The sequence below is a fragment of the Pristiophorus japonicus genome, chromosome 10 (assembly GCF_044704955.1).
Source record: "Pristiophorus japonicus isolate sPriJap1 chromosome 10, sPriJap1.hap1, whole genome shotgun sequence".
Classification (NCBI taxonomy): domain Eukaryota; kingdom Metazoa; phylum Chordata; class Chondrichthyes; family Pristiophoridae; genus Pristiophorus; species Pristiophorus japonicus.
Window position 1 is genome coordinate 151,703,518 of NC_091986.1, and position 144,179 is coordinate 151,847,696.

The following is a 144,179-nucleotide window of genomic DNA, read 5'->3' on the forward strand; positions in this document are numbered from 1 at the left end:
CCTTCATCCAAATCATTGATGTATATTGTAAAGAGCTGGGGTCCCAGCACTGAGCCCTGCGGCACTCCACTAGTCACTGCCTGCCATTCTGAAAAGGACCCGTTTATCCCGACTCTCTGCTTCCTGTCTGCCAACCAGTTTTCTATCCATGTCAGTATATTACCCCCAATACCATGTGCTTTGATTTTGCACACCAATCTCTTGTGTGGGACCTTGTCAAAAGCCTTTTGAAAGTCCAAATACACCACATCCACTGGTTCTCCCTTGTCCACTCTATTAGTTACATCCTCAAAAAATTCCAGAAGATTTGTCAAGCATGATTTCCCCTTCATAAATCTAAGCTGACTTGGACCGATCCTGTCACTGCTTTCCAAATGCGCTGCTATTTCATCCTTAATAATTGATTCCAATATTTTCCCCACCATTGATGTCAGACTAACCGATCTATAATTACCCGCTTTCTCTCTCCCTCCCTTTTTAAAAAGTGGTGTTACATTAGCTACCCTCAAGTCCATAGGAACTGATCCAGAGTCGATAGACTGTTGGAAAATGATCACCAATGCATCCACTATTTCTAGGGCCACTTCCTTAAGTACTCGGGGATGCAGACTATCAGGCCCCGTGGATTTATCGGCCTTCAATCCCATCAATTTCCCAAACACAATTTCCCGCCTAATAAGGATATCCTTCAGTTCCTCCTTCTCACTAGACCCTCAGTCCCCTAGTACTTCCGGAAGGTTATTTGTGTCTTCCTTCGTGAAGGAACCGAGTTGAGAAGGAATTTCTTCTCCCAGAGGGTTGTGAATCTGTGGAATTCTCTGTCCAAGGGAGCAGTTGAGGCTAGCTCATTGAATGTATTCAAATCACAGATAGATAGATTTTTAACCAATAAGGGAATTAAGGGTTATGGGGAGCGGGCGGGTAAGTGGAGCTGAGTCCATGGCCAGATCAGCCATGATCTTGTTGAATGGTGGAGCAGGCTCGAGGGGCTAGATGGCCTACTCCTGTTCCTAATTCTTATGTTCTTATGTTCTTATAATTAAGACAGAACCAAATTATTTGTTCAATTGGTCTGCCATTTTTTTGTTCCCCATTATAAATTCACCTGAATCCGACTGCAAGGGACCCTTGTCTTCACTAATCTTTTTCTCTTCACATATCTATAGAAGCTTTTGCAGTCAGTTTTTAATGTATCGTTAATGTTCGTTTAGTACAGGAACAGTACCAGACTCACTACTTATACTCTATAATTCTCCGATACAGAAGAAATACAAGACTCACCACTTATACTCTATTTAACTCTGCAGAAAGACATTCCAAAGGGTGTTCCTTTCCGCTCAAAATACTCACTCTGTTCAACTTAACATACTCTCATAGTTACCCAATAAGTCCGGTGTGATCAATCCGGTCCTGACATTGTTCGTTCAAGGGTCGCTCCCTGGTCACTGCTTCTGTCGAGTGTTGTTCCCAGGTTCTCGCTCTGGACTGTCCGAGCTTGCCTAGCTTTATGTCTTTTTTGTCCCACATTTAACCATGTGTGTTGCTATTAATTCTCTGCTTGTTTTTACAAGATACATTCTGTTGTTATCTCAACTTGTCTCTCGCCTCCAAAAGTTATTACTAAGTCGGGAGTCTCCCTTCCCGTGTGTGACCATTATCTTGATCAATTAAATTCTTTCTTATCATACCTTGCTGGTCCTGTTATGGTAACTCCCTCCTGTCCGTTGGTCTTCAATCTGTTATTCCTGTGCCTGACATTTTGTTCGTTCATTAGCAATTGCCGAAACGTTGTTAATTGGCATTCAGTATTTACACACTATCTCTTACCCAGGGCGACTCCTTTGAATTTGGCCTTATTATCCTGTAGCTTCCCTGCTGTTTTACGACTTTACCTCATCCCTTATCTCATTGACCTGGAGTTTAATGCCTGCTTGTTTTTTGTGCAAGAGAGCTTATTAGTTTTTTTAGACCCCAGGTCTGAACTAACATCTTAATCCTTTCTGACATATATATGATTTGATCACAGTAGGGTTTTGGCTTCACTACGAGGTCCCTTTAGTCTATTTTGTAACGCTGTTCCTACTTGTACACATCCCAGCTGTAGCTCCAATCTATGTACCAACTTTCTCACATATGCTACCATTATTATCAATGCTAGAAAAATTATTGCTATCAAGATGACCGTAAGATAAGAGAAAAGTGTGATCCAGGGGTGGATATTCACATTCTCTCCCCACTTCTAAATCTCGTCCCACCAAGTGTTGATCTTAATTCGGGTAATTTTGGCTTCAATGTCTCTGGTATTAATTTCCACTTTTTCGTAATTTATGTAGACAAAATCTAATTTATGTCTGATTTCTGTTAAGTGTTCCTTTTGTAACTGGATGTTGATGTCACTTCGGGTGAAGTAAGTTTCCAACTGGGTTTTCAAGGTTTTCTGTACCGTGACATTAACTTGTCCTCCTCTTTCGATATTAATAACTTCCTCGTTCCCAATTCTTATAGGTATCAACGGGTGAGTGCAGAAGCTTGGTTCGGGTATCGGGCAAATTTGTGTAGCGTAATGGTATGTCTTTTCGGTGGCGGTGAAGCAATAAATCCCATTTCCCAAATAAGCACTCCTGACGAATGTTTGGGCCTTCACATTCTGCATGGTCAGAGTACAGTTCTTAGCAGTGTTGTTCTTGAAACCACACTGGGCCTCGTTGATAGGATAGATCTTGTATGGACAGAGCACAGTCCGGGTAGTTTGGCTGCATTAGTGTAGACTGGTCCCAGTCATTCCCGTAGGTAGATTTACCGCATATGGTTTTATATTGGTCAGGCTTATCCATACTCCGTCTTGTATGGTTCCGACATTCCTTACATCAAACAGAGTCATGCCGGTCTGGTTATTGAATACTGGTATCCCCAATATTATTCCAATCGCTGGCGTTCCTGTTGGCCCGGCGCATTCCTCATTGAACCACACCTTGCAGTGTTCTCGCAATTGACATCTATCTACAGGATGGTGTTCCTTGTTCGAGATCAGAGTCTGGATTTGGGTATTGTTAACCCAGGTGGGGACTTTACCCTCATTGGCTTCCTGCAGGTTTTCCCGTAATTGTTCTATCATCCAGTTTCCATAAATACTACACAAGACTTGTGCCTGAGTTGATTCTCTGCTGTCTTGGCAGTATTAATTAAGTGGTTGATAGTCTGAGCATGGCTTTCTAATACGGTGACCATTCTTTTCTCCAGCTTACTGCCATCTTTTCCTGCCTCCGCTACCTGTCTCTGATTATCATTTAAGCTATTTAAAACCTGCTTTATTTGTCCTTTTATCTTAGTGTTCAAATTAGTAATATCTAATGTATTGACTGTGGCCATTCTTGCCCCATACGATGTACCTATGTCATTTATAATGCTTCTTTTCCACCTACTCTTACTTTCCATTTCTCTCAGCCCTATTTCTTGTCTCAACAGAAGTGAAGTCAAGTTCTGATACAATTTCCTTAAATTGTACGGGCACCAATTGGGTAACTGAATATTACTTATGTTAAGTACAACAGGTATCAATTCATACTGTACATTGTCATACACAACCTGATTAGTTTCTCGTAACACCACACCTCCCTTTGGTCCTGGCTCAATATATGGCAAACTACAGTAATAAACAAACACACAAAATTCAAAATCATTAGTCCATAGTTCAGCTGACGACTCCATTCATTAGGTAGGTCCCGAAAAAGTTCTGATTCGTGGTATGCGATTACTTTTGGCATATAGGTCCACCCTGTAGGATAATAAAACATAGTATCAATTGCTCTCCTTACGGAGTAGGTCTTCTCAATCTCCTCGAATCCAGGGCAGAGCCAGGCAACGGTATTGGGTGGTTTCTAGTCCAAGCGACTGCGTTCCTTTCTCTCTCTGGGAACCGTCATCCTTGTTTCCTTTCCCTGGCCAGGGTGGGGGCTCGAGGTGTGAGACTCATAGCTTCGAACTTGTGTGACAAGCCATCCGTTGGATTTGGTGCCGTTTCATTGTGGGAGGCACGGGCTTCATCAGGTGTCCTTGGGGAGGGTGCCTGGTCATCTTCTGAATTACTACCTCCTTCTGTGGTGGCTTCCTCTGAACTACTTGCGGCCTCTAAATTTTGGGTAGGCGGCAAGATGGGTATTATATCTTGGGCTGGGATCGGGTTAGCTGCTGGGTCGGTTAGGATGAACTCGGTCTCCCCTGAATCTAACATGACGTGGTACATGTGACTGTTTATTTTCCCAAAGGGTTTTAGCTGGTTAAGGTGGTGCCACTTATACTTCCCTTGGTCATCCATGACCTTGAACACTGAGGCACTAGCCTTTTCCATTATACTAAATGGTCCTGCATATTTAGGGGCAAGATAAGTTCCTTCCTTTTGTACTTTTACCATTACTTGGTCCCCGATTTTTAGTTCCCATGGGTGTACGTTTCTATCAAAGTAGGCCTTACTTTGTTTATGTTTGTTTCCCAATTTCACTGCGGCAGCTATTCTAGCTGCTTCCAAATACTTGATCAAGTCTGACATGTATTTTTCTGAGGATAGAGAAGTTTTCTGGATCTCATTCAAATCTAATCCCATGAAGGATTGGACACCTCTCATGACCCTTCCAGTCATTAGCTCATGGGGTGAATAGTCTGTAGAGGCTACCATTGTGTTTCAGATGCCCATTAATACATAAGAGAGGACCTTGTTACAGGACGTTTGGTTCTGCTGTACTAATTTTCGTAACATTGTTTTTAATGTTCGATTCATGCGCTCTACCACTCCGCTTGATACCGGGTGGTAGGCGATATGGAATTTCTGTTTTACCTCTGTCAATTACATGACCTGCTGCATAACTTGTCCCGTGAAATGTGTTCCCTGGTCAGAATCGATGCCCTCTGGCAATCCCCATCTGGAAAACACTTCTTCCATAAGTATTTTTGCAGTTGTGACGGCCGAATTATTGTTCGTTGGAAATGCTTCGATCCATTTGGAGAATATGTCCACCACTACTAGGATGTATTTCTTACCACTGGGACAGGTGGGTAAAGGTCCTACATAGTCTATCTGAAGTTGAGTCCAAGGGCCCTTGCCCTGTCTAGTATGTCCTAATTCTGCCTGATTTTTGTACTGTGTTGGATTGTTCTGAGCACATATCAGGCAGTTTTTGACATACCCTTCCATTTCTTGCTGTATTCCAGGCCACCCGCATAGCTCCTTTAATTTGGCCGTGGTCTTATCTATTCCTTGATGCCCATTGATATTGTGGCATTGGTAAATCCATTCTCCCCTTTCTGACACCGAGACTACAAATTTGCCGTCTTTTAAGTTCTACTCGTCGTGGAGCTGTAAATTTTGTCCTTGGTTTCCTAATTGTATGTTTTTAAGATCAGGGTCTGTAGCCTGACTGGCTGCCAAGTCCATATAGGGCGGGTAATAGCAACTGGTGTCATTGGTGCGCTTTTTACGTTTTCCAAGGGGTCCAATAGGAAACCTGTATGGGCTGCTTCTTTTGCTGGTTCGTCCGCCATTCGGTTCCCTAAGGTGGTATTCTTGGCACGTGCTTTGACATTGGTTATGACGTACAGACCTTGGTTTGAGGTGGCTGTGTCAAAAATCAATTTTAAAAGTGGGGCTGTAGCTAGCAGTCTTCCGTCTGCGGAGATGAAACCTCTAGCTTGCCAGATGGGCAAGAAGTCAGTCAGACTGTTACATGTGTAATTGCTGTCGGAATAAATTTGAACAGGCGAAGGATAGACTTCTGGGTATATGATTACGCAGGCGATCGCGCTTAGTTCTGCAATTTGAGCTCCTTTACTGCCTTCAAATTTAATTGGCATCTGTTCTAAAGCCTGTATGCCAACCGGGGTCATTTTTATTACTGAGAATCCTGTGCACTGCTGCCCGTTTATAATTGCTGAACAGCTGTCCATGTAAACATGGGTTTTAAATTTGACTTCGTGACTGTTGTCTCTTCCTCCATCCCTTTCTGACTGAAAGGGACCATCTAAGGTACCTGAAGTCAGATTCTCGCACTGATGTGGGTCGCCGGGATACAACATGTTGTGAGCTAGATTACTGGTCTTGGGCTGGGACTGGACTGCAATGTCCCGTCCTTGGAGAAGGAGGGTCCATCGTGCGATTCGCTGGGAACTGACTGAGCCTTCCTTGAGATTTCCATCCATCAGCATTTTGATGGGGGTGTGTGGCATTAAGATAGTAAGGGGGCTAAGTCCAATTATGGGGTAGAATTTATGAACCGCCCAAAAACACTGAGAAGATTCTTCTCACAGGACTGTAAAGTCGCTTCCACTGGTGTTATGACGCATGAGGTGTAAGCTACCGGTTGAGTTTGTCATGATGGTGTTGTAACAGTACCCCCGAGAGGCCTGTGTTATCAGCTTAATTCCAAGTTTTTTTTTAAAGCAAAGTCTTAAGTTCAATTTTTGTTACCATCAGTAGTCCTGCTTAGAAGAAAAAAAACAGAAACTCCATTGTGGCTTTTTCGTGCCAGCCCAATGGGTTAATTCATCAATCCTAATCCCCTTTCTGACACTGAGGGAAACATCCACTCAAATTCGAAACTTAAAATTTTCTTAAAATTTTAAAATGCGCAAAATATTCACATTCAACTCTGCAAAAAGGTGTTGCTTTCTGAAATCTGGTGCAGAGAGTTATCTTACTTTTTTCGCATTTTAAAAGTTTGACAAACACAACAATGGTACCAACAATCTGTAAAGCAACACCATGCATACCAATAGCATTCATTGCAATCCTTCTGTACTCCACGCATAATAGCATTCCCTCCCTTTTCTCCACTGGTCACAGATTCTGGAATTGGTCAGAAAATTTTTATATTAAAATACCAAATATATGTGATAGCCTCATGTCCGGAACTAGAGGTTTTTCACACAATTTAAACCAACCAAAATTCCACCATGGCCAAAATGAAAGTTTGGTTTTCATAGGTTAATTAACCTCAATAACTCCAAATTAATTCAAACCAATTTCAAACTAACCAGTGCCAGTTGAAAAACTACAGACACACAGACAAATAAACATCTACATGTTTTTTAACTTTACCATTCACACTGAAGCGTCGCACACAATACATTTCAACAGCGGGGAAAATGTTGGAATCAATTATTAAAGATGAAATAGCAGCGCATTTGGAAAGCAGGATCGGTCCAAGTCAGCATGGATTTATGAAAGGGAAATCATGCTTGACAAAACTTCTTGAATTTTTTGAGGATGTAACTAGTAGAGTGGACAAGGGAGAACCAGTGGATGTGGTGTATTTGGACTTTTGACAAGGTCCCATAAGAACATAAGAACATAAGAATTAGGAACAGGAGTAGGCCATCTAGCCCCTCGAGCCTGCTCCGCCATTCAACAAGATCATGGCTGATCTGGCCGTGGATTCAGCTCCACTTACCCGCCCGCTCCTCATAACCCTTAATTCCCTTATTGGTTAAAAATCTATCGATCTGTGATTTGAATACATTCAATGAGCTAGCCTCAACTGCTTCCTTGGGCAGAGAATTGCACAGATTCACAACCCTCTGGGAGAAGAAATTCCTTCTCAACTCGGTTTTAAATTGGCTCCCAATTTTGAGGCTGTGCCCCCTAGTTCTAGTCTCCCCGACCAGTGGAAACAACGGCCCCAAGTTTCCACATGATTTGCTCCTGATTTTTAGGAGCAACTGGTGTCGAACGGAGTATCTTAGAAATCGGAATTCTCCACATTTAGTTTTCTGCAGTTCTAGTCAGGTAGAACAGTTTCACTTTGGAACTGAATTTTCTTTTCAAAAAGGGGCGTGTCCGGCCACTGACGCCTGATTTCAAAGTTTCCACAGTGAAAACGTACTCCAAACTAACTTAGAATGGAGTAAGTGAAGATTTTTGTACACTTGAAAAAACCTTGTCTACACTTTAAAAAATCAGGCGCAGGTTACAAATTAGGCATAGGGAATGGTGGGGGGGGGGGGGGAAGGGAAGTCATTAAATTCTACAATCAATCCTTAGTTATACTTATACAAATATTATACAAATAAATCCAACCTGAATAAAAATTTATAAGCAAAGAAAAGATTAAATAAACCATGTTCCTACCTGTGTGAAAGTGCTTCAGGCAGGCCTTTCAGGCAGCAGTGTGGCGTCAGTGTCTCGACGGCAGCGGCAGGCAGCAAGCAGCCTTCGAGCTGAGCTGCGGTGCTTGAGGCAGGCTTGAGGCAGCACCCGGACGGACTTGAGGCCATGGACTTGAGGCCATTCAGCCATGGGATTGCAGCGGCGTCAGTGGCTGGTCGGAAGCCGAAGAAAGAACAGTTAGCAGCAGCCTTCGAGCTATGAGGGGGACTGACTGAGGCCATTTGGACAGGGAAAGGCAGCCACATCGACATCTTTATATTTAAATTTGCAGAATGGGTGCACCACATATTATGCAATGGTTTGCTTCCTCATGCAAGAAATTCTTTGTTCTTGGTGGACGTTGATCCATTGCAAAGTTGAATTGGCACTTTTATTTCTCCAAACACAGAGTCCTTAATTTGCAGGAACCGGTTCTGCAAGTTTAGCAGTGAAAAACTGAACTCACTGATTTCAGCAGGTGATTTATTCAGCATTGCTGCTAAAAGCACTCCTCACACACAGAAATATCAAGAAAATTAAAATACAAGCCTTTGCAGGGGTCCAAGAAACAAATCTTCACTTTTTCTGCAGCACTTTTAAAAATGGCCGCATGCCAATGTTTACTTCAGACTGCGCGTGCGCGAACGCTCCAACGCGCACGCGCAGGGTTGCTGGCACCAAGAAGCTTCATTTCAATTGTACCCGCCCCCTCCTACTTATAAAATCGTCGCGAGTGGTAGGCTCCGCCCCTTGGAAGCCGCGCCAAGCAGACATCGAGCTCCAAGGAGCTCGAGAATACCGCACTTTTTTTCCGGCGCCGTTTTCGGCGCGAAAAACAGGCGCCCAGCTCTGAGGCACGCCTTTTTCGCCACGTGTGGAAACTTGGGGCCATATTCTCTGCCTCTATCATGTCTATCCCTTTCATTATTTTAAATGTTTCTATAAGATCACCCCTCATCCTTCTGAACTCCAACGAGTAAAGACCCAGTCTACTCAATCTATCATCATAAGGTAACCCCCTCCTCTCCGAAATCAGCCTAGTGAATCGTCTCTGTACCCCCTCCAAAGCTAGTATATCCTTCCTCAAGTAAGGTGACCAAAACTGCACGCAGTACTCCAGGTGCGGCCTCACCAATACCTTGTACAGTTGCAGCAGGACCTCCCTACTTTTGTACTCCATCCCTCTCGCAATGAAGGCTAACATTCCATTCGCCTTCCTGATTATCTGCTGCACCTGCAAACTAACTTTTTGGGATTCATGCACAAGGACCCCCAGGTCCCTCTGCACTGCAGCATGTTGTAATTTCTCCCCATTCAAAAAATATTCCCTTTTACTGTTTTTTTTTCCCAAGGTGGATGACCTCACATTTTCCAACATTATATTCCATCTGCCAAACCTTAGCCCATTCGCTTAACCTATCTAAATCTCTTTGCAGCCTCTCTGTGTCCTCTACACTACCTGCTTTCCCACTAATCTTTGTGTCATCTGCAAATTTTGTTACACTACACTCTGTCCCCTCTTCCAGGTCATCTATGTATATTGTAAACAGTTGTGGTCCCAGCACCGATCCCTGTGGCACACCACTAACACCAATTTCCAACCCGAAAAGGATCCATTTATCTTGACTCTCTGCTTTCTATTAGCCAGCCAATTCTCGATCCATGCTAATGCATTTCCTCTGACTCCGCGTACCTTTATCTTCTGCAGTAACCTTTTGTGTGGCACCTTATCGAATGCCTTTTGGAAATCTAAATACACCACATCAATTGGTACACCTCTATCCACCATGCTGGTTATATCCTCAAAGAATTCCAGTAAATTAGTTAAACATGATTTCCCATTCATGAATCCATGTTGCGTCTGCTTGATTGCACTATTCCTATCTAGATGTCCCGCTATTTCTTCCTTAATGATAGCTTCAAGCATTTTCCCCACTACAGATGTTAAACTAACCGGCCTATAGTTACTTGCCTTTTGTCTGCCCCCTTTTTTAAACAGAGGCGTTACATTAGCTGCTTTCCAATCCGCTGGTACCTCCCCAGAGTCCAGAGAATTTTGGTAGATTATAACCAATGCATCTGCTATAACTTCCGCCATCTCTTTTAATACCCTGGGATGCATTTCATCAGGACCAGGGGACTTGTCTACCTTGAGTCCCATTAGCCTGTCCAGCACTACCCCACTAGTGATAGTGATTATCTCAAGGTCCTCCCTTCCCACATTCACGTGAACAGCAATATTTGGCATGGTTTTTGTGTCTTCCACTGTGAAGACCGAAGCAAAATAATTGTTTAAGGTCTCAGCCATTTCCACATTTCCCATTATTAAATCCCCCTTCTCATCTTCTAAGGGACCAACATTTACTTTAGTCACTCTTTTCCGTTTTATATATCGGTAAAAGCTTTTATTATCTGTTTTTATGTTTTGCGCAGGTTTACTTTCGTAATCTATCTTTCCTTTCTTTATTGCTTTCTTAGTCATGCTTTCCCACACGACATTGGTGTGCAAAATTAAAACACATGGTACTGATGTGGATAGAGAACTGGTTGGCAGACAGGAAGCAGAGAGTCGGGATAAACGGGTCCTTTTCAGAATGGCAGGCAATGACTAGTGGGGTGCCGCAGGGCTCAGTGCTGAGACCCCAGCTATTTACAATATACATTAATGATTTAGATGAAGGAATTGAGTGTAATATTTCCAAGTCTGCAGATGACACTAAACTGGGTGGCGGTGTGAGCTGTGAGGAGGACGCTAAGAGGCTGCAGGGTGACTTGGACAGGTTAGATGAGTAGGTAAATGCATGGCAGATGCAGTATAATGTGGATAAATGTGAGGTTATCCACTTTGGGGGCAAAAACACAAAGGCAAAATATTATCTGAATGGCGGCAGATTTGGAAAAGGGGAGGTGCAACAAGACCTGGGTGTCATGGTACATCAGTCATTGAAAGTTGGCATGCAGGTACAGCAGGCGGCGAAGAAGGCAAATGGTATGTTGGCCTTCATAACTAGGGGATTTGAGTATAGGAGCCAGGAGGTCTTACTGTAGTTGTACTGGGCCTTGGTGAGGCCTCACCTGGAATATTGTGTTCAGTTTTGGTTTCCTAATCTGAGGAAGTACGTTTTTGCTATTGAGGGAGTGCAGCGAAGGTTCACCAGACTGATTCCTGGGATGGCTGGACTGAAAAATGAGGAGATACTGGATCAACTGGGCCTGTATTCACTGGAGTTTAGAAGGATGAGAGGGGATCTCATAGAAACATATAAAATTGTGACGGGACTGGAAAGGTTTGATGCAGAAATAATGTTTCCGATGTTGGGGAAGCCCAAAACCAGGAGACACAGTCTAAGGATAAGGGGTAAGCCATTTAGGACTGAGATAAGGAGAAACTTCTTCACTCAGAGAGTTGTTAACCTGTGGAATTCCCTGCCGCAGAGAGTTATTGATGCCAGTTCATTGGATATATTCAAGAGGGAGTTAGATATGGCCCTTACGGCTAAAGGGATCAAGGGGTATGGAAAGAAAGCAGGAAAGGGGTACTGTGTTGAATGATCAGCCATGATCTTATTGAATGGTGGTGCAGGCTCGAAGGGCCGAATGGCCTACTCCTGGACCTATTTTCTATGTTTCTATGTTTCTATTACTTTTCAAACATCCATAGTAGTAAATTCTATGTTCTATTTTCTTAGATTCATAGGAATGCTTTTCTATTTTTTTCGTCTCTTAAACAAACGGCTTATTACTGTAAACACAATGCTTCCCTGAACCACAAATATACATTGCCTTGCTTTGTACTTCCTTTTGGATCCCGCAGAGTCATTCTGCTCACCTTATTTCATTGTTCCCTGAAAACTCTTGCTGTCAGCTTCCAGATTTTTAAAACTGCTTTTGCAGCTACTGAGGATCTGCTTCAAGTTCACATCCCCCAACTCCGGGTTACCCTTATTTTGCTTGCTATTATTTGCCATAGTCATACTAGAGGTCAGATGCAACGTATGGAGTTTTTTAATCGTTTTGGAGAGTCTCAATTTGATTGGCTTGCTCTGTCAATTTAAGCCTCAATCCCTTAACTATGTCTGTTAATTTTCCTATGTCTGTCTGAAGTCCTGATTTTTCGTGCTCCCATTGGTTTTGTGAAATTTTGTTGATGTCTCTCTGCTTAAGTAATTCTGCATAACATGCTGCCATTAAGATACATTTAGACTCCCTCTTTTCTTTTTTAGTTTTGTCAAAGAATGAGTCTCCTCCGGAAATCTGGGTGAGCTTTTTGTTTCAAGCCATCCCCTGACATTTTCGATCAGAATCTGGTTAAACTGCTCTTCCCACGACTGGGAGGTTCCTCCTTTTCCTGTCATTTCTCTTCTGTCTTTCTTAAATTAATTTGTTTTAACTCAGAACAGTCCCATCTGGGACGCCAATGTTGTGCAAGAGGCAATTTCGCTAGTTGTGTGACTACTAGTTGCGTGCAACGGTTCCCGAGTTAAATATCAAATTACACACTAGACAAATGACAGTATTGTTAATGTTCACTTAATACAGGAGAAGTACAAGACTCACTACTTATACTCTATAATTCTCCAATACAAAAGAAATACAAGACTCACCACATATACTCTATTTAACCCTGTTTAACTCTGCAGAAAAGGCATTCCAAAGGGTGTTCCTTTCCGCTCAAAATACTCACTCTGTTCAACTTAACATACTCTCATAGTTACTCAATACGTCCCAGGTGATCAATCCAGTCCTGACATTGTTCCTTCAAGGGCCGTTCCCTGATCCCTGCTTCTGTCAAGTGTTGTTCCCGGGTCCTCGCTCCGGTCTGTCCGAGCTTGTCTATCTTTATACCTTTTTTGTCCCTCATTTAACCATGTGTGTTGCTATTAATTATCTGCTTATTTTTACAAGACACAGAGACATTCTGTTGCTATCTCAACTTGTCTCTCGCCTCCAAAGGTTATTACCAAGTCGGGAGTCTCCCTTCCCGTGTGTGACCATTATCTTGATCAATTAAATTCTTTCTTACCATACTTTGCTGTCTCCACAGCTGGTCCTGTTATGGTAACTCCCTCCTGTCCGTTGGTCTTCAATCTGTTATTCCTACATCTGACCTTTTGTTTGTTCATTAGCAATTGCCAGAACTTTGTTAATTGGCATTCAGTATTTACACACTATCTCTTACCCAAGGAGACTCCTTTGAATTTGGCTTTATTATCCTGTAGTTTACCTGCTGTTTTACGATTTTACCTCATCCCTTATCTCATTGACCCCGAGGTTAACGCCTGCTTGCTTTTTTGTGCAAGAGAGCTTATTAGTTTTTTAGACCCCAGATCTGAACTAACTTCTTAATCCTTTCTGATATTTCCACAATCACTATTTTACAATGGTATATTTTTTATTGTTTAATAAATGGTCCAATAATGTTTCTATTTTTAAATTTTCTTTATTTCGAGGCATTATGCAAAATTGTTTAACCAGAACACTGTGGCATTCACTTTTCTGTGACTGAGAGGGAGGGGCAGAAGATCTGTTTTTAGGCCTCCAATAATGCCACTGCAACTGGCTGCTGGGAGGTACTTGAAACAACTTAGGGGACTCTTTGCTTTTCCCTCTGTTTCTGTAAGAGAAATGCTTGACTTCTTGAAGTCATAGAAACATAGAAAACATAGAAAATAGGTGCAGGAGTAGGCCATTCGGCCCTTCGAGCCTGCACCGCCATTCAATGAGTTCATGGCTGAACATGCAACCTCTGTACCCCATTCCTGCTTTCTCGCCATACCCCTTGATCCCCCTAGTGGTAAGGACTATATCTAACTCCTTTTTGAATATATTTAGTGAATTGGCCTCAACAACTTTCTGTGGTAGAGAATTCCACAGGTTCACCACTCTCTGGGTGAAGAAGATTCTCCTCATCTCAGTCCTAAATGGCTTACCCCTTATCCTTAGACTGTGACCCCTGGTTCTGGACTTCCCCAACATTGGGAACATTCTTCCTGCATCTAACCTGTCTAAACCCGTCAGAATTTTAAACGTTTCTATGAGATCCCCTCTCATTCTTCTGAACTCTAGTGAATACAAGCCCAGTTGATCCAATCTTTCTTGATATGTCAGTCCCGCCATCCCGGTAATCAGTCTGGTGAACCTTCGCTGCACTCCCTCAATAGCAAGAATGTCCTTCCTCAAGTTAGGAGACCAAAACTGTACACAATACTCCAGGTGTGGCCTCACCAAGGCCCTGTACAACTGTAGCAACACCTCCCTGCCACTGTACTCAAATCCCCTCGCTATGAAGGCCAACATGCCATTTGCTTTCTTAACTGCCTGCTGTACCTGCATGCCAACCAATGTTTAATGATATCCTAACAAAAAAGATCATGCACATTAACATTGTACTTTGAAGATGAACACAAATCAACTGGATTTCACTATTTCACACCCATTATCCAGAAAGTTACTTATATTCACCACCAAAAAGAGCTTTACAGTCTGTTTTCTACAAAAGGGAATTAAGTTTCATCGCCATAACTACAGATTTAGTGAAAACATTTTAAATCTACATTTTAGGGCAAGGTCATAAATACCAGTCATATACTGCCTGTATCTACAGGCATATCAATAAAAAAGGAAGGTTGGGATGGGAACAGGGTCATTAAGGAATAGACAGGATAATACACAGGTAATAGTAGAGAGATGGCAGAAATATTAAATAATTATTTCACTTCAGTATTTACCAGGGAGCTAGAACAGGTGGACATGACATTGGATGTTGAAATTAGTAATGAGATAAGTGCATTTAAAATTTAAAAAGTGGATATATTAAATAAACTAATCAAACTCAGAGGATAAAACGCCTAGATGAATTGCATCTATGTATTTTAAAATAATCTAGGGAAGAGATAGCAGAGGCATTGTTACACATATTTAATAATTCGTTAGAAAAAGTTATAGTACCAGAGGTCTGGCAGATAGCTGTACCTATATTTAAGAAGGGGAATAAAACATGTCCAGGAAGTTTTAGACCAGTCAGCTTAACATCGGTGGTAGGAAAAATAATGGATCCCTACTAAAAGAGAAAATAGAACATATAGAAACCAAAAATATAATAATGAATAGTCAGCATGGATTTCAAAAGAGAAAGTCTTGCTTGACCAAGCTTATTGAATTTTTTGAAGAGGTAACAGAGAGAGTAGACAATGGTAATGCAGTAGATGTAATTTATTTAGATGTTCAAAGGGTCTTTGATAAGGTACCCCATAATAGACTGATGAACAAGGTCAGAGAATGCGGAATCATGGGACAAGTAGCAGAATGGATTGCTCGTGGCTTCAAGACAGAAAGCAGAGAGTAGGAGTAAAAGGTAGCTAATCACAGTGGCAGGAGGTGGGTAGTGGTGTTCCACAAGGATCAGTGCTGGGACCACTGCTGTTCACAATTTACATTAACGATTTAGACTTTGGAATCACAAACGCAATTTCTAAATTTGTGGATGACACCAAATTGGGGGCGATAGTCAATAATGATGAGGACTGCAACAAATTACAGGACGACATTAATAAACTTGCAGAATGGGCACATAATTGGCAAATGAAGTTCAACACAGAGATATTACATTTTGGTGGGAAGAATAGGGAAGTCACTTATTACTTAGAGGGTGCTTGTCTAGGTGGGGTAGAGGAACAAAGGGATCTCTGGGTACAAATACACAAATCACTAAAAGTTGCGACACAGGTTAGTAAGGCTATAAAAAAAGCAAACTAAGCACTAGGGTTTATTTCTAGAGGTGGTGGGCTCAACTTTCCCCAGTGATGTGTGCTGTTGTTTTTGAGCAGGCTGCTTTTTCTGGCCGAAGTTTATAAAACAGTTTCCCCAATCAATTTGCACCAGCGTAACTCAGTTAGTTACGATTTTATTTAGGTAAGTGTTTTTCAGCCAAACGGGGCGTAATCTGCCACCTGCGCCAATTCTGGCCATTTAGGGAAGTTTGGCCAGCTGAGAGTTACTCCAGTTCTGCTTAGGCCAGCATATGTGGCCTCTGCAGAAAAACCTTCTGGAGAGTTAAAGAAATTGGCGCAGGTAAGGAAATCAGTGCAGGTAAGTGTAGCAGATGCCCGGACAGCAGCAGCAGGAAAGATAAGAGAGGTGAGGGGTGTGGGGGGGAGAGAGTGGGTGGGGGGAATCCTTTCGGGTGTAGTTAGGTGTGGGGACTGGGAGGGAGGAGGCCCTTCGGCCTGGGATAGGGGAATGGGAGCGGACCAGGAGGCCACTTGGCTAGGGCTAGGAGCGGGGGAGCCGACCAGCAAGGCACTCGGGGCCAGGATCGGGCGGAGGAGCGGACTGGCAAGCCCTTCGGCTAGGGCTAGGAGCGGGGGAGCCGACCGGCAAGGCACTCAGGGCCAGGAGCGGGCGGAGGAGCGGACCGGCAAGCCCTTCAGCCAGGGCTAGGGAGAGAATAGCCCTGGCCGAAGGGGCGGGACTGGCTTTAATAATTGGAGGTAAGTTGCTGTAACTGTAACATATTTTAATGTGTTTTTAAGTTGATGCAATATGTTTTAATGTGTTGGGAGCTGGCTGTATGTTTCACTTTGCAGCCTCAGCTTGCATTACTGTGTTCCTGGTTACCGCGGCACCCCGATCTTTTTGGCGCAGATCAAGGCTCCACCCAAAATTAAAGGAAGGTTAGGCCACGCCAAAATGAAGAAACCAACGGGGAAACTTAAACATTTTTTTTGGTGTACTTGGGCCCCAAAAAAATGGACGTACCTCTTCATGGAGAGGGTGCAGAGAAGATTTACAAGGATGATACCAGAAATATGAGCGCATACATATCAGGAAAGGATGAACAGGCTGGGTCTCTTTACTCTTGAAAAAAGGCTGAGGGACGACCTCATTGAGGTCTTTAAAATTCTGACAGGTTTTGATAGAGTGGATACAGAGAGAATGTTTCCACTTGTGGGGAAGAGCATAAACTCGAGGCCATCAATATAAGATAGTCACCAAGAAATCCAATAGAGAATTTAGAAGAAACTTCTTTACCCAAAGAGTGGTGAGAATGTTGAACTTGCGCCCACAGGGAGTAGTTGAAGCAAATAGTATAGATACATTTAAGCGGAGGCTAGACAAGCATATGAGGGATAAGGAAATAGAGGGTTATGCTGATAGATTTAGATGAGGAAATACGAGTGGAACATAAATGCCAGCATGGACTGGTTGGGCCAAATGGCCTGTTTCTGTGCCGTATAACCTATGTATCTGCTGACATTGCCAAAAATAGCATCCATCCATTGATCTATCGATTCATCCATCTTTGAAAAAGAATATCGACATCGATTATTAAAAATATTGCATATGACATAAATATGATTTATTCAGTCACTGTAAACTAACTCACCACAAGTGAACAGTGCATAGAAGAACTGTTAGTAGATAGTACAATTTAAGTGTGAGTAAGCTACAGTCTCTTTTCAGCTTTACGCTTTTAAACAGGCTTTTAGTATTTTTTAAGTGTAATTTTAAGATCATTGCGGGCGGTAAAACAAAATGCTCCAAACATAATTCAAAAGGCCCATGTACGTAGTCATGAGGGAGACCTAACTCATCGTCAGCAACATTATGGGAGATCTGCTAAATATTATGATTTGAAATGCGGCATAACCCCTATCCGTATAGAAACATAGAAAATAGGTGCAGGAGCAGGCCATTCAACCTGCACCGCCATTCAATATGATCATGGCTGATCATGCAACTTCAGTACCCCACTCCCGCCTTCTCTCCATTCCCCCTGATCCCCTTAGCCTTAAGGACCACATCTAACTCTCTCTTGAATATATCCAACGAACTGGACTCAACAACTTTCTGTTGTAGAGAATTCCACAGGTTCACCACTCTCTGGGTGAAAAGGTTTCTCCTCATCCCGGTCCTACATGGCTTACCCCTTATCCTTAGACTGTGACCCCTGGTTCTGGACTTCCCCAACATCGGGAACATTCTTCCTGCATCTAACCTGTCCAGTCCCGTCAGAATTTTATATGTTTCTGAGATACCCTCTCATTCTTCTAAATTCCAGTGAGTATAAGCCTAGCCGATCCAGTCTTTCTTCATATGTCAGTCCTGCCAACACGGGAATTAGTCTGGTGATCCTTCGCTGCACTCCCTCAATAGCAAGCACGTATACCCTCAGATTAGGAGACCAAAACTGCACACAATACTCAAGGTGTGGTCTCACTAAGGCCCTATACAACTGCAGTAAGACCTCCCTGCTCCGATACTCAAATCCTCTCGCTATGAAGGCCAGCATGCCATTTGCTTTCTTTACTGCCTGCTGTACCTGCATGCCTACCTTCAGTGACTGATGTACCATGACACCCAGGTCTCGTTGCACCTCCCCTTTTCCTAACCTGTCACCATTCAGATAATAATCTGCCTTCCTGTTTTTGCCACCAAAGTGGATAACCTCACATTTATCCACATTATACTGCATCTGCCATGCATTTGCCCATTCACCTAACCTGTCCAAGTCATCCTGCAGCCTCTTGGCATCCTCCTCACAGCTCACACTGCCACAGCTTAGTGTCATCTGCAAACTTGGAGGTATTACATTCAATTCCTTCGTCTAAATCATTAATGTGTATTGTAAATAGCTGGGGTCCCAGCACTGAACATTGCGGTACCCCACTAGTCACTGCCTGCCATTCTGAAAAGGACCCGTTTATTCCCACTCTTTGTTTCCTGTCTGCCAACCAGTTCTCTATCCATGCCAATATATTACCCCCAATACCATGTGCCTTAATTTTGCACACTAATCTCTTGTGTGGGACCTTGTTAAAAGCCTTTTGAAAGTCCAAATACACCACATCCACTGGTTTTCCCTTATCCACTCTACTAGTTACATCCTCAAAAAACTCGAGAAGATTTGTCAAACATGATTTCCCTTTCATAAATCCATGCTGACTTGAACCGATTCTGTCACTGCTTTCCAAATGCGCTGCTATTACATCTTTAATAATTGATTCCAGCATTTTCCCCACTACCGATGTCAGGCTAACCGGTCTATAATTCCCTGTTTTCTCTCTCCCTCTTTTTTTAAAATGTGGGGTTACATTAGCTACCCTCCAATCCATAGATACTGATCCAGAGTCCATGGAATTTTGGAAAATGACCACCAATGCGTCTACTATTCTAGGGCCACTTCCTTAAGTACGCTAGGATGCAGACTATCGGGCCCTGGGGATTTATCGGCCTTCAGTCCCATCAGTTTCCCTAACACCATTTCCTGTAATAAGGATTTCCCTCAGTTCCTCCTTCTCGCTAGACCCTCGATCCCCTAGTATTTTTGGGAGGTTATTCGTGTCTTCCTTAGTGAAGACAGAACCAAAGTATTTGTTCAATTGGTCTGCCATTTCCTTGTTCCCCATTATGAATTCACATGATTCTGACTGCAAGGGACCTACATTAGTCTTCACTAATCTTTTTCTCTTCACATATCTATAGAAGCTTTTGCAGTCACTTTTTATGTTTCCTGCAAGCATACTCTCATACTCTATTTTCCCACTCCTAATTAAACCCTTAGTCGTCCTCTGCTGAATTCTAAATTTCTCCCAGTCCTCAAGCTTGCTGCTTTTTCTGGCCAATTTATATGCCTCTTGCTTGGATTTAGCACTATCCCTAATTTCCCTTGTTAGCCACGATTGAGCCACCTTTCCGGTTTTATTTTTATGCCAGATAGGGATGTACAATAGTTGTAATTCATCCATGTGCTCTTTAAATGTCTGCTATTGCCTATCCATCGTCAACCCTTTAAGTATCATTCGCCAGTCTATCCTAGCCAAATCACGTCTCATACCATTGAAGTTTCCTTTCTTTAAGTTCAGGACTCTAGTCTCTGAATTAACTGTGTCGCTCTCTATCTTATCTACCATATTATAGTCACTCTTCCCCAAGGGGCCATGCATGACCAAATTGCTAATTAATCCTCTCTTATTACACAAGACCCAGTCTAGGATGGCCTCTAGTTGGTTCTTCGACATATTGGTCTGGAAAACCATCCCTTATACACTCCAGGAAATCCTCCTCCACAGTATTGCTACCAGTTTGGTTAACCCAATCAATATGTAGGTTAAAGTCACCCATGATAACTGCTGTACCCTTATTGCATACGTCCCTAATTTTCTGTTTGATGCCATCCCCAACCTCCCAACTACTGTTTGGTGATCTCACTCCCACTAACGTCTTCTGCCCTTTGGTATTTCGCAGCTCTGCCCATATAGATTCCACATTATCCAAGCTAATGTCCTTCCTTACTATTGCGTTAACTTCTTTAACCAGTAACGCTACCCCACCTCCTTTTCCTTCCTGTCTAACCTTCCTGAATATTGAATACCCCTGGACATTGAGTTCCCAGCCTTGGTTACCCTGGAGCCATGTCTCTGTAATCCCAATTACATCATATCTGTTAACAGCTATCTGCGTCGTTAATTCGTCCACCTTATTACGAATGCTGCTCGCATTGAGACTCAGAGAATTCAGGCTTGTTTTTTTTTAACACTCTTTGTCCTTTTAGAATTATGCTGTAATGTGGCCCTTTTTTATTTTTGCCCTTGACTTCTCTGCCCTCCACGCTTGCTTTTCTCTTTCCTATCTTTTGCTTCAGCTCTCTTTTTACTTCCCTCTGCCTCCCTGCATAGGTTCCCATCCCCCTGCCATATTAGTTTAAACCCTCCCCAACAGCATGAGCAAATACTCCCCCGAGGACATTGGTTCCGGTCCTGCCCAGGTGCAGACCGTCCGCTTTGTACTGGTCCCACCTCCACCAGAACTGGTTCCAATGCCCCAGGAATTTGAATCCCTCCTCCTTACATAAGAATTAGGAACAGGAGTAGGCCATCTAGCCCCTCGAGCCTGCTCCGCCATTCAACAAGATCATGACCTTGCACCATTCCTCAAGCCACTATTCATCTGAACTATATATATAAAAAGTTGCTGTAATCACAACATTAGGACTCTCGAGAAACAGCTAAAACAACAATAATTCTCAAAGGGTTTATTTTCCCAGGTTTAATTTTAAAGATTTTACATCAGTAAACAACGTCCATGCTTTTCTGATAGTAACGCCAGTGATCTAAGATTGAACTCGAGTCATTTGAAGGTCAAATACAATTGTTCGCGAGTGTCGTCAAACTGTAGTGTTGCAATCTATTGAACGAAAATGATTTGATAAGATTGAATACTAATTTAAAAAATGCACTGACGAACCCCTTACGAAGGGAGCAGAATTATATACATCAGTCTCACTATCCAAATGACCACTGAGTATGAATGTATTCAGTTAAACAATAAATAAGCTACTGAAACAGCAATAGGAGTGATCCAAATGTCCGACTGGTTAATGTCCTGTAAATGTTTTTGTCACCCCCGGTAGATTTGGAAAGTAAAGACAGCGCAGGTCCTCGGGGCGGCGCGGAACCGCCCCCTCGCGCCTGCGTGCTTCCCTCACTGCGAGAGGCTGGTGAAGAATCAGCGCGAGGCGACAGTGGCCAACGGCTCCCGTAGAAGAAGCGCAAGCAAGTTTTAAACTGAGTCAAAGTGCCCAGTACAGACATGGCAGCGGCCACCGTCACCAGGCGAGTTCTTCTGACTTCCCAAAGCGCGGCATTAAACTGCTTGCGACACCATGATCGTTACAAGAACTGGGCCCCAAGGAGTTGCCAGACTGGAAGTCGATGGGAAGGCGGGCTGTTTATGTTTGGAGGAGCCGGCGCGACCAGCAGCGAGTTGTCGGTCCGACGTTCACTGAGCACTGCCGCTCGGTTACAGAGGTGAGACACGACTGCACAAGAAGCACAGCCACCGGTTGCATAGCGCCGGGCTGGGCCTAGGTAGCGTCTGATGAGACCGGAGGCATGGTAACTATGGAGATTATAGTGTAATGTCCAACACAACAGCATTAATCCATTGGTTACTGGCAGATCACCCGTGACGTTGCTCAGGGTAGTCGGAGGTTTTACAAGAAGGGTAATGCCAAGAACATTGACATTAGCAAGGGAGATCTCCCGGTATCCTGGCCAATAAATATTTATCCTTCAACAAAGATCACTAAAACCGATTATGTGGTGTGTTATCTCATCACTGTTTGTGAGATCTTGCTGTGGGCAAATTTGCTGACATGGTTTCAGACATTACACTTAATTACACAGACTGCGCTTCAAGAAATAGTGAATAAGAACATAAGAAATAGGAGCCTGCTCCGCCATTCAATATGATAATGGGCTGATCTGATCATGGACTCAGCTCCACTTCCCCGCCCGCTCCCCATAACCCCTTATCCGCAAGTGCTTGGGACATTCTGAGGTCATGACAGGCACTACACAAGATTTATTTCTTTATGATTAGAATTGAAATAGATATTCCCATTTGGTCACCTCTTCCTTGAGTGCTATAATACTGCCCTGCCACTTCCCTTATCCCAGGAGCCTCCTATCAACAAGAGCAGGCATTGACGACGAGATCCAACACTGTCTCCAGTGCGCCAGTGCAGCCTTCGGCTGCCTGAGGAAAAGAGTGTTTGAAGACCAATTCTCAAAACTGTCACCAAGCTCATGGTCTACAGGGCTGTAGTAATACCCACCCTCCTGTATGGCTCAGAAACATGGATCATGTACAACAGACATCTCAAGTCGCTGGAGAAAGACGACCAACGAAGTCTTCGCAAGATCCTACAAATTCCCTGGGAGGACAGATGCACCAACATTGGCATCCTCGACCAGGCCAACATCCCCAGCATTGAAGCACTGACCACACTTGATCAGCTCTGCTGGGCAGGCCACATAGTTTGCACTCCAGACACGAGACTCCCAAAGCAAGTGCTCGACTCTGAACTCCTTCATGGCAAACGAGCCAAAGGTGGGCAGCAGAAACGTTACAAGGACACCCTTAAAGCCTCCCTGCTAAAGTGCAACATCCCTACTGACACCTGGGAGTCCCTGGCCAAAGACCGCCCGAAGTGGAGGAAGTGCATCCGGGGGGGGCGCTGAGCTCCTTGAGTCTCATCGCTGAGAGCATGCAGAAATCAAGCGCAGGCAGCGGAAAGAGCGTGCGGAAAACCAGCCCCACCCACCCCTTCCCTCAATAACTATCTGTCCCACCTATGATAGAGACTGTGGTTCTCGATGTGAGGAGTATTTGTAATAAGGTGGACGAATTAACTGCACAGGTAGCAATTAATGAATATGATATAATTGGCATCACGGAGACATGGCTCCAGGGTGACCAAGGCTGGGAAGTCAACATTCAGGAAGGATAGACAGAAAGGAAAAGGAGGTGGGGTAGCGTTGCTGGTGAAAGAGAAAATTAACGCAATAGTAAGGAAGGACATTAGCTTGGATGATGTGGAATCTGTATGAGTGGAGCTGCGGAATACCAAAACGCGAGTGGGAGTTGTGTACAGACCACCAAACGGTAGTGGTGAGGTTGGGGACAGCATCAAACAAGAAATTAGGGATGCGTGCAATAAAGGTACAGCAGTTATCATGGGTGACTTTAATCTACATATAGATTGGGCTAACCAAACTGGTAGCAATACGGTGAAGGAGGATTTCCTGGAGTGTATTAGGGATGGTTTTCCAGACCAATATGTCGAGGAACCAACTAGAGGGCTGGCCATCCTAGGCTGGGTGATGTGTAATGAGAAAGGACTAATTAGCAATCTTGTGCGAGGCCCCTTGAGGAAGAGTGACCATAATATGGTAGAATTCTTTATTAAGATGGAGAGTGACACAGTTAATTCAGAGACTAGGGTCCTGAACTTAAGGAAAGATAACTTCGATGGTATGAGATGTGCATTGGCTAGAATAGACTGGGAAATGATACTTAAAGGGTTGACGGTGGATAGGCAATGGCAAACATTTAAAGAACACATGGATGAACTTCAACAATTGTACATCCCTGTCTGGAGTAAAAACAAAACGGGAAAGGTGGCTCAACCGTGGCTAACAAGGGAAATTAAGGATAATGTTAAATACAAGGAGGAGGCATATAAATTGATCAGAAAAAGCAGAAAACCTGAGGACTGGGAGAAATTTAGAATTCAGCAGAGGAACACAAAGGATTTAATTAGGAGGAGGAAAATAGAATATGAGAGGAAGCTTGCCAGGAACATAAAAACTGACTGCAAAAGCTTCTATAGATATGTGAAGAGAAAAAGATTACTAGGTCCCTTGCAGTCAGATTCAGGTGAATTTATAATGGGGAACAAAGAAATGGCAGATCAGTTGAACAAATACTTTGGTTCTGTCTTCACCAAGGAAGACACAAATAACCTTCTGGAAATACTAGGGGACCGAGGGTCTAGTGAGAGAGAGGAGCTAAAGGAAATCCTTATTAGGTGGGAAATTGTGTTAGGGAAATTGGTGGGATTGAAGGCTGATAAATCCCCAGGGCCTGATAGTCTGCATCCCAGAGTACTTAAGGAAATGGCCCTAGAAATGATGCATTGGTGATCATTTTCCAACAGTCTATCGTCTCTGGATCAGTTCCTATGGACTGGAGAGTAGCTAATGTAACACCACTTTTTAAAAAAAGGAGGAAGAGAGAAAACGGGGAATTATGTTAGCCTAACATCAGTAGTGGGGAAAATGTTGGAATCAGTTATTAAAGATGAAATAGCAGCGCATTTGGAAAGCAGTGACCGGATCGGTCCAAGTCAGCATGGATTTATGAAAGGGAAATCATGCTTGACTAATCTTCTGGAATTTTTTGAGAATGTAACTAGCAGAGTGGACAAGGGAGAACCAGTGGATGTGGTGTATTTGGACTTTCAAAAGGCTTTTGACAAGGTCCCACACAAGAGATTGGTGTGCAAAATTAAAGCACATGGTATTGGGGATAATGTATTGAGGTGGATAGAGAACTGGTTGGCAGACAGGAAGCAGAGAGTCGGGATAAATGGGTCCTTTTCAGAATGGCAGGCAGTGACTAGTGGGGTGCCGCAGGGCTCAGTGCTGGGACCCCAGCTATTTACAATATACATTAATGATTTAGATGAAGGAATTGAATGTAATATCTCCAAGTTTGCAGATGACACTAAGCTGGGTGGCGGTATGAGCTGTGAGGAGGACGCTAAGAGGCTGCAGGGTGACTTGGACAGGTTAGGTGAATGGACAAATGCATGGCAGATGCAGTATAATATGGATAAATGTGAGGTTATCCACTTTGGGGGCAAAAATACGAAGGCAGAATATTATCTGAATAACGGCATATTAGGAAAAGGGGAGGTACAACGAGACCTGGGTGTCATGGTACATCAGTCATTGAAAGATGGCATGCAGGTACAGCAGGCGTTGAAGAAGGCAAATGGCATGTTGGCCTTCATAGCAAGGGGATTTGAGTATAGGAGCCGGGAGGTCTTACTGCAGTTTTATAGGGCCTTGGTGAGGCCTCACCTGGAATATTATGTTCAGTTTTGGTCTCCTAATCTGAGGAAGGACGTTCTTGCTATTGAGGGAGTGCAACGAAGGTTCACCAGACTGATTCCCGGGATGGCAGGACTGACATATGAGGATTGACTGGGCTTGTATTCACTGGACCCTTTAGAAGGGGATCTCATAGAAACATGTAAGATTCTGACGGGACTGGACAGGTTCGATGCAGGAAGAATGTTCCCGATGTTGGGGAAGTCCAGAACCAGGAGACACAATCTAAGGATAAGGGGTAAGCCATTTAGGACTGAGATGAGGAGAAACTTCTTCACGCAGAGGGTTATTAAACTGTGGAATTCCCTACCGCAGAAAGTTGTTGATGCCAGTTCATTGGATATATTCAAGAGGGAGTTAGATGTGGCCCTTACGGCTAAAAGGATCAAGGGGTATGGAGAGAAAGCAGGAAAGGGGTACTGAGGTGAATGATCAGCCATGATCTTATTGAATGGCGGTGCAGGCTCGAAGGGCCGAATGGCCTACTCTTGCACCTATTTTCTATGTTTCAAAAAGGGATGAGTTCACAGGTGTTTCAACGATGGACCTAATATTCCAGGTCCCGAACTACATGTTGAAGAGTGGAAGATACCTATGCGTGGATTTTTTTAACGTGTGGTGGCCGTGGCACACCAGCCTCCACACAGGCTTGACAGAACTCGGTCTTAGTCCAGTGGCAAGGATTAACCTTGACGACTGGAGACCAGCTCTGCTGCACGGACCTAGTGCACAAATATTGCAGTGTGGGCTGGCTGTGCTGCCCCTGGGCCCTCGCCTCTTCTGGGCCCTGAACTCAGGCCACATACATGTACCTATCTTTTGTGTGAGTGTATGCAAGGCATTTTTCAACTAAAATTTTGCATATGGCCATAATGGTGTCGCCTTAGCTACACCTGTAGCAAGTCAGCAAATTGTATTGGACAATAGTGTTTTAGCTGCATATTGAGACAGCTCATGGTGCGATCTGCATAATTTTTTCTCATCTTAAGTACACCCTCAAAAGGTACATTACACCAATGATAACATTTTAAACACAGCAAAAAATAAAATTAAAATGATCTAAAAAGAAACCACAATCAATAAAGGACTCGGTGTGCAAAAATCTTGTTTTTTTGTAATATGTAATTCTCGGTCAAATTTTCACCTGGAAAATAACATTTACCTTTTGAGTCTTGGCTGGATTTATATACTAATCAAAAGTGAAGAGCTCTATTGTGCATTAGACTGAGATATAATCTTAGTACCCCGGTACAATTTCTTGTTCTTTTCTGTGGCTTTCCATCAACAGTATCAGATTTGTGAAATCTAACCTTATTACAGTTGTCTCTATCTGCTCCATGTTATGTCACCTAATTTATCATGAGAACAACTCTTCTTCCACAGTCAGTAGTTTACTACTGTAGCCCTCGACTGCTGTTAATTATATATTCATGAAATTGGTTGCATAACTTCAGCATTGCATGAAGCAAAAATGGCTCAAAATTACACTATTTCAATAGTATTAGCATTCTAAATTTCATTTCAATGTTGTCAAAATTAAAATAAAACCTTTTTAATTAATAACTTTAAAGAACAGTCTGAGACGTCAAAAGTTCAAAATTCCTTGGCAAAGAACTATGTTTTTTCCCTATTCACCAAACAAGTAATTATTTTTTCCAATTGTTTACTAATCCTTTTTAATCCCTTGTTGTAGTTGGATGCCAGTTGCCAACCAGCGAAAGAAAGCAGACTGAAAGATAATTTCATGATGAAAATAACACCAAAGAGCTCTTTGTGTGTTTTAAGCATGTTTCCTTGCAGGACGTGTCTTTAACCCTTTACTTTTTTGTCCACCGCACTCGTGTGTGTGTGTGTGTGTGTGTGTGTGTGTGTGTGTGTAGTCACAGCTTTCAGATAGATGTTAAGTTTGTTCTATGTCCAGGGCATTCACCATTAAAATTTCTCTTCCTGTTTTTCAGTTGATTCAATAATAGTTCCTTACTAATCTAAAAGAATTACAAAGGATTAGGTGTCAGCCGAGGTTGAGTGGTAGCACTTTCGCATCTAAGTCAGAAGGTCATGGATTCATGCCTCAGTCCAGAGATTTGAGCAGATAATAAAGGCTGGCACTTCAGTGAAGTACTGAAGAAGTGCTGCACTGTTGGATGTGCTGTCTTTCGGATGTGTGCTGCAGTTGTACAGGGCCTTGGTGGGGCCTCACCTGGAGTGTTGTGTTTGGTTTTGGTCTCCTGATCTGAGGAGGGATGTTCTTGCTATTGAGAGGGTGCAGCGGGGGTTCACCAGACTGATTCCCGGGATGGCAGGATTGACATATGAGGGGAGACTGGATCGACTGGGCCTGTATTCGCTGGAGTTTGGAGGAATGAGAGGGGATCTCATGGAGGCATGTAAAATTCTGATGGGATTGGACGGGTTCGAGGCAGGAAGAATGTTCCCGATACTGGGGAAGTCCAGAGCCAGGGGTCACGGTCTAGGGATAGGGGGTGGGCCATTTGGGACCGAGATGAGGAGAAACTTTTTCACTCAGAGTTGTTAACCTGTGGAATTCTCTACCACAGAAAGTTGTTGAGGCCAGTTCGTTAGATATATTCAAGAGGGAGTTAGATATGGCCCTTACGGCTAAAGGGATCAAGGGGTATGGAAAGAAAGCAGGAATGGGGTACTGAAGTGCATGATCAGCCATGATCTTCTTGAATGGTGGTGCAGGCTCGAAGGGCCAAATGGCCAACTCCTGCACCTATTTTCTATGTTTCTATGTTTCTAAACCCATTATTTGGACATAAAAAATCCCATGGTCGAAGAACAGCAGGGAAGCTCTCCCGGTGTGTTGGCCAACGTTTACCCCTCAACCAATAGATTATCTGGTCATTTGTTTCATTGCTGTATGTAGGACATTGCTCTGCATAAATTGCTGCCATGTTTCCTATGTTACAACAGTGACTACATTTCAAAAGTACTTAATTGGTTGTAAAGCGCTTTGGGATGCTTGAGGTCGTGAAAGGCACTATATATAAATGCAAGTCTTAATTTAGTTTGCCCTGTTAGTTTAGCTAATTAAGACGAAGTGAACTGAGGCACAAACAACACAAAAGTTCCAAGTTCGGTCTAGTTTGTGCTGAGTTAACTGATCTCTGATGGAAACATAGAAACATAGAAAATAGGTGCAGGAGTAGGCCATTCGGCCCTTCGAGCCTGCACCACCATTCAATATGATCATGGCTGATCATGCAACTTCAGTACCCCATTCCTGCTTTCTCTCCATACCCCTTGATCCCTTTAGCCGTAAGGGCCACATCTAACTCCCTTTTGAATATATCTAACGACCTGGCCTCAACAACTTTCTGCGGTAGAGAATTCCACAGGTTTACAATTCTGAGTGAAGAAGTTTCTCCTCATCTCGGTCCTAAATGGCTTTCCCCTTATCCTTAGACTGTGACCCCTGGTTCTGGACTTCCCCAACATCGGGAACATTCTTCCTGCATCTAACCTGTCCAATCCTGTCAGAATTTTATATGTTTCTATGAGATCCCCTCTCATTCTTCTAAATTCCAGTGAATATAGGCCTAGGTCGATCCAGTCTTTCTTCATATGTCAGTCCTGCCATCCCGGGAATCAGTCTGGTGAACCTTCGCTGCACTCCCTCAATAGCAAGAATGTCCTTCCTCAGATTAGGAGACCAAAACTGCACACTATATTCAAGGTGTGGCCTCACCAAGGCCCTGTACAACTGCAGTAAGACCTCCCAGCTCCTATACTCAAATCCTCACTATGAAGGCCAACATACCATTTTCCTTCTTCACCGCCTGCTGTACCTGCATGCCATCTTTCAATGACTGATGTACCATGACACCCAGGTTTCATTGCACCTCCCCTTTTCCTAATCTGCCGCCATTCAGATAATCTGCCTTCAAGTTTTTGCCCCCAAAGTGGATAACCTCACATTTATTCACATTATACTGCATCTGCCATGCATTTGCCCACTCACCTAACCTGTCCATGTCACCCTGCAGCCTCTTAGTATCCTCCTCACAGCTCACACCGCCACCCAGCTTAGTGTCATCTGCAAACTTGGAGATATTGCATTCAATTCCTTCATCTAAATCACTGATGTATATTGTAAATAGCTGGGCTTCCAGCACTGAACCTTGCGATATCCCACTAGTCACTGCCTACCATTTTGAAAAGGATCCGTTTATTCTTACTCTTTGCTTCCAGTCTGCCAACCAGTTCTCTATCCACGTCAATACATTACCCCCAATACCATGTGTTTTAATTTTGCACACTAATCTCTTGTGTGGGACCTTGTCAAAAGCCTTTTGAAAGTCCAAATACACCACATCCACTGGTTCTCCCTTGTCCACTCTACCAGTTACATCCTCAAAAAATTCCAGAAGATTAGTCAAGCATGATTTCCCTTTCATAAATCCATGCTGACTTGGACCGATCCTGTCACTGCTTTCCAAATGCGCTGCTATTACATCTTTAATAATTGATTCCAACATTTTCCCCATTACCGATGTCCGGCTAACTAGTCTATAATTCCCTGTTTTCTCTCTCCCCTCCTTTTTTAGAAAGTGATGTTACATTAGCATAGTTCCCCAATCCATAGGAACTGATCCAGAGTCTATAGAATGTCAGAAAATGACCAGCAATGCATTCACTATTTCTAGGGCCACTTCCTTAAGTACTCTGGGATGCAAACTATCAGGCCCTGGGGATTTATCGGCCTTCAATCCCATCAATTTCCCTAACACAATTTCCTGACTAATAAGGATTTCCTTCTCGCTAGACCTTCGGTCCCCTAGTATTTCTGGAAAGTTATTTGTGTCTTCCTTGGTGAAGACAGAACCAAAGTATTTGTTCAATTGGTCTGCCATTTCTTTATTCCCCATTATAAATTCACCTGATTCTGACTGCAAGGGACCTACATTTGTCTTCACTAATCTTTTTCTTATCACATATCTATAGATGGAACAGTGGTCAGGGTGCTACAATTGACTTAAGATGAGTTAATATGAAGTTCATGATTTGGAGATAACAAAAAAATTCACACACTCCACAGTAGAGGAAAATACCAGGTTTCTTTTTAAAGGGGTGAGGATTAAGAATGAAGCTTCTCAGGATACAGAGGAAGTGTCAAATATCCATTCAAATACACTGAACTTTCACAGCAAGTCCAGCTTTGTAAAGAAAATATGAAAGGTAAAAATATAAGATATCGTGAGAACACTGATGCTTTCAAAAACACTAGTCACCAATTTTTACTAATCCCTTAAAGACAAAGGCGATGAAGCAGAAACATCAAAGCAATCCCATAAACCCTGTTGTGTCAGTTCTTCTGCATTTGATGACATATGAACAGAATAACAGAACAGAAAGGACAACAAAAAAGGGTTAACATTTTTATAGTAGTGGTGTCTCATGTGGCTGGATAGCCCACTGATACTCATTTTCTAGGTATACATGAAATAAAGAGAGTGAAAGAAAGATTTGATAGAGAGAGAGAGAGAGAGAAAAGAGACAAAGGAAAAGTAAGAACAAAATAAAAAAATTATTGCATTTTTTTAAATCCTACATGCAGGAATGAGACTCAAATGTTTAAATTGTTCCCTTTCTGGGCCAGAGAAATTAAATGGCATTGCATTAACAATTATCATGTCATTAAAAGGATACCTGCTCTGTTAATTATGAGTCCTAACTTTCTGTGGAGAGTTTAATGGACAATAAATGTGCACATTCAGCAAGTTCTTAAAAATAACAGAGAGGCTAAGGATGTGATGCTGTTTGTGTGAAGCAAATAGCAGAGCAGCATAAATCGACCAGCACATTCTGGAGATTCACAAATCACAGTGTATCTCTTCTCCCCTGAACTTGTTGGACAATTTGCGCATTAATAACGAAATGCATCATGAACTTGCTGTTATTTTTCCAGAAAGATTTGGCCCAATAATGTTTTTGTTTGTTGGGAATACATTCCGTGAAAAAGAGATCTTGTACGGTTTTAAGCGTCATGGGCCTAGACTTTCCACTTTTTTTGCATCGATACCACCCAATTAACGTCCATTTTAACGCTGAGATGAGGTATAATGCCCAGATAGTGCCCTTTTGGCAACAAAATGGAAACTATCGCCCATTTGGCAACAAAATGCAAACCATCGCTCATTTATCGTCCAGTGTTACTTTCGGCATGTAGTTAACGCCGAGAATTAATAATAACGCCCGCCCACTTTTTCTTGCCATTAAGATCAGAATGGGCGAAACTAACGCCCATAATATCGGCGAGTATTACTTTCGGCATTTCGGCCGCTTATTGCCGAAAATATCGCTCGCCGAAAAACCCGCTGAGAAAAAGTTGCTCTCATCTTAACTAAACCCAGCGATATGGACGCCATGTTGTAAATCAGAGGTCGGTTCATAAAAGGCTGCTTCAAGTGCTGGGGAGTTTTGATGTACAGTGCAGTTCTTTTAAGTTGATTTGAACATCTGAACAAACATCTTATCATACTGTAGACGATTTGAATTGTATTTTAGGTGCTTCAGTAGGTAAATTTATTGTTTGTGAACAATAGGTATAATACTGATTGTGATTGTAATGGGGCTTGTAATTTCTCAGCCTGCCTTGATGACTATGCACATGCTGCAGACTAAAGATGGTAGGAGGTATATTCAAGAGCATTATGTGCCCAGTCAAAGAGGTGGCAGGCTGAGTAGGAGGAGGACGAGAACTTACACCCCACACAGTTACAGGGAGAAATGGTCTTATCTGAGACAATGCGCAACAAGGTTATGTGAAATAAAAAGCATTTAATGAGAACATTTGTATAAAATCATAATTATAACTGTAAAAAAACACCCCACCCCACCCCACAACAAATTGACGACACTTATATCATTCATAAAAGTGTTCACATTTCAAACAACACTTCATAATCAAAGAACACACATGCAAAAAAACAAGGTTCCCTCCTTCCCCCAAGCCTCCCAACAAAATAGCAACCACAACATAAAAATACTGTGACCAATATAACTCCTGCGGCCATGTACCTCACTTTCCTTTCCCGCCCCCCCCCCGCTTCTCCTCACCATCTCTACCCCTTCCCCTTCCCCTCCTGAATCCAAGCCGCCTTGCCAAGAAGCTCCTCAGGTGCTGCTTCATTGACAGCAGAACTGCTGATTGGCCGGATACGGGAGAGGATGGTCCCGAGGTGGGAACGTCCTCCGAGCCAGAAGCAAGATCTTCCTCCTGGCTCTCGTGCCGTTGGCAATGGGGGTACGGCACCTTGGGGTATAGTGCCGCGCTCCTGGACCACTGGGAGCCCTCTGTCAAAAGTGTTCCTGGCTATCACCTCCAGGGCATCCGCCACACGTACTCGGTCATGGTGGCGGACATGCTGGCCAGCTGTTGGTATATGCCCCCCATTGTCTGTAGGTTCTGCTGACCTATGTCAACACTCCTCCTGGACAAGTGTACCATATCCTCGCTCAGATCTGCCACTCGTGCAGCAGACTTGCGTCAAACCAACCTCCGCGTGGTTGGCGCCGTCCTGGAGACCCCCTCAGGTGCCCTGCGTCAAGGTGCTTGGGCCCGCTCCCTCCACGGTGGAGAGGGTATGGCTGCAGGAGCACTAGATGTAATCGGTGTTGAATGCATTATGGAGCTTGATGATGCCGACGCCTCGAAATTCGCACTGTCATCCGTGGAGAAGGCACCCTGCAGCTCCACGGGCGACAATCGAGACTCCTCAGCACCAGATGGACGATCGTCCGGCGACTCCAGCCCCGGACCTCCAGCTCCTGGGCTCGGTGGTCTTGCATGGGGCCATGCTGCTGGCTGAGCTACAAAACATAAATGTGGTTATTAGAGGAGAAGTGGGTGCTAGGGTCACAAGGTGATTCCAACGCCACATACAGCATATGCACGACAAAAGCACCACTGCTATCAAATTCATCACAGACATCATATTTCATGACCATGAACAAATTCTGCATTGCAATGATTCTCATGAGGCCATCATTATTTATATAACACTTTTATCAATCATCTATCATATTATTAGTCAGATATGAGTGGGTGTGGCATCTATTGACTTTACATCACGCAAAGCTGTATACTTTACTCACGTGACATCACATCAGGTTCTGCTGCTGCATGTGTGGCCAACTGGGGGTGGCTCCCCACTAGTGCCAGCACCCGTTCCTCGATGTCGGTGAGCTCGATGATGACTGGTGGCCCGCCATCCGTTTGCCTCTGCTCGGTCCTATTCTTCGAAAGCTTCTTCTGTAAAAGGTAATACCAGCATGACATGGCATGAGATCATAGTGTGAGATCATTGCTAGGTACTGTCACAGAGACTAATACAACACATAACCGACAGATTTAATCATGATTATTACGAAAATTATCATTATTTACCTAAAGACATACACCATCAACGCAGGCTTTGAGTAAAACATTCCTGGTATAAGTGCAAGACATCACATCTGATTTTAATCACTCATTACACTTACAATTCAAGTTATATAACTATATAAGTAAATGTAAATAAATGTAATACTCTGGCGGATCCGACAAGGTCATTCCAGTGCTTGCGGCACTGGCTGCCCTCAGGCATCTCGTTTGTCGCCGACGGGGCCACCTCGGCTATGACGGTCCATATCATCTGGTAGACCTTTGGGGTGGGCTTCCCACGCACACCCCGGGTCAGTTGACCCCAGCGTGACTCCACCTCCTGCAGGAGGGAGGCATTTGCCACGTCGGAGAACAAGAACATAAGAAATAGGAACAGGAGTAGGCCATACAGCTCCTCGAGCCTGCTCCACCATTCAACAAGATCATGGCTGATCTGATCATGGACTCAGTTTTACTCCCCCGCCTGCTCCCCATCACCCATTATTCCCTTATCATTTAAGAAACTGTCTATTTCTGTCTTAAATTTATTCAATGTCCTAGCTTCCATAGCTCTCTGAGGCAGCGGATTCCACAGATTTACAACCCTCAGAGAAGAAATTTCTCCTCATCTCTCTTTTAAATGGGCGGACCCTTATTCTAAGATCATGCCCTCTTGTTCTAGTCTATCCCATCAGTGGAAACATCCTCTCTGCATCCACCTTGTCAAGCCCCCTCATAATCGTTATACGTTTCGATAAGATCACCTCTCATTCTTCTGAATTCCAATGAGTAAAGGCCCAACCTACTCAACCTTTCCTCATAAGTCTACCTCCTTATCCCCGGAATTAACCTTGTGAACCTCTGAACTGTCTCCAAAGCAAGTATATCCTTCGTAAATATGGAAACCAAAACTGCATGCAGTATTCCAAATGTGGCCTCGCCAATACCTTATATAGCTGTAGCAAGATTTCCCTGCTTTTATACTCCAGCCCCTTTGCAATAAATCTCCGAGCTTGTTTGCGTCCTCCCAATAGTTCCCCTCCCACCTCGCTGCTTTCGCCAGCGTCCTCAGTCTCCACAGCGTGCTGTGTTGCCTCCTCCATCCCTTCCATTTTAACTATATTTTTTTCCCCAAAACTCTGTGGGAACAACGTTATTTGTGCTCAAGTCTTTTTGCTGCTGGTAAATCTCCCTCCTACCTCCCACAACAGCCAAACAACCACACAATACACCCACACACGCTTTCAGTTCCTCTCTGCTCCCTCGCCCCTCTTCTGTGCATGTATTGATGACCCCTGACCTCCTGAAACGCGGGAAACGACCATTGCTATGGATGGCGACAGTTTAGGGCAGAAGGTAAAAAAATTTAACACTAACGTCCATTTCAGATTGCTCGTGCTAACGCCCATCTTATAAAATGGAAAGTTGGGGTTTTGAAAATGGGCAATCTCAAAACCCATATTTACCGCCAACGCTGGAAATAACGCCCATTTTTGGGCGATCTGCACAAAAGTGGAAAATCTAGCCATGATATTTAATCAAGTCACAAACAATTCATTGCTCACATAGTACCTCCTATTAAAAATAACATCAAAAATATATTTTCTCTTAAATTTTATTAAATGTACACTATTCGGTAATTCATTTAATTTTAAGATCATTCTCAGCAGAAATGATCAAAGGAATTGAGATCATTCGCAAATTAGAGTTGTCTCAAACTGTGATTGCTGAACCTCTTGAGGGTATCTTTGATGTTGCATGTAATCTATTAATTGTCAGAATCAAATGCAGTCTTAAATTGAAAAAACAAGCTTGCTCGGCCCCACTACCAACTGGTATCCTCTAGCCCACTGATTCTGGCTGTTCTGCCTATCTCTGGCCCGTTCACACCTGTCTCTATTCCCCTGCTCCCATCCTCAAATATGGTGCCTTTTAATTTTGAAAATACTATCAGCATTTTTATATTTTCCAAGTGGACCTTCCCGCTCATCCCAAACCCTGCTATTGGGCCCCAAATCAATCACCACCTTTCTTTGTGACCTCCCAGCCTCCGCTCTATTTTGCAGTCTGCTGGTCTTTGCTTTCTTCATGGTTCCGGAGGGACAAACATATAGCAATTAGTGTTCCAATTTCATCTTTTTTTCTGTGTGTTCAAATGCTATTCTGTTTATTCTCTATGCTTTAAGTAATGCCATTATGATGCCCTTTCCATGGAGTCTTATTAATCTCGCCAAATAATAACAACCAAAATAATTTAAGTAAAGCACAGATATGTATTTACCTTTTTAGTTTATTATTTGGCATTTACTTCTATATTAATTTACTGATTTGCTGGTAGGCCTGCTACTCCATTAATTTACTAATTCACTGATGCCTATTTCTCCATTAATTTATTAATTTGTTGGTGCCCGTCATTCTATTCATTTATAAATTCCCAGCTGCCTCTTGAATTTCTTAATTTGCTGTATTAATTTATTGGTATGCTGCTGGGGAGTTCATTTGCTGTTGCCCTCTTCTCCTTTAATGTATTGATTTGTTGGTTTGCCTGTTGCTTCATTCATTCACTGGTTAGCTTTTTTTCTATCCTTAAGAATCTTATACACCTCTCTATAAGATCATCTTTTCAATGCCTTCTTTCTAGACAGAGGAGCCTGGGTTTCTCCTGTCTTTCTCATAACCCTTACATCGAGGATCTGCATGGTAGCTGTTCTCTGCACTGCCTTCAGTGCTTGAATATGTCTCTTATTTCTTAGGGACTAGAACTAGGTTCCATATTCAAGATGCCATCTGACCAGTGCATCATTACCTCGCATTGGCTTTGTTGATTGCTGCTCTGCATAGGTTGGACATGTTTAGCATTAAATCTATTTACATTCCTAGGTCTCTCTCAACTTTATCCACAGCTATTTCAACACAACTCATAGTGTACATGTGTTGTCTATTTTTCATTCCTATATGTAGCACTTTACATTTTTCTTCATTAAATTTCATCTGCCATTGTTCCGTCTAATTAATTCTGTAATTTCTGAGCTGATTCCACTACCCCACTTAGTTTGGTATCATCTGCAAATTTGACCACTTTGCATTAGTTTCTGAATTCAGGTCATTTGTATAAATTTAGTATTGTATCCCAGCACTTGAGTCCTGAGACATCCCACTCAGTGCTCTCCCACCCTCCCCCCAACTCAGTCATAACTCCTCTAACAAGTATTCATGTTTTCCTACCTTTCAACCAGTTTCTTAGCCATTCTCGGGGATTACTGTAAATCCCCACAACTGTGAGTTTAATTAATAGTCTTCTACAGGCAACTCTCGATTATCCGGGGCCCTCGGGGATCGGGCTATTCCGGGTAAACGATTTTGCCGCTAGGGCGAGTGCATGAAATTGCCGAGAATGTTTGGGTCCCAAAATTATACTTTAATGCTTTTCTGCTTCTGTGCACTCCAGGATGGGATTGTTCACCTATTCATTTTAATATAAAGTGAAGAGAGCAATGCCTTCGATCTGATAACGTGAGGATGGGTCACAGTATGAGCGGACAGACTGTCCAGGTCCGAGTTAATTTGATTGACGAGTTTGATTGGAAGTTTTATAAATATATAAATCGAAATTAGGAAGGGACCCGTGTGCATAGGCTTGACTCCAGAACTGCGTGCCATCCCTAGTCATATTTCATTACTGGTTGGATCCATGCTTAGCGCACAAGCTCAATAAATATTAATATAAAAATAATATCGGTCAAGGGAAAAAAATCAGAATATGCCTGGCTGTAAAAGCACATGTTTAAGTACTTACTTGAGATTTAACATTTCAGTGAAGTTCACAGAATAAGTACAAATGTTGCTCTACAAGGATTCCTTTAAGGTCGAGACAGCATTAAACTTTATTATAAAATAAAGCCCTTCCTCTGTTTATAGTGATAATGCTGTGTGTCAGCGCAGGACTGTGTGTTTAATGGTTGTGTGCAGCTGTACACGGGACAGAATCATAGTGCCGTTGCAGCGGGTTCTCCGTTAGATCCGTGTGCGGATAATCGAGAATTGCCTGTATATGGAACCTTATAAAAATGGAAATAGAGGTACACCATGTCATAAGGCTTACCACAGTCCACTTGCATTGTCACTACCTCAAAGAAGTTTGGTAGGTTGTCCAGGGAGGATTTTCCCCTGCTATAAACGAGGTTATTGAATGGATGATCCCCAGATTTACTCCTGATAATCAATTCCATTATTTTACATGGAATGGAAGTAAGACAAAAGATCAAAAAAGAGAAGTGGAGCTCTCCCTGTGTCCTGGCCAACATTTATCCCTCAGTCAACACCTCCAGAAGCAGATTATTTGGGAACTTATCAGTGCTGTTTGTGGGACCTTGTGCACAAACTGTCAGGCTTGCCAACAAAATAATTGACTACAATTCAAAAGTAATTAATTGGTTGTGAAATGCTTTGGGATGTCCCGAGGATGTGAAAGGTGCTATATATTTTTTTTCTGGATTTAAGCACTTTGTCAATTGTGGGCTTGCTTTCACTATATCACACAACCATGATGGGTGCTTCAGCAAATCCATACTCACTGCACATACTGGCAATTTAATCCCGAGGTAATGGCACACTCTGAAAAGAAGTACTTCTTAGCATTGAACCTAACTCTTTTTTGTAACTTATACTGATGTCCTCTAGTCATCCTCTACATATCTAGCTCAAGTAACCTTTACACAATTTAATCCTTTTGTTATTTTAAAGACCTCAGTCATTTTGCCAACGGGAACGGTAGCATAGTGGTTATGTTAGTGGACTAATGATCCGGAGGCACGAGTTCAAATCCCACTACGACAGCTGGGGAATTTAAATTGTTAATTTAAAAAAAAAAGGCTGGTGTCAGTAATGGTGACCATGAAACCACTGTATTGTTGTAAAAACCCATCTGGTTCACTAATGTGGGAAGGAAATCTGGCGTCTTTACCTGGTCTGGCCTATATGCGACTCCAGCGCCAATGTGGTTGATTCTTAACTGCCCTCTAAAATAGCCGAGCAAACTACTCAATAAGGCAGCCTCACCACCACTTTCTCAAGGGCAGTTAAGGATGGGCAATAAATGCTGGACTTGCCAACATCCCGTGACCGAATTTGAAAAAAATACCCTTAAAATCTACACTTTCTGAAAGTGAAAAGCCCAGTTCCCTAAGATGGTCCTGATAACTAAGGGCCAACTATCGGTGACTAGTTATCCTCCTCTGCACATTTGAAGGCCTCAATATCCTCCATTAATTGAGGGGACCAAAACTGGGCACAATAGTTTAGATGTGAATGAACCAAACCATTGTACAAGGAAAGGATTGTACTCAAGTTTTAATATGTAATTGTCCTAGCTATACATCCTTAACCCTCTTTTCACTTTTGCAACAGACCCACAACTTTGGTCATCGGTCTTGAGTGATTCAAGAACCACACCCCAGGTCCTTCTCCTGCTCTCCAGCCTTGAATACACAAGCTTGCATGGTGTATATATGCTTGGAATTGCCCCAGTCCAAATGCACCATGTTGCAAAACTTTGAAACAAGATATGACCAAGACATACCATTAAGTGTATAGGTAGATCATCCTTAATAAATTAGGACTGGGGCCTTTGAATAGAATGTACTCTGCTTTAAAGCCACTTTTTGTTCAAGCTCTCTTTTTAAAAATAATTTTACTGTAACAATAATAATTTGTATCCATTTAATAATGCCTTTATTGTAGAACATTTCTCCAGGTGCCTTACAGAGGTAGAAGAAAATAAAAATAGATAAAGGAACACATGCTAAGCCATACAAGGAGATTTAGAATAGGAGACTGATAGCTTGGTTATAAAAATAAGAAGGTTTTAAAAGTGGAGATATTCCAGAATAAGGCTAAGGTGGCTGAAAGCTCCATCATCAATAGTGGGATGATGGGACAAAAGGTCATAGTTGATGGACCCGAAAGGTGCAGGAGGAGATGTAATGTTGGAGGAGGTTGTAGCGATAGGCTGTGGAGGTCGTAGGTAGATTATAGACAGACGGAAATATTAAATTCAGTGAGGATCTGTAAATTCCCGGATTCTTTTACTTCAATCTGGTTCAGTAAAATTACTGAGTCGAATACCTCTTGTGCTTTGAACAAAGCAGTCTTTATTATACTGGCCAGTAAGACCTATCAGACAGAAGATATACCCTCTGGATAGAGCGTACACACTCCCTACGGATAGGTGAAGTTACATCGTAAAGCGTCAACAGTTATACAGTTTTGAAATCAGATGACAAAATACAATTGGATTGACAGTCTAACTCAGTCACTCATTAGTCAATCTATATGAGATGGTTTTCTTGAAAGCTCAAGCATTGCCTCTAAATGTTTCAATCTAATGGTGTGACTACTAACTGAGACCTTGCAATTCTGCAGATTTATTTTATGTTACAATTAGATGTTATTGGCAGGAGTAGTGACTTGAAACCTTGAGACAGACTGTTAGCTATGCTGATGTTGCACTATTTGCAATCTGACATTCTCCCAGCTATTCTTCCATGGCTTATACATTTTCATATATCCCGTTTACTTTACTGTCCTTAATTCCATATATTCCGTTCAGATATCCACATCCCTCCTTTTATCATTCTATGATAACATTTAGGATCATTCTAGGAGTATTGCATTGTTGAGTAGTTCTCTAGTTTGTTGGATCATAACCCGGGAACCCTTGACCACAAGAGGGTCTGCTAACCTTGTCATCATTACTTTACAGCAGAGGTTAAGGCAACCAACAATCAAACAGCAGGTAATTATTACGATGAGAACAATTGCCCCATGTATTAGATAGGATCTCCAAGATCCACCCAGAAACCAATCAAACCTGCTAAGTTCTTTTGCTGGTGTGGATAACTTCTTCACCTCCCTCCTTATGTGATCGGCAAGGTGGGTTATGTTTTCTGAACTATCAGGAATGTAAGTGCAACATTCAGATCCTATCAGGGCACACGTTCCCCCTTTCTCAGCTAACAGGTAATCGAGGGCCATTCGGTTTTGTAATGCTACGGTCCTTATCGCTACCATTTCAGCTGTGATCCCTCCAGAGCCTCAGCAGTGCGGTTAGCTACCTGTTCCAATATCGTTTCTTTGAATCCATCTAACAGTCTCAGTTAGGGTCAGTGGAACGGTGCGCAAAGGAATTCCTCCTTTGGAATGTATAGGGATATGTGAACACACCCAGCATCTAGTGAAGTGCCCTTTTTCCACATAAATGTAAGATATATACAAAAAGGTGTTTACATGGAGCTCTCGCCTTTGTCTTCCTTCCCGTGCGCCAAAACTGTCATATGTCAACACTATTATGCAGACAGTGGCATACAGACACAGTCTCATCTTATAAATAGTCCAATTATTTAGCTGATAAAAAGAGTTCTGTTTTCCCGTTTCCCTTCTTCAGGTCTCCGTCAGTGTATTTGGCTGTCTTACGGGTAAAAGTTCAAACTGATCCTCCTTCAACTGCCTTGTTCAGCTATGGGGAAGAGGAGATCTGGAACAGAAACAGGAATTAGACTAACCAGCAAAATTTGTTTAAATGGTGATGAGCTTGCAGTGGTGCAGGTGAACCCAGGCACTTTTCCCCTCAACCTTGGCTGCAATGGGGATAGTGAGTGACACCTAAAAAGGCCCCTCCCATTGTGGCTCTAATCTCTTCTGAATCCATACTTCCCTGGTGCCACGAGGGACAATTCGGGTAAAACTGGGAGGTCGAGGTGAGCATCTTGAACCTGGTTGTGAACTAGTCGCAGAGCCTGAGTCAGAGAAAGAACATAGGTGGTCATCAATCTAGCTGAGATCTCATATCTAGGAACAATTTCCCTCATTAACACCTTAACAACAGTCTGAGTCCAACTGAAATGTCTCAAAGGGACCTTCGGGTAGGGGCTTTTTACCCCAATCACAGGGGACTCCCTTCCCTGGATTATGTTGCTGGCCAACCAGGTAACGACTATTGATGTTCTGGGTGAGCGCCTGGAGTCTAGGGTGCCCCCAAGTAGCCAAAAGTGTGTCACTCGTGGTCCTTGCTCCACAATGAGTAGCAAAATGCATACATTCAATAACTCATAGAGCCAACTTGTCAGACATGCACGTCTGTTCCGCGGGAGTGGTCCAGAGTTTAGAAACGTTGTCATAAGTACATGCATAATATTTCCACAACAGTTTATCTTTTTCAGGAGCGTCCTCCTGTGCTTTTATAACATCTTGGATGGTTGACATTGGTTTTTCCGAGGCTAACTTATCCTTCGCAGGATTTTTAGTCTGACTCATAATTTTGGGCACTACCATCTGTTGGTCACGAGAGGCGTGTTTGGCCTCTTGGTCAGGACAACGATTCCCTATATCAACCAGAGAATTTCCGGTAGTATGGGCGGTACATTTGACAATGGCAATGCGTTTGGGGAACATGAGGGCTTGCAACAAATCAGATACTAACTGTTTATGAGATATCTCATTCCCCTGTGAGGTTAGGAATCCCCTATTTTTCCATAATTGTCCGAAATCATGGACCACCCCAAAGACATACCTAGAGTCGGTATAGATATTGACTTTGAGATCTTTGGCCAAGATACAGGCTCGGGTGAGGGCGAATAGTTCAGCTTGTTGATCAGAATAGGCGGTTTCAAAAGCGGCAGATTCCAAGACCTGATTCTCCTGGTTTACTATGGCGTATCCTGAGATTCGTGTATCTTCTGGATTAATAGAAGTACTTCCGTCAACATACATAAACAATCATGACTGGGTTCTTCCTCATCTTGGGGTGGCTCAGTAAGAAAACAGGCCGGATTAATTGCAGTACAGTGCTGAAAGGTCAGTTTAGGATTGCCTGTGATTTCAGTGGGTTCTGTCGGATTGCCCTGCACTGGGATCTCAATCGGATCAATGGGAGTATAACCCACTTGGGAGGGGTTCTCTGCCCACACATGAGGATCCACATAGTCAGGTATGCCGGAGCCAGTATGATGCTGTAGAGTCCTTAAGACCTTCTCGGGGTCCCCATGAAATTGGACTGTTCGGCCATGTTTTACGATTTGCACATCCCGGCTGGTAGGGTCAGCCTCATCTATGGCCTTGCGTACCATAACTCCCAAATCTTTAGCATGATGAGGGGCTAATACTTCACGAGCAATATGCGGTGCCATTGTTAGGGGCTGTTTCCACAGATTCTTATCCACTTCTACAAAATCTGCCTCTCTTTCCAGTCCAGTCACTCTAGCCCTTAATAGAATTCCCTTCACTTCCCCTTCGTGATCCTGATAAAAGTTCTGCAGGTCCTGATTCTTTCCACTGGAATCGTATGCTAGGGTCACGTGATAGGGTGCCTGCGGCAGGTACAGAGACCACCACTGAGGGGTTCTAGTGGTATAATACTGCCGCTTAAGGGTTTCCTGTTTTACAATAATCCCATTATCTCCATACTCCAAATGCAACTGGAATTTGCAAAGGAGGTCTCTAGCCATCAAGTTACAGTCCAGATTGGTTGTGATAAAAACTCGATGTTCCACCGATTCTTCCTGGTAACCCATTTTAACCGGTTCTGACACTGGGAATGTCGAGATTTGTCCCAGGAATCCTGAAAGTTCCTGTGTTTCAGTAGAGGCAGGGAGTTTAAGCTTTGATTGTACAGAAGACATGAAGGCTCCAGTATCTATCAAAAAGGGTTGCCACTCATTCAGAATGGGTTCGTCGTCTGGGGAGGATCCCTGCACAATCAAGCTGCGTAGTCAATCGGGGGACAATTGACCAAAGGGGTTGTTCTGGGAGAAGTTAGTGTAAGATCCTCCTCTTCCCCCCTTGCCCCCCTCCTCTTCCTCCTCTTCCTTTTCCATGCTGACGGTAGGGGCAATTTTTATTCCAATGTCCTTCCTGCCCACAATTAAAACAGTCAATTCCTCTTACCCAGTCCCGGCCTCTTCCCATACCATGCCGGGGACAATAGGGAGGTTTATTAGCAGGGCTCGGGCCGTTTGGTTGTTTAGTATAACCGTATCCTTGCTTATCCATCCAATCCTGTATGCAACACTACGGTTCTATTGATCCTTCCTCCCGAGATGGCTCTTCCTTTCTAGTCACGTATTCAGTCTTGACCCGGGATGGGGGTGCACCTCCCCTCTCCTTTCTTTTCCTGCCAATAACATCTAACTGTCCTCTCCATCTGTCCGGATAGCGTGAGCAATCAAATAGTTGTTTGAAGATCACAGACATCTATAGAGAGGTGGTCTGCAGCTTGTTGTGCATCAGGGTTTGGCATTGGTCTGACAGGGAATTGGTGTCGGGACTTTGGGATCTTGGAAATCATTTCTAGGCCGGAGGATGTTTCAGAGCTGTCTGACTGCTTGACAGTTCCTCGTCTCGATCGGCGGGGGTGTTTGCTATGTCTTTCACAACTTGGACTGGTAGATTGACTAGAAGATTTACGGGACTGTTTGTGATGTCGAGATATAGTTCTGCCCTTTCGAGTGTGAGATCTGGTCCTTTCGGCTATATTGCTTGTAAACTGGGGATCCGAATCGCTATCAGAGGATGAGGAGTCAGTTCGGGTTTGTTGCTTTGGTGGTATGGGGTTATTTTTAACTCCTCTTTTTACCGGAGTGTTAGGTGGAGGGTGTTGGGAAGAGGACTGGAGCAAGAGGCCAGGGGGTGCGGGAGGCGCCGTTGGGCGCTGAGTCAGTGGCCACTCATCAATTTCATCATCAGCCTCGGTTAACACAATGCCAGCCATTTTAACTCGTAGTTGATCAATACCTTTCTCAGAGGTCCCAGAGGATCTCTTAGCAAGTTTCTCGTGCGCACATTCTTTCTTTAAGACGTCTACAGTTTTAACATGTGTTCCCTCTGTCAATGAAAGTCCTAATTTAATAGCATTTGTTTGCCAACTTGACAGAAGTGATGCATCTTTTAATTTCTGACAATAATGTCGCCAGGTTGCAATTAAATTTTTATCCCCTTTTCCTCGTCCCTTTCTCCAAATTAATCCCTGTGCTTTTTTTGCTACCTCTACGCTTCTAGTGCCACCTAGAGGCCACTGGTCATCCCCTAATAATTTATTCAGGGCTCCTGATAATTTTCTAAAGTCTTCAGCTCTTTCAGGGAATTCCTCACATAACTTTTGTAGCGGACTATCCGCATCCGTGGTTTTATCTAACTGATTACCCATTTTCACGCTGCTCCTCGTATTACTGTGTCGTTACGCGTTCGTGTCGTCGTGCAATTTAAACAAACTTAAAAATAGACACAGACTTTACAGAAACTAACACTGACTTTAACTAACTCCAAATAAACAAACTTTACTAATGCTAACACTGACCCGCGTCGCCGCGCGATTTAGGATACTTAAAACTCCCACGTCGCCCCGCAGTTCATGTCGCCGCGCAATCCGCGTTGCCTCGCAGTTCACGTCGCCACGCAATCCACGTCGACCCGTGGCTCGCATCGCCGCGCGAGTTAAGATACTTAAAACTTTAAAAGATAAACAAGGACTTCTAACACTTACCCGCGTCGCCGCGCGATTTCAATACAAGATAGACAAAGACTTCTAACACTTACCCACGTCACCGCGCGATTTAAATACTTAAAACTCTAAACACTTAAGACTTACAAAGACTTACTGACACGAGCACTGACTTTCGCGATTCGCGTTGCTGCGCCTCTGCGTCACTACGCGTCGGCATCACTGCGCGTTTACGTCACTGCGCGTTCGCTTCACTGGGCATTCGCTTCCCTGCGCGTTCGCTTCGGCCCTTCTCCTCTCGGCCGTACGCTCGCGCCGCTGCGCGTCTCGCGTTGTTTGTGCGTCTGCGCCACTGCGCGTTCGCGTCGGCCCTACCTTCCGAGTTGCTGCGGGGTTTTTTAAAAAAATTCAATCAGAGCCTAGACGGGCCAAGTGATATACAAGGTCGACGTCGTACCTGAGTTGAACACCTATTTCTAATTTAAATCCCCATTTTATTCCCTGTGAGCCTAATTTTCTAAATTTGATTTCTTATGAGCCTTAATTATTTTCTTTTAGTCTCCAAATTCCCCTATCCTTTCACGTTACTGCGCAGTTTAAATTCAATCAGTCAATGAAAGCCCTAATTTAATGGAGTTTTTCTGCCAACTGGACAGGAGTGATTTTTTTTTTACTGCAATGGAATTTTTTTCATAATTTAAAATCTCAGAACATTTTTTTCTTTCAGCACCTATTTAGTACATTACTTTTTTTCCATGACTAGAGAGAAGTCTGGCACGTAGGCTGTGGACTGCTTTTCGTTATCTCAATTGTTCCAGCCTCAAGGTCGTGTTATTTAATATAATTTTTTTAAAAAATCCTTTTGAATCCATCTCAGTTGTTTTGCTGTGCCTTCTCTGAATGTTTTCTTTCAACAAGTTTTTCTTTTTTTTTTAACCACCGGGACCATGTAATTTTTTTCTTTTTTTTTTAACAAACCTATCCTTTGTGCATTTCCTGGCTCCGTAACTTATCATCCGAATATACGTAATTCAATAAGGTTCACACTCTTAAACTTCCCACATACAGGACAACACTACGAAGGGTTAAAACAAACTTTCATTCTGTTTGAGATAAAACAAACCACAACTCCCCGGCTTTTTTTTTTACAGTAAAAATCACAGAAGCATTTCTCATTTAAACAGACATTCACAAGAGTCTCTTTTCTTTCCTATTAATTTTTGGATCCATGATTGATCATCTATCCCTATCTAGCTCTAACTATAACCTATCTTTCCAAGTCGCCGCTTGGTTTGCGTCATCGCGCAATTTCCCTATCTCTATCCCTATTCTAAGTTTGAAAGGTATTCACCAGATTGTCCTGGATCTCGTTCAGACACTACCTGAGAACCAGCGAGTGGCTAAACTTTCCTCAGACTTTTGAAACCGGGGGAAACTGGAGCAGTATTGAAATCATACTCACTCCAGTGGCCACTTTCCCCTCGTCTCGTCCAAGGTTAGTCTGGCTCTTAATTCGCAAGTTTTCGGCAGTCGTCCGTTGAGATCCCACTTCTGACACCAAATGTAAATTCCCGGATTCTTTTACTTCAATCTGGTTCAGTAAAATTACTGAGTCGAATACCTCTTGTGCTTTGAACAAAGCAGTCTTTATTATACTGGCCAGTAAGACCTATCAGACAGAAGATATACCCTCTGGATAGAGCGTACACACTCCCTACGGATAGGTGAAGTTACATCGTAAAGCGTCAACAGTTATACAGTTTTGAAATCAGATAACAAAATACAATTGGATTGACAGTCTAACTCAGTCACTCATTAGTCAATCTATATGAGATGGTTTTCTTGAAAGCTCAAGCATTGCCTCTAAATGTTTCAATCTAATGGTGTGACTACTAACTGAGACCTTGCAATTCTGCAGATTTATTTTATGTTACAATTAGATGTTATTGGCAGGAGTAGTGACTTGAAACCTTGAGACAGACTGTTAGCTATGCTGATGTTGCACTATTTGCAATCTGACATTCTCCCAGCTATTCTTCCATGGCTTATACATTTTCATATATCCCGTTTACTTTACTGTCCTTAATTCCATATATTCCGTTCAGATATCCACAGATCTGCCCTCATCGACCCTCCTAGTTACCTCCTCTCAAAATTCAATCACATACCTATTTTGCTGTGACGTCACACAGCACTTCTTACCCACCCAGGTCCGTTTGTGCTGCTGCAGCTAGCTCCTCCCGCTGTCGGCGGGTCTCTCATTGTTTAGCGACCCTCCGGCTCTCCCGCTCTCAGCGCTGCTTTTCAAGCCCCCGCTCTGGTCAGGTCTCGCCTTGTTTGCCGCTCCTCTCACATGGCAAACTGATCATGAAAGTAATAGCCCATGGGATCCAGGGCAAAGTGGCAAGTTGGATCCAAAATTGGCTCAGAGGCAGGAAGCAAAAGATAATGGTTGATGGGTGTTTTTGTGAATGGATGCCTGTAACCAGTGGGGTTCCGCAGGGCTCAGTGCTGTGTCTCTTGCTTTTTGTGGTATATATCAATGACTTGGATTTAAATGTTGTGGGTAAGATTAAGAACTTTGCAGATGACACTAAAATTGGCTGTGTGTTGATAATCAAGAAGAAAGCTGTGGACTGCAGGAAGATACCAATTTACTGGTCAGGTGGGCAGAACAGTGGCAAATGGAATTCAATCCGGATAAGTGTGAGGTAATGCATCTGGGGAGGTCTTAACAAGGCAAGGGAATACACATTAAATGGTACGAAACTGAAGGGACCTTGGAGTGTAGGTCCACAGATTCCTGAAGGTAGCAGGCCAGGTAGATAAGGTGGTAAAGAGGGCATATGGAATACTTGCCTTTATTCGTCGAGGCATGGAATACAAGAGCAAGGAGGTTATGCTTGAACTGTATAAAACACTGGTGAGGCTGCAGTTGGAGTACTGTGTGCAGTTCTGGTCAGCACATTACAGGAAAGATGTGATTGCATTGGAAAGGGTGCAGAGGAGATTTACAAAAATGTTGCTTGGACTGGAGAATTTTGATCATGCGGAAAGATTGGAGATGCTTTGGAACAGAGGAGGCTAAGGGGAGATCTGATTGAGCTGTATGAAATTATGAGCGGGCTGGATAGAGTGGATAGGAAGGCTCTGTTTCCCCTGGCAGATGGTCAACAACCAGGGGGAATAGATTTAAAATAATTGGGGGGAGGTATTGAGGGGACTTTTTTTTACCCAGAGGGTGGTGGGGGTGTGGAACTCACTGCCTGAAAGGGTGGTAGAGGCAGAAACCCTCACCACAGTTTAAAAAAAATACTTGGATGTGCACATGAAGTGCTGTAACCTACAGGGTTATGGACCAAGAGCTGGGTTTAGGCTGGATAGCTCTTGGTCGGCTGGTGCAGACACGATGGGCTGAAATGGCCTCCTTCCGTGTTGTAATTTTCTATGATTCTAGGATGGGGGTTCCAAGCAAGCAGGACTATGGGCCCAAGTTTCGGGCCGTGCCTCGAAAGGCGCAGTCCCGACCTGGACGCCCATTTTTCCCGCCCGAAAGTGCATCAAAAAAATACTTGCAGATTCTCCGGCTCCCTGCAGGTCCTTTGGAGCTTGGCGCGGCGCAGCACGAGCTGTGGGGGGCGGAGCCAGGTCCCTACGCTGAAATCAGTGCCGGGACCTCTGCACAGGCGCGCTACAGTGGGCGCGCATGTGCAGTAGCTCCAGGCGCTCGAAATTGTGTGGGAGGGGCCCGAAGCACGCCGCCCCTAGCCCTGGCCGAATGGGCTTACTTGGGCGGCGAAGATCAGGGTGCACCTCGCTCGTCCAGCTCCTGCTCTGGCTCCAGCTTCCTCCCCTGTTCAGCTGACACTCCCTCTAGCTTTCTCACCCCCCCACCCCCAGCTCCCGCTCCGCTGCCCGCTGTCCGCTCCCCCCCACCCAGCTCCCGCTCTGCTGCCCGCTCCCCCCCAGCTCCCGCTCCCACCCCGGCATCTTGCTGGGGGCGGGCCCCGCCCAAAGTCTTGGGACCGGCTTCTTCACTTCGGCCGGGCACGTTCAGCCTCCTCCCTCTCCTCTCCCCCTCCCTCTCCTCGCCCCCTCCCTCTCCTCTCCCCCTCCCTCTCCCTCCCTCTCCTCTCCCCCTCCCTCTCCTCTCCCCCTCCCTCCCCTCTCCTCTCCCTCTCTCTCCCTCTCTCTCCCTCTCTCCCTCTCCCCCTCCCCCTCCCCCTCCCTCTCCCTCTCCCTCTCCCTCTCCCTCTCCCCCTCCCTCTCCCTCTCCCCCTCCCCCTCCCCCTCCCCCTCTCCCTCTCCCCCTCCCTCTCCCCCTCCCCCTCCCTCTCTCCCTCTCCTTCTCTCCCTCTCCCTCTCCCTCTCCCTCTCTCCCCCTCCCTCCTCCCTCTCCCTCTCCCCTCCCTCTCCCCACCTCCTCCCTCTCCCCACCCCCTCCTCCTCCACTGCCTAAACTTTCAAAACGTGCGTAAGTGGCCGGACACGCCGCCTTTGGAAAAAAAAAGTCTGTTCCAAACTGAAACTGTTCTAACTGACTAGAACTGGAGCAAACTAAATGCCGAGAATTGCAATTTCTAAGATACTCCATTGTAAACCAGTTGCTCAAAAAAAACAGGAGCAACTCATGCCGAAACTTGGCCCCTTAGTGTGGGACAGGATAGGAATGGTTGAGATTCAGATGGTTTAAAGAACATTATAGATTTGTTGGCAAATTAAAAGCCCATGCGATTAATGGAATAGTGGCAGCTATGAAATTGGCTAAGAAAGCAGAGAGTAGTGGCGAACAATTGTTATTCAGACTCGAGGAAAGTATATGGAGGTGTTCCGCAGGGATTGGTATTGGGACCACTGCTCATATTAATGACCTGGACTTGGGTATACAGGGCACAATTTCAAAGTTTGCAGATGACACAAAATTCAGAAATGTAGTAAACAATGCGGAGGATAGTGATAGACCGGTGAAATGGGCAGACGCATGGCAGATGAAATATGAAGTGAAACATTTTGTTAAAAAGAATGAGGAGAGGCAATATAAACTAAATGGTACAATTTTAAAGTTGGTGTTGGAACAGAAAGAGCTGGAAGTATATGTGCATAGGACAAGTTGAGAAGGCTGTTAAAAAGGCATATGGAATTCATGGGCTGGATTGTGCCCCATTTAGCGCCTGGCGCGGCACAAAAACAGTGTTTTTTTGTGCGAAATGAGGCGCACAACATTTTGTGCCCAGGCGGAGCTTTCGGCAGTGATTTTGCGGCGGCGCTAAAACTTAGCGCGCGCCCGGTGTTTTCACCGTTTGGATGACGTCGATTCGCATGCATAAAAGGATTGGGTGAAGAAGGTTGCGTTTTTCATACTGAAGTTTTATGTGAGTTTATAGTTTGCTTTAAAGGACATTTAAGGACATTTTAAAAGATGGGGGCTATACTATGTCAGTCATTATTCCTAGCTGCTATATTTCTACTGCATCGAGCTGCAAGAAGGCTTATTGATAATTTTGAACGTAATCGAAGAGGTCACAGACATATGGGGAGGAGGCCTTACCCCCAATGACTTTACAGGGAACAGCACTCATACCTGCAGCTCTCTGAGGCACAGATATGCCAGCTCATAACAGAGATGTGGTTGCAAGGTGACCAAGGTTGGGAACTGAATATTCAGGGGTATTTGACAATTCGGAAGGATAGACAGAAAAGAAAAGGAGGTGGCGTAGCTCTGTTAATAAAGGATGAGATCATTGCAGTAGTGAGAAATTATAGTGGCTCAGAAGACCAAGATGTAGAATCAGTTTGGGTGGAGATAAGAAATAATAAGGGGAAGAAGCCCCTGGTGGGCATAGTCTTTAGGTCCCCTAACAGTAGCTATATTGTTGGATGGAGTATAAATCAAGAAATAATGGAGGTTTGTAAAAAAGGAACGGCAATAATCATGGGCGATTTTAATCTTCTATTGATTGGACAATTCAAATTGGCCAAGGTAGCCTTGAGGAAGCGTTCTTAGAGTGTATCCGGGATGATTTCCTTGAACAGTATGTTGCGGAACCAACCAGGGAGCAGGCTATCTTAGATCTGGTACTGTGTAGTGAGACAGGATTAATAAATGATCTCCTAGGAAAGAATGATCATTGCACGGTTGAATTTCAAATTCAGTTGGAGTTGAGAAAGTTGGATCTCAAACCAGTGTCCTAAGCTTAAGTAAAGGAGACTACAAAGGTATGAAGGCAGAATTGGCTAAAGCGGACTGGAATGCTGTGACGCTGCAATTCCTGCTGATGTGTAGCAAATTGTAATTATTGGGTAAATTGCAACTGCAACATGCTAGTGGGCCCTTCCTATAGACAATGTTACATCTTGTTTATAAGAACATAAGTAGGAGGAGCAGGAGTAGCCCATTCGGCCGTTCGAGCCTGCTCCGCCATTCAATAATCTTTGACCTCAACTCTACTTTCCCGCCCAAACCCCATATCCTTTGATTCCCCTAGAGTGGGAAAAATCTATCTATCTCGGCCTTGAATATACTGAACAATTCAACATCCACAGCCCTTTGGGGTAGAGAATTCCAAAATTCACAACCCTTTGAGTGAAGAAATTTCTCCTCATCTCAATCTTAGATGGCCAGCCCCTTATCCTGAGACTATGCCCCATAGTTCTAGTCTCCAGCCAGGGGAAACGACCTACAACCTATTGGCATCTATCCTGTCAATCCCTCTCAGAATCTCATATGTTTCAATGAGATCATTAAACTCCAGAGAGTATAGGCCCAATCTACTCAATCTCTTCTCATAGGACAACCCTCTCATCCCAGGGATCAATATAATAAATTTTCGTTGCACTGCCTCTAAGGCATGTATGTCATTTCTCAGATAAAGGAGACCAAAGTGTACATCGTACTTCAGGTGTGGTCTCAATAGCCCTGTACAATTGTTGTAAGACTTCTTTACTCGTACTCCAACCCCCTTGCAATAAAGATCAATATGCCATTTGCTTGCTGTACCTGCATGCTAACTGTGTTTCCTGTACAAAGACCCCCAGGTCTCCCTGAGTACCAACATTTACTAGTTTCTCACCATTTAAAAAATATTCTGTTTTTCTATTCTTTCTACCAAAGTGAATAACCTCACATTTCCCCATATTATACTCCATCTGCCACCTTATTGCCCACTCACTTAACCTGTCTATATCCCTTTGCATGCTCTGTGTCCTTGTCGCAGCTTACTTTCCCACCTAGCTTTGTATTGTCAGCAAACCTGGATAAATTGCACTTGGTCCTATCACCTAAGTCATTAATATAGATTGTAAATTGCTGAGGCCCAAGCACTGATCCTTGTCCCACCTCACTTGTTACAGCCTGGCAACCGGAAAATTACTAATTTATCGCTACTCTCTGTTTTCTGACTGTTAATCAATCCTCTATCCATGCTAATATATTACCCCTAACCCCATGAGCCCTTATCTTGCACAGCAACCTTTTATGTGGCACCTTACCAAATGCCTTTTTGAAATCCAAATACACGATATCCATTGGTTCCCCTTTATCTACCCTGCTAGTTGCATCCTCAAGGAACTCTGATAAATGTGTTAAATACGATTTCTCTTTCATAAAACCATGTTGACTCTGCCTAATATTTTCCCTGTTACCACTTCTTTAATAATGGATATCAGCATTTTCCCGATGACTGATGTCAGGCTAACTGGCCTTTAGTTTCCTGTTTTCTCTCTCCCTCCTTTCTCGAATAGCAGGGTTACATTTGCTACCTTCCAATCCGCTGGGACCATTCTAGAATCTAGGGAATTTTGGAAGATCACAACCAATGCATCCACTATCTTTGCAGCCACCTCTTTTTAGAATCCTAGGATGTAGGCCATCAGATTGAGGTGATTTGTCAGCTTTTGTCCCATTAGTTTCTTTGTTGATACTAATTACTTTTAAGTTCCTCACATATTAGCCCCCTATTTGAAACAATTCAATCTCAACATTGGTATTATCCCCCTCCTCAAAAAGGTTATTTTAATCATTTCTTCCTGACCTCTACTGTTTAACATCAAATCTTGTCGGGGAAAATTTTGATGTTAGCTGTTTATAGCAAAATCATAAACACATTCTTTATATACACTTTCTGCCATTAAAAGATCAAATAGAATTTACAGCAAAGAAACAAGCCATTCGTCCCAGCTAGTCTGTGTCCATATTTATGCTCCACATGAGCCTCCTCCCACCCTAATTCATTTAACTCTTCCTATCAGCATATCCTTTAAAGTTTCAGAATCCACCTCAATGTAAATTAGTGACAGCAGTGGTGTCAACACCAATCCCTGCAGCACTCAACTTAGCAATTCTCTTCATCTTGACATAATTACCGTTATTCTACCCTTAAGCCAACTTCTTATCCTTTCCCAAGGTTTACCCGGAATTGCCATCATTCTAAGGTCAGCAAGTAGCCCCTTGTGTGGAACTTCATCAAGTGCTTTTCTGGAAGTCTAGGTATACTACATCATAAGGCTTTCTGCAGTCCACCAATCTTATCCTGACTCCTCCCATTGCTTTTTCGTATCTTCACTTGGATATGTATCTGATAAGTGATATTGCCACAATGCGTCCAGTTCTTATCACCATTCGTATACTTATTGAAGAGCGATTGACATCTGTAATTTCATCCCTTAAACTCCTCTCCAAATTTACAATTTGCCAATAAAACTACCACCATTGTTGAAATATGATGCATTTTATATTCCAGGCGGGAGGTGTACTCGACGTGAGGTCCATATTCCCAGTGAGCTACAAGTGGTGATCGGCAGCTTGATGATCAGGTGTGGATTTCTGTTGGCTCTGACATAGAGCCCAGATGGAAATTTTATCCATGGGACAGCATGGACAGGCCAACATAAATCTTCTTGGCCCAACAAATTAAAAAAATAAAATAAAACCAACTGTTCAAGAGCAGCTTACAGCTGTCCCTTTAAGGACCGCTGGTTTGGTGCTCAATGTCAGGTAAAAATGGGTAAAGCCCACATGATGCATGTTTTGCACGTTGGTACCTCAAAATTGTGTCTGGGTCCTGTGTATGTCATAGGACACCAATTGGAATATTGGAATTAGACTCCCGTATGAAACAAATGGCCATTTGGACGATCCATTCAGAGGCCAAAATGGTGGCAGCCGGAACAGGGCGGTAAGTGAATCTCTTAGATTTTCAGAGTACTACCCACCCCAGTCATACCGAGCAGATAGACTAATATCATCCTTGTGGTCTTTATTCCTTAGGACAACATAAATTTGTCATAAGCCTGGAAAGATTTGCCAACTTTTCTTCCTTTCGTTGCATTTGTGAAAGCTTCGAGTCCTTTTTTCGATATAGGTCCAATGGTTGATCTCTGGTACTTTGTCCAAGTGGCTATTATTTTTGTGCGCATTGACAGTGAGTGTCAGAATACTATTTTCCTTCAGGGCATCACAGCAAAGCCTGATCCTTTCCCCACCTAACATCTGCACATGCTTTTCCTGCAGGGTTTGCTGGATAATCAAGAGTGACAACCCAGCTGATTTTTTTTCTTTTTTCCTATTCTAGGTAGCATTCAGTAATGTAACCTCCTTCATTACTTTTATTCATCTATTCAGTAAAAGTACTTTTTTTCTAAAACTCCAAGGTAATGAGTTGAATTCTGTGAAGGTTTTTATGATTTGATTTAACGCTAGCTTGAGGATATTTATTTTCAAAATTCCTTGAATTGTTCAAAATGTTATATCTTATTAATATTGGCCCTGAAATTCCGTTTTGGCCTTCCCGCGGGCTTTTTAGAGAAAAAATCCGCACCTACTGTAAGCTGCTGCCCACGTTCGACTTTCCGATGCTGAGCCCTCTCCTGACTGCCAGTCTCAGCGCATGCGCAGGCCTACAGCTGGAGTCACATGGCTTTGGGCAGCCAATCAGGTAAAGTATCATAGTAATAGGAGTTCCGGAGGGTCCTAAACTCCTATTACTATGATTGTGATAGAGCCCAAAACACAGCCCCCAAACACCCAAAACACTAATAAATAAATAGAAAATAATTACACTACATTTAAATTAGTTATTAATGTCTTAAAAAAAATAATTTCCTGAATTTTTAAAAAAGTTTTTAAAATAAACTTACCATTGTGGGGAGGGTTTTTAATGATAAAATATATTTTAATAACTTTATTTTTATATGTTTTTGTGTTTTTTAAAACACTTGCGCCTGTAAAAATAGGATATGCGCCTGCTTTTTCAGGCGCAAGATTTTTGAGGACATTTGTAAGCGTAAATATCGGAAATTTCCACTTACAAATGTCCTCGCTCCCGAGATGCGGCCATCTGTCAAGCCAGAAACTTGTCAGATCGGAAATGCTCATTTCCAGCGCATGCACATTGCGTGCTGGAAACCGGCATTTCCGATGCCTTCCTGGGTTCGTAGGAACTCTGTCTGGACCCGGGGAGGCCAGAATTGTTGGCCCATTGATTTAATGCTGTTTAATCATTAAAATCTACTGTAATGTTATATAAATTCCTTTCAGTTGATGTATGTTGGCATCCTTTCACTGGGTGTCCGTGAAAATAAATTATTAATTCAACTTCAGCCAGCACATCAAACTTATTTACCTTGTCCTTGCTCTCATTTTGCAGTTCAAAAGACAAAGTGACGGTCGATTTTATTAACCGTGATGGAGAGAAACTTAGAGCAGAGGGAAATTTAGGCGATTCTCTATTAGATGTTGTCATTGATAAAGACTTGGATATCGATGGCTTTGGTAAGTTCTGCTGTCTTTAATTTAGTAGCATTTATTCAACCATGGTCTGATAAACATAATTATCATTCAAACTCTGACTCGTGTGTAATCACAATGTTCCATTCAAATGGAAGAATATCTTGATATGCTAAAAAGATTGATATCATTGGTGCTGAGAATTATATGGCCCAGAAATCCTGACCTCCCCGGGTCCGTACGGAATGTGTTCAGACCTGGGGAGGCACCACAAAAGCCGGTTTTCAGCACACAATGTGCATGCGCTGGAAATGAGCATTTCCGATCTATCTTGCCCAACGGATGTCCTGAACACTCTTGCGTCTAATAAAAGCAGGCGCTTAGCCTACTTTTACAGGTGTAAGAGTTTTAAAACATACAAAAACATAGTAAAATAAAATTTTAAAAACACATTTTAATGTTAAAAACCCTGCCCACGAAGGCAAGTTTATTTTAAATCCTAATTAAAAAACCTTTTTTAAAAATCGGAAAAATTTATTTTTTTCTGACATTAATAACTTTAATTTTAAATTAATCTTAAATATGCGGTGTATTTTTTTCTAATTTTTATTTGTGTTTGGGAGGGGTTTCTCAATCATAATGAGAACTCCAACTTACGGAGTTCCCATTATTATGAATGAGAAAATACTCTTATCTGGATTGGCTGCCCAGAGCCATGTGACTCCAGCTCCAGCTTATGGGCATCCCAACGTGCACGCGCTCCGATGCGCAGTGAGTGGAGGCCTCAGGACCGGGATCGCTGGTGGGCGCAGCAGGAACAGGTAGGTGCGCATCTTTTCTACCTCTTCATGTCGAGCGCTCGCGGGAAGCTCTTGACTGGGATTTCTAGGCCAATGTGTCTTTTTTTTGTTGGAAAGCATATTTTAAGCAGTATATTCTCGAGCCTAAATTTTCCCGCCAAAGATGAATTTATAACCTCTATACAGTCGTTTGGATCTTGTTTGAAATTCATTCAAGAGGATTATCTTTTTAAATAAATTGATATTTTAAAAAATATATATAATTAAAACAAAATCCTATTTTTATTTGTCCTGGATTATTCAACTTCAGATATTTTGAGTAACACTTCAATGGAAGAGTGCTCTTTGTGTTAAAAATATTTTTGTAACTACAACTAGCTCCTTGAGTAGAAAAAACTTGATTTATAATTTTATCTGCAGGAACAAAAACAAATGTTGTTGCCTGTTGCACAGTGTTTTGTCCTCTGCTGTATAACATGTGAATGATAGGTTTATGCTGGCTTATTATTCTTCCACAATTGTTTATTTTTCTCAGTGTATAAGCTTTTTAACATAAGAACATAAGAATTAGGAACAGGAGTAGGCCATCTAGCCCCTCGAGCCTGCTCCACCATTCAACAAGATCATGGCTGATCTGGCCGTGGACTCAGCTCCACTTACCCGCCCACTCCCCATAACCCTTAATTCCCTTATTGATTAAAAATCTATCTATCTGTGACTTGAATATATTCAATGAGCTAGCCTCAGCTGCTTCCTTGGGCAGAGAATTCCACAGATTCACAACCCTCTGGGAGAAGAAATTCCTTCTCAACTCAGTTTTAAATTGGCTCCCCTGTATTTTGAGGCTGTGCCCCCTAGTTCTAGTCTCCCCGACCAGTGGAAACAACCTCTCTGCCTCTATCTTGTCTATCCCTTTCATTATTTAAAATGTTTCGATAAGATCCTTCTGAACTCCAACGAGTAAAGACCCAGTCTACTCAATCTATCATCATAAGGTAACCCCCTCATCTCCAGAATCAGCCTCGTGAATTGTCTCTGTACCCCCTCCAAAGCTAGTATATCCTTCCTTAAGTAAGGTGATCAAAACTGCACGTAGTACTCCAGGTGCGCCTCACCAATACCCTGTACAGTTGCAGCAGGACCTCCCTACTTTTGTACTCCATCCCTCTCGCAATGAAGGCCAACATTCCATTCGCCTTCCTGATTACCTGCTGCACCTGCAAACTAACTTTTTGGGATTTATGCACAAAGACCCCCAGGTCCCTCTGCACCGCAGCATGTTGTAATTTCTCCCCATTCAAATAATATTCCCTTTTACTGTTTTTTTTCCCAAGGTGGATGACCTCACATTTTCCGACATTGTCTTCCATCTGCAAAACCTTAGCCCATTCGCCTAACCTATCGAAATTTCTTTGCAGCCTCACTGTGTCCTCTACACAAACACCCGCTTTCCCACTAATCTTTGTGTCATCTGCAAATTTTGTTACACTACACTCTGTCCCCTCTTCCAGGTCATCTATGTATATTGTAAACAGTTGGGTCCCAGCACCAATCCCTGTGGCACACCACTAACCACCGATTTCCAACCCGAAAAGGACCCATTTATCCCGACTCTCTGCTTTCTGTTCGCCAGCCAATTCTCGATCCATGCTAATACATTTCCTCTGTCTCCGCGTACCTTTATCTTCTGCAGTAACCTTTTGTGTGGCACCTTATCGAATGCCTTTTGGAAATCTAAATACACCACATCAATCGGTACACCTCTATCCACCATGCTTGTTACATCCTCAAAGAATTCCAGTAAATTAGTTGAACATGATTTCCCATTCATGAATCCATGTTGCGTCTACTTGATTGCACTATTCCTACAATCTAGATGTCCTGCTATTTCTTCCTTAATGATAGCTTCAAGCATTTTCCCCACTACAGATGTTAAACTAACCGGCCTATAGTTACCTGCCTTTTGTCTGTCTCCTTTTTTTTTAAACAGAGGCATTACATTAGCTGCTTTCCAATCCGCTGGTACCTCCCCAGAGTCCAGAGAATTTTAGTAGATTTTAACGAATGCATCTGCTATAACTTCCGCCATCTCTTTTAATACCCTGGGATGCATTTCATCAGGACCAGGGGACTTGTCTACCTTGAGTCCCATTAGCCTGTCCAGCACTACCCCCCAAGTGATAGTGATTGTCTCAAGGTCCTCCCTTCCCACATTCCCGTGACCAGCAATTTTTGGCATGGTTTTTGTGTCTTCCACTGTGAAGACCGAAGCAAAATAATTGTTTAAGGTCTCAGCCATTTCCACATTTCCCATTATTAAATCCCCCTTCTCATCTTCTAAGGGACCAACATTTACTTTAGTCACTCTTTTCCGTTTTATATATCTGTAAAAGTTTTTACTATCTTTTTATGTTTTGCGCAAGTTTACTTTCGTAATCTAGCTTTCCTTTCTTTATTGCTTTCTTAGTCATTCTTTGCTGTAGTTTAAAATTTTCTCAATCTTCTAGTTTCCCACTAACCTTGGCCACCTTATACGCATTGGTTTTTAATTTGATACTCTCCTTTATTTCCTTGGTTATCCACGGCTGCTTATCCCTTCTCTTACCGCCCTTCTTTTTCACTGGAATATATTTTTGTTGAGCACTATGAAAGAGCTCCTTAAAAGTCCTCCACTGTTCCTCAATTGTGCCACCGTTTAGTCTGTGTTCCCAGTCTACTTTAGCCAACTCTGCCCTCATTCCACTGTAGTCCCCTTTGTTGAAGCATAGTACGCTCGTTTGAGACACTACTTCCTCACCCTCAATCTTTATTACAAATTCAACCATACTGTGATCGCTCATTCCGAGAGGATCTTTTACTAGGAGATCGTTTATTATTCCTGTCTCATTATACAGGACCAGATCTAAGATAGCTTGCTCCCTTGTAGGTTCTGCAACATACTGTTCTAAGAAACAATCCCGAATGCATTCTATGAATTCCTCCTGAAGGCTACCCCGTGCGATTTGATTTGACCAATCGATATGTAGGTTAAAATCCCCCATGATTACTGCCGTTCCTTTTTCACATGCCTTCATTATTCCCTTGATTATTGTCCGCCCCAACGTGAAGTTATTATTTGGGGGCCTATAAACTACGCCCATCCGTGACTTTTTCCCCTTACTATCTCTAATCTCCACCCACAATGATTCAACATTTTGTTCATTAGAGCCAATATCGTCTCTCACAACTGCCCTGATATCATCCTTTATTAACAGAGCTACCCCACCTCCTTTCCCTTCTTGTCTATCTTTCCAAATTGTCAGATACCTTGTTGGTTTAATTCCCAGTCTTGGCCACCCTGCAACCACGTTTCTGTAATGGCCACCAAATCATACACATTTGTAATGATTTGTGCCATCAACTCATTTACTTTATTTCGACTATGTGTGCAGGAAGTGTATCCACCTCCAGCTCCTGACGGTCCGCGTTGCGGAGTTGGAGCTGAGGGTGGATTCACTCTGGAGCATCCACGATGCTGAGAATGACGTGAGTATCACGTGTAGCGAGTTGGTCGTACCGCAGGGAAAGGGTCCACAGCCAGATAGGGAATGGAAGACCAACACGAAGGGCAGTGCAAGGAAGGTAGTGCAGCGGTCCCCTGTGGTCATCCCCCTGCAAAACAGATACACTGCTTTGGGTACTGTTGAGGGGGATGACTCATCAGGGGAGGGCAGCAGCAGCCAAGTTCATGGCACCGTGGCTAGCTCTGTTGCACAGGAGGGCAGGAAAAAGAGTGGGAGAGCGATAGTGATACGGGATTCAATTGTAAGGGGAATAGATAGGCGTTTCTGCGGCCGCAACCGAGACTCCAGGATGGTATGTTGCCTCCCTGGTGCAAGGGTCAAGGATGTCTCGGAGCGGGTGCAGGACATTCTAAAAAGGGAGGGAGAACAGCCAGTTGTCGTGGTGCACATTGGTACCAACGACATAGGTAAAAAAAGGGATGAGGTCCTACGAAACGAATTTAAGGAGCTAGGAGCTAAATTAAAAAGTAGGACCTCAAAAGTAGTGCCACGTGCTAGTCAGAGTAGGAATCGCAGGATAGCGCAGATGAATACGTGGCTTGAGCAGTGGTGCAGCAGGGAGGGTTTCAAATTCCTGGGGCATTGGAACCGGTTCTGGGGGAGGTGGGACCAGTACAAACCGGACGGTCTGCACCTGGGCAGGACCGGAACCAATGTCCTAGGGGGAGTGTTTGCTTGTGCTGTTGGGGAGGAGTTAAACTAATATGGCAGGGGGATGGGAACCAATGCAGGGAGACAGAGGGAAACAAAAAGGTGACAAAAGCAAAAGACAGAAAGGAGATGAGGAAAAGTGGAGGGCAGAGAAACCCAAGGCAAAGAACAAAAAGGGCCATTGTACAGCAAAATTCTAAAAGGACAAAGGGTGTTAAAAAAACAAGCCTGAAGACTTTGTGTCTTAATGCAAGGAGTATCCGCAATAAGGTGGATGAATTAACTGTGCAAATAGATGTTAACAAATATGATGTGATTGGGATTACGGAGACGTGGCTCCAGGATGATCAGGGCTGGGAACTCAACATCCAGGAGTATTCAACATTCAGGAAAGATAGAATAAAAGGAAAAGGAGGTGGGGTAGCATTGCTGGTTAAGGAGGAAATTAAGGCAATAGTTCGGAAGGACATTAGCTTGGATGATGTGGAATCTATATGGGTAGAGCTGCAGAACACCAAAGGGCAAAAAACGTTAGTGGGAGTTGTGTACAGACCTCCAAACAGTAGTAGTGATTTTGTGGAGGGCATCAAACATGAAATTAGGAGTGCATGCAATAAAGGTGCAGCAGTTATAATGGGTGACTTTAATATGCACATAGATTGGGTTAACCAAACTGGAAGCAATACGTTGGAGGAGGATTTCCTGGAGTGCATAAGGGATGGTTTTTTAGACCAATATGTCGTGGAACCAACTAGGAGGGAGGCCATCTTAGACTGGGTGTTGTGTAATGAGAGAGGATTAATTATCAATCTCGTTATGCGAGGCCCCTTGGGGAAGAGTGACCATAATATGGTGGAATTCTGCATTAGGATGGAGAATGAAACAGTTAATTCAGAGACCATGGTCCAGATCTTAAAGAAGGGTAACTTTGAAGGTATGAGGCGTGAATTGGCGAGGATAGATTGGCGAATGATACTTGAGGGGTTGACTGTGGATGGGCAATGGCAGACATTTAGAGACCGCATGGATGAACTAGAACAATTGTACATTCCTGTCTGGCGTAAAAATAAAAAAGGGAAGGTGGCTCAACCGTGGCTATCAAGGGAAATCAGGGATAGTATTAAACCCAAGGAAGTGGCATACAAATTGGCCAGAAATAGCAGTGAACCCGGGGACTGGGAGCAATTTAGAACTCAGCAGAGGAGGACAAAGGGTTTGATTAGGACAGGGAAAATGGAGTACGAGAGGAAGCTTGCAGGGAATATTAAGACGGATTGCAAAAGTTTCTATAGATATGTAAAGAGAAAAAGGTTAGTAAAGTCAAACGTTGGTCCCCTGCAGTCAGAATCAGGGGAAGTCATAACGGGGAACAAAGAAATGGCGGACCAATTGAACAAGTACTTTGGTTCGGTATTCACTAAGGAGGACACAAACAACCTTCCGGATATAAAAGGGGTCAGAGGGCCTAGTAAGAAGGAGGAACTGAGGGAAATCCTTATTAATTGGGAAATTGTGTTGGGGAAATTGATGGGGTTGAAGGCCGATAAATCCCCAGGGCCTGATGGACAGCATCCAAGAGTACTTAAGGAGGTGGCCTTGGAAATAGTGGATGCATTGACAGTCATTTTCCAACATTCCATTGACTCTGGATCAGTTCCTATGGAGTGGAGGGTAGCCAATGTAACCCCACTTTTTAAAAAAGGAGGGAGAGAGATAACAGGGAATTATAGACCGGTCAGCCTGACATCGGTAGTGGGTAAAATGATGGAATCAATTATTAAGGATGTTATAGCAGTGCATTTGGAAAGAGGTGACATGATAGGTCCAAGTCAGCATGGATTTGTGAAAGGGAAATCATGCTTGACAAATCTTCTGGAATTTTTTGAGGATGTTTCCAGTAGAGTGGACAAGGGAGAACCAGTTGATGTGGTATATTTGGACTTTCAGAAGGCTTTCGACAAGGTCCCACACAAGAGATTAATGTGCAAAGTTAAAGCACATGGGATTGGGGGTAGTGTGCTGACATGGATTGAGAACTGGTTGTCAGACAGGAAGCAAAGAGTAGGAGTAAATGGGGACTTTTCAGAATGGCAGGCAGTGACTAGTGGGGTACCGCAAGGTTCTGTGCTGGGGCCCCAGCTGTTTACACTGTACATTAATGATTTAGACGAGGGGATTAAATATAGCATCTCCAAATTTGCGGATGAAACTAAGTTGGGTGGCAGTGTGTGCTGCGAGGAGGATGCTATGAGGCTGCAGAGTGACTTGGATAGGTTAGGTGAGTGGGCAAATGCATGGCAGATGAAGTATAATGTGGATAAATGTGAGGTTATCCACTTTGGTGGTAAAAACAGAGAGACAGACTATTATCTGAATGGTGACAGATTAGGAAAAGGGGAGGTGCAAAGGGATCTGGGTGTCATGGTACATCAGTCATTGAAGGTTGGCATGCAGGTACAGCAGGCGGTTAAAAAAGCAAATGGCATGTTGGCTTCATAGCGAGGTGATTTGAGTACAGGGGCAGGGAGGTGTTGCTACAGTTGTACAGGGCCTTGGTGAGGCCACACCTGGAGTATTGTGTACAGTTTTGGTCTCCTAACCTGAGGAAGGACATTCTTGCTATTGAGGGAGTGCAGCGAAGGTTCACCAGACTGATTCCCAGGATGGTGGGACTGACCTATCAAGAAAGACTGGATCAACTGGGCTTGTATTCACTGGAGTTCAGAAGAATGAGAGGGGACCTCATAGAAACGTTTAAAATTCTGACGGGGTTAGACAGGTTAGATGCAGGAAGAATGTTCCCAATGTTGGGGAAGTCCAGAACCAGGGGACAAAGTCTAAGGATAAGGAGTAAGCCATTTAGGACTGAGATGAGGAGGAAATTCTTCACCCAGAGAGTGGTGAACCTGTGGAATTCTCGACCACAGAAAGTTGTTGAGGCCAATTCACTAAATATATTCAAAAAGGAGTTAGATGAAGTCCTTACTACTAGGGGGATCAAGGGGTATGGCGAGAAAGCAGGAATGGGGTACTGAAGTTGCATGTTCATCCATGAATTCATTGAATGGCGGTGTAGGTTAGAAGGGCCGAATGGCCTAATCCTGCACCTATTTTCTATGTTTCTATGTTTCTATGAATGCTGCGTGCGTTTAGGTAGAGTGTTTTAATACTAGTTTTTAAACCATGATTTTTAGTTTTGACCCCCTCCTGCAGCCCCTTTATATTCATACATATTGTCCCTTCCTATCACCTTGTGGTTTGCACTTACCCCAGTGCTCTGTTGCCTCCTGTCTTTTGCATTCTTTCTTGGGGTCCTGTTCATCTGAGCTCTCACCCACTCTAACTAGCTCAGAGCCCTCTCCTGGGTTCCGAATGCTCCTCGCATTGAGGCACCGAGCTTTCAGGCTTGCCTTTTTCTTACACTTTGACCCTTTAGAATTTTGCTGTACAGTGGCCCTTTTTGTTTTTTGCCTTGGGTTTCTCTGCCCTCCACTTTTACTCATCTTTCTGTCTTTTGCTTCTGTCTCCATTTTGTTTCCCTCTGTCTCCCTGCATTGGTTCCCATCCCCCTGCCATATTAGTTTAACTCCTCCCCAACAGCACTCGCAAACACTCCCCCTCGGACATTGGTTCCGGTCCTGCCTAGGTGCAGACCGTCCAGTTTGTACTGGTCCCACCTCCCCCAGAACCGGTTCCAATGCCCCAGGAATTTGAATCCCTCCCTGCTGCACCACTGCTCAAGCATCATATTCATGTGAGCTATCCTGCGATTCCTACTCTGACTAGCACGTGGCACTGGTAGCAATCCCGAGATTACTACTTTTGAGGTCCTACTTTTTAATGTAGCTCCTAGCTCCTTAAATTCATCTCGTAGGACCTCTTCCCTTTTTTTACCTATGTCATTGGTACCAATGTGCACCACGGCAACTGGCTGTTCACCCTCCCTTTTCAGAATGTCCTGCACCCGCTCCGAGACATCCTTGAGCCTTGCACTAGGGAGGCAACATACCATCCTGGAGTCTCGGTTGCGGCCGCAGAAACGCCTTTCTATTCCCCTTACAATTGAATCCCCTGTCACTATCGCTCTCCCACTCTTTTTCTTGGCCTCCTGTGCAGCAGAGCCAGCCACGGTGCCATGAACTTGGCTGCTGCTGCCCTCCCCTGATGAGTCATCCCCCTCAACAGTACTCAAAGCGGTGTATCTGTTTTGCAGGGGAATGACTGCAGGGAACCTCTGCACTACCTTCCTTGCACTGCTCTTCCTGTTGGTCTTCCATTCCCTATCTGGCTGTGGACCCTTCACCTGCAGTAAGACCAACTCGCTACACGTGCTACTCACGTCATTCTCAGCATCGTGGATGCTCCAGAGTGAATCCACCCTCAGCTCCAATTCCGCAACGAGGTCCGTCAGGAGCTGGAGGCGGATACACTTCCCGCATACGTCGTCGTCAGGGACACCGGAAGTGTCCTTGAGTTCCCACATGGTACAGGAGGAGCATATCACGTGACCGAGCTCTCCTGCCATGACTTAACCCTTAGATACATTTAATTTGGCGACAACACTGTTAACAGGTTACTTACTGATATGAAAAAGAAAAAGAAAAGCTACTCACCAATCACCAGCCAATCACTTACCCCTTTGGCTGTGACGTCACCTTTTGATTTCTTTCTACTTTTTTGCTTTTTCTCCCAGCTGGAGCTGTACAAGCTCGCCTCTCGCAGCCGCTGGGCCTTTATAGGCCTCCCGACACCACGCACTCCTGCCTCTCGGACTGCTGCCACCGCCTCTCGCAGCCGCTGGGCCTTTATAGGCCTCCCGACACCACGCACTCCCGCCTCTCGGACTGCTGCCACCGCCTCTCGCTGCCGCTGGGCCTTTATAGGCCTCCTGACACCACGCACTCCCGCCTCTCGGACTGCCGCCGCCTCTCGCTGCCGCTGGGCCTTTATAGGCCTCCTGACACCACGCACTCCCGCCTCTCGGACTGCCGCCGCCTCTTGCTGCCGCTGGGCCTTCATAGGCCTCCCGAAACCACGCATTCCCGCCTCTCGGACTGCCGCCGCCTCTCGCTGCCGCTGGGCCTTTATAGGCCTCCCAACACCACGCACTCCCGCCTCTTGGACTGCCGCCGCCTCTCGCTGCCGCTGGGCCTTTATAGGCCTCCTGACACCACGCACTCCCGCCTCTCGGACTGCCGCCGCCTCTCGCTGCCGCTGGGCCTTTATAGGCCTCCTGACACCACACACTCCCGCCTCTCCTTACTAACAAGGACACCTTCTGGAACAGTGCGAGGGGAGACTGGGAGCTGACATCACTCTCCGCCAGCACTGTGAACTGATAGGGTAGCTTAATGTACATGTGCTACCAAATAATGTACCCACAAATTGTAGTATAACAGAAACTACTATGGGAAAGAAAACACAGTAAATACAAATCTAGCAACTGTACTGGTGAAAATAAGATGTTTTGAATCATTCTGCTATATTATGGTGAATCATATCAAAAATGACCACAGAAGTGTCCTCATGTGTCAGCAGTGGAAATATTATGCTTGTTCATACACATCTTTGGTTCCACAATATATGATGTAAATATGATGCATAATAGGGAGTAATGATTTGTATGAGTATTGGGCTCTGTGTCATTGGATATATTTTCCATGTTCTCCATTATCCTAAATAAATTGAACCATCTTTGTATATTGGCTAGCTCTGCACCTGATACACAGGATAGAACCAGTATTTTATTTTGTAACATATTCTGCTGCCATCAGAAAGAAGCCACCCTGGGGACCATTAACTTTCAGAGCAAGAAAAGTAGAACATTTCTCTGCGTCAGACTTGTGAGGCATACTAAGAGGGACATGATGTCCACATGGCTAACCTACTCCAGAATATACAGATCAAAGTGTGACTATCTGGAGGCATGACGCAGGAGGCAGTGCTTGTTGAGGTCGCCATCAATACTGCAGCCCAGCAAGAACTGCCAGAGCCTTTGAAGGTTAACGCCATCCTGAATTTTATTCTAGGAAGTCATTCTAGGCTGCCTGTTGTGACATCGGTAAAATTAGTCAACCAGCTGTGCATTGTTGCTTTGCTCGAGCAAGCTAATTCATCACTTTATCCATGGACAACCATAGGACCCTGCAGCTCTACTGAGTGGCAGGATTCCCCAAAGTTCAAGGTAATCTGGATTGTACTCTTGTAGCTATATGTGCTCCCTTTATTAATCTCATTACCTTGCACAATATCCAGCTTGTTTGTAACCAGCAGCATCACATCAAGCCTTCATCTTAAAAGGATTCCACTGTACTCACACTCTTTCAAATAGAAAGACAAGTGGTCTGAGTTGCTGGGAGATCAAGACTGCCCTCGACAGCCATGGCTGATGATATCTGTGTGTTTTTCCAGAGTACCAGCTGAGCATTGTTATAAGCGAGGTGCACTCTTCCATCAGAGACATCTTGGAAGACACAATTGGAATCTTGAGCACACACCTCAGGTGCCTGGATTGGTCATGGGACGTTCTGCAATATAGACTGGCTAGAGTTTCCAGGATAGTGATGATGTGCTGCATGCATGCATTTATATAGTGCCTTTCACAATCTTGGGATGTTCCAAAGCACTTTACAACTAATGAAGGTGGCTTTATTTTCGCCACCATTGGGCGCCATTGTTTTGGCGTTGTAGAGTGTTTTGTGTGCCCCGTGTCTCAATGACTCTCCCTTGAGTCGACCCGTGCTTTAAAACTCCTCAGTTCGGGTTGTTTCCCTTTGAACGGCAGGAGCTAATGCCAATAGTTCCTGCCTAGTCCGTCGATTAGTGGGTAATTCCACACAGAGAAACCAAGGTCAGATAGGTCTTCTCCTATGCCCGATGCGCAGCGTCCCCAGCGGGATTACTATGTAACCCGGCCGTGAGCGTTTGCCACCCGGTTGGTCTTCCGAATTATGCCGTGAATCACAAGCCCCACAACCCCCAAGTTCAGACACAAGGAGTTACTACGGATAGATTATAATTGCCTCAGACAAAACAAAATGGTTCAGGTTGGTCAAAGATCGATTCCTTTTTATTACACTCACAAAATGACAACTCCCACTCCCCTCACTTACGGCTTAAAGAGTAGGTGACTGGACACTAGCTTAAAACCTTAGACTAAATACCCACCCTGTTGGTTGCGCCGAACCACCCCCTTCCCAGAATCTAAGCCTAGATAATGGAAACTCTTCTAACTAAACCCCTCTCCCGGTTTGGTCAGAACTCACACTTGGAAGCCTCCTCACACACACACACACATGTTAGCCTGCGTCTTGGACACTTGCAGTTCCTCAGCAGCTAAACATGCTGGCGGTCTTTGGGATTTCCAGAGGTGTATGCTGGATATAATTACCAGCCCTTCCCGATGATTCTGTTCGACTCTAAAGACAAAACCGTGCCTAACAGAGGCATGCGATGAGGCCTAGAGAGTTACGTTCAGAAGGTGTGGCGAGGCACTCACTTCGGACGTTCCAGGAGAGTTGACTGACTTGTAGCCACACAGGGAACCCCATTCCAGATGGTAGAAGAAAAGTAAGCCACTGACTTCCCCCAAAGTTCAGCATCTTTATACCCCGTATAATACACAAAACTGGCTGGGCGATTCCTGGTTACCATGGTTGCAGAGATGCTAGTTGGCCTTCCTGGTGACACCTCTGTCCTGGATTGGTCAACTTGATGGAAACAATGGTAGGCCATTTCTGTAAATGAGCAGTTCTCGAAGTGCTAACTGTTTGTTGAGTTCTTGACTGCTCCTTCATTTAAAGAGTCCAGAGGTGTTACATTTGGCCTGCAAACCTCATTGTCCATCCAGACATCCCGGCCACATGGACAAAAGGTGTTTTTCCACAAGTTACACAAAGTTCAAAATGAAAAGGCCTTTGCCTTTCATGATGTTAGCATTGAGACTAGTCCCATGGCAACCCAAAAGACAGACAGCTCCTGCTATCAGTCCCTTTTAAAGTCCAAATGTTCAAACTCCATTTTGAAATGCAGCCCATGTACGTCTCCATTTTAAAAGGGTACAGATTTTAAATGTCCAAAAATCCTTCCGGCTCATACACACATTGATGTTGGCACCAGCCAAATCCTACAGCGTCCACTGATTTAGTTTGAGCGAGCTTGATTTTGCAACTTTCCTCAAAGTTTGCACGTCAGTGCGGATTTTTTGAACGCCAGATTTTTTGGCGCAGGCTTGGTTGTTCCCTCAGCCGGACACAAGCACAGGAGTTCGGTGCTTGGATTCCACTTTCCCCGCCCTCCGGGCTCAGCTTGTAAAGAAGCCTGAGGGGGAGGGGAGGGGAGCGGGAGCGGGTAGACTACAAGCTCCGAGCTCATGTGTTTCTGTACGGCCAAGGGAGTGATCCTGCCGGCATGCACTCCAAACTGTACATTGGAGATGGCACAACACAGCAGCAAACATATGCATTTTGGCATCTCGCAGCACACCACATACTGCGTTCGACAGGTGACTGCTGCACTGTATGCCAAAAGGGACCAGTTCATCAATTTCCCTATGACCACACAGGCAATGCAAGACAGGGCTGTGAGGTTCTGCAGAATTACTGGCTTCCCAAAGGTACAGGGTGCGATCGACTGTACCCACAGGGCCTTGAGAGCACCTTTGGACGACTCCAAGGTTTATCACAACAGGAAAGGGTTCCATTCCCTAAATGTGCAGCTCGTCATTGAAAGTTGACATGTACAGCAGGCAGTGAAGAAGGCAAATGGCATGTTGGTCTTCATAGCTAGAGGGTTTGAGTATAGGAGCAGGGAGGTCTTACTGCAGTTGTACAGAGCCTTGGTGAGGCCACACCTAGAAGGTTGTGTTCAGTTTTGGTCTCCTAATCTAAGGAAGGACGTTCTTGCTATTGAGGGAGTGCAACGAAGATTCACCAGACTGATTCCCGGGATGGCAGGACTGACATATGAGGAGAGACTGGATCAACTGGGCTTGTATCCACTGGAGTTTAGAAGAATGAAAGGGGATCCTCATAGAAACATATAAAATTCTGACAGGTTAGATGCAGGAAGAAATTTCCTGTTGCTAGGGCGTTCCAGAACCGGGGGTCACAGTCTAAGAATAAGGGGTAAGCCATCTAGAACCGAGATGAGGAGAAACTTCTTCACTCAGAGAGTGGTTAACCTGTGGAATTCTCTCCCGCAGAAAGTTGTTGAGGCCAGTTCGTTAGATATATTCAAAAAGAAGTTAGATATGGCCCTTATGGCCAAAGGAATCAAGGGGTATGGAGAGAAAGCAGGAAAGGGGTACTGAGGTTGAATGATCGGCCATGATCTTATTGAATGGCAGTGCAGGATCGAAGGGCCGAATGGCCTGCTCCTGCACCCAATTTCTATGTTTCTATGGATCATGGCAGTGGGTGCCAAATACCCAGGTAGCATCCATGATGCTTTCATCCTACATGAGAGCGTTATATCTACAATGTTTCCAGGAGCTGTCAGAAGGGCACAGCTGGTTGCTCGGGGACAAAGGGTCCCCACCTGGCTTATGACCCCACCCCCCCCCCCCACGCAATCCCCGTACTGAGCCAGAGCGTCGGTACAAGATGTCGCACATAACGACACGAAGCATCATAGAGAGGACAATTGGCATACAGAAGCAGCGTTTCCGATGTCTGGACCACTCTGGAGGCTACCTGCAATACTCCCCTCACCACGTCGGTCAGTTCACTGTCGCGTGCTGCATGCTGCACAACTTGGCCATCATGAGGGGCCAATCACTGGACATTGAGGATTCTCCCGAGGGGAAACGGAGGAGGAGGAGGAGGGCGAGGGCGAGCCCAACTTGCAGGACGACGGCGGAGGAGGCGGCCTCGTGCACCAATAGCCATGGCGAGAGACTTGTGTTAGCGGCTAATCCATGATTGCTTTGCTGTCTGAAGGCTAAACGGCCCAACAGTGTTGACTCTTTGCATCTGTTAGTGTGAAAAAATAATGTACATAATAATGTATGGAATGTTGTGTTGGTTTATGTTGCTTTAATTCAAAAAATAATATGCAGGATTCTGCTTACATTTTTTAAATAATTAGGTTTATTAAACATTTATACAGTTTTACTTAACTTTAATAAACATTTTTGTATCAAACTAAACTTTTCAATGAAGAAAACAACAAGCAGCAGTAATAAACAAACAAACAAACAAACAAACAAACTCTAGCTGCAGCCATCTCTCCTCCCCCTTTATTCAAAGACCTTAGCGCTGTGCGCCCTCTTGCCCCTGTTGTTGTCTCGACCCGTACCCATGTCTCAGACTTCTGCTTTCTCACCCTGACCCTAAGGTTTTTTCTGCTTTCTGCGCGAAGGCACATTTGTTGTTGGGGTTGGACAGGGACAGACCTAGTAGACAGCATTATGGAAGGCCCGGGTTCCTCTTCGGACTCTTCTTCAGCCTGTAGATCAATCCTCGGCACACTACCTGAGGTTGGTCTGGGGATTGGAAAGTGAGTGTCAGCAGTTGATGCTGCCAATTGTTGTTGGGCAATGATAGCCTGGGTGTGTCCACTTACTGCAGCAGCTATCTCCGACATTCCCTCCCTAATCTGTCCCGACATTGCATCAGCTGCCTCCGACATTCCCTCCCTAATCTTCGACATTCCTTCCCTAATCTCTGACATCCCCTCCCTCATCTGTCCCGACACTGCTCCCATTCCTCCAGACAGTGTTGCTAATTCTACTGACAGTCCTGCTAATTCTACCCTCACCCACCCATGGTGTCCAGGAGTGATCTTGTTAGTTCAATGCTCTCCCCACTCATTCCCATGATTTGTCCTGTGTCCCCTGCATCCTGTATTTCAGGTTGAGCTCTCCTTCACACCCTTCTCGGCCGTCTCCCAGGTGTGGCTTGCAACCCACTGGGACCAGCAGCCTCAGACTGTACTCCGTGAAATGTTGCGTCAGTTGTATCGCTCAGCAAAGGGCTTGACAACCTCAAGGGGTTCACCGGCTCCAATTGCAATGTAATCATCATTATTGGGGTTTTCCTGCTATCTTTATTGTCCAGCTCATCCTCGTCCTGAAGTTGAAGAAGAATATCTGGACTGATGGCATCCCGATCTTCTGCTTTAGCTTGTGTCTCTTCCTGATGTGCAACATCTGCAAAACATAAGAAAGCAGATGTTTGGTTAGCAGCAGGGGAGGGGGCAGGGTGACGAGTATGCGGGTCACACAGCGCAGGCTCTTTTCAAAGACCACGATGCCAACCCAGACTGTGCAATTTGCAGGGCTTACCCTCTCTCGGTAACCTGGGCCCAGTGTCCACATTGGTGGTTGATCTCTTGTGAGATTTAATCATATCAGCGATCCTCTGTTCCACGACTATTGGTTGCAGCCTATTTGGTGCACCTCTTTCAGTTTTTGACTTTTCTTGGTTGATCTGTGACACCCCTCTGCAAAGATGAAAATAGAACTTTTTAAGAGAGGGTCCTTCTGCTATGGTGGCCATATACACACACATAATAGTCACATTTACAAATGTAATTGCAGTTTATAAATAAAAATATTACTTCCAGGAACTGCTTGGCCAAGGTCCTGCCACTTTTTGAAATGTATGCCACTTCTCGGGGTCATGGCCACTGCATTAAACTCTTCTGCAACTTGGTCCCAAAGTTTTGCTAGTAGAGAAGGTTTCAGTTTCTTTTATCCCATTCTTCTTTTGTTCTCAAGCACATCCCATCTCCTCTCAATGATGTCTACCAAAGGCTCAATTTCTTCTGCTAGAAATCTCTTGGCCCTTTCTCCTTCCCCTTCCCTTGGATCCATATTTTGCAACTAAAATTTAAATGTCCAGATCCAGCTCTGACCCCAGTGTGTTATCACAAGCTCTTGATCCAGACTAGGAAGTTCAATGTGGTTGGGCGGACACACCCGTCACATGAAAAACGTTTTTTTTCCAGCGTATGCTCACTGACTTTTCGGCGCATACTTGAAGCTCCATCCCCAGATTTAACCTCGGGTACCACAGTGCCAAAATTACATTTTACTTTGGTGACAGTTGTATTTTTTTTTCTGTGCAGTTGGGCACAAAACAATTGGCCGTACAGCCTCCTGGGCGCCAAAAATCGGCAAAGAGGAAAAGAGAGCCCTTTAAGTGTAATTTAAAAAAACACTGATCAATTAGTGTATTTTATGATTACATCTACAATATGAAGAAAAATTAGTCGAACTAAATAAGTCTTTCAAATGGATAAACTGCCCTACATGTATTACTTAATACTTCAAAGGCCTAGGTTGCCTCACAAACCAATTTTTTAAAAAACATGCTTGAATTTGCCAAAAAAAATCAAAATGTTCATGTCTTTGGTCCCAATTTTCCCCAACCCCTTTTTTTTGGCGCACTTACCTTAAATGCGGCGACTTTGCATGCTGGAAACGGCGGCGAAAAAAGGGGCCCCATCCTGCCCGTTCTGTCGACTCTCCGGTGTCCCAGCGTGGTGTAGCTAGTGAAGTGGGGGCGGAACAACAGGCCAGCGCAGAAAGCACTGTCGGCAGCTGCGCACATGCGCAATGAAGTCTGTGCGCATGCTCCTGCCCTCTCTGCGGGCCGTGCACAGGACCTGATGCTCGCAGCCCCTATCCCCGGCCGAAGGGATGCCCCGATCTTCATCGCATCCTATCCCCGGCCGAGTGGCCTCCCGCACCGACAGGCCGGCCCGGTAGGACTTCAGTTTTATTTTTTATTTATTGATGGTTGTGCTTGAGAGTTTTGATTAGGGGGATGGGGGGAGGAGGAGAGTTGGGGGGGAGGGGGGAAAAGAGTGTTTTGATTGGGGAGGAGGAGAGTTGTTGGGGGGGGGGCGGAGAAAGAGTATTTTGATGGTGGTGAGGGGGGGGGAGAAAGAGTGTTTTGATTGCAGGGGGGAGACCTTTTTTAAAAAAAAACTTGATTCTGGCATAAAGGTAGGACTTCTATTTTTTATTTGTTATCGATTGATTGCTTATTTTTGTGCTTTGTTTAGTGCTTTGTAAGTGTTGATGCTTTAAATGTACTAACCTACGCCGAATTCTTAACTGCCTGCAATGTTTTTCTGAGCTGGCCACATACGCTGACCTGTCGATTTGGAGTAAGTTTTAGCCGGCCAAAGTGGCATAAATGGCCAAAACTGGCGTAAGTGTCTGAGAACGTCCCCTTTTGGAAAAAAAACTGTACTAAAAAAAAAATCTTACCTAACGAACTTACTCTGGAGCAAATGTTTTGGGGAAAATGGCACTTTTTAACTTAGGCCAAAAAAAAAACTTATTCTAAAAAAATTGATGCAAATTATGGCCAAAATTGGGCCCCGAGTGTTAAAAGAATAGATGATTGCAATTTGTTTCGCAGACCATATACTAGGGAGTATTGGGGTTTACAAAACGGCTGGAAGGCAATCTGCCAAGCTATACATTAGTTTTCTGTTGCCTAATACTTGCTGCATTATGAATGCTTCCATTTATTGGATTCATTTTTTTTCAAGACTTAAATAATCAAGTAATAGAATCATAGAATGGTTGCAGCACAGAAGGAGTCCATTTAGCCTGTCGAGACCGTGTCGGCTCTCTGCAAGAGCACTTCAGCTAGTCCCAATCCCCCGCCCTTTCCCCAATCCCCCGCCCTTTCCCCGTAATCCTGCAAATTTTTTTCCTTCAGTTACTTATCCAATTATCTTTTGAAAGCAGATTGAATCTGCCTCCACCACCCTTCCAGGTCCTAACCACTGTTGCCTTTGGATCTTCTGCTAATCACCTTAAATCTGTGTCCTCTGGTTCTCGACCCTTCCGCCAATGGGAACAGTTACTCCCTATCTACTCTGTGTAGACCCATCATGATTTTGAACACTTCTATCAAATCGTCTCTCAACCTTCGCTGCTCTAAGGAGAACAAACCCCGGCTTCTCCAGTCTATCCATCTAACTGAAGTCCCTCATCCCTGGAACCATTCTTGTAAATCTTTTCTGCACCCTCTCTAAGTCCTTCAGATCCTTCTTAAAGTACGGTGCCCAGAATTGGACACAGTACTCCAGTTGAGGCCGAACTAGTGTTTTATAAAGATTCATCATAATGTCCTTGCTCCTATTTATGAAGCCCAGGATCCCTTATGCTTTTTTAACCGCGGTCTCAACCTGCCCTGCCACCTTCAACGATTTGTGCACAGGTGCCCCAGCTTCATGCATCCTGTTTAGAATTGTACCCGTTAGTTTAAATGGCCTCTCCTCATACATCCTACCAAAATGCATCACTTTGTACTTCTCTACATTAAGTTTCATCTGCAACATGTCCGCCTATTCTACCAGCCTGTGTATGTCCTCTTGAAGTCTATCACTATCCTCCTCACTGTTCACTATGGCCCCAAGTTTCCACACACGGCGAAAAAGGCGCATCTCAGAGCTGGGCGCCTGTTTTTCGCGCCGAAAACGGCGCCGGAAAAAAAACGCGGTATTCTCGAGCTCCTTTGAGCTCGATGTCTGCTTGGCGCGGCGTACAGGGGGCGGAGCCTACCACTCGCGCCGATTTTGTAAGTAGGAGGGGGCGGGTACAATTTAAATGAGGCTTTTTGGTGCCGGCAACCCTGCGCGTGCGCGTTGGAGTGTTTGCACACGCGCAGTCTGAAGTAAACATTGGCACTCGCCCATTTTTAAAAGTGCTGCAGAAAAAGTGAAGATTTGTTTCTTGGACCCCTGCAAAGGCTTGTATTTTAATTTTCTTGAAATTTCTGTGTGTGAGGGAGTGCTTTTAGCAGCACTGCTGAATAAATCACCTGCTGAAATCAGTGAGTTCAGCTTTTCACTGCTAAACTTGCAGAACCGGTGCCTGCAAATTAAGGACTGTGTGTTTGGAGAAATAAAAGTGCCAATTCAACTTTGCAATGGATCAACGTCCACCAAGAACAAAGAATTTCCTGCATGAGGAAGCAAACCATTGCATAATATGTGGTGCACCCATTCTGCAAATTTAAATATAAAGATGTCGATGTGGCTGCCTTTCCCTGTCCAAATGGCCTCAGTCAGTCCCCCTCACAGCTCGAAGGCTGCTGCTGCTCCCGACCAGCCACTGACGCCGCTGCAATCCCATGGCCGAATGGCCTCAAGTCCGTCCGGGTGCTGCATCTTCACGGGGAATGAAGGCCTGCCTCAAGCACTGCAGCTCAGCTTGAAGGCTGCTTGCTGCCTGCCCCTGCCGTCGAGACACTGACGCCACACCGCTGCCTGAAAGGCCTGCCTGAAGCACTTTCACACAGGTAGGAACATGGTTTATTTAATCTTTTCTTTGCTTATAAATTTTTATTCAGGTTGGATTTATTTGTATAATATTTGTATAAGTATAACTAAGGATTGATTGTAGAATTTAATGACTTCCCTTCCCCCCCCTCCCCCCCCCCCCCCCCCCCCCCGCCACCTCGTTCCCGACGCTGAATTTGTAACCTGCGCCTGATTTTTTAAAGTGTAGACAAGGTTTTTTCAAGCATACAAAAATCTTCACTTGCTCCATTCTAAGTCAGTTTGGAGTACGTTTTCACTGTGGAAACTTTCAAATCGGGAGTCAGTGGCCGGACACGCCCCCTTTTGAAAAAAAAATTACGTTCCAAAGTGAAACTGTTCTACCTGACTAGAACTGCAGAAAATGTGGAGAATTCCGATTTCTAAGATACTTCGTTCTACACCAGTTGCTCCTAAAAATCAGGAGCAAATCATGTGGAAACTTGGGGCCTATACTTCCAAGTTTTGTCTCATCTGCAAATTTTGAAATTGTGCCCTGTACACCCAATTCTACGTAATTAATATATACCAAGAAAAGCAGTGGTCCTAGTACCCACCCCTGGGGAACACCACTGTACCTTCTTCCAGTCCAATAAACAACAGTTCATTGCTACTTTCTGTTTCCTGTCACTTAGCCAATTTTGTATCCATGCTGCCACTGTCCCTTTTATTCCATGGGCTTCAACTTTGCTGGAACCCTATTATGTGTCGCTCTGTCAAATGCCTTTTGGAAGTCCATGTACACCACGTCATCTGCATTGCCCTCATTAACCCTCTCTGTTACCTTATCAAAAAACTCACTCAAGTTAGTTAAACACGATTTGCCTTTAACAAATCTGTGCTGGCTTTCCTTAATTAATCCATACTTGTCCAAGTGACTGTTAATTTTGTCCCTGATTATTGTTTCTAAAAGCTTCTCCACAACCAAGGTTACACTGACTGGCCTGCATTTAATATAAGAAGATAAGAAATAGGAGCAGGCCATTCAGCCCCTTGAGCCTGCTCTGCCATTCAATAAGATCAGGGCTGATCTTCTACCTCAATTCCACTTTCCTGCACTATCCCCATATCCCTTGATTACCTTAATATTCAAAAATCTATCTCTGTCTTGAATATACTCAACGATTGAGCATCCACAACCCTCTGGGGTAGAGAATTCCAAAGATTCACCAGCCTCTAAATGAAGAAATTTCTCCTCATCTCAGTCCTAAATGACCAACCCTTTATTCTGAGAAAGTGACCCCTGGTTCTAGACTTCCCAGCCAGGGGAACCATCCTTCCTGTATCTACCCTGTCAAGCTCTAGGAATTTTGTATGTTTCAGTGAGATCACCTCTCATTCTTCCAAACTCGAGGGAATATAGGCCTTGTCTATTCAATCTCTCCTCGTAGTACAATCCTTCCCCACCCCCCCCCCCACCCCCATCCCAGGAATCTGTCTGGTGAATCTTCGTTGCACTCCCTCTATGGCAAGCATATCCTTGTGTAAGGAGACCAAAACTGTACACAATACTCCAGGTGTGGTCTCACCAGGGCCCAATATAATTGCAGTAAGACATCTTCACTCTTATACTCAAATCATCTTGTAATAAAGGCCAACATACTATTTGCATTCTTAATTGCTTGCTGTACCTGCATGTTAACTTTCAGTCATTGTACAAGGATACCCAGGTCCCTCTAAACACCAATACTTCCTAATCTCGCACTGTTGCTGGATTTATCCTTGCACCCTTTTTGAACAAGGGCATAACTTTTGCAATTTCCACCTTTTACTTTCCTCAGCATCCCAGGATGCATCCCTTTCGGTCCTGGTAATTTATCTACTTTAAGTACACTCAGCCTTTCTAGTACTTCCTCTTTATCAATTTTTATCCCATCCAATATCTCAACTACCTCCTCTTTCACTGACTTTGGCAGCATCTTATTCCATGGTAAAGACAGATGCAAACTACGCATTTAGTACCTCAGCCATGCCTTTGCCTTCATGCATCCGGGAGGGCGTTGAGCTCTTTGAATCTCAATGCCGAGAGCGTGAAGCGGTCAAGCAAACTAGTCCCACCCACCCCTTCCCTCGATGAATGTCTGTCCCACCTGTGATAGAGTCTGTAGCGCTCGTATTGGACTGTTCAGCCACCAAAGAACTCACTTCAGGAATGGAAGCAAGTCTTCCTCGATTCCGAGGGACTGCCTATGATGATGATGATGATGCATAGGTCTCCGATTGGGTCCCTAATTAGCCCCACCCCTCCAATTGGCTTTCCTCCAATTAAGTATTTTTACTCTAGATTGCTCCCTGCCATTTTCCATTGCTAATGTAAACCCGTTTACTATTTATATGCCTATAGAAGACTTTTGGATTCCCTTTTATGTTAGCTGCCAATCTATTCTCATATTCTCTCTTTGCTCCTCTTCCTTTTTCACTTCCCCTCTAAACTTTCTATATTCAGCCTGGTTCTCACTTGTATTTTCAACCTGACAACTGTCATTTGCCCCCTTTTCTGCTTCATATTCTCTTATTTCTTTTGTCATCCAGGGAGCACTGGCTTTGGTTGCTCTACCTTCCCCCCTCGTGGGAATGTACCTCAACTGTACCCAAACCATCTCCTCTTTAAAGGCAGTCCATTGTTCGATTACAGTTTTGCCTGTCCATCTTTGATTCCAATATAACCGGGCCAGATCCATTCTCAACCCACTGAAATTGGCTTTCCTCCAATTAAGTATTTTTACTCTAGATTGCTCCCTGCCTTTTTCCATAGCTACTGTAAACCTTAAGATACTGTGATCACTGTTCCCTAAATATTCCCTTACTGACACTTGCTCTATTTGACCCACCTCATTCCCCAGAATCAGATCCAGCAATGCCTTTTTCCTTGTTGGGCCCAAAATGTACTGATCAAGAAAGTTCATCTGTACACACTTCAGAAATTCTTCCCCCTCTCTGCTCTGTAGACTATTGCTATCCCAGTCTATATTAGAATAGTCTATATAGTGGAAGTCCCCCTTTATCATTACTCTATAGTTCTTGCACCTCTCTGTAATTTCCCTGCAAATTTGCTCCTCTATATCCTTCCCACTATTTGGCGGCCGACAGAATACACCCAGTAGTGTAATGTCACCTCTATTGTTTCTCAACTCTAACCAAATAGATTCTGTCCTTTACCCCTCCAGGACATCCTCTCTCTCCAGCACTGTAATATTCTCCTTAATCAATACTGCCACCCCACCTCCTTTCTTTCCTTCCCGATCTTTCTTGAACACCTTATATCCAGGAATATTTAGTACCCAATCCTTCCCTTTTTTTGAGCCATGTCTCCGTTATTGCCACAACATCATGGCCCCAAGTTTCAGCCTCAGTTGCTCCTGATTTTTAGGAGCAACTGGTGTAGAACGGAGTATCTTAGAAATCGGAATTCTCGGCATTTAGTTTGCTCCAGTTCTAGTCAGTTAGAACAGTTTCACTTTGGAACAGAATTTTTTTTTCAAAAGGGGGCGTGTCCGGCCACTTACGCCTGTTTTCAAAGTTACAGCAATGAAAACTTACTCCAAATTAACAGAATGGAGTAAGTGAAGATTTTTGTACGCTCAAAAAAACCTTGTCTACACTTTAGAAAATCAGGCGTAGGTTACAAATTCGGCGCAGGGAACAAGGTTGGGGGGGGGGGGGGGGTGGAGGGAAGTCATTAAATTCTACAATCAATCCTTAGTTATACTTATACAAATATTATACAAATAAATCCAACCTGAATAAAAATTTATAAGCAAAGAAATGATTAAATAAACCATGTTCCTACCTTTGTGAAATAGCAGCTTTGAGCTGCTGTGCTTCAGGCAGGCCTTTCATGTTGGAGACAGGCAGCGGTGTGGCGTCAGTGTCTCGACGGCAGCGGCAGCAAGCTTCGAGCTGAGCTGCGGTGCTTGAGGCAGGCCTTCATTCTCTTCGTGGCCGCGAAGAAGCAACACCGGACGGACTCGAGGCCATTCGGCCATGAGATAGCAGCGGCATCAGTGACTGGCCGGCAGCCGAAGAATCAACACAGGACACACGCCACTCTTTATGGTGCTTGAGGCCATTCAGCCACGCTTTAGGGGCAGCGTCATTGAAGGTTGGCATACAGGTACAGCAGGCGGTTAAGAAAGCAAATGGCATGTTGGCCTTCATAGCGAAGGGATTTGAGTACAGTGGCAGGGAGGTGTTGCTACAGTTGGACAGGGCCTTGGTAAGGCCACACCTGGAGTATTGTGTACAGTTTTGGTCTCCTAACTTGAGGAAGGACATTCTTGCTATTGAGGGAGTGCAGCGAAGGTTCACCAGACTGATTCCCGGGATGGTGGGACTGACCTATCAAGAAAGACTGGATCAACTGGGCTTCTATTCACTGGAGTTCAGAAGAATGAGAAGGGACCTCATAGAAACGTTTAAAATTCTGATGGGTTCAGACAGGTTAAATGCAGGAAGAATGTTCCCAATGTTGGGGAAGTCCAGAACCAGGGGTCACAGTCTAAGGATAAGGGGTAAGCCATTTAGGACCGAGATGAGGAGAAACTTCTTCACCCAGAGAGTGGTGAACCTGTGGAATTCTCTACCACAGAAAGTTGTTGAGGCCAATTCACTAAATATATTCAAGAGGGAGTTAGATGAAGTCCTTACTAGTAGGGGGATCAAGGGGTATGGCGAGAAAGCAGGAAGGGAGTACTAAAGTTGCATGTTCAGCTATGAACTCATTGAATGGCGGTGCAGGCTAGAAGAGCCGAATTTCCTACTCCTGCACCTATTTTCTATGGCCCCAAGTTTCCACACGCTACAAAACGGGCACCCCTCCGAGCTGGGCGCCCGTTTTTGGCACCGGAAAAAAAACGGGCGATTCTGGAGCGCCCTGCAGCTCCATGTCTGCTTGGCGTGGCGCCCAGGGGGGCGGAGCCTACCACTTGCGCCGATTTTGTAAGTGGGAGGGGGCGGGTACCATTTAAATTAGTTTTTTTCCTTCCGGCAACCCTGCGCGTGCGTGTTGGAGCGTTCGCGCACGCGCAGTGTGAAGGAAACATTGGCACTCGGCCATTTTTGTAGTTCTTTGTAGCTGTTTAATTTTTGAACATTTTTTAATAAAAGCACATTGCCCTTCCATGATCAGCACTGAGGCTTCTTGCAGCAGTGAGAAGGCTGCAGGAAGCCTCAAAGTTGAGGCAGCCATTTCCCGACGGCCTCCCCCCACCCCACCCCCTGCCTTCGGGAATGGCTGCTCAACTTGTGAGGCTTCCTGCAGCCTTCTCACTGTCTCCTTCCCCCCCCGCCCGCCGTCTGGAACGGCTTCCTCCCTCCCCGCTGCGGTCGGTCAGGCCCGCACTCCCTCCCTCCCGCCCGCCGTCTGGAACGGCTTCCTCCCCCCCTCCTGCTGCGTTCGGTCGGTCGGTCGGGCCCGCACTCCCTCCCTCCCCCCCCCCCCCCCCCCCCCCGCCGTCGGGAACGAACGGCTGCCTCAACTTGTGAGGCTTCCTGCAGCATTCTCCCTGGCTGAAGCACTTTCACACAGGTAGGAAGATGGTTTATTTAATCTTTTCTTTGCTTATAAATTTTTATTCCGGTTGGATTTATTTGTATAATATTTGTATAAGTATAAATAAGGATTTATTATAGAATTTAATGACTTCCCTTCCCCCCCTCCCCCCCCCACCCCACCTCGTTCTGGACGCCTAATTTGTAACCTGCGCCTGATTTTTTAAATGTGTAGACAAGGTTTTTTCAGTTCTACAAAAATCTTCACTTGCTCCATTCTAAGTTAGTTTGGCGTACGTTTTCACTGTGGAAACTTTGAAATCAGGCGTCAGTGGCCGGACACGCCCCCTTTTGAAGAAAAAATTCTGTTCCAAAGTGAAACTGTTCTAACTGACTAGAACTGCAGAAAAAAAAATGTGGAGAATTGCGATTTCTAAGATAGTCCGTTCTCCACCAGTTGCTCCTAAAAAATCAGGCGCAAATCATGTGGAAACTTGGGGCCTATGTTTCTATGTTTCTATGTCAGTGGCTCGACGGCAGCCGAAGATGCAGCAGCAGCCTTCGAACTGTGAGGGGGAGACTGGGGCCATTTGGACAGGGAGAGGCAGACACATAGACAGTTTTATACTTAAATTTGCAGAATGAGTGCTGCATTGTCAACACCACGTATTATGCAATGGTTCGCCATCAATTCACTGCATAGGAGAGAATTGATTAGAGCTCACCGCACCAGGAACGTCGTAGCCCGTAGATTGATGGGCAGGAGACCTTACCCACGTCGACAATATTGAACCAGGCGCTCGTACCGGGACATGAGCGAGGCTGATTGTGTGAAAAGGCTGCATTTTCGCAGAGAAGTTGTCACTGAGATCTGTGATATGGTGAGAGCAGATTTGCAGGCCAGGAGCAGAACGCCAACTGCCTTGTCTGTTGAAGTGAAGGTAACAGCTGCACTTTCTTTCTATGCCTCGGGATCGTTTCAGGCTACAACTGGAGATGTGTGTAATACATGCAATGCATGCCTGCGTTACATGCAATACATGCCTGCGTTTACCAGGTCACGGCTGCACTGTATGTGCGAAGGAATGACTTCATCAATTTCCCAATGACCGCACAAGCGATCCATGAGAGGGCTGTGGGCTTCTTCAGGATTGCCTGCTTCCCAAAGGTACAGGGCTGCATTGATTGTACCCACATAGCCTTGCGAGCACCTGTGGAGGAATCTGAGCAGTACCGAAATAGGAAAGGTTTCCACTCTATCAATGTACAGCTCGAGTGTGACGACAAGCATCGCATCGTGTCAGTCGATGAGAGATACCCTGGCAGCACCCACGATGCGTTCATCCTACGCGACAGCGTTCTATCTGACATGTTTGAGCAGCAGCCAGAAGGGCAGAGCTGGCTACTGGGAGACAAAGGGTACGGCCTGACCACCTGGCTCATGAGGCCCCTACGCGTGACACGGACAGAAGCTGACCGTCAATGCAACATGGTTCACATTGCGACGCGAGCATCATTGAGAGGACCATTGGCATATTGAAACAGCGATTCCGATGCCTGGACCATTCCGGAGGACACTTGCAATACTCTCCTCAGATTGTCGGTCACTTCACTGTTGTGTGCTGCATGCTTCATAACTTAGCCATCATGAGGCAGCAGGAGCTGGTAGTGGAACCAGAAGACCGATGTGAGGGTCCAGTGCATGATGATAGTATTACGGAAGACCAGGATGTGGATGATAACGACAATCAGGAAAGCATGCAAGTGCCTGATGCCGGAGCACGAGGTCGGAGGAGGGCCGTCCGTCGTGCCCCTTTAACGATTGCTCGAGCCTTGCCCCAGCAGCTCATCCGTGAACGCTTCAACTACTGATGCCTGAGGGCTCTGCGATCACTTTTGCGTATGGACATGTTTATTCTTTGCAGTTGTTCCTACGTTGTGTTGTGTTAATGGAACATGAAACAGTTTTAATGAAAAAATATTTTATTGAAAAGTTAACGTCACTCTAATAAAATATTTGTTATATCAAACTATACTTTTTAATATGACTCTTAAAGATCACTTATAAACTTGTAAAGTTATAAAAGTTACAAAACACTTTCTATGTGAAAATTTTTACACTCTAAGATCACTTACACTTCAAGATCACTTTTTAGATGCAAAATTAAATAATTTACAGAATGTGAGAGCATTTACACTATAAGATCACTTGAACACCCTGAGATCACTTATATGTTGTAAAGTTACAAAACTTACAAAACAATTTCATTTTGAAAAACGCTACTACAGCTACATCAAGAACAAGAACAAAAGCAGCAAAGAAAGGCTGCAACCATGTCTCATCCATATCTCAGTGAATGTTCACTTCCTCATGGGGGTGTCATTTGATTGGCTGGGCTGTGTGCCCTTATTGCAGCAGCTACCTCAACCAGGCTCTCCCTGACAGCCTGTGCCGACACTTGCATGCCCTCCCTGATGGCCTGTGCCGTCATTTGCATGCCCTCCCTGACGGCCTGTGCCATCGATTGCACTCCCTCGGACATTCCCTCCCTAAGTTCCCGTGTCATTACTGCTATTTCTCCCGTCAGGACCGTCAACTCTTCACCTACTGCACTGACGCCACTGATGAGTGATCGGGTAAGCTCATTGGTCTCCATACCCAATGCCACAACCTGAATTGCATCTGTTGCACGCTGCATCTCAGGAGAGCGTGTCTCCAATCTCCTTCTCCTCTGCCTGGGTCTGCCTTGTGGCACCACTACACTGGGAGGCGCGGGCACGGACGGTGGGATGCTCGGTGTTGCAAGCGGCACCACTACACAGTGGGACTGTGGGATGCTCCGTGTTCCAGACGGCTGAACTGGAGGGAGAGGCTCGGGCTGGAATGGTGGGATGCTCTGTGTTGCAGACGGCAGTACTAGAGAGAGAGGCTCGGGCTGGGATGGTGGGGCGCTCGGTGTTCCAGACGACAGCACTCGAGTGCGAGCCGTGGGCTGGGATGTTGAATGAATGGGTGTAAACTGCTCCATGATATCAGCAGCAACACTGGGACCCGAAGCGTCGGAATCAAAACCTTAGTAAGTGGAACCAGAACCTATGCGAGAGGGAGGCGCAGGCTCGGATGGTAGTGCACTGACTGTAGAATGCTGCATTATACCAGCAGCACCACTGGGACCCGCAACATCGGAAGCGAAACCATGGAAGGTGGAACCAAGACCTATGCTAAGGGTTGAAACTCTGATGCCCCTTGATGGGGGCTCATAAACATTAAATTGGAAGCTCTCCCCCGCAGACATTTCAGTCACCACTGCCATCATCCAGTCTGGATCGTCCGCAGCTGGTTATACTGGTTCTTGTTCTGTACCCTCAGGGTTGGCAGCAGCAGCATCGTCGTCGTCATCATCATCATCATGTTCTGCAAAATACATCAGAACAGTCAAATGCTTAACAGCAAGGGAGGGGGCCGGATGGGTAACATGAGTACTCTCACACATAGCAGGTTAGGCAGCAGGTTGATTTAAAGGGCCACGATGCATTTTCAGGACTTACCCTCTTCCTCGTGTGCGGGCCCAGCTAGTGCTGTACCGATTGCTTTTCTCCATGTACGACTCATCATAGCAGCTACCCTTTGTTCCAAGGGTGTCAGTGGATGCAGATTGGGCACACCTCCTCCTGTACGAGTTGCCTCCCTTTTGTTGTGGGCCAATTTCTTCTGCAAAGAGTAAAATATAACTTTTTACAGAGTGTGTCAGTCTGCAAGGTGGGACATACAGATAGCCAGGTTACAATTACGATTAAATTAAAAATGGGAAATATTACTTACACTAACTACTTGACCAAGGTCGTGCCATTTCTTTTTACACTGGCTTCCAGATCTCATGGTATGCACCACTGCGCAGTAATCTTCTGCAACTTGGTTCCAGCGTTTCTTCATTTCTTTAGGTGGCACTTTTATGCGACCTCTGTTGCTGGTATCTAGCTCCTGCCATCTCTGCTCAATTACGTTGACTAATATCTCTACTTCCTCATGCAAGAAATTCTTTGTTCTTGGTGGACGTTGATCCATTGCAAAGTTGAATTGGCACTCTTATTTCTCAAAACACACAGTCCTTAATTTACATGCACCAATGCAGCACCGGTTCTGCAAGTTTAGCAGTGAAAAGCTGAACTCACTGATTTCAGCAGGTGATTTATTCAACAGTGCTGCTAAAAGCACTCCCTCACACATAGAAATATCACAAAAATTAAATTACAAGCCTTTGAAGGGGACCAAGAAACAAATCTTCACTTTTTCTCCAGTCCTTTTAAAAATGGCCGAGTGCCAATGTTTGTTTGACACTGCGTATGCGCGCACGCGCAGGGTTGTCAGCACCACGAAGGCTCATTTAAATTGGACCCGCCCCCCCACTACTTACAGAATCGGCGCGAGTGTTTGGCTCCGCCCCCCGCTGAGAAGAGCGCGCCGCGCCAAGCAGAGATCGAGCTCCGAGAAGCCGGAGAATATCGGAGTTTTTTTTAGCGCACTTTTAGGCGCGAAGAACAGGCGTCCAGCTCGGAGGTGCACCGTTTTCGGCGCGGGCTGAAACTTGGGTCCCATATTCCCAAATGTCTATTGCGCCTGCAGCTCATCAACCTTATTTACCACACTTGGTGCATTCACACACGTGCACTGTAAGCCCTTAGACCTTGTATTCTCTCTTAATCTGACCCCACCTAATACTGTACTATTTCTTACTCTCGTCCTACCTGTCTCTCACAATCCTTTGTGCACCTTGTATCTCCTTTCTAATGCTATGTCTTGGTGCCCATCCCCCTGCCAAATTAGTTTAAACCCTCCCCGATAGCAGTAGCAAACTCTCCTGCGATGACATTGGTCCTGGCTCTGTTGAGGTGTAACCCATCCGGCCTATACAGGCCCCACCTCCCCCAGAACCAGTCCCAATATCCCAGGAATCTAAAGCCATCCCTCCTGCACCATCTCTTCAGCCACACATTCATCTGTTCTATCCTCCTATTTCTATACTCACTAGCTCGTGGCACCAGGAGTAATCTGGAGATTACTACCTTTTGAATCTGCTTTTTAATCTCCTTTCTAGCTCCCTAAAATCTGCCTGCAGGACCTCTTTCTACCATGACCTCTGGCTGTTCACCCTCAATGTTCTGCAGCTGCTCGGTGACATCCTCGACCCTGGCAAAAAGGAGGCCACATACCATCCTGGAATCACGTCTGCAGCTGCAGAAACGCCTGTCTGTTCCTCTAACTAGCAAATCTCCTATCACTATTGCTTTCCCCATCTTTCTCTCCAGCTGCCGACACTTCCTGCACATGTGGTTGTCCAGGACAAGGGAAGGGTCCTCGAGTTCCCACAGGAAGAAGATGTGCATTCCATGGGACTGAGGTGCCCTGCCATGTCTCTACTTAATAGACTTAAATAACTTAATAGAAATAAACTTAAAACGTAAAGAAAAACAATCACCAGCTACTCACCAATTGGCTCTTTCCCTTGTGCTAACGTCACTTACCTTGCTCCCTGATGCTCATGCTCCCTCTGGGCTCTCGGGCCTACCTTTATCTGCGGCCGCTCCTCTCGCTCTTCTGCAGGTCAGCTCTCATGTCTGTTAACTTGGAGACTTTGGGTTCTGTGGCTCCATTCCCCCTTTTCAATTAGACGTCTCACCTGCCTTGCTCCTCTCCACCGAATTCCTGTGCTCATCAAATTCTTCCACTCAGTTTGTGTTCTCCCAGTTCTGTCTCCAAATTCTGTTTTCAAGTTCTGATCAACAGTATTTATGATATTTTAGTTAATGTAAAACAGTTGTAGTTTGATGTAAAAAAAATGTTTTGTGTAATAAAAATGAGTTTAATTTATAATGCATTATTTTTCTTTACAGATCTCTACTCTTCACCCCCCCCCCCCATTTTATGCACTACTGCAAAAGACAACATGCACCCTAAACTCAGTCAAAAACGATATAATCAGCAGTTACAGTGTGATCCAGGTTGACTTGCCCTTCCTGTGGAGTCCTGTCTAGTCTCTATTTGATCCTCTCCTTGATGACTGAAGATTAGGATAAACTCCAGGAAGGACTAGTTTAAAGCCTTATTTATCTCTACTGTGGTCCAGACTGCAGTGTTTCTCTAAATCTTCTATTATCTGAGAAAATGCTGAAGTGCTTCGGTGTCTAAAGATATGGTGTACCAAGATTATTTCCTACTTCTAGATAGAATGTGCTCATTTATAAAATGCACATTAAATGCCCTGAATACGTTGAATTCATCAGAATTTTTTGAAAGCAATGCTGACTTCATTTTATTTACAGAGAAAGGTTGGTCCCCATCAGATGTAGAATGTTAGTTAAACCCTTTATTTTACTTTATATCAGGTCAAGTTAGTCTATTCTTTCATCACCAATAAACTTAGTGGGGCCTAAAACCACCACCTGAAAATAATTGTTATCTACCTTTATTACTTTCTTTTATCGCATGTATAAAGATAGAAATCAAAATTTAGGTACAAGTTCTCTATCAGCTGGTATTTGTCTATCAAGTAATGACAAACCCATAGCAATTGTATTTCCATAAATAAGTTTCCATTACTGCGAAATATTTCAGCAGTTCTTGATTACATATGTTTGCACATCAGAAGGTTGTGGGTTCAAGTCCTACTCCAGGAACTTGAGCACATAAATCTAGGCTGACACTCCACTGCAGTACAGAGGGAGTGCTGCACTGTCAGAGATGGCATCTGTCAGATGAGACGTTAAACTGAGGTGAATGTAAAAGATCCCATGGCACTATTTCAAAGACGAGCAGGGGAGTTGTTCCCAGTGTCCTGGCCAATATTTATCCCACAATCAACACAACAAAAACAAATTATCTGGTCATTATCACATTGCTGTTTGTGGGCGTTTGCTGTGCACAAGTTGGCTACTGCGTTTCCCACATTACAACAGTGACTACACTCCAAAAGTATTTCATTGGCTGTAAAGCGCTTTGAGACATCTGGTGGTCGTGAAAGGCGCTATATAAATGTAATTCTTTTTATTAGTAGGTTTGCATACTTCAGGCCTTTGCTCTCCCTAGCATCAAGGAAGCAATGGAAAATCAACATTTTACTTCCACAAGGCTTAAAATGTTATAAGCATTTTGTTCCTGTATAGGCAAGCTTAGCACAGGGTGCCTGAGAACAATTTGACCTGGAACATTGGCCCATGCCTGCTACAAAAGCCAGAAAACTACATGTCTTAATGTTCCTTACCTCATCTGATTTCAAACTAAAACAATCATAATGCCTCATGCTTAAGTTTGTTTTGGAATTCTCTCTACCTCAGGAAATTGCTTCCTTCTGTCATGAATGCCAAAAAGGAATAGTTTACACTGTCAAAGCTTGTATCTGATAAGACATAGATTATAATAGCCCTTTATGGCAGGCTGCAGAAACAACCCTCGACTTCGTACATTTTGGAGTTATGCAGACAATGAGACAAGAATGAACTGCTCTTTACCGAAGCCCATCTCCACAACATTGACTGCAATAGTATTATACGAGCTACTTGTGCTTAAGACAACTGCAGCAGTTGCAATTCATTATTATGTGTTGATAGTGTCACCTGTGATGAAGCTTTATGACTTGCTTTTTTAGCCTCAAACTTTCCCAGATAATGGAATATTGTTTCTTGTGCAGATGTTCCACAACAGAGCATGTTATCCCTTGTTGAACCAAAGCTGTTGGAGCATGCATTTGGCTGTGAGAAATTTGATTTGCTTGTTGGCATTTAGGTATCTTTTCCAAGTCTTCCTGTGCTACAGACAAGCGCTGGGGGCAAATGTGAGAGATGTGAGAGAATAGTCGCATTCACCTACACCCTGTTAATATAATTACATAACATGTAAACTATAAGCATTTACAAATGAAAGTCTTTTCCTGCTTAAATTAGACATCTTGTATACCTGTAGACATTGAGTGAAAACAGCTTCTGATGCTTCTCCACAGTTGAATCCCCTGACAACTCTTGCTGTCTATGCTTACAGTTTACCAGTTGGGCGAGATACCATTTGGACAAGTTGCCACATGACAGATTGAACCTGTGAAACTGTTCCTAGGACAAGACACTGCTTTGCAAGAAGAGTGGAGAGTTGAAAAAGTACCTTGTCACATGATTAACATCTTTTGTGGAGATTTGCCTATTCTCAGCTAGACCTTCAAATTTGTTAAATCCCACTCCAATTCAGTCAACACCATCGTTTAAAATGGTGACCGAAATGTAAATACTTGAATACCAAATCTCTCCATCCCCCATTTTAAATGCAAGATGTAGGAAGTTACTATAACTCAGGATAAAATTATACCTAAATTGTTGCAATACTAGCTGAGGTGAGGGAAATTTAAACTGTCACATTAAATCTGGGAAGGTGGTCATAAAATTCCTTGGAGTCTCAGAAAATGTGTCTCTTGGTGTGTACTGCTGAATAGACTGATTTGACAAAGGACTATTGGGGTTGGAGTGTGCAGACCTGGTTCGAGCTGAGTTATATGTTTTTCTCAGCTTGTTGGGTTTTATTTTACCATTGATGTTCTCAATGTTTGCCACTAGGTGCTGCTGTAATAACACATAGTGCTACCAATTTGGTTGCTGTCCATCTGACTAATGTATATTTTCTGTTGGTCTTGGTTAATGCTGCAAAAGATTTGGAGCTTCAAAACCTCATCTGTTCTACATGAATTTAGCGACCGCAACATTTGTTTAGAGTTTCCATGATAGTCGTATGTTTACCCTCCAGCTCTGACTATAACTAGCATGAAAACATTAAACTGATTTGACAAAGGACTATTGGGGATGGAGTGTGCAGCCCTGGTTCGAGCTTAGTTATAATGGGCCCAAGTTTCCACACGATAAAAAACGGGTGCCGAGCTGGGCGCCCGTTTTTCGCGCCGAAAACGGCGCCGGAAAAAAACCGCACGATTCTGGAGCACCCTGCAGTTCCATGTCTGCTTGGCGCGGTGCCCAGGGAGGCGGAGCCTACACTCGCACCGATTTTGTAAGTGGGAGGGGGCGGGTACCATTTAAATTAGTTTTTTTCCTGCCGGCAACCCTGTCCCCTCCCCCCCGCGGGAACGAACGGCTGCCTCAACTTGTGAGGCTTCCTGCAGCATTCTCCCTGGCTGAAGCACTTTCACACAGGTAGGAAGATGGTTTATTTAATCTTTTCTTTGCTTATAAATTTTTATTCTGGTTGGATTTATTTGTATAATATTTGTATAAGTATAAATAAGGATTTATTATAGAATTTAATGACTTCCCTTCCCCCCTTCCCCTCCCCCCCCCCCCACCTCGTTCTGGACGACTAATTTGTAACCTGCGCCTGATTTTTTAATGTGTAGACAAGATTTTTTCAGTTCTACAAAAATCTTCACTTGCTCCATTCTAAGTTAGTTTGGAGTACGTTTTCACTGTGGAAACTTTGAAATCAGGCGTCAGTGGCCGGACACGCCCCCTTTTGAAGAAAAAATTCTGTTCCAAAGTGAAACTGTTCTACCTGACTAGAACTGCAGAAAAAAAAATGTGGAGAATTGCGATTTCTAAGATAGTCCGTTCTCCACCAGTTGCTCCTAAAAATCAGGCGCAAATCATGTGGAAACTTGGGCCCAATGTTTCTGACACTTTTGCTAGAATACAACACTCATTCTATAGGATGGTGCCTGGTATGAGAAAATACAAAGAAAGACTTGAAAAATTGGATTTTTTAAATTAAATCAACACAAATTAAGGGGCAATATGAGAGACATGTTTAAGATTATAAAAGGATGGGACTGGACAATTAGAAGCAACTGTTTCCAGAAGTTGAATCTAAAATGAGGGGCTGTAGATACAAGATTAAATGTAAAAGATATAGAACAGAGAGCAGGAGAACTTCTTTACACACAGAGTTTGAGGCTAAAAAATTTACTTCCAAGGTTAGTGATTGAGACAGAAACTATGTCAGCATTCAACGTTAGATCGGATAAATGGATGAAGGAAAAGGGGATGAAAAAATATGGGAACAGGGCAGGTAAATGTGATTAGGGTAAACACTGGTTAGCCCTAATGGCCCTTTTCCGTGTTTTAACTTGATACCAAGCAACGTGATACAGTATCAAGAAATGGCTGGGCGTACTTGATAGAGCAAAGGCCTGATAGTCTGCATCCCAGAGTACTCAAGGAAGTGGCCATAGAAATAGTGGATGCATTGGTGATCAATTTTCAACAGTATCAACTCTGGATCAGTTCCTATGGACTGGAGGGGTAGCTAATGTAACAACACTTTTTTAAAAAATGAGGGAGAGAGTAAACGGGTAATTATAGACCGATTAGCCTGACATCAGTAGTGGGGAAAATGTTGGAATCAATTATTAAAGATGAAATAGCCCTAAATGGCCTACCTCATCTTCTTTAGAAGGATGAGAGGGGATTTCATAGAAACTTACAAGATTCTGATGGGACTGGACAGGTTAGATGCGGGAAGAATGTTCCCGATGATGGGGAAGTCCAGAACCAGGGGACCCAGTCTTAGGATAAGGGGAAGGCCATTTAGGACTGAGATGAGGAGAAACTTCTTCACTCAGAGAGTTGTTAACTTGTGGAATTCTCTACCGCGAGAGTTGTTGATGCCAGTTCATTGGATATATTCAAGAGGGAGTTAGATATGGCCCTTACAGCTAAAGGGATCAAGGGGTATGGAGAGAAAGCAGGAAAGGGGTACTGAAGGAATGATCAGCCATGATCTTGTTGAATGGTGGTGCAGGCTCGAAGGGCTGAATGGCCTACTCCTGCACCTATTTTCTATGTTTCTATGTTTGGGCCCCAACAACATCTCTGCTGCAGTGCTGGACTTATTCCCCAGAACTAGCCGTGGCCTCGAGCCAAGTTGTTCCAGTACAACAGGAACACTGACATCTACCTGACAATGTGGAAAGTTGCCCAGGTATCTCCTGTCCACATAAAGCAGAACAAATCCAATCCTGCCAATTACTGCCCCATCAGCCTACTCTCAATCATCAGCAAAGTGATGGAAGGTGTCGTTGACAGTGCTGTTAAACAGCACTTACTCACCAATAACCTGTTCACCAATGCTCAGCTTGGGCTCTGCCAGGGCCAATCGGCTCCAGACCTCATTACAGCCTTGGTCCAAACATGGACAAAAGAGCTGAATTCTGGAGGTGAGGTGAGAGTGACGACCCTCGATATCAAGGCAACATTTGACCGAGTGTGGCATCAAGGAGCCCTAGTAAAATTGAAGTTAGTGGGAATCGGGGGTGGGTGGGGGGAGGAATCTCTCCATTGGCTGGAGTCATACCTTGCACAAAGGATGATGGTTGTAATTGTTGAAGGCCAATTATCTCAGCCCCAGGACATCGCTGCAGGAGTTCCTCGGGGCTGTGTCGTAGGCCCAACGATCTTCAGCTGCTTCATCAATGACCTCCCCTCCATCATAAGGTCAGAAGTGATGATGCTTGCTGATGATGGCACAGTATTCAATTCCATTTGCAACTCCTCAGATAATTAAGCAGTCCGTGCCAGCATGCAGCAAAACCTCGACAACATTCAGGCTTGAACTGATAAATAGCAAGTAACATTCGTGCCACACAAGTGCCAGGCAATGACTATCTCCAACAAGTGAGAGTCTAATCATCGCCCCATGACATTCAACGGTATTACCATCGCCGAATCCCACACCATCAACCTCCTGGGGGCCACCATTGACCAGAAACTTAACTGGACCAGCCACATAAATACTGTGGCAACAAGAGCAGGTCAGAGGCTGGGTATTCTGCAGCGAGTGATTCCCCTCCTGACTCCTCAAAGCCTTTTCATCATCGACAAGGCACAAGTTAGGAGTGTGATGGAATACTCTCCACTTGCCCTGATGAGTGCAACTCCAACAATACTCAAGAAGCTCGACGCCATGCAGGACAAAGCAGCCTGCTTCATTGGCACTCCATCCACCACCTTCTTCCATCACCGGCGCACCGTTGCTGCGATGTGTGTCATCTACTCACGTAGGCTTCTTCGACTGCACCTTCTAAACCTGCGACCTCTACCACCTAGAAGGATAAGGGCAGCAGGCACATGGGAACACCATCACCTGCAAGTTCCCCTTTGAGTAGCACACCACCTTGACTTAGAAATATATCGCCGTTCCATCATTGTCGCTGAGTCAAAATCCTGGAACTCCCTACCTAACAGTACCTTCACCTCACGAACTGCAGCGGTTCAAGAAGGCGGCTCACCAACACCTTCTCGAGAGCAATTAGGGATGGGCAATAAATGCTGGCTTTGCCAGCGACGCCCACATCACATGAATGAATAAAATGTATATATTGATATATATGTATTGAAATAATACAATTTCCTATTGGGAAACCCTTTTTAGAAAATGTCCCCACCACGTTGAACACCTGTCTGGTTGCAACAAGGGTTGCACTGTTTTGACCTCTTGCAGTCCCCACCGTTTATAGTGGGTACGTTCATTTGAATGGGATTTGCCTGCTATACGCGATGGACCATCTAAAGGGGTAGCGCTATGACATTACTTTGTACTGTAGATCACTATTGAAGACACGATAAGTCGTATTTGCTACTGCAGTCGATACAAAGTACAAACAAACTATGTATAAAGAAGTGCTTCCTGAAATCTGTCCTGAATTTGCTGTTCGCTTCTCCTGAAGTCGTGGTTTAAATTAACATAATGCTCTGTAATTTTCTAATCTACTCTGGTCCAATGTTCCCCGTAATTTTCTTTTGGGTCACATGGCCCCTTTTACGGGCTGCGCAACAAGTTCAAAAGTCATGTTTTTTCAATTTAAAAGCTGGCTCACCTGCTGCTTGGGATTCCTGGAGCGCTTTAAGGGACATTGCTCCGATCCCCTCTCATTCTCCTTTCTACCTGAATGGTCCAACTTTTCTTATCAAATTAAGTTACTTGCAGCTAGTTATCCACATATTTGAAATTCTTTTCTACCATTTTGGCCACCAAATAGTGAGAAGCAGATAAGAGGAGAAAATTTGCAGGCAAATTGCAGAAAGATACAAAAACTTTAGTCGAGTGATAATCGATGACTTCAATTATCCTAATTTGGACTGGGAGAGTAACCGTGTGAAGGGCAAAGAGGGGGAGAAATTCCTGAAATGTGTACAATAGAACTTTCTTGATCATTATGTTTCCAGCCCAACAAGGAAGGAAGTAATGCTGAATGTAGTTCTGGGGAATTTTTTACTGGGAGAGTATTTGGGAAACATGGATCACAATATCATTCGGTTTAGTGTAGTTATGGAAAATAACAAGGCAATATCAAATGTGAAAATATTCAACTGGAGAGGGCTCATTTTAGTGAGTTGAAAAGGGATTGGAATTAAAGATTGGCAGGTAAAGCAATGAGTGGTCTTCAGAGGAAATAGTTCGGATACAGACTAGACACATTCCAATGAGAGGGAAAGGAAGGGCATCCAAAGCTGGAGCTTCATGGATGACTAAAGATAGAGAGATTAAAATGAAACAGAAAAAGGAAGCTTATGATGAGTGTTGGGTTCATAATTCAGTCGAGAACCAAGCTGAATACAAAAAGCACAGGGGAGAACTAGTGGACAACATAAAAGAGAACCCAAATATGAAATAGTAAAAGGGTAGTTAAAGGAAGGATGGGGCAGATTAGAGACCAAAAAGGTGATCTTATGGAGGCAGAGGGCATGACTGAGATACTAAATGAGTACTTTGCATCCATCTTCACTAGTCATAGTAAAGGAGGAGGTGGTAGAGAAATTGAACAGGATCAAAATATATAAAGAGGAGGCACGTGAAAGTTTGGCAACGTTCAAAGTACAAAAGTCAACCCTTCCGAATGGGATGCATCCTAGGTTGCTGAGGGAAGCAAGGGTGGAAATTGCGGAGGCTCTGGCCACAATCTTCCAATCCTCCTTAAATATGAGAGTGGTGCTTGAGGACTGGAGGATTGCAAATGTTACAAAAAATGAGAATGGAATAAACCTGGCAATTAACGGCTCATCAGCCTGATGTCGGTGGTGGTGAAACTCTGAGATATTAATCTGGAATAAAAACTGAAGCATGTGTCTGTCTTTACCTTTGTAGCTGTCTCTTTGACTCTGTGACAAGACATAAGGACAAGATTTTTCCGCTTCTTCAATCACCGGACAAATTTTTGTCATTAAATATATGGATGGAAAATTGCATGGGTGGAGTGTTGCGGTTTTGTGAGCACAGAAGCAGAAAACCCCCACCAAGGAGGGTAAAAACTCAGCTACAGTCAAGGTTGTATCTAACGTAATACAAATGTGAATATTTATCAACTGTGGGAGAAAACAAACTGCACCGCTTTTAAATTAGTACCATTTATTGCCTCTGCTCATTCTTCCTACCAAATGAATCACTTCACACATTTCTACGTTAAATTTAATCTGCCATGTGTCTGTCCATTTCACCAGGTAATTGGTACTTGGAAAAATCTGGGTTAATAAATGAAACCATCATGGATTTGTTGAAGGCAAATCGTGTTTGACTAACTTGATTGAGTTCATTGATGAAGTAATGGAGAGGGTGGATAAGGGTAGTGTCGTTGATTTGTATTTGGACTTTCAAAAGAGCCACATAATAGACATGTTAGCAAAATTGAAGCTTGTGAAATTAAAGAGGCAGTGGCTGCGTGGATACAAAATTGGCTAAAGGACAGAAAGCAGAGAGTAGTGGTGAACGTTTGTTTTTCAGATTGGAGGGAAGTGTGCAGTAGTGTCCCTGAGGGAATGATGTTGGGACCACTGCTCTTTTTAATGACCTGGACTTGGGTATACCTGGTATAATTTCAAAGTTTGCAGATGACACAAAACAGTGTCTTATGTAGTAAACAGTGAAGAGGATAGTAACAGACCTCAGCAGGACATAGACTGGTGAAATGGACAGACACATGGCAGATTAAATTTAACGTAGAAATGTGTGAAGTGATTCATTTGGTAGGAAGAATGAGCAGAGGCAATAAATGGTACTAATTTAAAAGCGGTGCAGTTTGTTTTCTCCCACAGTTGATAAATATTCACATTTGTATTACGTTAGATACAACCCTGACTGTAGCTGAGTTTTTACCCTCCTTGGTGGGGGTTTTCTGCTTCTGTGCTCACAAAACCGCAACACTCCACCCATGCAATTTTCCATCCATATATTTAATGACAAAAATTTGTCAGGTGATTGAAGAAGCGGAAAACTCTTGTCCTTATGTCTTGTCACAGAGTCAAAGAGACAGCTACAAAGGTAAAGACAGACACATGCTTCAGTTTTTATTCTCAGAAGGAAGCAATTTACTTGTAAGAGCAACCAATACAACTCTCTGTCGACCTGGATAGTGCAGGCAGCCATTTTGAGAAAGCCCTCACGGTAGTACAGTATCTTCATTTTTCAGACATTTCTCTTATCTAAAGATATACCACTGTGATTTGTTTCAAAGTTTTAGAGCAAAACCTTTAAGTTACTATTGTATGTTCTAAAGTCAGAAGTCAACAAAAATGGTACTCTAGCAATTTCAATTTTAATTTCTGTTTGAACTTTATTCATGTTGCACACAAACGAATTTAAGGAGCTAGGAGCTAAATTAAAAAGTAGGACCTCAAAAGTAGTAATCTCGGGATTGCTACCAGTGCCACGTGCTAGTCAGAGTAGGAATCGCAGGATAGCGCAGATGAATACGTGGCTTGAGCAGTGGTGCAACAGGGAGGGATTCAAATTCCTGGGGCATTGGAACCGGTTCTGGGGGAGGTGGGACCAGTACAAACCGGACGGTCTGCACCTGGGCAGGACCGGAACCAATGTCCTAGGGGGAGTGTTTGAAATTACATGTAGCTTCCTATTGAGGATTAGGTTCAATAGGAACTCGGTATAAGTTCTCAACTAAGGGTAAAGCAGAATGAAATGTACAGGAAGATTATTGCACACAATTGTAATATGTGTATAATTTTGTGTAATTATTTATTTGTTCTGAATACATGCTCATTCTTAATTGTTTGCTTGCTTAATATATCTGAGCAAATTATGTGGTCCAGTCTCAATAGTCAACCTTGCAGAGAAAATATATGATCGCAACCTACACAAATAGGTTCTTTTGTAGACTGAATTTAAAAAAAAATTGATATTGGCAAACATAATGCAACATATTCTTGCACATTAAATAAATGTATTAAGTAGAATAAGGTAACTCTTTGAGCTATTGACTTAATGTAGGATTTATGTTTATAAGCCTATTTAAGTGTATTTTTTTATTTCAATAGTGAAACCTGCATGACTGCACCAAAATGGTATGAGCCCCTCCCTCAAAGTTGGGCAAATTTGAAATATTAACAGGGGTCAAGATGGCTTCTTTATCCATTGCAGAAATCCAATCTGGAAACAAATACAGGCAGTTGGCCAGGGTAACCTTACCACGATAGACATTTCAATAGCTCATATCTAATCCATGAACACCAACAACTCCATATGAGCTCAAGAATTTTCTGATCAAATTCCAAAAAGGTGCAATAGAGTTAGTGAGTATTTAAAATAAATAAGGTGAATGGGTAAAAATTGCAATTTATAAAACATTGACTCTACTCAGGGAAAGGGGGCGATATTGACAGGTTTTGAAGATGCGAGTTGACACAGCATACCTTTCTGATTGGCTGTTGCACATATCCAAAACTTGGGGTGATGATGGAATAAAAATCCTTTAATTTAAGGTATTGCCTCAGATTTATTAACTTTATGTATGCTTCATATAATTCTGTGCTCAGACTGCCAGTTGTATAGAACTGGCTATTTTTCCCGTAAATGTAAGAAACTAGGCCTGTGAAAATATGCTCACTATAATTGTATAGAATGTATGGAGTTTAAATTCTAAGGGCATAGAGCTTGGATTTCTTCCAAGGTCAAATTCAGCATGTATCTCAGAGAAATACATTGGTTACAATTGTTGGGACAGAATGAAGCTGGAATGGATGAATTTTTGATCTCTTTTGATATAATTAGCATATAGTTGCGCCTCTACCTGTAAATGTGAGTGAAAGAATGGTAGCAGGTGGGCACAGTCTGCTTATGATACAAGCTGACTTTCCATGCCATCCGTCTATTGCTCCTATTTTTCTTCCTCCAAACATCATCACATTTTTTCCAGCACTAAGCTGCTGTTTTAGGGGCTGTTGAGGTAGCACTTACTTCTTTAGCTGTGCCCTTCCACTGTGCATTCACTGGCCCATGATGGTCTTTTTCCCTGTGTGCCAAAAAGTACTGCCAAGTTACCCTCATTGCTTCTAAGAAGATCTTCATCGCTGCAAGTCTTCTGGCTGCTATCAGTCTCGTCGTCTCCTGTGCTCCTTCTGCTGCGACTTCCCTATAAGCTGCCACAAGTTTTTGAAACCTGTAGCAGCATCTGTGTTTCCACCCCCATGGGTTCTTGTGCCCAGTTACTGCCAGGTCTCCAATGAGAGCCTGTCGTTCTATTATGTAAATGAGCTGATCCGGGAAATCTGCTGGGTTCAGTGGCGGGGTCAATACGTGGGCACAGAAGTGCACATACTGCTGCACCTCTGCAACATAATATGGCATTAGGAAATGTAGGCCATGATGTAGAACTGCACTGCTTGTCTATGTGGATGTAGTATCACCCACTTACTCTTCAGTGATAGCTTAGTTATATGACTGGTCAATTTTCTTATCCTGCTGAAATGAATATGTTTTATAAACCTGTACTTCAGAAATTCAGTTTCTCACTGTAGTTTAACCACCACACTAGTAGCAGTCTTCCAAAAATAGTTGCAGTACCATAGTTGTAACTGCTAGCAAATACAGTTGACCGTGTATCTGCCTCACTCATAGGTGCTTGTGAAGGAACCTTGGCATGCTCCACCTGTCATCTAATCTTTGAAGAGCCTATCTACAAGAAACTGGATTGCGTCACTGATGAAGAAATGGATATGTTGGACTTAGCCTTTGGTCTCACTGAGACGTAAGATATTATATTTATTTTACATTTATTGCAAATCCCCATACGATATTAATGCATTAACTCTATTTACATCCACAATTTGCTTTATTTACTGCCTCTTTGCAAATCGGCATAAGGAAAACGGATATCGAGCCAGGAGAGGAGAGGTTGGAAAGAGTGACTGGAAGTTTGTTGAAGGGGATCTGAATGAAAAAGTTCTTTAATGGTGGAGAGAGGCAGAGAAGTTCCAGAGAATAGGATTGAAGCAGCTGGGAGGCTACGCACAGAAAGCCAAAGTCAGAGGAATGCAGCCTTCAAGAGGGGATATAGCACTGGAGGAGATCGTGGTGATTGGGTGGGTTATGGTACATGGAGGGATTTATTGACAGGGACAAAATTTAAATTTAATTTATTGGAGTTGGAGCCTATGTAGGTCAGGAGGATGGGGTGATGGGCGAGTGTGACTTCATGCTGGAGGATACATGCAGCAGAGTTTTGGTCAAGTTGGAGTTTATGGACAGTGGAAGATAGGAGACCAGCAAAAAAACTGGTGATAACTACAGGGCGTATAAGGCTTTCACTGACAAAGGAGGGCAGTGTTTCAGAAATGGAAATAAGCAATCTTGGTGATAGATGTTGGGTTTAAAGCGCAGCTCAGAGTTGAATAAGACACCTATTTTGCTACCCAGAATAGAATCGGTGGACAATGATTTAGGGGAAGACGACCTAGGTTCAACATCTCAAGTAATATGAAGACTAACAGCACCAAATTTAATGCTGCCATGTGGAGCTTGTGTTCGGTTTCAAGGTATTAACATAACTCAGACATTCAAAAGCTGAGTTTATTTCGAGGTCCTTTACAGAATACAAGTTCTATGTGGGTATAAAATTGCTTTTACAGATTGTTACATTACTTCTGGCACATCAGGCGTGACCTTCAGAAGTATTCGGGCACCCGATGCTGAGAGAAGGGCTTGCTTAGACTATGCACTCTCAGTGAGATGGCACCCAGGCAACTCATCCTCTTACCTACAACTACAAACAATTTCTTTTCTTCATGTGTGGAGAAAGTATGGAACTATTTTGCTGTTAACACTAGATATTTTTTAATTTGTTTTTGGGGTGTGGGAGATGCGGGTGGGAGATGCGGGCAGGGATCCATTTATTGCCCATCCCCAATTTCCCTGAGAAGATGGAGATGGGTCTTCTCCATTAACTGCTGCAATCCTTGTGGTGATAGTACTCCCACAATGGTGTTAGGTAGGGAATTCTAGGACTTTCACCCAGTGATGATGAAACATAGAAATTTATGGCGCAGAAGGAGGCCATTTCGGCCCATCGTGTCCGTGCTGGCCGACAAAGAGCCACACGGCCCTCAGTCAGCAGCCCTGAAGGTTAAATGTAAACCTACGAACAATGGGCCGGATGCTCTTTACCTTTCCGCCAATCAGTCCACCCCACACCCCTTGCACCGCAACATTCTACATTCCCCGCCCCCAACCGGAGCCATGTGATCTCCTGGGAGAGGCAAAAAAACAGATTAAAAAACCCAGGCCAATATGGGAAAAAAATCTGGGAAAATTCCTCTCCGACCCATCCAGGCGATCGAAACTACTCCAAGAGATCACCCTGGCCATATTCGATTCCCTGCATTACTTGCCATCGAATCTGCACCAGCCAACAAGAGGTTACCCAGTCTAATCCCACTTACCAGCTCTAGGTCTGCGTAACCCTGCAGGTTACGGCACTTCAAGTGCCCATCCAAGCACCTTTTAAATATGGTGAGGGTTTCTGCAACCACCACCCTTCCAGGCAGTAAGTTTGAGACCCCCACAACGCTCTGCGTGAAGAAGCCTCCCCTCAAATCCCCTCTAAACCTTCCACCAACCACCTTAAAACTATCCCCCTTGTAATTCACCCCTCCACCGAGGGAAATAGGCCCTTCTTATCCACTATGTCCAGGCCCCTCAAAATTTTATAAACCTCAATGAGGTCTCCTCTCAGCCTCCTCTGTTCCAATGAGAACAAACCCAGCCTATCCAATCTATCCTCATAGCTAAGATTCTCCATTCCAGGCAAAATCCTAATAAATTTCCTCGGCATCCTCTAATGCAATCATGTCCTTCCTATAATACGGCGACCAGAACGGCACGCAGTACTCCAGCTGTGGCCAAACCAGGGTATTATACAATTTAAGTATAACCTCCCTGCTCTTGTATTCTATGCCTCGGTCAATAAAGGCAAGCATTCCGTATGCCTTCTTAACTACCTTATCCACCAGGCCTATATTTCAGAGATCTGTGGCCATGCACTCCAAGGTCCCTTTGTTCTTCTACACTTTTAAGTAGCCTACCGTTTAATGTGCATACCCTTTCCTTATTAGCCCTCCCCAAGTGCATTACCTCACACTTCTCTGAATTAAATTTCATTTGCCACTGTTCTGCCCACCTGGCCAATAGATTGATATCCTCCTGCAGTCCATGACTTTCCTCTTCATTATCAACCGCACAGCCAATTTTAGTGTCATCTGCAAACTTCTTAATCACATTCCCTAAATTGAAATCTAGATAATTGATATATACCACAAAAAACAATGGACCCAGTACTGAGCCCTGTGGAACCCCACTGGAAACATCCTTCCAGTCACAAAAATATCCATCAACCATTACCCTTTGCTTCGTATCTCTAAGCCAATTTTGGATCCAACTTGCCACTTTGCCCTGGATCCCATGGGCTTTAACCTTCATGACCAGTCTACTAGACTGGGTGTTGTGTACTGAGAGAGGACTAATTAACAATCTTGTTGTGCGAGGCTCCCTGGGGAAAAGTGACCATAATATGGTAGAATTCTTTATTAAGATGGAGAGTGACAGTGTTAATTCAGAGACGAGGGTCCTGAACTTAAGGAAAGGTAACTTCGATGGTATGAGATGTGAATTGGCTAGAATAAACTGGCAAATAATACTTGAAGGCTTGACAGTGGATAGGCAATGGCAGACATTTATAGATCACATGGATGAACTTCAACAATTGTACATCCTGTCTGGAGTAAAAATAAAACGGGAAGGTAGCTCAACCATGGCTAACAAGGGAAATTAGGGATAGTGTTAAATCCAAGGAAGAGGCATGTAAATTGGCCAGAAAAAGCAGCAAACCTGAGGACTGGGAGAAATTTAGAATTCAGCAGAAGAGGACAAAGCATCTAATTAGGAGGGGGAAAATAGAGTATGAGAGGAAGCTTGCAGGGAACATAAAAACTGACTGCAAAAGCTCTATAGATATGTGAAGAGAAAAAGATTAGTGAAGACTAATGTAGGTCCCTTGCAGTCAGAATCAGGTGAATTTCTAATGGGGAACAAAGAAATGGCAGACCAATTGAACAAATACTTTGGATCTGTCTTCACTAAGGAAAACACAAATAACCTTCTGGAAATACTAGGGGTTCGAGGGTCTAGCGAAAAGGAGGAACTGAAGGATATCCTTATTAGTCAGGAAATTGTGTTGGGGAAATTGATGGGATTGAAGGCCGATAAATCCCCAGGACCTGATAGACTGCATCCCAGAGTACTTAAGGAAGTGGCCCTGGAAATAGTGGATGCATTGGTCATCAATTTCCAACATTCTATTGACTCTAGATTAGTTCATATGGACTGGAGGGTAGCTAATGTAACACCACTTTTTAAAAAAGGAGGGAGAGAAAACACGGAATTATCGACCGGTTAGCCTGACATCGGTGGTGGGGAAAATGTTGGAATGAATTATTAAATATGAAATAGCAGCGCATTTCGAAAGCAGTGACAGGATCGGTCCAAGTCAGCATAAATTTATGAAAGGGAAATCGTGCTTGACAAATCTTCTAGAATTTTTTGAGGCTGTAACTAGTAGAGTGGACAAGGGAGAATCAGTGGATGTGGTGTATTTAGACTTTCAAAAGGCTTTTGATAAGGTCCCACACAAGAGATTAGTGTGCAAAATAAAAGCACATGGTATTGGGGGCAATGTATTGACATGGATAGAAAACTGGTTGGCAGACAGGAAGCAGAGAGTCCGAATAAATGGGTCCTTTTCAGAATGGCAGGCAGTGACTAGTGGGGTGCCGCAGGGTTCAATGCTGGGACCCCAGCTATTTACAATATACATCAATGATTTAGATGAAGGAATTGAATGTAATATCTCCAAGTTTGCAGATGACACTAAGCTGGGTCGCGGTGTGAGCTGTGAGGAGGATGCTAAGAGGCTGCAGGGTGACTTGGATGGGTTAAGTTAGGTGAGTGGGCAAATGCATGGCAGATGCAGTATAATGTGGATAAATGTGAGGTTATCCACTTTAGTGGCAAAAACATGAAGACAGAATATTATCTGAATGGTGACAGATTAGGAACAGGGGAAGTGCAACGAGACCTGGGTGTCATGGTACATCAGTCATTGAAGGTTGGCATGCAGGTACAGCAGGCGGTGAAGAAGGCAAATGGCATGTTGGCCTTCATAGCTAGAGGATTTGAGTATAGGAGCAGGGAAGTCTTACTGCAGTTGTACAGGGCTTTGGTGAGGCCTCTCCTGGAATATTGTGTTCAGTTTTGGTCTCCTAATCTGAGGAAGGACGTTCTTGCTATTGGGGGAGTGCAGCAAAGGTTCACCAGACTGATTCCTGGGATGGCAGGACTGACATATGGGGAGAGACTGGATCAACTGGGCTTGTATCCACTGGAGTTTAGAAGAATGAGAGGGGATCTCATAGAAACATATAAAATTCTGACGGGATTGGACAGGTTAGGAGCAGGAAGAATGTTTCTGTTGCTGGGGAGTTCCAGAACCAGGGGTCACAGTTTAAGAATAAGGGGTAGGCCATTTAGGACCAAGATGAGAAGAAACTTCTTCACTCAGAGAGTGGTCAACCTGTGGAATTCTCTACCGCAGAAAGTTGTTGAAACCAGCTCGTTAGATATATTCAAAAGGGAGTTAGATATGCCCCTTACGGCCAAAGGGATCAAGGGGTATGGAGAGAAAGCAGGAAAGGAGTACTGAGGTTGAATGATCAGCCATGATCTTATTGAATGGCGGTGCAGGGTCGAATGGTCTGCTCCTGCACCTAATTTCTATGTTTCTATGTTTAACATGTGGGACCTTTATCAAAAGCTTTGCTAAAGTCCATATACACCACATCGTATGCATTACCCTCATTGACCCTCCTGGTTACCTCAAAAAATTCAATCGGGTTTGTCAAACACGATCATCCCTTAACAAAGAGATGGTCGTGTTTGACTGTCCTTAATTAATCCTTGCTTTTCTAAATGTAGTTTTGTCCTGTCTTTCAGGATTTTTTCCAATAGTTTTCCCACCACTGAGGGTAGGCTGACAGGCCTGTAATTACTCGCCCTATCCCTTTCTCCCTTCTTAAACAAGGGTACCACATTAGTAGTCCTCCAGTCCTCCGGCACCATGCCCAAATTCAAAGAGAACTGGAAAATGATGGTCAAGACCTCTGCTATTTCCTCTTTTACTTCGCTCAAAAGCCTGGAATGCATTTCATCCGGGCCTGGGGACTTACCTACTTTCAAAGCTGCTAAACCTCTTAATACCTCCTCTCTTTCTATGTTTATTTCATCCAGAATTTCACACTCCTCCTCGATAGCAGTATCTGCATGCCCCTTTCCTTTGTGAAAACAGATGCAAAGTATTCACTAAGAACCTACCAACATCTTCCGCCTCCACACACATTACCCTCATGGTCTCTAATAGGTCCTACCCTTTCTTTAGTTATCCTCTTGCTCTTAATATATTTATAGAACATCATTGGGTTTTCCTTAATTTTACTTGCCAAGAATTTTTCATGCTCTCTCTCAGCATTCCTAATATCCTTTTTAATTTTACCTCTTAACTTTCGATATTCCTCCAAAGATTCTACAGTACTTACTCGGTATATGACATAAGCTTCCCTTTTTTTCTTTATCCTCCCCGTAAGTCCCTAGACTTCCAGGGGGCTCTAGAATTGTTATTCCCTCTCTTTTTCTTTAAGGGCACATGTTTGGCCTGAGCCCTCTGGATCTCCTCCTTGAGTGCCTCCCACTGTTCCGACACTGATTTACCTACAAGCAGCTGTTTCCAGTCCTCTGTGGCCAAATCACTCCTCAAATTAGCAAAGTTAGCTTTTCCAAAATTTGGGACTTTTATTCCTGGTCCTTATCCATAACTAACTTGCATCTGACTGAATTATGGTCACTGCCACCCAAGTGCTCTCCTACTAATACCCTTTCCACCTGCCCAGCTTCATTCCCCAAAACTAAATCCAAAACTGTCCGCTCTAGTGTTGGACTTGTTACATACTGACTAAGAAAGTTCTCTTGAATGCATTTTAGATTCCTGAGGCATTGGGACCGCTTCTGGGGGAGGTGGGATCTGTACAAGCCGGACGGGTTGCACCGCAACAGAGCCGGGACCAATATCCTTGCCGGGGGGTTTACTCGTGCTGTTGGGAAGGGTTTAAACTAGCTTGGCAGGGGGATGGGAACCTGAGAATAGATTCTGTAGGGAGGGGAGTAAACCTGGAATTAGAAAGCAAAAATGTAAAAAATTGTGTTTGAAGGACAGAGGAAACAAGCAGGAAAAAAGGGTTTAAAAAAACAAATTTAAAAGCTCTTTGTCGAAATGCACGTAGCATTCGTAACAAAATAGATGAGTTGACGGCACAAATAGATACAAATGGGTATGATCTGATAGCCATTACAGAGACTTGGTTGCAAGGTGATCACGACTGGGAACTAAATATTCGGGATATTTGACAATTCGGAAGGACAGACAGAAAGGAAAAGGAAGTGGGGTAGCACTGTTAATAAAAGATGGGATCAGTGCGTTAGTGAGAAACAATATTGGCTCAGAGGATCAAGATATTGAATTAGTTTGGGTGGAGATGAGGAATAATAAAGGGAAAAAGTCGCTGGTGGGTGTAGTCTATAGGCCCCCTAACAGTAGCTACACTGTTGGATGGAGTATAAATCAAGAAATAATGGAGGCTTGTAATAAAGAAATGGCAATAATCATGGGTGAATTTAACCTTCATATTGATTGGGCAAAGCAAATTGGCCAGGATAGCCTTGAGGAAGAGTTCATAGAGTGTATCCGGGATAGTTTCCTTGAACAGTATGTTGCAGAACCAACCAGGGAGCAGGCTATCTTAGATCTAGTACTGTGTAATGAGGCAGGATTAATAAATGATCGCGTCGTAAAAGATCCTCTAGGAATGAGTGACCATAATATGGTTGAATTTCAAATTCAGTTGGAGGGTAAGAAAGATGGTTCTCAAGCCAGAGTCCTAAGCTTAAATAAAGGAGACTATAAAGGTATGAGGGCAGAGTTGGCTAAAGTGGACGGGGAAATAGACTAAAGTATGGGACGTTTGATGAGCAGTGGCAGACATTTAAGAAGATACTTCATAACTTGCAGCAAAAATGGCCCCAAGTTTCCACACGCGGCGAAAAAGGCGCCCCTCAGAGCTGGGCGCCTGTTTTTCGCGCCGAAAACGGCGCCTGAAAAAAAACGCAGTATTCTCGAGCTCCTTGGAGCTCGATGTCTGCTTGGCGCGGCGCACAGGGGGTGGAGCCTACCACTCGCGCCGATTTTGTAAGTAGGAGGGGGTGGGTACAATTTAAATGAGTTTTTTTGGTGCCGGCAACCCTGCGCGTGTGCGTTGGAGCGTTCGCGCACGCGCAGTCTGAAGTAAACATTGGCACTCGGCCATTTTAAAAAGTGCTGCAGAAAAAGTTAACATTTGTTTATTGAACCCTTGCAAAGGCTTGCATTTTAATTTTCTTGATATTTCTGTGTGTGAGGGAGTGCTTTTAGCAGCACTGCTGAATAAATCACCTGCTGAATTAATGTTGGCTCTTTAACCAGTGTTACTGCAGCAACTGTGCATTTTAATTCAGCCTTTACAACTCGTTACCGTTTCAATCTCCACCACTCATTCTGTAATTAAAGATAGACTGTGATAAACGGGACACATGCACTTGCTTGAGACTATTCAAATTCTTTGTAGCTGTTCAATTTTTAACATTTTTTAATAAAACCACATTGCCCTTCCATGATCAGCACTGCGGCTTCTTGCTGCTTTCTCCCCCTGCCGTTAGTCGGTCCCGACGGCAAACGGCTGCCTCAAGCACTAAGGCTTCTTCCAGCTTTCTCCCCCTGCCGTCGGTCGGTCCCGACGGCAAACGGCTGCCTGAAAGGCCTGCCTGAAGCACTTTCACACAGGTAGGAACATGGTTTATTTAATCTTTTTTTTGCTTATAAATTTTTATTCAGGTTGGATTTATTTGTATAATATTTGTATAAGTATAACTAAGGATTGATTGTAGAATTTAATGACTTCCCTCCCCGCCCCCCCCCCCACCTCGTTCCGGACACCTAATTTGTAACCTGCGCCTGATTTTTTAATGTGTAGACAAGGTTTTTTCAAGCGTACAAAAATCTTCACTTGCTCCATTCTAAGTTAGTTTGGAGTACGTTTTCACTGTGGAAACTTTCAAATCAGGCGTCAGTGGCCGGACACGCCCCCTTTTGAAAAAAAAATTCTGTTCAAAAGTGAAACTGTTCTACCTGACTAGAACTGCAGAAAACTTAAATGTGGAGAATTCCGATTTCTAAGATACTCCGCTCTCCACCAGTTGTTCCTAAAAATCAGGAGCAAATCATGTGGAAACTTGGGGCTAATATATCTCAATGAGAAGGAAAGACTGTAAGAGAAGGGATAACCATCCGTGGCTAACTGAGGAAATAAGGGAGGGTATAAAATTGAAAACAAAGGCATTCAATGTGGCCAAGACTAGTGGAAGGCCAGAGGATTGGGAAATTTTTAAAAGCCAGCAGAGAACGACTAAAAAAAAATGATTGAGAGGGAAGATAGATTATGAAAGTAAACTAGCACAAAATATAATAACAGATAGTAAGAGTTTCTACAGGTACATAAAAAGGAAAAGACTGGCCAAAGTAAATGTTGGAGGATGAGACTGGGGAATTAATAATGGAGAACAGGGAATTGGCAGAGACATTGAACAAATATTTTGTATTGGTCTTCACGGTAGAAGACACTAAAAGCATCCCAATAGTGAATAATTAAGGGGCTATAGGGAGGGAGGAACTTAATACAATCACTATCATTAATGAAGTAGTACTATGTAATATAATGGGACTAAAAGCGGACAAGTCCCCTGGACCAGATGGCTTACATCCTAGGGTCTTAAGAGAAGTGGATGCATTGGTTGTAATCTACCAAAATTCCCTGGATTCTGGGGCGGTCCCAGCAGATTAGAAAACCGCAAATGTAAAGCCCCTATTTTAAAAAAAAAGAGGCAGACAAAAAGCAGGAAACCATAGACCAGTTAGCCTAACATCTGTCATTGGGAAAATGCTGGAGTCCATTATTAAGGAAGCAGTAGTGGGACATTTGGAAAAGCATGATTCAATCAAGCAGAGTCAGCATGGTTTTATGAAAGAGAAATCATGTTTGACAAATTTGCTGGAATTCTTTGAGGATGTAACGAGCAGGGTGGATGAGGGGAAACCAATGGATGGTGGTGTATTTGCATCTCCAGAAGGCATTCGATGAGGTTACTGCACAAGATAAAAAATCTCACGGGGTTCGGGGTAATATATTAGCGTGGATAGAGGATTGGCTAACCAACAGAAAACAGAGAGTCGGGATAAATGGGTCATTTTCCAGTTGACAAACGGTGACTAGTGGGATGCCACAGCAATTGGTGCTGGGTCCTCAACTATTTACAATCTATATTAATGACTTGGATGAAAGGACCGAGTGTAATATAGCAAAGTTTGCTGATGATACAAAGATGGGTGGGAAAGCAAATTATGGGGAGGATACAAAAAATCTGCAAAGGGATATAGACAGGCTATGTGAATGGCAAAAATTTGGCAGATGGAGTATAATCTGGGAAAATGTGAGGTTATCCACTTTGGCAGAAATAATAGAAAAGCAAATTATAATGTAAATGGATAAAAATTGCAAAGTCCAGAGAGACCTGGGGGTCCTTGTGCATGAAACACAAAAAGTTAGTACAGCACGTAATCAGGAAGGCAAATGGAATGTTGGCCTTTATTGCAAGGGGGATAGAGTTTAAAAGTAGAATAGTCCTGCTACAACTGTACACGATATTGGTGAGGCCACACCTGGAGTACTGCGTACAGTTTTGGTCTCCGTATTTAAGGAAGGATATTGCATTGGAGACTCTTCAGAGAAGGTTCACTAGGTTGATTCTGGAGATGAGGGGGTTGACTTATGAGGATAGGTTGAGTAGGTTGGGCCTATACACATTGGTGTTCAGAAGAATGAGAGGTGATCGTATTGACACTTATAAGATAATGAGGGAGCTCGACAAGGTGGATCCAGAGAGGATATTTCCACTCATAGGGGCATCTAAAAGGGGACATAGTCTTAGAATAAGGGGCCGCCTATTTAAAACTGAGAATAGGAGAAATTTCTTCTCTGAGATTTGTAAATCTATGGAATTTTCTGCCCCAGAGAGCTGTGGAGGCTGGGTCATACAATAGATTTACGGCGGAGATAGACAGATTTTTGAGCGATAAGGAAGTAAAGGGTTATGGGGAGCAGCAGGGAAGTGGAGCTGAGTCCATGATCAGATCATCCATGATCAGATCAGCCATGATCTGATTGAATGGCGGAGCAGGCTCGAGGGGCCAAATGGCCTACTCCTCTTTCTATTTCTTATGTTCTTACTTTAAGAATTCCACACCCTCTATACCCTTCACATTAGATTTTTCCCAATCAATATTAGGATAGTTAAAATCCCCTACAATTACTGCCCTATGGTTGTTGGACTTCATAGCAATTTGCCTACATTTGCTCTTCTCCCTCCCACCCACTCTTTGGGGTCTATAATACACGGCGCAGTGTGTTCGCCACTTTTTTATTTTTAAATTCGACACACACGGCCTTATTTGATGATCCCTCTCACATATCATCCCTCCTCACCGCTGTAATAGTTTCTTTAATCAGTACCGCGCCCCCCCCCCCTCCTTTTTTTTAACATCCCTCTCTGTCTTGTCTAAAAATCCTGTACCCAGGAATATTGAGCTGCCAAACCTGCCCCTCTTTCAGCCATATCTCTGTAATGGCTATAATGTCATACTCCCAAGTGTCTACCTATGCTCTTAGCTCATCCGCCTTATTCGCTATACTCCTTTCATTAAAGTATATACCATTTAGCACAGGAAAGCCTCCTTGATTACTACTTACTAACCCTTCTTTCCTCTGTCTTACAGATTCACTTTCTAAATTCTTACTGTCCAATTTCAGATTTACCGTATATACTCGCGTATCCTGCGATCCCTAAATTTTCGTCCCCAAAACATGATTTTACCATATATCTCATGTATCATGCGAGTCACTTTTTTGAGATCGAATACAGACCTTAACATGAAACATCGAGTGGATTCTGCTCTCTCCCCGTGCTCTCTCCCCGTACTCTCTCCCCGTACTCTCTCTCCGTGCTCTCTCTCCGTGCTCTCTCTCCGTACTCTCCCCCCCCGACCTCCGCGACTCTTCCCCCCCCCCCGACCTCCGCGACTCTCTCTCCCCCCCCCCCCCGACCTCTGCGACTCTCTCTTCCCCCCCCCCCGACCCCCGCGACTCTCTTCCCCCCCCCCCGACCTCCGCGACTCTCTCCCCCCCCGACCTCCGCGACTCTCTCTCCCCCCCCCCGATCTCCGCGGCTCTCTCTCCCCCCCCAACCTCCGCGACTCTCTCTCCCCCCCCGACCTCCGCGACTCTCTCTCCCCCCCCGACCTCCGCGACTCTCTTCCCCCCCCCCCCCCGACCTCCGCGGCTCTCTCTCCCCCCCCGACCTCCGCGACTCTCTCTCCCCCCCCGACCTCCGCGACTCTCTCCCCCCCCGACCTCCGCGACTCTCTCTCCCCCCCCGACCTCCGCGACTCTCTCTCCCCCCCCCCGACCTCCGCGACTCTCTCTCCCCCCCCGACCTCCGCGACTCTCTCTCCCCCCCCGACCTCCGCGACTCTCTTCCCCCCCCCGACCTCCGCGACTCTCTCTCCCCCCCCGACCTCCGCGACTCTCTCTTCCCCCCCCCCCGACCTCCGCGACTCTCTCTCCCCTCCGCGACTCTCTCTTCCCCCCCCCCCGACCTCCGCGACTCTCTCTCCCCCTGAAGAGAAGAATTTCAGCAGGAGTCAAATGGATTTTTTTTTGCATTGGGAGGATGTAGTTAGTGGTGTGCTGCAGGAACTTGGCTTGTTTTCCACATAAACTAATGATTTGGTCATGAGTATCGAGGAACTAATATCAACCAGGGATATTCGATTTACAACCATCATGGAGAGTGAGAGGAGAAACCAAGAGAAATGTCTTTACATAGAGGATTGTTGGAGCATGCCGAGATTCAGCGTGGATACGGTCTGCTTAACAGCCTAACAGCCTAATCTTGGCCAGCACTTCACACCCGCAAATTTTGTATCTCGCGTATCATGCGACCCCCCAAATTTAGGTTACAATTTAGGTCTTCAAAAGTCGCATGATACGCGAGTATATACGGTACTTCCTTCCGATTGAATTTGTTCTCAGGTTCCCATCCTCCTGCCAAGCTAGTTTAGCCCTCCTCAATAGCACTAGCAAAACTCCCCGCGAGGATATTGGTCCCGGCGCTGTTGAGGTGCAATCCGTCCGGTTTGTACAGGTCCCATCTTCCCCAAGAAGCGGTCCCAATGCCTCAGGAATTTAAAGCCCTCCCTCCTATGCCAACTCTCCAGTCACCCGTTCATCCTCTCTATCCTTCTATTCTTATACTCATTAACACGTGGTACCGGTAGTAACCCGGAGATTACTGCCTTTGAGGTCCTAGCCTTTAATTTTTCTCCAAGCTACCTAAATTCCGCCTGCAGGGCCTCATCCCTCTTTCTACCTATGTCGTTGGTCCCGATATGGACCACGACCTCTAGCTGTTTACCCTCTCCCCTCAGAATGCCCTGCATCCGCTCTGTGACATCCTTGACCCTGGCACCAGGGAGGCACCATACCATCCTGGAATCAAGTCTACGGCCGTAGAAACACCTCTCTATTACCCTAATTATTGAATCCCCGACCTGTACAGCTCTCTTATTCTTTGTCCTCCCCCCCCCCCCCGCCCCCGCCCCCTGTGCAGCTGAGTCACCTGTGGTGCCATGGACTTGGCTCTGGCTGCACTCCCCAGAGGCACCATCGCCCTCACCGGTGCTCAGAAGAGAATATCGGTTGGAAAGCGAGATGGACTCATGGGGGGACTCCTGCACTACCTGCCTAGTGTTCTTCCTCCTTTTAAGCTGCGGGGTGACCACCTCCTGAAACGCGCTATCCACGTAACTCTCAACCTCGCGGATGCACCGTATTGACTCCAGCCGCCGCTCAAGTTGAAGCTGGAGACGACACCTGCACACATGGTTGTCTAGGCCACACAAAGCATCCAGGACTTCCCACATGCCACAGGACATGCACTCCGCAGGAGTGAGCTGCCCTGCCATCCCTCTAATTAGACTTAGCTAATTAAAATCTAATTAAAAAGAAAAAGAGAGAGAGAGATACTTGCCAATCAAACAGCCAACCACTTACCTGCCCGGACGAGGGCTGTGAGCTCCTCACCAGAAGTGAACTCCTCGCCTACCTCCAGCTCTTCTGCTCTTCGGGCTCCTGGCCTCCCGAACTCTGGCCGCTGGGGCTCACCGAGGTCGGGGTCGCTTGGGTCGGGGCCGCTCGAACTCACTGAGGTCAGGGCTGCTCGGTGCTCGAATTTTAGTCCAGTCCGACCAGTAAGAAACTAAATTGTTAAAAGGAACAAAGTGATCTGGAAATTCAAATGCTTAAACCACTAAAATTACCAACACAAGTTGAAAATAGAGTTAAGATTAACAATGATCTCTCGTGCCCCGTCTCAGAGCACCTCACACATTGAGCAATGCGACCACAGAACGGTGAAGTAACGGTGATGTATTTTCGAGTTAGAATGATGTGCGACTTTTGGAAATGATGGTGTTCCCACAGCATTGGTGTTCTTGGTGGAGTTATTATCGAAGTAACCTTGGTGAGTTACTGCAGTGCATCCTGTAGATTGTATATCCTGCAGCCACATTGCGCCGGTAGTAGAGGGGATGGATATTCATTCCAATGGTAGGGGTGCCAATCAAGTGTACTATTCTGTCCTGCATGATGTTGAGTTACTTGAGTGTTGTTGTGTCTGCTCCCATCCATCTGAGTGTTGAGTATTTCATCACAATCCTGACAGCCTTGTAAATGGTGGAGAGGCTTTGAGGACTTGGGAGATGAGCCACTCGTAACAGACCTGGCCTGTCCCGAATGAGGGGAGATCACGTGTTTGGGTGGACTGCGCCTGTAAGTGCTGTTGCTGGGGTAAGTATGTGTGTGCGCTGATTGGCTGGACCGACTCGGTCAGTCAGCCAATCAGTGTGCAGGGAGCCCCGAAGACTCCGGCGGGCCCCAAAGAGTCCGGCGGGCCCAGAAGAATCGGCTCGACCCTCTGGAGGGAGCACGGTGGGGAGGACTGTGGCTGCAGGAGTGCCAGCAGGGCGATGAGGAGACAGCAGCCGATTGAGGAGAAAGATTATATTGGTGAGTAGGATTTTGACCGGCCGCGTTCTGCGCATGCGCCACCCTGCGGCCGGGAATGGTTCCAGACGAGGGGTGGTGCCAGATAAGGGAGTCCCGGATAAGAGAGGTTCAACCTGTACCAAGTCTTGCTCATGTCGTGTTGCTGTTGCTAGTCCAGTTCAGCTTCTGGTAAGTAGTGACCCCCAAGATGTTGATGTGGGGTGCCATTGTAGGTCATGGGGAAGTGGCTGGGATTTCTCTTGTTTGCAATTGTCAGTTCGTGCACTTGCTTGGTATGAATGTTACCTACGACTTGTCAACCCAAGTCTGGATGTTATCCAAATCCTGTTGTCGGCTGGAATGGGTTGCTTCATTATCAGAAGACTGAAGCTAAACACTGTGGACTCGTCAGCAAACAGACCCACTCCTAACCATATGACAGAGGAAAGGTGATTAATGAAGCAACTGAAGATGGTTGGGCTGAGGACACTTCCCTGAGGAACTCCTGCAACGATGTCCTAGGGTTATGATGACTGGCCTCTGACAACCATGACCATCTTCCTTTGCCTCAAGCATGATACCAGCCATTGGAGAGTTTTTCCTCTTGACCCTCAATGACTTCAATTTTGCTGGGGAATCTTGCTGCCTTGATTTTAAGGGAAGCTCTTCTCAGTTCTCCTCTGCCATTCAGCTCTCTCATTCATGTCTAGATCTAGTTAGGGTTAGGTCTGGAGCCGAGTGGTTCTGATTGAACCTGATCCTAGCATCGGTGAGTAGATATTGCTTGATGGCACTATTGATGCCTCCTTTCATCACTTACTGATGATTGGGAGGAGACTGATGGGGCAGTAATTAGCTGGGTTAGATTTGTCCTGTTTTCATCGATAGGTCATATCTGGGCAATGTTCCAGTGTCATAGCTACACCGAGACAGCTTAGGTAAGTGGCTAGTTCTGGTACACAGATCTTTATCACTATCACTGGGATGTTGTCAATGCCCATAGCCTTTACTGTGTTCAGTGAAATCATCTGCTTCTTAATGTCACGTGGAGTGAGCCAAATTGGCTGGACACTAATATCTATGATTGGGGAAATCGAGGAGGCCAATTAGGATCATCCATTTGGCACTTTTGTCTGAAGACACTTCAGCCTTGTCTCTTGCACTCGCACGTTGGGCTTCACTATGGCTGAGAATGGGGATACTCATGGCGCCGCCTCCTCCTGTTAGTTGCCTGGTTATCCACCACCATTCTCAACTGGATGTGGGAGGGCTGCAGAAAGTTTTGCGCTGATCTGTTGATTGTGGGACCACGTAACTCTGTCTTTAACCGGCTGCTTTGATGTTTAGCATACATGTTGCGATGTCCAGTAGCTTCACAAGAATGCCCATTGCTGCTCCTGGCCTGATGCTGTGTCCTTTATTTTTATATTGTTCCTTTTTAAAATGTTAACAGAAAAATTAAACTGAATAAATATGAGACCGGAGGTATTTATGCTAGTTTTAAGATTTTATCATTCCACCTTCCTCTTGTAAGTTAGAACTGCAAGGCTAATGCTGCACAGAACGTGCAATTGAGCTAGTTTTATGAAGGCTATCTCAAACGTGGATTACTACCTCCAGATGATGGAAAATTGTGAGTGTTTCATTTTATGTCTATTTGGAGCACCAGGATGCTGTGCAACGGGACACAGCTTTATTCAGCCAAAAGTTGATTTCCCAATCTCAGCTGCTTCACTGCGGGGGGACAGTAATGTTTTCCCAGAGATTGGGGGAGGAGAAAAGATAGATGGAAGGTCATTTGGGCTGTTTAACCAACATTTCAGAGAAGCAGATTATAGTAGGTGCATGTGCCTGGACGGCAAGGGAAAGAAAATTAAGCAACTAAAAAGGTTTTTTATCCTTTCTCGCAAAAACTTCCATCACGCTGAAGTTGTACTTACTTTTTCTTAGCAAAAAATAACAAGAGGGTACACTTTATTGATTCACACAAGGCAAAAAAATGTTTTGGAAGGTTTTGGCTGTAAGCGTGTTTTCTTTTCCCCTGGGAGGAAAGCCGAAGTTTGGGGTGCAGTATATAATCAAAGGCAGTCTGAATGAATATGCCAGGACCTCATTTCAGTCACAGACAAAAAAATGCAACTGTAAATTTTATTCTAAGGGTTACATTTTATAATTGCTTAAGGTATTTGAAAAGCAAACTAGACTAATCATTTGCCAGATTTTTGCTTTATATACCTATTTAATTATTTTCATCTTATTTGCATCTCTCCATCAGTTTTCGTAGATTGTTTTTATATATATATAGTTCCGAATACTATTTTTTTTTTAAAGAGACTTATTCCTCAAACTAAAAATATCTGTGAGGATCTGTTTAGGCTAACAATTGCATATGGAAAGTGTATGTGAGATTAACTGTTTAATTTAAGTGAATTATGATTGCCTCATGAATGGCCATTCTTATCTATGTCAGGGTAGGCTGTGGCAAATTCTGTTTTCTTAACCCATGTGGAGAAATACCAGTAGAAATAACAATGATCGTTAAAGGTATGTAGATATGATTCTCAGTGCAGTTTAATTGATTCTGTTATAAAATTACTTTTTTTTTAGTCGAACTGCTTTAGTCATAAATGGATTATGGCATATGAAACATCTCAATTTGATCATAATTCATTGGTAGTTTTGTTACTCATGTTGTCCAGTCAGCCTGTGTTGTGGCGACATTTATCATGGCTGGTTGGGACTGACCTGCATTTGTAAAGCCTAATAACTTTAAAGGAAAATTTAGTGAATATTCTGAACATCAAGGCTACTTTGTCCAAACACTTATATAGAGTAGTTTAAGACACGATTGGTAACAGTTTAAAGATTGAATGTGGATTTTTAAATGTTTGCTGGAATATTGAAGCTTTTTTTTTCAATAAAGCCAGGCAGACATTGCATATATTATTCTAATTATTATGACAGTGCAGTATTTGAAGAATCAGCTGCTTGGAGTATTTTCCAAAATAAGGCTTTGCAATGAACCAGAAAGGTATTTTACTGCATCAAGAACATGCATATCTGGTGCATATCTAAAGATTTTTCTGTATTTTAAAATATAATTGGATTTGATTTTCAGATCTCGTTTGGGTTGCCAAATCTGCCTTAAGAAGTGGATGGATGGAATGACTGTAGAAGTACCAAGTGATGTTGCTGATGCTAGACAAACCAAGGATTTTGGCTCATGCTCCTAAAGAAATTAATCTAAATTACAAAATCTATATGGCTGAAGAAAAAGTTTGGTTCTCTTTAATAATCAAAGCGTGACTGATTGTTTTACAGAATAATTGTTTTGCAGAATAAAATCTTCAGTATAACTGGTTTACTTAATATTGAATATATCAATAGGTTCTCATTATTTTAATTTCTTTTTTGTGGAGAATAGCCACTAACATCAAGTTATGCTGTACTAATTCAGAGATGTTACGTTGATAAACTGCTTAACAAAGCAACTATTGCATACAAAATGTATAATCAAAGAAAACAATTTAAATGTTATTTTGAAAAAGAGGTTTGTAAATGTCCTATAAGTACAGTATGGCTACTGACCCTTTTAATTGCTGGAATTTCAAGGAATACTGTTGAAACTTTTGGGAATCCTGACCAGTTTTGGCTAACTCAAGGTGGAAGTTAATTAAATTGTAATCAAATTACATTAGTTGTAACATACATGCTACATTTCAGCTACATTCACACTTGTAGTTAATAAACCTATTGAGTATATTTAGAGCCATAATATTAACAAATTAATTTCTTAGTGATATACTTTTGAAAATGTTTCTACATTCCAAGTATCTTTCCTAATGGTTTCTTTGGTAAGCTGTTTCATTGGGAACTTTAATGCAGCATTAATATGGTTTCTCGTGTATTTTATGAGGACCATATTGGAGCATGAAATACCATAAATGCTTTTAACCACTATCACTTTTGAGTTCATTTCTTGCACTGTGTTACAAGCTGGGGAGAAAGAGAAACAGTGACTTTGACTTGATCGAAGCTGTGTACATGGCGTGCCAAAAGGTTTTTCAGTTTTGAGGGTCAAGAGCCCCCTAATAGAGATCTTTAAAATTATGAAGGGGTTTGATAGGGTAGACGTAGAGATGATGTTTCCACTTCTGGGGAGCCCAAAATTAGGGGACATAAATATAAGATAGTCACTAATAAATCCAATTTAGGAGAAATTTCTTCACCCAGAGAGTGGTTAGAATCTGGAACTCGCTACCACATGGAGTAGTTGAAGCAAATAGCATAGATGCATTTAAGGGGAAGCTGGATAAGTGCATGAGGAAGAAAGGAATAAAAGAATATGCTGATCAGGTAAGATGAAGTAGGGTGGGAGGAGGCTTGTTTGGAACATAAAACACCTGCATAGACCGAATGGCCTGTCTCTGCTGTAAATTCGATGTAATTCAAGAAAGTATATGAAGGGAGTTGCAATCTTTTTCTCGTCAGAGGAGGCAATGAAAGAAAGGGGACAGCGATTGTAAGATTTTATTCAATCCCTTACTTTCCATTCTATTGTAAGGAATATTACAGCCATGTAACTGTTATGTGAGGATGTTAATGTGCATTTTGAAATCTTGCTTCTTCCCTCCTGCCCCTTCTCTCTGTTGCATATGTGAGTGTGGTAAGTAATGACTACTCCAACATGTACTTGTACTTGCAAATCCTGATTGTACGCAAATCATTTTTGCAAAGAGGCTATAAAGGAGCTCTGTGGAAGGGTCCCTAATTTTGGTACTTGTGTAAAGGTGTTCTTTTCATATCCTGGGGAACACCACTGTATACTTCCCTCCAGTCTGAAAAACAACTATTCAACACTACACTCTGCTTTGTATCCCTAAGCCAATTTTGTATCCAGGCTGCCACTGTCCCTTTAATCCCATGGGCTTTAAATTTGCTAACAAGTCTATTATGTGGTACTTTGTTAAATGCATTTTCAAGTCCATATACACATCATCAACTCTACTATCCTCATCAACCCTCTCCATTACTTCATGTAAAAATAAATAATTATAGTAATTAAACCTATGGATAAGACCATTAATACAATTCTTGTATGAATTCATTAACTTTGACCTGTAGGTAATTCCTTTCATTCAGTATGACTCATGTTAGAAACTGTATCGAATGAGTGATTGAACCTGTATCTTCCTACTCCTTGGCACCGAGCATTTGTGCTCTAATACTTAGTGCCAGTAAGTCATCCATGCTAACTGTTTCTAATGGCATGGCCCAGCAGTCTGCGTGGCCCCCGGCGTGCGAGCACCATCGAGCAGGCCGGGGAGCGGAAGGAGCAGCATGGCGGCGTACCACTCCAGGGAGCAGCACGTGCTGGAGCAGGAGAGCAACGGCAGCGAAGAGGGCGACTGGATTGGACGTCACCAAGATCCAGGTCGCTGATTGGAGCGAGGGCAGGTAATGCAGGAGCTGCGAGGTCGGGGCGAAGGAGCGGCGAGAAATTATAAAGGGACGTGATCGGGGCCAAGGAGAGGCGTGAGTTCGGGGCCAGAAGAGGCAAGGACCCAGGGGCAGCACTGGTCAACCCACGCTGCGATATGTGTGCTCACTAGGTCCGTACAGCAGAGCTGGTCTCCATTCGTCTTGGATAACCCTTGCCACTGGACCAAGACCTAGCTCTGTCAAGCCCATGTGGTGGCTGGTGTGCAACGGCCACCACACGTTAATAAAATCCACACCCAGGCATTCTCCACCCTTCAAGATTTAGTTTGGGACTGGAATATTAGGTCCTTCATTGAAACACCTGTGAACTTTTTGGCGTGGAAGTAAGTCATCCTCGACTCGAGGGACTGCCTACGATGATGATTCTGATAAACAGACATTAGTTCCATGTATATGCTTATTATTTAGGACACAACTGCTGCCAACGAAATTGAAGTGGTTGCGCAGGCGCAGTTTGTGTTTTTTCGTTTGTTTGCTAGCTAAAAAATATTGTCTCCCTTACAAAGAAAACACTTCCAGAGAGAAAGGAAGGGATGGGGTGATAGAGATCGCTACTGCTGAACAGAGCCGCATCAGGAAAAGAAAATCTGTGCCAGCAAAATGCAGGAAACGTCCATTTTTATTAATTTTCTTATTTTTATTCATTTTCCTCTCCTTTCCCTTCTCACAGATCTCGCGATCCGTACAAATAAATCTCTGCAACCCTCCCCCGCGTAAATATCATGCATTAATACTTAAAACCAACCCTCACTATTATTATACATTATTAAACCAACCCATAGCTCCATAGATTCCATAGACATAGGCATACAATATGACTATTACTATACATTCATACTTAAACCACATTTATGCGCAAAATACTTCTGCACAACTTCCAGTTGGTGGCAGCAACTTCCGGATTGTTGGCAGCAGTCACTCCGTATTATTTATATGGGGGCTGTTGAACTGCCATAACGCTTAGATAATAGTCAATGTTTTATGTATATGAAATGGGTTTTGAAATAGAAAGGCAATATATATCTAGCAAGCTGAAAATGATTTGCCATAACAATATGAGAGGTAATTATCTGCATTGCAAACTGAATTAAAGAAAGCAATTAATGGAGTGCAATAATTAAAATAATATTGAAGCTGTAGAGCACTCCGATTTTGGAATGTAAAATAAAGGTGGATTTTATCCATCCGTTCGTCAAAAGAATCCTGTGAAAAAATAGCAGTCATTTATATACCAACATTTCTTTACAAATTCAATATAAACTATTAACACACATACCCATTTATTCTGCTTATTATGAAATATATATAGAAACATATGTTGCTGAATTTTTGTGCCAAAACCTTCAGAGGAAGTTTCGGTTCCACATATAAACTTCTTGAAAGAAATGCCATAGTCTGTCAAAAGATAAAAACAGACAGAAATTTCACACACAACTACAAACTAAGGCAGTTCGGCTGTTTCTGAGTTCAAATGATCACTTGATAAGCCATTTAGACAGCTTTCACGTGGGAGAACGTTTCCCATTACACTGAAAAGGTTGGAAGCCTGTGGTCTCCTGATTGGAACATGAAAACCGAGTTCTGTTCCTAAAATGCCAGCTTTGATTATAGGCGTGTGCCTTAGCCAGCAGCAATGATCATCAAAGTTCCTATAATATCTAGATAAGCAGTTAGATTGCCTGTATCAGACAAGTCCAAAGGACAGAAAGGAAAGGAACAAAGAGGCTCAATCTGGCAGATTCCTTAAGGTCAACGCTTAATCAACAGAACCAGCAGTGACCCCAGTGAGTGTCCTTATCTGGAGAGGTTTTTTGCACAAGAACAGAATGTCTCGTCCTTTTAAAATAAAAAGTTTCTGATTCTCAGATGCAATTTAAATATTTCAATAAATTTTATTTAACTTGTTAAATCACACTTTAAAAAACTCATAAAAATAGAATACACTGAATTATTAAATTGAATTTTTTTGTATATTTGAGTGCAAGTTGTCATAAATTAGTCATTATCCTTAAAGCTGTCTCCTCTAGCTATAAAGTTAAAGTGTTTCTGCCAATATAGTTTTGTACAGCTAGTAGAAGTATATATGTGAATGAATTGAAAAGTACACACGCAGTCTGCATAGACTTACAAAATTATTTAAAATAAATCAAATCACAAACGAGCTAAAACTAATTTCAAGTCATAAACTCAGCTGTCAGCTTTGTCATAAACTTGAGGAATGATGAAAGAAGCCTAGAACTGATTGATAGCTCCAGTTCTGCAGCTTTTCACAAAGTAGTACTCTTCTTCATGTGTATAGTGCAGAGATAAAATTGCTTACTGAAATATATTTCAACCTTAATATGGGCTGTTCTGAAGATGTTTGTTTTAGTAGCACTTGGGGATGATTTCTTCTGGTTGCTACTTTTAAGTGCCCGGAGGAAATCTCCAGTAGATCAGTGATTGGAAATGTGAATTCCTGATACTTATCACATAATTCAGTGTAAGCACTCTCGCATCTAAGTTAGCAGCTTTTGGGTTCAAATCCCACTGCAGAGTTGAGCACACATTTAGGCTGACCCTTAAGTGCAGTACTGAGGGAGTGTTACATTGTTAGAGATGCTTTTTGGAAGAGAAATTAAAGCAAGGCCTTGTCTGCATCTTCAGGTGGATTTAGTAGATCCTATGTCAAGAGGTTCTCCCAGAGTCCTCCTTCAACGAACACTGCCAAAGCAGGGTAACTTTCATCTCATTGCTATTTGTGGGAGCTTATGATGTGCAAATTGCCTACAAAAAATAGTGACTGCATTCCACAAAGTAATTAATTGGCTGTGAAGCCCTTTCTGATAACCTGTGAACATGAACGGGACTATATAAAGCAATTTTTATTTTACTATTATACCTCAACTATGACTCCTGCCAATGTTAGAATTAATAGAGCAACAACTATTACTTTATATATAAAAAAAATGCAAAATGGACCTTCTGGGTCTCAATTAATCACATCAGAAACTGCTTTGGGGTACTGGGAGGCATAGTGAGTTGGACACTGACCTTTCATCTCTGCGTCCTGAGTTCAAATCCAGCCCAGATTAATGGGATGAGCATCACTAGCTGTAAGGCTTCAGTGTTTAAAATCATGGTTTAGATAGAATAAATGAACCAGAGGTGACATGAGGGAAAACCTTTTTACACAATGAGTGGTTAGGATTTTTAATGTACTGCCTCATAGGTTGGTGGATACAGATTCAATAGTAGCCTTCAAAAGGGAATTCAATAAATATTTGAAGGAGAAAACATTGCAGGGATATGGGGAAGGAGTGAGACTGACTGAATTGCTTTTCAAAAGAGCCATCGCAGACTTGATGGGCCACATGTCCTCTTTCTGTGCTGTGCTGTACTATTCTATGACTATGTAGAATGAGTATTAATGAAAAAAGACTTGCATTTATATAATGCCTTTCACAACCTCAGGATGTCTAAAGCGCTTTGCAGCCAATGAAGTGCTTTTGCAGTCTAGTTTCTGTTATAATGTAGAAAATGTGACAGCCAATTTGCACACAGCAAGCTCCCACAAGCAACAATGAGATATATGTTTTAGTGATCCAGTTTAAAGTGGGCACAGGAAAATAGAATATGAGAGTAAACCTGCAGGGAACATAAAAATTGACTGCAAAAGCTTCTACAGATACGTGAAGTAAGAAGATTAATGAAGACAAATGTGGGTCCCTTACAGTCAGACTCAGGTGAATTTATAATGGGGAACAAAGAAATGGCAGACCAATTAAACAAATACTTCGGTTCGGTCTTCACTAAGGAAGACACAAATAACCTTCTGGAAATACGAGGGGATCGAGGGTCTAGCGAGAAGGAGGAACTAAAGGAAATCCTTATTAATCAGCAAATTGTGTTAGGAAAATTGATGGAATTGAAAGCCGATAAATCCCCAGGGCCTGATGGTCTGCATCCCAGAGTACTTAAGGAAGTGGCCCTGGAAATAGTGGATGCATTGTTGGTCATTTTCCAACATTCTACAGACTCTGGATCAGTTCCTATGGACTGGAGGGTAGCTAATGTAACCCCCACTCTTTAAAAAAGGAGGGAGAGAGAAAACGGAATTATAGACCGGTCAGCCTGACATCGGTGGTGGGAAAAATGTTGGAATCAATTATTAAAGATGTAATAGCAGCGCATTTGGAAAGCAGTGACAGGATCGGTCCAAGTCAGCATGGATTTGTGAAAGGGAAATCATGCTTGACAAATCTTCTGGAATTTTTTGAGGATGTAACTAATAGAGTGGACAAGGGAGAACCAGTGGATGTGGTGTATTTAGACTTTCAAAAGGCTTTTGACAAGGCCCCACACAAGAGATTAGTGTGCAAAATTAGAGCACATGGTATTGGGGGTAATGTACTGACGTGGATAAAGAACTGATTGGCAGACAGGAAGCAAAGAGTAGGAATAAATGGGTCTTTTTCAGAATGGCAGGCAGTGACTAGTGGGGTACTGCAAGGTTCAGTGCTGGGACCTTAACTATTTATAATATACATTAATGATTTAGACAAAGGAATTGAATGTAATATCTCCAAGTTTGCAGATAACACTAAGCTGGGTGGCAGTGTGAGCTGTGAGGAGGATGCTAAGAGGCTGCAGGGTGACTTGGACAGGTTAGGTGAGTGGGCAAATACATGGCAGATGCGGTATAATGTAGATAAATGTGAAGTTATCCACTTTGGTGGTAAAAACAGGAAGGCAGATTATTATCTGAATGGTGAGAGAAGGGTAGGTGCAACGAGACCTGGGTGTCATGGTACATCAATCATTGAAAGATGGCATACTGGTACAACAGGCAGTGAAGAAGGCAAATAGCATGTTGGCCTTCATAACAAGAGGATTTGAGTATATGAGCAGGGAGGTCTTACTGCAGTTGTACAGGGCCTTCGTGAGGCCACACCTTGAATATTATGTACAGTTTTGGTCTCCTAATATGAGGAAGGACATTCGTGCTATTGAAGGAGTGCAGCAAAGGTTCACCAGACTGATTCCCGGGATGACAGGACTGACATATGAAGAAATACTGGATCGACTTGGCTTATATTCGCTGGAATTTAGAAGAATGAGAGGGTATCTCATAGAAACATATAAAATTCTGACGGGATTGGACAGGTTAGATGCAGGAAGAATGTTCCCGATGTTGGGGAAGTCCAGAACCAGGGGTCACAGTCTAAGGATAAGGGGCAAGCCATTTAGGACCGAGATGAGGAGAAACTTCTTCACTCGGAGAGTTGTGAGCATGTGGAATTCTCTACCACAGAAAGTTGTTGAGGCCAGTTTATTAGATATATTCAAAAGGGAGTTAGATGTGGCCCTTACGGCTAAAAGGATCAAGGGGTATGGAGAGAAAGCAGGAATGGGGTACTGAAGTTCATGATCAGCCTTGGTCATATTGAATGGTGGTGCAGGCTTGAAGGTCCGAATGGCCTACTCCTACACCTATTTTTTATGTTTCTATGTTACATCACTAAATTGTCAATTTAATTCACAGAGGCCACAGCATGGCTAGTGTGGAAAATAGAAATTTGCCACTTAAGAAAATGCTTTGCTGAGGTTCGTACTAATCATCAGTAGGGGTTGTGACGTTGAGTGCACAAAATAGAAAGTGTTCCATTCCCTAGCACTAATATCCCTTATGTTGATGAGCACAAAATTCATAGAAAAAGTTTTGAAACTGCAGTAAAATACTAAAATCATCGGCATATTTAATGTTTTCACTGAAAGTCTATTATCATCACTTCTTGCAAAAGTCTGATATTTTTTAAAAAGAAATATGCAAACAAATTAAAAAGAGAACTGTTGTGCATAACTTGCTTACAGTCTGTCAATTCCTTATTAGTTGTATCTTGTATAAACAAGTCAGATAGCAGTTTTATCCAAACTGAATTTTAATGGTAATTTTTAAATTTCTTTCATTGCTGAATTTCCATTCCATGGCATATAACATAAAACCATGTTCTGTCATGACAACTTCATGCAATTTAGATGCAATATTGTAGAATCAGTAGTGAAATTCCTTGTCATCAAATTTACTCGTATGAGTATAAAGTAATTTAGGTTTAAGTAAAATGTTGCCTGGACATCTTCAGATACTTCTTGTATTACAGATTTTGCCTGTATGAGGATAGTAACATTTTGCATTGTTGCGATTTTCCACAAAAGTTGTGAAACAGCAATTTAATAAAACCTTAATAGAATTTTAATAGATCTGTTCTGCTCAGTGGTGCTCCGTATTGGAATACTGTCGCATTGCGCCAGAGTGGAAGGATGCAGACTCCTATCCCCACGCCGCTTAGTTCCCAATCTTAGCTGTGCTGTATTGGCTGGAGAATAGACTAGAGACCAAATGTAGTAAATTTGATGGAGCTTAGGTGTAATACAAAGATCATGGCAAAGAATTTCTTTCACTCTGGAAATCATTTTCATTTCTGAGTAAACATCTTATTCCTTATGCATCCTCTCACTATAACTTGCTGTGATAAGTCATAACCTCTGATGCAACATATATTGCTCCTGGCTCCCACTCTATTATCGACACCACATGAGACCCTGTCTATGAATGACCCTCACTATCAATCTTTTGTGTGATTCCTGAATAGTGGATTACATATTTCAATTTAGTTTTTCATTGCTTAGCGATTGCTTCCCAGTAACTTCTATTGTACATGTCGACATAGTGTTCTCTCAATGCAACCGGAATTTAATTTCCTTTTTTTTTTGTCTTCTATGCTCCCATGCCCCTGGCCCTGTTTATTTAAAACTCTAGCAATAGAACTAGATTTTCAGCCTAGAGTATTGAAAGTGAAAATCAATTTTGACTTATTTGAGTACATCTACCCTCACTGGAAATAACTAAACAGTTTGTAGTTGAGCATTTTTGGATAGAAAATAACACAATTGTAATTTTGCAATTCACAATTAATTATTTAAAAGAAAGATCTATAGTTTTGGTTACTTCTGTGTCCTAAAGGCTCTGTGACTAAAGATGTTGTCCAACATAGTACAGAATAATCTAGATCAGGAAGCCCTCAGGTTCAATCCTTGATCATTGCCAAGATCTCAATGGCTGATAGCAAGAGTGCTAGAAATGGCCACATCACTCCTGGCCTAGGGAAGAAAAAGTCAATTGCGATTTCTGCTCCTGATTGTTTTCCATTAACCCCTGCTTAAAAATACACTTGTGTAAAATTCATAGAGTCATAGAATGGTTACAGCACAGAAGGAGGCCATTCGGCCTGTCAAACCCATGCCGGCTCTCTACAAGCGCACTTCAGCTAGTCCTGCTTCCCCGTCCTTTCTCTGTAGCTCTGCAATTTTTTTCCCTTCAGCTACTTAGCCAATTCTCTTTTGAAAGCCACAACTAAATCTGCCTCCACCACCCTATCAGGCAGTGAATTTCAGATCCTAATCATTCGATGCATAAAAAAAGTCTTTCCTCCTGTCGCCTTTGGTTCTTCTGCCAATCACCTTAAATCTGCGTCCTCTGGTTCTCGACTCTTCTGCCAATGGGAACAGTTTCTATCGACTCTGTCTAGACCCCTCATGATTCTGAACACCTTTATCAAATCTCCTCTCAACCTTCTCTGCTCTAAGAACAACAACCCCAGCTTCTGCCGTCTATCCACATATCATTGGAACCATTCTTGTAACTCTTTTCTGCACCCTCTATTAAGGCCATCACATCCTTCCTAAAGTGCGGTGCCCAGAATTGGACACAATACTCCAGTTGAGACCAAACTAGTGTTTTATAAAGGTTTGTCAAAACCTCCTTGCTTTTGTACTCTATGTCTCTATTTATGAAGCCCAGGATCCTGTATGCTTTTTTAATGGCTTTCTCAACCTGCCCTGCCACCTTCAACGATTTATGCACATATACCCCCAGGTCTCTGTTCATGCACCCACTTTAGAATTGTACCCTTTAGTTTATATTGCCTCTCCTCATTCTTCCTACCAAAATGTATCACTTCGCACTTTTCTGCATTAAATTACATCAGCCACGTGTCCGCCCATTCCACCAGCCTGTCTACGTCTTCTTGAAATCTATCACTATCCTCATCATTGTTCACTATACTTCTTAGTTTTGTGCCATCTGTTATTTTGAAATTGTGCCCTGTACACCCACGTCTAAGTCATTAATAATTCAAGTGATATTTGGGGGTGAACAATTTCACTACTCAGCAATGTGTTCATTCTCTGCAAATAAGTTAAAATCATAATTAATTGCATTGAAATAATAATAATTTGACCCTTGGGGTAGATCCAGCACATGTTTCATGTTCAAAGTCAAAATTGTGACTTATTTTCTGAACCTTCCCCATTATTGGAGGTAGATCTGTTCAGGGCATCAATGTAAAAACTGCTCATGGGCAAAACAAAAGCCAGCCTGTGGCAGCTTGTGAAAGTCTGTTGGCTATACTACTGTTTCTCTAGAAGCAAGGGGAAAAGCTAACATTTTTATTCTTTGGGTGTCTGCCACATATGGAGCCCATCACAGTGCTCAAGAGTCTCCAAGCCAAACTACTGAGAAATCCACATCAATACTTTTGTTTGCCTGGTAAGGAGTGTACACAATTTCTTCGTAAGGACATCCCATGCTTATCCAAGTCCAGAGAGCATACAAACTTGAAAATACCAGACCGGAAAAGACCTACACTGGTTTATCTAGCCAGTCCTATAGAGTTGTGATACCCAATGCATCATGATACAGACACTCCCTACGCACCCGGAGCCATGCAGTAAATTCTCACAATGGTTAATCTCAACCCAATCTCTTCCCCGCCCCCCCCCCCCCCCGCCCCCATGTTGCCTTGAAGGTGTATATGACGCACACCTCACATTGAAGACGTTCTCCCTTCTTATGAGATTTGGGCATGGCCATGTTCTATGGTATATTCCTCTTTTAACAGAAGGAAAAAAGACAAAGGACAAAAAATAATGCCTTGAGGCAGGTGGAGTGAAAGTAAGAATAGACGAACCCTCTCTGGTCCTAGCTCCTTTGGTCACAATTCCCAATGTAAGTGATCTTAAGGCTCTGATAAAGTCAAACTCACCATAAAATGTGTGAACACATTGTCCACATCCATTAGTTTTCACCTATAGCATCACATTTTCTTTCGTAGCTATGTGATGGATGTCCGTCTTCAATTCAGTGGAAGGTACTATGCCAGTGTATCTTCTTAATGTCCTGATATCCAAATGCAATGTCACATACTCGGTTTACTTATCTCTAACTGCTTCAATCCTGTTATGTATGTAAACTTTATTAGTGTGTAAGACTTGCCACCAGTGGGCGCACCTGTTGGAGACCCAAGGGTCACCTGCACACCCCAGGCAAGCAGCTATAAAAGGCAGTCTACCATGCTGCTTCCTCACTCAGGAGTTACATTAAAGAGACCAAGGTCACAACACTTTGAGCTTACAATCTTGTGGAGTTACAATTGGCGATGAGTAACAGATCACGAACTTTCATGCGGTTATGGCTGCCATTTGTATTCTTGAGAGATTTGTTGAGGGTGATGATTGGGAAGCCTTCGTTGAGCGTCTAGACCAGTACTTAATGGCCAACGAGCTGGATAAGGACAGTAACGCGATCAAACGCATGGCGATTCTCCTCACCGTTTGTGGGACCATGATATATGGCCTCATCAAAAATCTGCTAGCACCGACGAAACTAACGGACAAGACATATGCAGAGTTCTGCACACTGGTTTGGGAACACCTCAAGCCGAAGGAGAGCATCTTAATGGCCAGGTATCGCTTTTATACACGCCATTGCTCCGAGGGCCAGGACGTGGCGAGCTATGTCATCGATCTAAGACGCCTTGTGGGACAGTACGAATTTGCTGGATTTTGGGGGGAAATGTTGTGGGACTTTTTCTTGCTTGGAATTGGCCACGGGGTCATTCTTCGCAAACTGCTGTCTGCCGAATCCCTAGATCTGAGCAAGGCCATCACGATAGCCCAGGCTTTCATGTCTGCGAACGATAACACAAAACATATCTTTGCAGCAGCGAAGCTCACCGATAAGTACTGTGCATAAAATAACGCCTTCAGCAGGCAGAACTGTACATGGGGCATCAAGGCACAAAGGCCAAAACTAAGCCTGATTCACACAAAGCTGCGCACTTACACCAAAGAGTTAATACCAGTCATTGGCAGTGCGGCAGTGAAGGTTTCGTACGATGGAACTGTGCATGATTTATCACTATGGATTATACCAGGCGATGGCCCAACACTGTTTGGCAGAAGCTGGCTAGGAAAGATCCGATGGAACTAGGACGACATCAAAGCACTGTCTTCGGTAGATGATGCCTCGTGTGCCCAAGTGCTAAACAAATTCCCGTCGTTATTTGAGCCAGGCATCGGCAACTTCACAGGTGCCAAAGTGCAGATCCATCTAGTCCCTGATGCACGGCCCGTTCATCACAAGGCCCGAGCGGTTCCTTATATCATGCGAGAGAAAGTCGAGATCGAGCTAGACAGACATCAACGAGAGGGAATCATATCGCCAGTCGAGTTGTTGAAAAGCGATGGGACGGTCAGAATCTGCAGGGACTACAAGGTAACGATCAACCGAGTGTCGTTACAGGACCAGTACTCACTACCCAAAGCGGATGACCTGTTTGCAACGCTAGCAGGGGGGAAGTCGTTCACCAAGCTGGATCTAACCTCTGCTTACATGACACAGGAGCTGGCTGAACCTTCGAAAAAATTGACGTGTATCAACACGCACACAGGACTGTTCATATACCACAGATGCCCCTTTGGGATTCGCTTGGCTGTGGCCATCTTCCGGAGGAACATGGAGAGCCTGCTGAAATTGGTTCCGTGCACAGTGGTGTTTCAAGATGGCATCCTGATCACTGGTCGCAACACCACTGAACACTTGCACAACCTGGAAGAGGTTCATGTACGCCACCATTGAAAGCCTCCGGGCCATGTTCGCCACCCATGGTTTGCCCAACGTCCTTGTTAGTGACAGTGGACCATGTTTCACCAGATCGGAATTCAACGAGTTCATGACCCGTAATGGCATCAAGCATGTCAGGTCTGCCCCGTTTAAGTCCGCATCCAATGGTCAAGCGGAATGGACAGTCCAAACTATCAAGCAGAGCTTGAAATGCGTGACCGATGGTTCCCTGCAGACCCGGTTATCTCGGGTTCTGCTCAGCTACTGGACGCGACCCCACTCGCTCTCTAGCAATTCTGCAGGGGGAACACCAATGAAGAGAGCACTCAAAACCAGGCTCTCCTTAGTCCACCTGGATCTCAATAATCATGTAGAAACCCGGCATCACCGGCAAAACGTGTACCACGATCGCGCGGCTGTATCGCGTGACATTGTGGTTAATAACCCTGTGTTTGTTCTTAATTACGGTCATGGTCCCAAATGGGTTGCTGGCACTGTGTTAGCCAAGGAGGGGAATAGAGTGTTTGTTGTCAAACTTTTGAATGGGCAAACGTGCAGAAAGCACTTGGATCAGACCAAACTGCGGTTCACTGACAACCAAGAACAGTTTGAAGAGGACATTACCATCAATGATCCACCCACACACACCCAACCAGCAATCGACCTCGCGGTCAACCACGAGGATGAACCCACCATGCCCGACAGTCCAATCAGACCAGCCGCAGTGCAGCAATGATCCGACCGACTCACCCATGCCAGGACTTCAACTCAGGCGATCAATCCGGGAACGCAGAGCCCCGGATCGCCTCAACTTGTAAATAACTTGTATCTAAGACTTTGGGGGGGGGTGTGATGTTATGTATGTAAAGTTTACTAGTGTGTAAGACTTGCCACCAGGAGGCACACCTGTTGGAGACCCAAGGGTCACCTGCACATCCCGGGCAAGCAGGTATAAAAGGCAATCTACCATGCTGCTTCCTCACTCTAGAGTTACATTAGAGACCAAGGTCACAACAGTTTGAGCTTACAGTATACAGTCTTGTGGAGTTATTCTGAACATAACAAATCCAAATCTTAATGTAAAGGAATGCCATTATGGAGTGCCACCACTTGGAGGCACTGGCACCAATTCATTTATATTATGCTGCTGTTGGCAGAGCTGTATCCGTAAGACAAAGGTCCTCCACCAGCCTGTCCTCGCCGCACAGCACTGCCCCCCAGTCATCAAGATCCACAGCACGACCCTGGACAACGTGAGCCATTTCCCATACCTCGGGAGCCTCTTATCAACAAGAGCAGGCATTGACCACGAGATTTAACACCACCTCCAATGCGCCAGTGCAGCCTTTGGCCGCCTGAGGAAAAATGTGTTTGAAGACCAGACCCTCAAAACTGCCACCAAGCTCATGGTCTACAGAGCTGTAGTAATACCCGCACTCCTGTATGGCTCAGAAACATGGACCATATACAGCAGACACCTCAGGTCGCTGGAGAGATACCATCAACTATGTCTCCGCAAGATCCTATAAATCCCCTGGGAGGACAGGCGCACCAACGCATCAGTGTCCTCGGCCAGGCCAACATCCCCAGCATTGAAGCACTGACCACACTTGATCAGCTCCGCTGGGCAGGCCACATTGTTCGCATGCCTGACACAAGACTCCCAAAGCAAGCGCTCTACTCAGAACTCCTTCATGGCAAACGAGCCAAAGGTGGGCAGAGGAAAGGTTACAAGAACACCCTCAAAGCCTCCCTGATAAAGTGCAACATCCCACTGACACCTGAGAGTCCCTGGCCAGAGACTACCTTAAGTGGAGGAAATGCATCGGGAGGGTGCTGAACACCTCAAGTCTCATCGCCGAAAACAAGCGCAGGCAACGGAAAGAGCGTGCGACAAATAAGTCCCACCCACCCCTTCCCTCAACAATTATCTGCCCCACCTGTGACAGAATCTGTGGTTCTCAAATTGGACTGTTCAGCCACTTAAGAACTCAGGTTAAGAGTGGAAGCAAGTTCTCCTCGATTCAGAGGGACTGCCTATGATGATGACCATAAAGGGGGCATAAGTGTTTGATGAACCTCTCTTCCTCCCCACTCCCTCCCCGCCTTCCCCCCCCCCAAAAAAAAATGCACACTTGGAATAAATAAGGAGTTGCAGCACATAGAAACATAGAAATTAGGTGCAGGAGCAGGCCGTTCGGTCCTTCGAGCCTGCACCGCCATTCAATAAGGTCATGGCTGATCATTCAACCTCAGTACCCTTTTCCTGCTTTCTCTCCATACCCCTTGATCCCTTTGGCCGTAAGGGCCAAATCTAACTTCCTTTTGAATATATCTAACGAACTGGCCTCAACAACTTTCTGCGGTAGAGAATTCCATACTTTAACCACTCTCTGAGTGAAGAAGTTGCTCTTTATCTTGGTCCTAAATGGCTTACCCCTTATTCTTAGACTGTGACCCCTAGTTCTGAACTCCCCAGCAACGGGAATATTCTTCCTGCCTCTAACCTGTCCAATCCCGTCAGAATTTTATATGTTTCTATGAGATCCCCTCTCATTCTTCTCTACTCCAGTGGATACAAGCCCAGTTGATCCAGTCTCCCCTCATGTCAGTCCTGCCATCCCGGGAATCAATCTGGTGAACCTTCGCTGTACTCCCTCAATAGCAAGAATGTCCTTCCTCAGATTAGGAGACCAAAACTGAACACAATATTCCAGGTTGACTTCACCAAGGCTCTGTACAACTCTGTATAACTGCAGTAAGACCTCCCTGCTCCTATACTCAAATCCTCTAGCTATGAAGGCCAACGTGCCATTTGCCTTCTTGACTGCCTGCTGTACCTGCATGCCAACCTTCAATGACTGATGTACCATGACACCCAGGTCTAGTTGCACCTCCTCCTATCCTAATTTGTCACCATTCAGATAATATTCTGTCATTAAACTGCATCTGTCATGCATTTGCCCACTCACCTAACCTATCCAAATCACCCTGCAGCTTCTTAGCATCCTCCTCACAGCTCACACTGCCACCCAGCTTGGTGTCATCTGCAAACTTGGAGATATTACATTAAATTCCTTCATCTATATCACTGATGTATATTGTAAATAGCTGGGGTCACTGCACTGAACCCTGCGGCACTCCATTGGTCACTGCCTACCATTCTGAAAAGGACCCATTTATTCCAATTCTCTGCTTGCTGTCTGCCAACCAGTTCTCAATCCATGTCAATTCATTACCCCCAATACCATGTGCTTTAATTTTGCACACCAATCTCTTCTGTGGGACCTTGTCAAAAGCCTTTTGAAAATCCAAATACACCACATCCATGGGTTCTCCCTTGTCCACTCTACTAGTTACATCCTCAAAAAATTCCAGAAGATTTGTCAAGCATGATTTCCTTTTCATAAATCCATGCTGACTTAGACCGATCCTGTCACTGCTTTCCAAATGCGCTGCTATTTAATCGTTAATAATTGATTCCAACATTTTCCCCACCACCGATGTCAGGCTAATCAGTCTATAATTCCCTGTTTTCTCTCTCCCTGTTACATTAGCTACCCTCCAGTCCATAGGAACTGATCCAGAGTCAAAAGAATGTTGAAAAATGATCACCAATGCATCCACTATTTCTAGGGCCACTTCCTTAAGTACTCTGGGGTGCAGATGATCAGGTCCTGGGGATTTATCGGCCTTCAATCCCATCAATTTCCCTAACACAATTTCCTGACTAATAAGGATTTCTTTCAGTTCCTCCTTTTCGCTAGACCCTCAAACCCCTAGTATTTCCGGAAGGTTATTTGTGTCTTCCTACGTGAAGACAGATCCAAAGTATTTGTTCAATTGGCCTGCCATTTCTTTGTTCCCCATTATAAAATCATCTGATTCTGACTGCAAAGGACCTACGTTGGTCTTCGCTAATCTTTTTCTCTTCATATATCTATAGAGCTTTTGCAGTCAGTTTTTATGTTCCCTGCAAGCTTCCTCTCATACTTTATTTTCCCCTTCCGAATTCGACCCTTTGTCCTCCTCTGCTGAATTCTAAATATCTCCCAGTCCTCAGGTTTGCTGCTTTTTCTTGCCAATTTAAATGCCCCTTCCTTCGAATTAACACTATCCCTAATTTCCCTTGTTAGCCACGGTTGAGCTACCTTCCCCTTTTTATTTTTACTCCAGACAGGGATGTACAATTGTTGAAGTTCATCCATGTAATCTATAAATGTCTGCCATTGCCTATCCACTGTCAACCCTTTAAGTATCATTTGCCAGTCTATCCTAGCCAATTAACTTCTCATACCATCGAAGTTAGCTTTCCTTAAGTTCAGGACCCTAGTCTCTGAATTAACAGTGTCACTCTCCATCTTAATAAAGAATTCTACCATATTATGGTCACTCTTCCCCAGGGGGCCTCGCACGACAAGATTGCTAATTAGTCCTCTCTAATTACACAACACCCAGTCTAGAATGACCAGCTCGCTAGTTGGTTCTGATATGTCCTTACTATACAGTATAAATGCACATGAAACCCATACTTGAGAGGTGGTCACTCTGTGACCAGTTACCTTTATTACCAAGACCTCAAGTGATGAAGATGGGTGGAGCTTCCCCTTTTATACCTGAAAGTCCAGGTTAGGAGTGTCTCCCACAAGTTCGCCCCTTGTGGTCAGTGTTCTCAAGGTGTACAACTTAGGTCAGCTTATACATGGGTTACAATGATAGTTGAATACATGACATTACCTCCCCCTCAAAGTCTTATTGGGATCACAGGTTAAGTCTCTCTGGTGGTTTATGCTCCCTTGTAGAGCGCCTGAGTTGGGGCTGCGGTTGTTGGGCGCTGGCCTGAGTGTCTGCTGTTTGCAGTGCCTCAGGCCTGTCTGGACTGCTCACAGTGACTGGGCTCTCCTCCATTTGGTTCCGGTGTTCGGTCAACTGTGGTGGAGTAAACTCTACGTCGTGTTCTTCCTCTGCTTCTTCTATGGGGTTGCTAAACCTCCTTTTAGTTTGATCCACGTGTTTGCGGCAGATTTGTCCATTGGTAAGTTTAACTACCAAAACCCTATCCCCTCTTTGGCAATCACAGTGCCTGCAAGCCATTTGGGCCCTGCAGCGTAATTAAGGACAAAAACGGGGTCATTGACATCAATACATTGCGCCCTCGCATTCCTGTCATGGTAGTCACATTGTGACTGACGCCTGCTCTCAGCAATTTCTTTCATAGTAGGGTGTATAAGGGATAACCTGGTTTTGAGCGTCCTTTTCATTAGCAGCTCTGCGGGTGGAACCCCTGTGAGCGAGTGTGGTCAAGATCTATTGGCCAACAGGTGGCGTGATAAGCGGCTTTGTAGGGAATCCCCTTGGATTCTGAGCATCCCCTGTTTGATAATCTGTACTGCTCGTTCCGTCTGGCCGTTTGAGGCCGGCTTGAACGGTGCCGTTCTGACATGGTTGATTCCATTGATTGCCATGAAGTCCTGGAATTCAGTGCGTGTGAAGCACGGACCATTGTCGCTGATCAAGACATTCGGTAGACCATGGGCGGCGACCATTGCCCGTAGACTTTCTACCGTGGCAGAGGATGTGCTTGAATTTAAAATGGCACACTCAATCCATTTGGAGTAGGCATCTACTACAACCAAAAACATTTTCCCCATGAAAGGACCTGCGTAGTCCACTTGGATGCGTGACCATGGCTTGGCGGGCCAGGACCAGGGGCTAAGGGGGCTTCCCTGGGCGCATTGCCCAGCTGGGCACATGTGTTGCACCTGCAAACACAAAGTTCCAGGTCTGCATCTATCCCTGGCCACCAAACGTGTGACCTGGCAATTGCCTTCATCATGACAATGCCCGGGTGCTCATTGTGGAGTTCTCTGATGAACATCTCTCTGCCCATCTGGGACATGACTACTCGGTTTCCCCACAGTAAGCAATTGGTCTGAATTGAGAGTTCATCCTTGTGCCTATGAAATGGTTTAAATTCCACAGGGCATGCCCTGTACGTGGCCTCCCAGTCCCCATTCAGGACATATTTCTTAACTAAAGACAGTAGCGGGTCTTTATTTGTCCAGACTTTAATCTGATGGGCTGTCACAGGTGAACCTTCGCTTTCGAAAGCTTCAACAGCCATGACCATCTCAGCATCATGCTCAGATGCCTCCTCAGTGGTGGCTAGTGGGAGCCTGCTGAGTGCATCGCTGCAGTTTTCAGTTCCTGGTCTGTGCCGAATTGTGTAGTCATAGGCGGCTAACGTGAGTGCCCACCTCTGTATGCGGGCCGATGCATTCGCATTTATGGCCTTGTTGTCGGCCAAAAGGGATGTTAGGGGTTTGTGATCTGTCTCCAGCTCAAATTTCCTGCCAAACAGGTACTGGTGCATTTTTTTTTTTACTGCATTTACACATGCTAGCGCTTCCTTTTCTACCATCCCATAGCCCCTTTCTGCCTGGGACAGACTTACGGAGGCATAAGCTACCGGCTGTAACTGACCATTGGCATTCACATGCTGCAACACACACCCGACCCCAAAGGACGACGCATCGCACGTTAAAACAAGTTTCTTGCACGGGTCATATAACGTTAACAGTTTGTTGGAGCATAACAAATTGCGTGCTCTATCAAAAGCCCTTTCCTGGCTGTCCCCCCAGAGCCAATCGTGACCTTTGCGTAGGAGCACATATAGCGGCTCTAACAACATGCTCAATTTGGGAAGAAAGTAACCAAAATAGTTCAGGAGCCCCAGGAACGAATGCAGCTCCGTCATGTTACGGGGTCTGGGTGCTGTCTGGATCGTTTCCGTTTTGGATGCAGTAGATCTGATCCCGTCTGCTGCTACCCTCTTCCTCAGGAATTCTACCTCTGGAGCTAAGAAGAAGCATGTCGTCTTTTTCAGTCGCAGCCCGACCCGGTCCAGTCTGCGTAGCACCTCCTCCAGGTTGTGGAGGTGTTCTTCAGTAGCGCGACCCGTGATGAGGATTCGTCTTGAAACACCACCGTCCTTGGAATCGACTTGAGTGGGCTTTCCATATTTCGCTGAAAGATCACGGCGGCCGAACAAATCCCAAACGGACATCTGTTGTACTCAAACAACCCCTTGTGTGTCGTGATGGTGGTCAGCTTCTTCGACTCACTCGCCAGCTCCTGGGTCATGTAAGCTGAGGTCAGGTCCAATTTTGAAAAAAGTTTGCCACCGGATAGTGTCGCAAAGAGGTCCTCCGCTCTCGGTAGCGGGTACTGGTCTTGGAGTGACACCTGATTGATGGTGGCCTTGTAATCGCCACATATCCTGACCGACCCATCCGCCTTGAGCACCGGCACGATCGGGCTCGCCCAGTCACTGAATTCGACTGGCGAGATAATGCCTTCCCTCAGCAGGCGGTCCAATTCGCATTCTATCTTATCCCGCATCACGTACGGCACCGCTCTGGCTTTGTGGTGTACTGACCTGGCGTCTGGGTTTATGTGAATCACTACCTTGGCCCTCATGAAAGTGCCAATGCCAGGTTGAAATAATGAGTCAAATTTGTCCAGGACCTGCGAGCATGATATTTGCTCCACAGAAGAAATTGCATTGACATCGCCCCATTTCCAGTTCATAACAGCAAGCCAACTCCTCCCCAGTGGTGCGGGACCGTCCCCCGGGACAATCCAGAGTGGCAACCTGTTCTCCGAATCTTTGTGGGTCACGACTACCGTGGCGCTGCCTAGCACCGGAATAATCTCCTTTGTATATGTCCGTAACTGTGCATCAATCGGCAATAATTTTGGCTTCCTGGCCTTGGACACCCACAACCTTTCAAACTGTTTGATACTCATCAGGGACTGGCTGGCCCCCGTGTCTAGCTCCATTAATACTGGGATGCCATTGAGGAGCACTTTCATCATTATCGGTGGCGTCCTGGTATATGAACTGTATATATGCTCGACATGAACTCGCTGAACTTCAGCTTCCAGTGATTTCCCCCAGTGTTCATTTGGCCTCGTAGGGCTTACATCAGGCCCGTCCTCCTCGTACATCAACCTGGCTGCAGGTTTCCTGCACATACGCGCCAAGTGACCGCTGACGTTGCAGTTTCTGCAGGTATATTGCTGATACCTGAAAGCTCTGGCTGGGTGTTTGCCTCCACACCTCCAGCATGAGCTGGAGGTCCCGTTATTGGAAACAAAAGGTCCATTACCAGTCAATCGTCTCTGACTGTCTCTGTAACTGTCCTTAAACGCACCATTGACAGGTGTTGATTGCCCCATTACTAACCGCATTGTCCATTGCGATGCCATGAATCACCGTTCAGCTAGCCATTGTGTCTGTTATATTTCCCCTTTGGGTTCGCCTTCATACTGGGGCATGTCCGATTGCCCTTGTCTGCCTAGAGAACTGTGTGCCGTGTTAACAATGTTGACTCCCTGGTCGTTTGACGCATTTGAGCCAAGATTTTTGTCATACATCATTCTGGTATCTTCCTCCCCTGAGATAAATGTCTGAGCTATCAGAGCCGCTGCTTTCAAGGGCAAGTCTTTGGTCTCAATCAGTTTCCTGAAAACCCCAGCGTGCCCGATGCCGTGAACAAAAAAGTCTCACAGCATCTCCGTTCTGCATGCATCTGGGAACTTACATAGGCTCGCCAGTCGCCAGAGATCTGCCACGAAGTCTGGAACGCTTTGCCCTTCTCACCGCCGGTGCGTGTAAAACCAGTGTCTCGCCATGTGCATGCTGCTCGCCAGTTTAAGGTGTTCCCTGATCAACTTACTGAGCTCTTCGAACATCCTGTCCGCCGGCTTCTCTGGCGCTAGAAGGTCCTTTATCAGGGAGTACGTTCTGGATCCATAAACCGTCAGGAGATGAGCCCTGCGTTTGTCAGCCGAATCCTGTCCCAACCATTCCTTTGCTGTAGTCTCTCAATAAAGTCGTCCCAATCATCACCAACACAGTACCTCTCTTCTGACCTGCTAGTAGACATGCTCGCGTGGTTTAAATCTCAGTTTCTCGTCACCAATGATATGTACTTACTATACAGTATAAATGCACACGAGGCCCATACTTGAGAGAAAGTCACTCTGTGACCAGTTACCTTTATTACCAAGACCTCAAGTGATGAAGGTGGGTGGAGCTTCACCTTTTATACCTGAAAGTCCAGGTTAGGAGTGTCTCCCACAAGTTCGCCCCTTGTGGTCAGTGTTCTCAAGGTGTACAACTTAGGTCAGCTTATACATGGGTTACAATGATAGTTGAATACATGACAGATTCCTCGACATATTCGTCGAGAGAGCCATGCCTGATACACTCCAGGAAATCCTCTTCCACTGCATTGCTACCAGCTTGGTTAGCCCAATCCATATGTAGATTAAAGTCGGCCATGATAATTGCTGTACCTTTATTGCACGCATCCCTAATTTCTTGTTTGATGCCATCCCCAACCTCACTACTACTGTTTGGTGGTCTGTACACAACTCCCACTAGTGTTTTCTGCCTTTTGGTATTCCACAGCTCTACCCATACAGATTCCACATCATCCAAGCTCATGTCCTTTTTTACTATTGCGTTAATTTCCTCTTTAACCAGCAGCGCTACCCCACCTCCTTTTCCTTTCTGTCTATCCTTCCTGAATGTTGAATAACCCTGGATATTGAGTTCCCAGCCTTGGACACCCTGTAGCTATGTCTCCGTAATCCCAATTATATCATAATCATTAATAGCTGCCTGTGCAGTTAATTCATCTGCCTTATTACGAGTACTACACAGGCAATATTACTGCTGTTTTTATCATTTATATGAAAGACTCATAACTCGCACATGATGCAAAATATCTAAATATGGTCTTCAAGGTCAAGAAAGAATGATCATAAGGCTCTATTCCTTCCTGTGGCCTTGCTTGGCACTTTGGTAACAAATATACTTGCCGTAATACACAATGTAGAACTGTTCTACCCCAGTTGCCATAAAACAACTTTATTTGCTGTGAACTGCAGAATATTTACAGTGGATAAAATTACAGAATTAATTTTAGTATTGGCATTTATTATTTATGAGGCAGCCAGACTGGCTAATACAACCACTGAGGTGCAGCACAACAACCTTTGATCTAGTTAAAGGGCAGACCCTACATTTTTCATCAATTCATTTGTAGTCCTGGCCTGGCAGCCCAGAGATCAGAGATCAGATTTGGGAGTCAATTTGGTTCTAACCTTAGAATTGCAGACAGTGTCCCTTTTGATGGTTTACACATAGACTGATTTTTTTAATCTCTTGAAAATATGTTGTAGAAAGCCTTATCTAACTAAAACTTAGTCTACTTGATAGAAAGGTTTGACATTCCCAGCTCTGTCGATAATGAAAATCACTTAATTATATTCAGCTGCCATCTTGTGGTTTCAAATTGCTCATTGTCAATATATTTAACATTGTCACTGCAAATGCAGGGAGCTTTGCTTTGCAACAAGGATTATATATATTGGCACAACTGTAATGGAAGCTATCATTTTCATTTCCATATTAATGGAGTCTATGGAAGCAAAGAAAGGGACTGTGTCCTTAATTGAATGACATGAGTCATCAAACTCTAACATTCATGAGGATCAATCTCTCATCTCATCATCATCATAGGCAGTCCCTCGGAATCGAGGAAGACTTGCTTCCACTTCTGAAGTGAGTTCTTTGGTGGCTGAACAATCCAATACGAGAGCCACAGACTCTGTCACAGATGGGACAGATAGTCATTGAGGGAAGGTGTGGGTGGGACTGGTTTGCCGCATGCTCGTTCCGCTGCCTGCGCTTGATTTCTGCATGCTCTCGGCATTGAGACTCGAAGTGATCAGCGCCCTCCCAGATGCACTTTCTCCACTTAGGGTAGTCTTTGGCCAGGGACTCCCAGGTGTCAGTGGGGATGTCGCGCTTTATCAGGGAGGCTTTGAGGGTGTCCTTGTAATGATTCCGCTGCCCACCTTTGGCTCGTTTGCCGTGAAGGAGCTCCACATAGAGCATTTGCTTTGGGAGTCTTGTGTCTGGCATGCAAACTATGTGGCCTGTCCAGTGGAACTGATTGAGTGTGGTCAGTGCTTCAATGCTGGGGATGTTGGCCTGGACGAGGACGCTGATGTTGGTGCGCCTGTCCTCCCAGGGGATTTGTAGGATCTTGTGGAGACATCGTTGGTGGTATTTCTCCAGCGACTTGAGGTGTCTACTGTACATGGTTCATGCCTCTGAGCCATACAGGAGAGCGGGTATTACTACAGCCCTGAAGACCATGAGCTTGGTGGTAGATTTGAGGGCCTGGTTTTTTCCTCAGGCAGCCACAGGCTGCACTGGTGCACTGGAGGCGGTGTTGAATCTCCTCATCAATGTCTGCTTTTATTGATAAGAGGCTCCCAAGGTATGGGAAATGGTCCACGTTGTCGAGGGCCGCGCCGCGGATCTTGATGACTAGGTGACAGTGCTGTGCGACGAGGACAGGCTGGTGGAGGACCCTTGTCTTACGGATGTTTAGCGTAAGGCCCATGCTTTCTGTCATGTATCTCACACTACTGTACACAACTGTATCTTACCATGTTATACATGACTGTAATAAGATATGACCTGTAACCACCAGCATGCCTTACCACTTGCAGGAGACACTGGATACCTGTCCCAGACAGGTATATAAGCACAGGTCTCAGGCAAGTGTGGCATTCGAGAGCTGTGTAATAAAGGTGAAGGTCCTGAGTGACCTCGTGTGAATCTGTACTGAGGGGACAGGACTTTACAGTGGCGACGAGTTACGAGATTACAGAATGGCGAACAACGGCTCAGATGAATAGTACAATGCTGGAGACAATTGGGAGGACTTTATAGAAAGGCTCCAGCAAAGCTTTGTAACCAAAGACTGGTTAGGCGACAACAAAGCAGACAAGAGAAGAGCCCATCTCTTGACCAGCTGTGGCTCGAAAACATACGCTTTAATGAAGGACCTGCTGGCATCCGAGAAACCAGCAAGCAAGTCGTTTGAAGAGTTGAGCACACTGGTAAGAGACCACCTGAAGCCAGCGAGCAGCCTACACATGGCCAGACACAGGTTCTACAATTACAGACGCTGTGTGGGCCAGAGCATACCCGACATCGTTGCAGAACTTCGGAGGTTGTCTAGTTTATGTGAGTTCTCCGATAAACTAAGAAGAGAAGTACTGAGAGACTTTTTTATTGAAGGAATAGGCCACGCAGGCATATTCCAAAAGCTCATAGAAACCAAGAACTTGACCCTAGAGGCAGCAGCACTGGTTGCACAGACATTCTTGGCAGGAGAAGAAGAAACGAGGTTGATCTATACTGCGGGTACGACAACTAACGAAACATCGGAACAAAGGGTTCACAGCGTAAAACAAGCTGCTACCCCCACAGTCAGACAAAGGCAGGAGAACAGGCCCTCAACAGCAGGCAGTGGTGCCAGAAGCCATCAAGGGCCACATGAACGGCCGTTCACACCTCATCAACCCACAATGCAAGCAATCAACTACAAACTGAGAGAAGCTCAAGAGAGATCAGCCAGACGCAGCTCATTCTTTGGAAACAATGGAAGCGGTCTGTGCTGGAGATGTGGGGGAAGGCACTCATCAAGGGGATGTCGATTTCAGCATGCTGTTTGCAGAAACTGCGACTATACAGGGCATCTGGCCCGCATGTGCAAAAAAACGGCAGCTCGGCTGGTATACGAATCGGATGGGTCGGAAAGCGGACAAGAAGACGGTGGGGACAGTACCCGGGACACCGATGTACAGCGGGTCAACACGATCAATGGCCACTGCTCCTACAACAAGACGCCTCCAATAATGCTGAGGGTCCTACTCAACGGGATACCTGTCAACATGGAGCTGGATATGGGAGCGAGTCAATCTCTCATGGGCACTCAACAATTTGAACAGCTGTGGCCGCACAAAAGAGACAGACCAAAACTCACAAGGGTCGACACCAAACTAAGGACCTATACCAAAGAAATCGTCCCAGTCCTCGGCAGCACCATGCTCTCTGTCACACACAAAGGGACAGTGAACCAACTTCCCCTGTGGATTGTCCCCGGAGATCCCCAAGCACTGCTGGGGAGAAGCTGGCTAGCAAACCTAAACTGGAAATGGGATGATGTTCATGCCATGTCGTCAGAGGAACGGACCTCCTGCTCA

General features: G+C 44.2%; 1 protein-coding gene across 1 annotated transcript; it reads left to right on the forward strand.

Annotated features, from left to right (window-relative positions):
- The first annotated feature begins 21,613 nt into the window (after positions 1 to 21,613).
- Positions 21,614 to 119,374, forward strand: fdx1 (ferredoxin 1). Its single transcript, XM_070892176.1, has 4 exons — positions 21,614 to 21,942; positions 56,117 to 56,241; positions 99,870 to 99,999; positions 117,717 to 119,374. Exons 1-4 carry the CDS (start codon positions 21,725 to 21,727, stop codon positions 117,829 to 117,831), a joined length of 588 nt encoding a protein of 195 aa, XP_070748277.1. The 5' UTR covers positions 21,614 to 21,724; the 3' UTR covers positions 117,832 to 119,374.
- The last annotated feature ends 24,805 nt before the right edge of the window (positions 119,375 to 144,179 follow it).

What these genes read in the sequence shown, in the direction of transcription:
- fdx1 (XM_070892176.1), top strand. Translation starts at nt 21,725, where the DNA reads ATGGCAGCGGCCACCGTCACCAGGCGAGTTCTTCTGACTTCCCAAAGC. An exon ending in ACTGCCGCTCGGTTACAGAG is followed by an intron (nt 21,943 to 56,116) that starts GTGAGACACGAC and finishes CTCATTTTGCAG; the next exon opens with TTCAAAAGACAAAGTGACGG. An exon ending in GCCTTTGGTCTCACTGAGAC is followed by an intron (nt 100,000 to 117,716) that starts GTAAGATATTAT and finishes TTTGATTTTCAG; the next exon opens with ATCTCGTTTGGGTTGCCAAA.